This window comes from Grus americana, chromosome 1 (genome assembly GCF_028858705.1).
Source record: "Grus americana isolate bGruAme1 chromosome 1, bGruAme1.mat, whole genome shotgun sequence".
NCBI lineage: Eukaryota > Metazoa > Chordata > Aves > Gruiformes > Gruidae > Grus > Grus americana.
In genome coordinates this window covers 54,639,999-54,780,044 of record NC_072852.1, presented here as the reverse complement: position 1 = coordinate 54,780,044, position 140,046 = coordinate 54,639,999, and the positions used below count along the sequence as shown (strand labels likewise).

Sequence of the window (140,046 nt, the reverse complement as noted above, 5' to 3'; positions counted from 1 at the left end):
ATCTAACCGCACCATGCAGTGCGTTTTTCTGTATTTTATCAAGTCCACACTTATACTACCAAACCAAATGTCTTCTTTCACCTTCTCTAAAAATGTATCCACAGTATGGCAGGAAGGCAGTCTCCACTGCTATTCTCTTAATAGATTAGGAAACAAGGTGTCTTTTATCTTAGTGGCACGTATAAAAGAAGCTGACTCGTCTACTTGCATGTTATTTGGATAAGATGCTCACATCCATGCAAGACCCAGAGTGGCAGAGTAAAAAGGTGTTTTGGTGTGTGGAGAATCGAACTCAATTGCAAGAATGTGGGAATGAAGCATAGGGCAACAGGAGCCTGGAAGTATAAGAACACGAGAGTACCAAACACAAAGGGCATATTTAAGTGAGCTGCAGTGAATAGAAATGAAGACACAATCATCTGGGAAACAGGAATTGTTGGCAAGACACCACTGTCCATACAGCCCAGCTCAGACCTGGGGAGAGAGGCCAAACAGTGAATAAGCCAGGATGAGAATGACCTGGGTTCCTGAATAGTCTTGGAGAGTAAGATCAAGCCAAGGATTAGGATTCTGCTGGGACGATTCACTAGCATGGATTTATCAGAATTGGTGACCAACTCCATGATTTTATTTTAAGAGTAAGTTTCAATGGACATCTTACAGGTGCAGCACAAATTTAAAATTTTGGAATGTGAAATATTATTAATAAAATGTACAGCTATCTCAAAAATCTTTGTTAAATTATCTATTAATACTAAATACAAACATTATGTATAAATTTTACAACAGAAAATAAATACGGCAATTGAACAATTTAATCAGTGACCTGATGAAATAGAATCCCTTCGCAAGTGACACCCAAGTCAATGAAGCAAATATCCAGGTAACGTGTCATTTTATCTTCTGATTATCCTGTGCAGTCTACTGGGCCTAGCATATTCAATGTATCTATGGACATGGATATGACTTAACATACGCAAGAAAAAAGAAGAGTTTAAAAAAAGAAAAGTAATGCAATGTGAAGATCATGTGCCCAGTTCCCAGGCTGACTCATGTTTTTCTTTCTTTTCAATCAAGAACACTCAAGTTAGTTCAAAAGTTTTTTCTTCTCTAAAAATAAACTTGGTAAATCTCAAATTCTTTACTTTATTAAATTTATGTTCTATAAAAAAACAAATATATCTGGAAACTTTCCTAGGCAACAGCCTATGGGAAGGAAGGATAGTTGGGCTAGTGTAAGGTTTAACTGCAGTTAATCACTGTGATACAGAAACCAGAACAACACTTTCACTGGTTATATGATATTTATCACATGCAATTTCTCTTCCAAAAGTCAACTATGCCCCGAGGGCAACAAGCTAGTGAGCAGACAGGTTGCGGGGAACTTCTCCCAGAGTGCTAAATTCATCCTTTTGCAGGATAAAACACCAAGCTAAGAAGGGTCACAAATCTAAGGGTCACAAGTCTAAGGACCTGATCTAAGAAGCTTTCGGCTGGAGCAGAAATACTTGTTTTAGGAATCTCCTTCTAACTAACAAGCTGGAAAGAGAGGCCAGTGTCAGAGGAGAGCACTTTCAGAGAGCTGGTACAGGAAATGGTGTCACATTTTCACCAGTTCATTCACCAGCTTTTGGTTTTCTCTATGAAAGATTCACTACACAACAATGGTTTTTTAATCAAATGTTAAACAATAAGTTAATTTAAAAAAGCATTTAGAATATCTAGGTTGTTAAATGTTGTCACTTTCTATAGAAAGTCTCCCCCACCTTTAAAACAGATCAATAGAATTTTAACATGGTAATATAAATAAATGGTAGTCGTCACTCTTCACTTTATCAAGCTTCCAGCCTTTGTAAAAAATCCCAAAACTGAAAAGCCGTACACATTTTATCCATGAATACAAAGAAAAGAGTAAGAATAAAAATGTTGGGGTTTAAAACTCCAAGCACCTTCTTCCTTACAGAAGAAAACGAAAACACACAAACAAGTGGCCCCTCAGCTAGAACGGCTGAGATACCATCATTCACAGTTCCTGACTTGGATCTCTCTAATGACTCACATTTGGCTCACAGAGTTACAGGGTGACAAATTAAAGCAAAAGTTTCCTTCCCCTCTGATATTCCAAAAATACAGGAGAGACAGCAATTGCATTTGTCTACTGTCGCTCCAAAGAAGACACCTTAATGCCTATCACGTACGTTTCTGAATGATGCGTTCCCGGTAGGTGCTGTGACGTGGGATGAACCCTCCCTCAGCAAAAGGACAGGCCGCGCATCCTACGCTGGATGTGCTCCAGGGGTCCTGCCAAGGCCAGGGTGGCCTCAAAGTCACAACTGTGAGGCAGTCTGTAAGGTGTGCTGGTACTGAGACCACAAGTACTGGAAGTCTGGTCTCCTCAGCTGGAAACCAAGCAGGTTTCTCAATGGGGACGTTTCCAGGATAGATGCTACCTGGTGGAACTGGCATTTTCTCATGAGGAATTTATTTTGTTCAGAGATTCCCAGACAGCTCTAATCATAGACAATGAATGCAGTGACCACGGAAAATTATACTGACCATGAGACAAGATTCACTTTGCCTAACTTCTGCCATCTAGATCTTAAGCTTGTCTCAGCCAGTCATCTTGGCAACCTCTGCAATAAATGGTACAATAAATGGCACTTGATTCCACTTATTTTAGAAGGGGAGGAAGGACATGTCTGTCCTTCTCTACCAGTGCTGAAAAGAGCCTAAAGCCTTATCTCAGATGACTTACCAAAGCTATAATTAGCCAAAACAAATCCCACTTATGATGCCAACTCTCACATCACTACTAGAAACCAGGTAGTTCCATCCAAAACAGAAAGTTCATCTTCTATTTTATACTATGCTGTACAATAGCTGTTTATTTCATTCTGAAACAATTTCCATTAAATTCTTTCATCTTGTAACAACCTTCTTGCCTGTGTTCAGAGGTCTGCTGCTGGAGGCAGTGAAGGATCTCTTGCATGGATGAGGAACTGCCGACAAAAATTCTCCCCTCCACACATCATACTCCAAGAACACAGAACACAGTTTAATATTATCTTTGCACTGTCACCTGCAATAAGCTCTCTTTCAGAAAATTTTGTACACTGGTGCTGTCTTGGTGTCTTCACAACTTGATTCCTAGCCCAGTGCTTTTAGAACATTGAGTTCTTGGTAAATACTAAGATACAGAATGATGTTATTGCCCAAGGAATTAAAGTTAATTGAAAATAGTACTGCAATGGTAGAAACCAATTTGATGTTGCTTAGTTTTTCCGCTAAGGAAGACAAACAGGAAGGATGATCAAGCCTCATATCCAGTGTTTGACTTTGAACTTGATAGAGCTGCAACCTTCATTCTTTGAGGAGACTGTATAAGCAAAAAGATCCAATTCTGAAGTAAATATCCAATTTGAGTAATTTCTTGCACAGCTTACATAGTACATCAAAGCAAAATGAAAACATTAGTCATGAATTAAAAAAAAAAGCAAGCTACAAAAACAATTTTATCGCAGATACTGTTATGTGACATAGACAACCTGTATTTACAGGTTCCCCTGTTTATGGCTAAAAGAGACATCTCTAAATATTATCTCTTTCAGTTCTGGAGCCATCAATGTCTGACAAGAAAAATAAAAAGTGTATGAATGACTATCTGCATAAGAAAGGGCACCATCCTTTCGTTTTCATGGAAGAAGTCCTGAAGGACTCTCAGGATTTTCTCAGAACCCATTTCCAAATGGGCCTACATATAAATTAAAAGGGACTTTGCAAACATATCTACCCAAATCATTTTGAAATTGTAAACTAGTTATATCAGTTGCAGCAAAAGCTGCTTTTATTATTCCAAACATCAGCTTATTGAAACTCCATCAAACACCCATAAGGCACACCAGCTGTAATTGTCGTGTTATACTCTGATACTGTGGAAAAAAAACTGAAGATGCTTATGCTAGTTTGGCTCAGCAATGCAAAAAACCCTGACATTTCCTTTCCAGTAGAAAGCCTGGACTCTTGGCAGTACTTTCTCAAATAAGCACATATTCTGATTGCAGTGGGATCCTTCCAAGAAGACTGGTGGATTTGCTCCTGCAGCTGCAGTGCTCTGAGTTCTGTTCACTGTTACCCACCCATGATTGTTTCTCAAAGTCTGCTAGAAAAGTACCATATTTCTTCTTATTCTTGTCAGCTCTTGCTGGTTTAGTATCATCTAACATTTGCATTTTCCTCTCCAGCATTTTATAGTCCCCAGGTTCCACGATGAAATCTAGAATAATCTAGACTGCCTTCAGACACTCACTGCTGCTCAGGGTACAGTTCAAGCTGTTTTCAAATAATGGTCCTCACCATACATCCTCATGGATCCTTCAGCTGAAAATCTCAGCTTCCTCTCAGGCAAAAATGGAAAGATTATAAACCAGAGATGAAGGGACCATAATCCAGGAAGTGGCGGGTGAATCACCTCCTCATGATCCATTAACAGTTGGACTCGATGATCTTAAGGATCTTTTCCAACCTAAATGATTCTATGATTCTATGATTTGCTTCACTCTTTGAAGCCAGCCACTCAGCAGCAGCAGTTCCTCTTCATCTCTCCATCAATCCAAGCAACAAGTTTCTCTTCCTCCTCCAGCTGGTGATGACAATGTGTGTTGGGTTTGCGTGGCAGGGTTTTGGCGGCGGGGGGGCTACAGGGGTGGCTTCTGTGAGAAGCTGCTAGAAGCTCCCCCTGTGTCTGATAGAGCCAATGCCAGCCGGCTCTAAGATGGACCCACCGCTGGCCAAGGGCAAGCCAATCAGCGCCTCTGTGATAACATATTTAAGAAGAAGAAAAACACTTAGAGAGAGAGCTTTTGCAGCCGGAGAGAGGAGTGAGAAGATGTAAGAAACTCTGCAGACACCAAGGTCAGTGCAGATGGAGGGGGAGGAGGAGCTCCAGGCGCCGGAGCAGAGATCCCCCTGCAGCCCGTGGTGAAGGCCATGGTGAAGCAGGCTGTCCCCCTGCAGCCCATGGAGGAAGGATGAGGCGGTGTAGCGATTCCACCTGCAGCCCGTGGAGGACCCCACGCCGGAGCAGGTGGAGGCACCTGAAGGAGGCTGCGGCCCGTGGGAAGCCCACGCTGGAGCAAGTTCCTGGCCGGACCGGTGGACCCGTGAAGAGGGGAGCCCACGCCAGGGCAGGTTTGCTGGCAGGACTTGTGACCCCGTGGGGGACCCCACGCTGGAGCAGTTTGCTCCTGAAGGTCTGCACCCCGTGAGAGGGACTTCATGCTGGAGCAGGGGAACGATGAGAGGAGTCCTTCCCCTGAGGATGAAGAAGCGGCAGAAACAACGTGTGATGAACTGACCGTAACCCCCACTCCCCGTCCCCCTGTGCCACTGAGGGGGGGAAGGGTTGAAGCCGGGAGTGAAGTTGAGCCCGGGAAGATGGGAGGGGTGGGGGGAAGTGTTTTAAGAGTTGATTTTATTTTCTCATTCCTCTACTCTGTTTTGCCTAGTAATAAATTAGATGAATTCCCTCTCTAAGTTTGGTCTGTTTTGCTCGTGACGATAATTAGTGAGTGATCTCTCCCTGTCCTTATCTCGACCTACAAGCATTTCGTTATGCCTTTTCTCCCCTGTTTAGTGAATGAGGGGAGTGAGAGAGCGGCTCTGGTGGGTACCTGGCCTCCAGCCAGGCTCAACCCACCACACCACCCCTGTAGCCCCCCCGCCGCCAAAACCCTGCCACGCAAACCCAACACATTCCACCCCTCGCCTCTGTGAATCACATATTTAAGAATTATTAATATATACATTCAACACAAAAGCTACACACACTAATCACATCAACAAGGGAAAAGAAAAAAGAATTCCCCCCACCAGAATCAAAGCAACACTATCACAACATCAAACAAGAGTGGACAATACACACAGAATCCACCTCTTGTCCCTTCACCACTTATTTCACTCTCAAGCTAAGTTCAGTCAATGTTTTGCCCGTTACCTCTTCCAATTACTGTCCTTATCTCGATTTTCTCCTGCCCCACGTTGGGCGCCAAAAAGACTGTGGTGGGTTGAGCCTGGCTGGAGGCCAGGTGCCCACCAGAGCCAGCAGAAATTTCCATGATATTGTGCAGTGGCTGCTTCTGATACCCAAACTAATTCATGTCTTTCTGCCTGGCAGAGCAATGGAGACACACTTAAGTGGGCATATCGCTCTGCTTACTCCTTAGCATCCAGATCTAAGAACCAAACAGAGGGATCCTAGCGCTCTCTTACTGCTTTGTAAGACTGCAGTCCAAATCATAACTTACTCCCTAGAGTGCCACTCCTTTAGCAAAAACAAATTATTAGACTCTAAGTCCCTTCATCTATGTGTCCTGCAGTGCCACTGCAGTAAAGTGGAAAGAATTAGTCAAATCTCCACATCTTTCATCTCTGTATTTTACTCTGGCAAACTTCTAGGCCAATTCGGTGGGAAACTTGCCTGCATGAATAAAAAAAAGTCACATTTGGCTTGTTGGCAATTCATAAATTATCTGGACTTCAGTACAACATTTTATTCAATGTTTTGTGAAGTATTTCTAGGAAAATTATTCACTTTTTTTTCAGATCTAGGCATGTCACATGAAGAGAAAACTAGTTGCAGCTGCAGCAGCAAAGGACAGTGATGCTAAACAGTAATGTGCTGTGCTGGTTATCTGCTTGGGGAAGGCCTGTATCAGACTCTGCTGCTCATGGAAGACAGTGATGATGGTGTCACTATAACACACGTTTCACATGAGACAGCTGGAATTTTTCAGATAAGTGAGTTTTCTTTTATCACTATGCATTCATCAAAGCAAAACACTTTTGAAGACACCTTTTGATTTTGATGCCTGGTTTCTGCCTGGTCTCTTGCTAATGGACGGGACAGATGGCAAGTTCCAAAGTAGTCCTGCCATAAACAAGTCTCAAGACTTTTGAGGGTGCATGGTTCTGAGGTGGCCCTTCTATTTGAAGATGAGGATATATGTGATTTTTAATCTGCCTCTTCAGTACCACAAACAGGGGTATGCTGTTGTTCTTGTTCTCAAACCCCAACTCTTTCCAGCTCCACACTTCTCCTAGGAAAATCTCTTCCACTGCCTCTCAGCTCAGCCTTCCCTGCTGCTGTGATCTTCTGCCCCCCTCCCATCTGCTGTTCTCCCTTGCCCCAAATGCCTTCCTGTTGCTCTCAATCCTCCTTTGCTTGCCAGTTCTTTCCTCTGTTCTCCAGACAGAAATTCCCCTGTAATCCAGCTACTGGCAGAGAATCAGCCATGGGATGATTTACTACTTGGGAAGCTTTGCCCACAGAGGGGTGGGAACCAGGCAAAATTTCTCTGAAATATCCCATCTATCCCATCACCTTAGTGTGGGAAATCCAACAAACCCATCTGCAACTCCATTAAAACAACCATTTCCTCAGGATCCAACCAGAAGGCTAAGGGTTAAGAAGCACCATGATATTAATTGCTGTCCGGTCACTTATATAATGCTCCTTGGCATCTTGCAGGCTGTATATACAAAATCACCTCTCACACCAGTGGAATGCAACCATCACCAGACTGAAGTGCAGCAGCTGTTTGTCATCTCCCAGTGCAAGGCAACAAAACTGGACCAGAAGCAAGGAAGTACATAATGTCCCACTGAGAGAGCAGAGGAGTGGGATATAGAGGATATTTTCCCCGCAAGGAGGCAAAGTGGCTAAAGGTGAACAGATCCAACCCCTCCACTTAATTATCCAGCTAATCCTCTTTTCTTGCCACTTGGCCTTTGCTCCCCTAATGCACAGAGAAGCAGATAACGCCCTCCCCATCCACAGAATAAATCACTGTTCTTTTTTTCTCCCTAATGGCTCCTCTTCCTTTCTGTTTGGACTTACCTTCCCCTTGAAGAGCTCTGCTGCCGCCCGATATCTGCGCATTCGCTCGGGGTACTTTGGAGACATCTTGTCTGTGATCAGGAGGAGGTGAAGCTGGAGCGAACTCTGCATCACACCTATTGTTGTCTGCCGAAAACACAGCCACCACAGACAGAAACACACACAGAAAAGGAGATTGAGAACATTCAATCCGCATTGGATGCGCTGCCAGAGGGACGTCAATTCTCACATCTCAGTTGGGATTTCTTTGCAAATCAGCCTCACAAGCTTTCTTTAAAGCAGGAAGGATCCAATCTGGGCTCTTTGTGGAAGCACTTAACATCCTGGCTTTGCTTATTCCAGAGACAAGAGTCTGAAGACCGCAAGGGTTCATCACTGGCCTCAGGATAGTCAGCAACTAGGCAGGGGGGCTGCCTGGATACAGCAAGCTGAAGTCTAGTGGGGCAAAGAAGTGGAGAAGGAAGGCCAGCAAACACTGAACATAAGGGGGCCCTGAATCACAGAGGTCCAGCATCTGGCTGAAATGGGAGCAAAAATGTGGGAAGGATTTCTGGTGTCGGTTGATGTCTGCCCTTACTTCCTTTCTTTAGCGTTATGCTGTGCGCAGGATGGGGATGAGTCCAGAGTTTCAGCAACCCCAGGGCCTGGGCATTGCAGAGTGCTGAGGGTTAAAATTGCCTCTGCAGTCCCACAGTGGGAGAAGACCTGGAGCCAGCTGTCCCTTGTCCCCTGGGCAAGGGCCAAGTGGGCAGCACACACTGGCCCTCTGTGAGGAGACAACCATCTCCAGGCACTCACTCAACTCACTCATTCACTCGTCATCTCGCTTCTCCTCCTGCCCGCTTCCCGCAGCCCTGCAGCCTCTCCTTCAAACCAAACAGCAGCCGGGCCAGACCTGCTGCCTTCCCCCCGTGCCACTGAAACCACGGAGGTGCAGACTGGGCAGCTCCCTGCCGGAGGGAGAAGAAAGTTTCCACACGCTCCAGGAGTAATAAGGAAGGGGTCAGGGAGTTCATGCTGGCAAGGGCTGTGCACTGCAAAGCATCTAGTTTTTGGCAGCCAGGACTCTGCTGTTAGCGTAATATTTATCAGTCATTTTCTACCCTTTCACTTCTCTGGTGGTGTGCAGATGGGGAAGGGTAGAGTAGAGGGGATGCAAACCAAGGCTGGAGAGCATTAGAAGACCTCATGGGAGAGGATGAGGCTGAAGGTGAAGGTGAAGCCAGCCAGCACCAAGGGCCACAACAAGGCTGAGCTGAGAGTGGGCAGGGCTGGAGCAGCAGTTCCTCCTGCGGCTCCACACAAAGATGTGCCTGTCCACGCAAACCTTGTGCAACAGCGATCAGCAGAGCTCATCAACATGGCCAGGTCACATCTGACTCTTCTGGAAAGCCCACAGGGTAAGCATTGCCTAACAATGCCTGAAGGATGTGGGAGAAACAGTAAGGGCCCCAGGATGGGGAGAGAAACTTTTGGCAGCACTCAGTGTGATACGTGTGACCCCAGCCTCTGCTGACCAGCAGCATTCTCAGATGTAAACAGCATATGCACTGGGAATAAATATTTACAAAAAACCAAGCTACCTTAGTGGTGCTGGGAGGGCTTTGGGCTGAGGACTGCAGGAGGCACTGTTAATTGCAGCACCTTGATAGGACTCCAGAGTGTCTGGAAAAAAAATTGGAACAACATTTCTACTGCCAGTCAGGGTGGAGGGGATCAGCTGAATAGCTCAGGACTTCTTGGTCAGGGAGACAGCCTGGGTGCCAAACAGGATGCTATGGAGCGAGAGCCCAAAGCATCAGCAGAAACACATGAAGAAAGAGCCACAATCTAATGAATTGCCAAAAGATGCAGTAGAGGCTCCAAGGGCTCAGAAGGCCTGGGTGTTTATAAAGATAAAAAGAATATACCCACTGACGTGACTTACGTGCTCTCAAAGGGCTGTAAGGACAGAGGGGCAGGATATAGATTTTCTGTCCCCAGAAATATTCTGTGATTTTGAAATGTTTTTTTCACATCCCTTATCAAGATAAAAAAACAAACCCATTTTTTTTTCTTTAAAAAAAACCCCAACAACACAGAACTTCTACAGTATTTCACTCCAGAAACAAAATGTTGCACTTCCAAACCAAAATGCTCTCTCTACTGACAGGCTGCACTTGAGCTGGTAAATATGTCAGCCCTCTTAGCTGATCCTTGGCATTGGTTTGAAAAGGAATAGCTTTGAAACAGGTTGGACCATTCTCCTTTGATTAAATTGAGCCTGGTCAGCACTGCTGTAACTATTCAGAAGTCCACAGAAGAGCCCATCGGCAATGATAACGTCTCAGCCTTGTGGCCACTGGGGCTTCAAAGACCCATTGGCTCCACAGGAACAAGCCCAGTGAACTGCTGAAATTTCAGGAGATCCTAAACCCGTAGTCACCCTCTATAAGGGAGAGGAGCACCGGGAACAAGTGACTGCCAGTCAGCTGGGTGAGTTAATGAAGATGGTCAACATGGAAGCATCCTATATATTAATTTTTTTCTTGAGCTGATGAATTCAGGAGTAAGGGATAGAAGGGATGGGAAAAATTTGGTTGGGAAATTTCCAAGTGGCTCTTGAATATGCCTTCAAACAGCCAGGCTTATGTCAAACCCTATGTGCTGGATGATGAAGAAGAGCTTGCCTTTTGGGAGTAGGTCATTCAAGTTTCCATGTTTCTCAAGGCTTCTCAGCCAAAGAGAGGGGATCATGGCTGAGCAGGGTCTGCAGGCATGGTACGACACAGCAAAAGTCCACAGGAGGGAGTGGCACTGCTGTCAAGAGTGGTAAGAAATGGAGCTCTTTACCCACCAACACTCCAAATTTACTGGAAGGCTAAAGGAACTGCCAAGCCCCCCCTTCCTCTCCCCACCATACTCAAACACCCCAGCACAGCATCTGCTTCCAGTCCCTATATGGAGTAGCAGCAAAGACCTGTGTGTCTTCCCCAACCCCATCCACACTGTTGCCACAACCCTTGCACACAGCTGGGTGTGCAAAATCTTGGGCCAGAGGACATCCATGAGGAGGAGGCCAAGTACCAGAGTGAGGGCTGTGGGGAGCTGGTAATTACCACAGGGTTGTACTCTGTCACCAGGCGGAGCTCGTTCATCCGAATGAAACGAGTCATCTTCTCAGCATCAACATCTTTGCTGTTCATATCCAGATCCCTCCGGTCATTGTCTACCTGAAGACATGCAAAGACACCTACAGTCACAGCTGTCCTCTCCTCTCGGTACCTCCTCCAGAGACCCTGATGGCACCCACTCATGGAGACACCCACCCCCTGGGACATTGGCATCCTCTCTCCCCTACCACATAATCCCCACTTCTGGAGCTCCAGAACCTACAGCTACCAGCCTGCACTTCAAGATCTTCCTCCCTCCTTCAGTCTCCCAAAGACAAGGCAAACTCATGGCATAAGAGAAATCACTGAGGACTCCAGACATCCCTACAGCATACACTCCTGATGCACTGGAGATAGGGAGGATTAGCTGATAAACTATTCTAGGCGTGGTGGGGAGAGACCATTAAATAGTCTAACTCCTTGCATCGATTTTGGCTTTACACCCCTTTTTAAAATCTTCATTTGCTCATTCTATTTCTTCTACAAGTAATAAACATTGGCATGGGCCTGTATGGGTTTCCTGGAAACATTGTGCAAGCAGAAAATCTCTCCAATAAAAAGAGGAATTTTTCTTCCAGTACAGCAGAAAAAAAAGAAAAAAAAATGAAGCCCAGTACATTTTAGCTTTAGAGGAAAATCCATCCTGCCACATATCTCCCCACACTTCACCCTCCCACCCAAATGATGTGATTTTATTGAGGTTTTCGTGACCTGGTAAACAGAGAAAAAGCAGGCAACCATTGAATAATAGCTAAACCACCCAAAGGGGTGGAGTTGTTGTGCAGTACCACCGCAGGACGTGACTGAGTTGATCCTATACATGCAATAGGAACAAAGTTTGGGATTTGAAGGCCTTTAATACATATGTTGAATGAGGTTCTCAGAGCTGAGGAGAGGTCCACGTGCACACCCCAGATTTTATTCTCTGCATCTGTACAACCTCTGAAAGTGCTTGTGTTAGTTTTTCCAGTCATGTACAGACACCTAAAGCCCTTTTTGCTGTTCTGTGGTCATTGGCAAGGTCTTTGATCTGGTAGGGGGCCACAGCACCCTGTCTGGCAACCCAAACTGGTGCTTTTCAGACTGTGCGGCCTGATTCTTCTCACAGATTTGCCCCTGCATAAAATGAAAGGGCAGCTCTACTAAAGTAAATGAGGTCAGGCCAGTGTAACACCTGGGCGGGTGAGATCAGACAGGCCTTGGGAACCAATCTAAAGCACCCCAGAACTCCACAGAAAGTCTTCTCTTGACTTTCATGGGCTTCTGGAAACACCTGATTTACATTTTGGGATAATAACATCTTAATTCTGCGCTCAACATTTGTGATTTAAAAAAATAAAGCTAGAAAATAGCCTGCATCTAATAGGTGAAGCTCTAGTCAAAATGTCTTCGTCACTCCATATAATTAGCTTGTTAGCATCTGTTAATTATGTTCTTTTTAGGTCTATCAGGCCAGATTCCTCACTAGAATAAATCAGTTTCCCTCCACTATATGCAAAGAAGTCTCACCAGTTGACAGCAACCCCTCCTACTACTGTAATTATGCTTTAAACTTCTAAGCATTATAAGTGTTTCATACTCTGCAAAAGCAAAGAAAAAATGAGTTTATGCCTCTGATTCACTGCTATCCTGGTCACGCATCTTTGTATTCTTCAAATGAGTATTTGATTCCAAGTTCTTGTCTCAGTTCTTTTTTCTTTTCCTTTTTATCTCTGACCCCTTCCTCCTACAGAGTATTCAGCACAGAATAAAAGGAAAAACAATGTGTCTGAATAAATTAAGAAAAACTGACAATTAGTCAAGTGAATTGTCAACTGCATTTGAACCTGACTAGTGTATTAGTTTTTTGGTTGTTTTTTTTTTCCTATTAACTAAGAGTTCAGCTGCAAAAACTGGACTGTGAACAAAGACTGTTTGTTATAATATAATCCAAATTCCAACAATCCAGACACTTTCTTTTATCAAACACCCTCCCAATGCAGTCATCCTCACTATCTGCCACAGTGCAAAAATAAAGGATCTTTTCAATTTTTTTGGAAGAAAAACACCATGACTAAGAACCAAAACTGAGATGGGTGTTGCTTCAAACTGCAACATCCGTACATAGCAAATAAAAGGTTAATTAAAAGGACCTGCCTACCTATTGCTCACTCTTAGATCATTCTCTTTGAATTATTTGGATAATACCAGTGGTAAACACAGTGCAGGAGCTGATGAGAAGAAAAAGAAAGAAAAGAAAAGAAAAGAAAAGAAAAGAAAAGAAAAGAAAAGAAAAGAAAAGAAAAGAGAAAGAAAAAGAAAGAAAGAAAGAAACTGTCTTTGTCCAATATTTGCACAACCTGGATCTAGAACTTGGCTAAGCTGCCACATTTAGTTTCCCCAGTACATGTAGTGTATCCCCGTTCCCCTACCACCACCCTGTGTGCTTAGAGCTCTGGTGACACTTCATGGGCTTTTAGGACATCTTGTACTACCTAGGGCCCCTCTCCTATGATATATCTCTCTCCCCAGTTTTCAAGTGCCACACTTGTGTGAGAAGGGGCAACACGAGGAAATTGATATAACCAGTAGAATACTTGCTCTTAGCTTTGTTGGTACTCTTGAAGCAAGTACACGACCCTTCCCAATATCATCTCCTTAGATTTCAGCAAACGTAGCTTCAAATTCAGTGAGGCACCAGCACTTACAGCTGGATTCAACAAAGATTTGAACTTGCATAGCATCCATCCCTGAGAAACTGCCAAGTAACATTTTTAATGGGCCCATGCCCAAAGCGTATTTATGGAATAACTCTGCAAACCATGGTGTCGGAGACAGAAAAGAGTGTTTAGGATTTCTTCTGGTGGCAGAGCATCTGTAACTGCAGAGACCCAGTCTGGATCTGTTTTCAGTCACGATGGAAAAGTTGTGCACCCAGGGAGACAGCTTTGCCTGCCTTAAGTGACGCTTGGCAAGATTTGATATCAAGCCTGCTGTGTTGATCCATTGCAACATGGCCTCTAGATGCTTTTGATGTGTCTCAGGAGCCTTTCCAAAACCATGGGAACCCCATCCAAGTAACACTGAGCTCCAGGCAGATCACAGAAACACAGACATCTTTCTTTGCAAAGAACTGGGTGCTGGACCAGATCCACAGGAGATCTTAAAATGGAGAATCTCAATCAGGTGTAATAAATGTTGCATGTCTCAGTGAGGGGCACTCTGCAAATGAAAAGTAACAGACCTCTTTGGGCAGGAAGCTCTACAGATGTGCTTTTAGGTGGGCAGGCAGAGTGGCTGTCAAGGATAAGCGGGTTTTGGCTTGCTTGTTCTAAGGAGAGATGAGCAGCTTTAATCCTCTTTATCATTACTACTTCAAGATTTCATTTCTTCTGTACCGTGACCGGCAGGCAAAAGAACTCCTAAATCGGAGCGTTAATTTTGCGGCTCGCGCCCCGTAGCTCCCCGGGTCCTGCGGCCACGGCAGCGGCGGCGCCGTGGGTTCCCCCCCCCCACCCCCCCACGCCGCGGGCCCACGCACCCTGCGGAAAAGCGTGATGGTGTTCGCCGCCACGCCGTAGTGGGACAGGACCGCGGGGCTGGTGCTGAGGCCGAAGGGCACCTCCGGGATCCGGCCGGCCGCCAGGCGAAACTGGGACACTTCGGGGCTCTCCAGTTCCTGCGGAGGGAGAAGGAGGGTGAAGGGAGGTGGGGGGGGTGAAGGGGGGGGTTAAGAGGGGGAGTGAAGGGGGGGGGGGTGAGGAGCGGAGAGATCCCCCCCCACCGCCCGCCCGCAGGCGGCGCGAGGGCGACACCTACCGCCCGCCCGGCAGAGCCGCCGCGGGAGGGGGGAGAGGGCCCGGCGGTGGGGGCAGCCCAAGGGGCGCCGGGCTGAAACGTCTTTCTCTCCCGTTGTCACTTTGCTTGCGTGGCCGGGATGATGCAGAGGTGCCCGCTTAGCCCCGCCAACCACCTCTCTCCCCAAAATCGGGGAAGTCACCAGGCGGCGATGCCAAGAGCTAGCAGGGAGCTGTGGCACTCTGGGAATCTCACCTTCCCTTTCTCTTAAACCTCACTTCTTTCTCCCATGCTAACAGCTAACACGGTGATGATGCAAAGTCCTAGAGCTCTTGAAAGGGAGGGGAGAAACCCAGAATCTGGATGTAGCACGCTTAAATATACATATATATACACACACACACACCTCTATACACATACATATATGTGTGTGTGTATAAAAAATAAATATATAAACCCATAATTTTTAAGATAACCTTGATTGTGGACTCAGGGCTTTACAATTTCTAAACACCTTGCATTAGCATTATCCTGGTTCCTTTTAAACAGGTGTTAAATATATCCTTTAAAAAGTAGCTAATGAAGACACATCAAAGAATAGAAATGTGCAGTTTCTCAGTAATTGGAGGTCCATTTTCTCTTCTGCAGCGAGAGCATTAGCTACAGCCTTAGCCCATATTAAGGCACATTCCCAAACTTTCTTTTGAGTGATGTACTTTTGATACTTCTACTTATTGGATTTAAATTCTCAAGATGCAGTCTCTGCTTAGAAATTGGTTTGTTTTTCTTTTTGGTTTGAACCGTCAGCTCAGCTGTTTGTGAGCCCAGAGAGAATGGAAAACAAAATTCCTTCTTTAGTCAAAAGAAAAACAGCTCTCGTGATCTGTTTTGGAAATGCCAGCACATCAACATGGCTCTGGTGAGAGTGCTAAAGCCTGGGGTGGGAGTAACCTCACTGGGTTTTGGAGCATTCCTGGGAAAGCTGGGGTTTAATCAGGCCAAGCATGACCCTTTCTCTTAAATGTGGGTTTCTGGAGCAGCGTGCTGTTTTTCCATCATGGCATGCTGTTCCCAGTCAGGGAGGCCATGCTCATTATACGGGGAGCTTGCTGAGCCGCGTACTGCAGTGAATTGAAAGGCCGCAGCAGAGAAATAATTTATGGCAAACAGAGAACATGGACATTATTTGGATGAATATACTCTCAGGCGGAGGGCCAAGACAAGCCCTCATGGCACACATACGTCTTTATCTACTGTTTAAATGCAGCCCTGTCGTACTTCAGGCATTGAATACCCGACACATCGCTGGCTGCTACCCCGTGCTCCTGGCAGCCGGGGCTGTCCCCGCACTGCAGGACAGCATGGCTGTCCCTCCCTGCCCTGGGACCACGCATGCTGCATGGGAGCAGCCTCCTGTCGACTCTGATGAATGAAATCCTGCAGCGGGAGGGAGGCCGCAGTGGCACAAGACACCAGCGCTTATGCCTGGCAAGAAGCCACGGTCCCCTGCCGCAGCTCGGCACGAGGCTCTGCGCCCCGAGTGTGGCCCTGCCACAAACCCAGCCAGCTACCCTGGGGGAAGGAGGCGTCTGAGCACTTTCGTTCTGTGTGTGCAGATTGCCTCACTGGTTTGCAGGGCTGTAGCATTGCAAGAGCAACCCCTGAGGAGCTCTGAATGCCTGCAGGCACTGAAGGCGAAGCAGCTGGTGCTCTGTGATCAGTGCTTAGCAAGGCCCCTGGGGTATAAGCCTTCCAGCACTCACACACTTGTTGCTGCCCGCGCTGCACAGGCAGTACCATCAGTTCTCGCTCTGCTGTGGGCTGCGTGATGCCCTTCCTAGGCTGCCCTGCAGCCCCAGGCACAGGGCAGGACGAGGAAGGAGCTTGCGGAAAGGAGTTGTTTTTGAAAGGCTGAAGTCTTCTCTGACAGAAGTCATGAGGCAGTGCATGGGCAGCAGAAGCCCAGGGCAGAGCTCAAGGAAAAGGGGGAAAAAGGTGCAATTTGGGGACCTTAAAAGTAACGACAATCCTGTCAGAGAGGCCTCTTTTATGCTGGTCTAACTCAATAAATATTTTTTTCTTGTTTCCTAAGGAAAAATATTCATGTCATTTTGGGGGCAAGGGGCACATACCCATCAGTCACTCTAACACCTTTGGCTGATTTCAATTGAGTTTAGACACAGAGAACAGAGATCCCAAGGGTATCAACTCTGGGAAACAAAGCAGCAAGACAGAGATACCATGTCTACACCCTCCCTGGGAAGAGGTTGCATCTTGAGCCCAAACCACCTTGGACTTCAGAGGACCTGCAGCAGCACTGGTGCCTGAGACCTGGTTTCCTCAGCCCCATCACGCAGGCAGTGCCTCGCTCTGTCTTTGCTGACTAAAGCAAACAACTGATGTTCCCACTCACCCCCCCCGCAACACTGTTTCTCTGCCACCCACGTTCCTGTTTTGCTTCCCCTACTCTGTCCTGCTCCAGGGCTCCTATGACCTCCTTCATCTTCCTCCTCTGCTCCATCTCCCTTTCTACATACAGACCGAATTCCCTGCATTCTCCTTGGGGCCTGTCACCTAATCCTTCCACATGCCTGTCACAGCCCCTGCACCCCCCAGAGCAGGAGCTGCCTCTCGAAGGTGTTTACACCATTTCCAGCCCCACACCCCCATGGGGGCAGGATAGGGCTCATAGATGGTGGAGGGGAGGTGCTATGAACACACCTGGAAGAATCCAATGACCGCCACCTCTGCACCACTGATAAAGGCTTCAGCGTCCACAATGTCATTCAACAGGACAGGTTTCTCTGCGGTGCTGCCTGCGCCTGGAGAGGAGAGGTCAGACAGAGGGTACACAAAGCAGCTCAGAGAGGCTCCCCCAACACACACACAAGAATCCCACCCATTACATGCCCACCCACACACTTCTGCAAGCTCAACATACTTCCACAGCATGGTCTATGTAAGGTGACCCACCATAAAGAGAACTCCCCACAGCAGACCCATCCTTCTCCCTGAGCCGGGAGGAAAGCTCACTTACTGTGGGATGCAGAGCCACTGTCTCCAGCACACCCTGCTGGGGAGCCCCCAGTGAGCAGGACAAAGAAGAGGCACGGGAAGACTGAGGTGTCCATGATGCCAGCTTGTCCTCTCTTCGCCATGCCACTCTGCTCCAGTCCTCTCCTTGGCAAGAGACACGTCAGCTGCTGCAGGGGCCCACAGTGAGAAGTGGGAAGGGCAGTGGGAAGGGAGCAGCTGGCCCAGGGCGAAATCTTCAGCTCCTGAGATAACTGCCTGGCCAGGAGAGAGTCCCTGCCTGCTGTGCAGGCACCAGCCTTGGGGAGCCTCACCAACACTGCCACCAGCACGTATTCACCCACAGCGCCAGACATCTTGGCTACCCTGCACCTGTGTGACCAGGTGTCCCAGCCGGGTAAGAACATCCCTCCATACGGAAGGAGCCACTGCACTTCTCCAAGTGCTGGGCCCCAGAGAGGCTGATGTTCCCTTGTGCTTGGCCAGCGGGGCAGCCACTGGGACACGCAGCTCTTGCATTGGCTCTGGCTATGACAAACAGGTGCTGTGGTAAGCATTAAACATGAGAAGGCCATGTTATAGCTCCCTGGGGTCATTCAGTTGGCACCCAGGATGGGGAGGGGGCTGTCTGCCCCTGAAATCTAGCCCCATCACAGGCCAGACTTTGGGCTTCAAAGGACTCGTGAAAGCCCTGAAAGAAGCAGCTCTGAAATAATTTGTCTATAGAGTTAGGCTGATGTTTTGAAGGAGGGCTATTTCACTTATAAAACATGCTCTTAAACATTCCTATAATGCATTCTCCACATCCACCTCACTGAAAAACATACTCCAGAAAAGAACGTGACACTCATGCAGAAAAGAAGAAAGAAACTGTTTTTATTCTTGGGACACTGAAGTCTTGTTACAGCATCTAGCTGCATTCCCCCTGACTGGCTTTGCCTGCACAAGGATGGATTTTAATGGGGTAGGGCACCAGATACAGACCAGGAGACCATCACGGGAGGTAAGTAACCATTTACAATGAGTCAGAGCACATGGCAAATGTAACTCAGATAGGGATTTTCCAGGGACCAGTCCGCCCTGCCAGGTGATCTTGTTTCCTAGAAAAGGCACTTCTGGGAGCGGAGTTGGTACAGGAGAGATGGAGGCAGCAGGAGGAAGTACTGGGAGAGAGGGAGGGAGATGCTTCCCAATTTAACCCATTATGTGTCATGATGGGACAGTGGTGAGAATGGGTGGGTTATTTTCAGTGTATCAGAAGAAGCAGCAAAGGCCACCTGCAGGCCTGTGCATCAACTGAGGCTGGCACAGAGCCCCGGTGCCCATGGGAAGGGCTGCCAGGGCTTTGGCTGGCCACGGTGGCAGGAAGGAGCAGCGTGGTGGGCATGGCCCACCTGGAGACTGGTGCAAGAGGCAAGGGGATGGGAAGGGGGAAGGCAAACTGGGTGAACTCATTCTGTCCATTCCTTCTTGATGGACAGGTTCCACTCCCAAGTGAGATGGTCGTGCTTGTCGTCATCCGTGAAGAAGGACTTGTTGTGATAGGTGCCTCGAGCCAGCATACCCTTAGGAGCCTCCTCGATGGGCGTCAGGAACTCATACTCCTCTGGCCGTGGCCCATAGCTGCCAACCATGAATGTGGCTTTGTCCACTAGGAGAAAACAATCCACAAAGGATGAGCCCCTCACGTGAAGAATGCTAAATGACAGAAGAAGCCACAAGCATGAGCACAGATCACAGACAGAAAGGAGATAGTAGGGAGAGAAAGGGATGGTCTGTGTCAGCAAGGGGATCACAAACAGTGGAAAAAGCAAGTTAGTGAAGCACAAGGACAGCTGGAAGGATAAATGGATGGACAGGCAGATGGACAGGCAACTCAGTCTGTACCCTCTCACATGTATGTGCTGCTGGAAGGGAGTGGGGGCGTATGGCTCAAGATCTCTCTTATCTCCTGCTACTTCTCTTTTCTGGTGAGAAGACACCACTTACATGTGCTAAATGGGACGCTGGAGCCTTAGAGGCGGTTGCATGCAAAAATGCACATGGGATGTGTGTGTGCAAAATGGGGCTTTCCTCTGCCTTGTCCAGGCAGGGCAGCACTGCGTAAAGAGGACAGGTCATGGGCAAACACAGGGCACCACAGACAGTGGGAAGCTTTGTAGAGCAGCTCTGAATTTTACCAAGTGCATCTGGAAGAGCTTTCGGTGGGGGGGCGGGGCTGAGCCACTCTACAGGGGACAGGGGGGAGGTAAAGAGCTCTGTATGGAAAGGAAATCTGTGGCAAAGCACTGTCTGAACAGTGTCTCTGGGGACTTTGCTGCTACAGACAGTGGTGTAGAGCACAGATACCAGAGATGGCTCATATTGAGTTTGCACAGGAACAAGAAACAGTTGGCCTGGGTGACGCAGAGTGCAGGCTAATACACTCTGCTGAGAAGTGTCATCTCCTCTGCAGTGGCACAGGGTGGGGGGGGCCGCGGGGCCAAGGGAGGCTCTGTCCTGGCCCAGAGCTGCAGGAACTCTTCTTTGAGCAGAGGGAACACGGTGGTAGGAGCATTGGTGTGCAGAGCACAAAGGTCTCTTACTCACCCTTCACCCCTGTCCGGTAGGTGTGCTGCACGTATTTCAGTCCCGACACAATGTCCCTGTTTACCTGCAAGGAGTGACCAGAAGGAAGTGTTAAGGGAAGGGTTTTGGTTCTGTATCTGCTGGTTTTCTCCCTCCTTAGACTCATACCCATCTTGGCTCCCTATACCACTGCTCTCAAAGGCTCAGCACAGGACAGATTGTGGGCAGTCCTACCATGACTTCTCCATAGGCACCTGGAGACCTACAGCATCCTCTGTGCATCTCCTGCACATCCCCATCCTTTCCCTGACTTTGAAGCTGACTGGAGCATATCAGTCAGCTTCACAAGATGGGCTGATGAGGACAAAGAAAAGTGAAGCAGGGAGTTCCTGGTTAATAATTTCCATATTGAAAACCAGACATGGGTGGCTAGAGTCATCCCTCCAGCACAAACGGGTGGGCAAGATTAGCTGAGCACTCCCAGCTGCCCTCAAAGCTCCATGGAGAGCTGCCAAGTTTCTCCTCAAGAGACAGAGGGGCATAGTTTTGCTCATAATCTTTCCTCAAATCTCCCTTGGATAGCTTGGATGTATCCCTTGTTGTCCCCCTCCAGCATACACTGCTTCCCCGCAGCACTACTCAATCTGGAAACAAGACGGGCAGATCCTTTTACATCCCAGGGGAGAATTCACATGGTGCCATCTCTTACCACTCTTGGGACTGAGGGAGGGAGTTAGAATAACTTGTCTGGTTCCAGGCATCTCCTGTCAACAGGGCTCAGACACAGATGGAAATATTTCATAGCACAAAGGAGAGCAGGAGCTGTCTCTGGGGACAAAGTCATCTCTGAGAGTGAGTGAGCCTCAGAAGAAGGGAAGTCTTTCCTACAGAACTGACAATATTAACACTTTCCCTCCTCTGTTTCAGGAGAACTATCCTCCATCCCTTTTTGCCTTCTCTGCCAAAGCCAGCTTTGTCTGCAGCAAACATGTGGAGATGATCACTTCAGTGCTGGATGACACACTGCAGTGTGGCTGAGTTTCATTTTCAGCTGGAAGCAGAAGAAATGGCTGACATACCGGTTAATGGGAGAGGGGGAGAAATGAGCCCGTTTGGGTATATCATGACCTAGAAAAATTCAGGTATCGTCAGCCAAATGCTACAATATTACATCTATTTACGCATACATGAAGCCCAGCAATACAGTACCAGTAGTACTTCATGGAAAGCCATTATCTCTTCTCCTCCCTGTCCATTCCCATCTTGTGTGAATTAAAGATTTTGTCATGGCTAAAAAGCCAAGCCAAACTCAGCCAAAACTACCCATCTGGCTTCCAAATCACATGTTGTTCACCGTTGTGAGTGGACAGAAAGCAACTTCTTCCAAGGGGCAAGCAAGCAGAAGCAATTCCCTAGAAAGATCTGGTCCCTTGTTGGGCAGAACAACACTTGAAGCTAGCAGAGCTTTACAAGGGCCCAGCTTTTGGGCAGGCATGCTGCCCGTCTCTAGTTATCTGACAGAGTGCCAGTGACTGGCCTCAGCAACTGATGAGAAGCAACAGGAAGGAAAACAACTCACTCTGAAGTGGATCTTAACTCTGTATTCCACTCCTTCCTTTAATACGAAGGTCTCTTTCTTGAGTGCTTCAAGGTCACCTATAAGGAGAGGATCAAGCCATTAGCTAGAGGTGTCACAGCAAGAAGAGACCACATATGGTGGGATGGGGCTGGGATTAGTGTCAGAGGTGAGCATCCCTTCAAAAGATGGCACACCTGCAAAATGAGTATGTGGAGGTCTGTATAAGGAATTGCACTCTGAGAGCACATACGCAGAAACACCTGAGTGTACGTATGTGTTTGTGTCCGCATCTATGAAGATAATGCCTAAACAAACACAGGTCTGGGCACATATACACAAATATATTCATGCACAGACTCATTGTTGGGCATCTGCAGGAGCGTGTACATGCTTCACCCATGCCCACCCCCAGGCTGGGATGAGCGGAGCATGTTTGGCAGCTCCTGCCCAGCTTGCAAGGCTGCCCGGGCTCTGCAGAGCTCTGCATGGTTTTGGTTGAACAGGAAGCCTCTCTGCTCCTCCAGGCCCAGCTTCCTCTCTCTGCAGAAAAGCCCATATAAGGTGAAGCCTGGTTCTCTCCCCATGTCCCCAGGAGCCGGAACTGCAGTATTGCTTGATTCTGAAGTTTCAAAACAGCCCGTTACCCGAACACATGCACATCCCTTGTGCTCATGAGGTCTCACTGAAAGGAAGTAAGAAGGCAAGGCGGGAGAAACACAGGAGATACTAGAGCAGTCTAGATGAAGAAAGAGACCTTGACATTTTCCTGTTACATCTCTTTTTCTTTTTCATACATGTATACCTTAAAATAAGAAACAAAGCTAAGATGCCCTCAGAGTTCTTCTAAAACCCACTGTAGCAAGCTGAGGACAAACTTCCTTTCAATTTGAAGCATACCAGGGGCTTTGCTTGTTCCCCTTCATGCCCAAAGACAGTGTCTGTGCCCACCTGTAAGGTCCATGGTGATTGGTCCTGGAGCAGAGTCACATACCAGCGTGAGTCGAGTGACCACCACGTTGGGAGCTGTTGGGTCTGCAGGTAGGAAAGTCAGGGGAAGCTATCAGCTTGCAAAATTAAATGCAGGGGGAGGGGAACGACACTGAAGAAACAGGGTTGCTTTCCCACACTGAAACTGTACTTCATGAAACACCCAGTAATGCCAGGCTTCTCTTAGCACAATAGGACTGTGCATCTACCCCAGTCTTTCAACATGGATCCCTCTAGCCTCCATCCCAACACCTAGAGGAGGTCTTTCCACTACAGGAGACTCCCCTCTTAAGATCTTTCTGAGCAGCAAGGCTCCCTTCAGCACAGGCTGGTCCCCTCATGTTTCTAACCCCTCAGGAATCCTCCAAGGCCCACACACCTCCCACAAGTCCCTTTCTGATGCCAGTATTCCCTAGTAACTTTACACCTAATGCTCAGAGCATCTTCGCCGCTTCCTTTACATGCATCTCTCCACCTGCCCATCCCCAGTACTCCAGCAGAAGCAGTGCATGTGCCTGGTTAAACAAGCTCCCTCTTTTTTGAGGCCACCTTCCCCCATCACCACAGCACACTGTTGCAATGCATCTCCCCAGTCCCTTCCTACCAGCATGCCCCAGCCTACCTACTACCACAGGTCCATCTCCCAGCAGGGACTTCTTGTACTTAGCGAGGCTTTCATCGTCCTTGTCCAACTCTTGCAGCTCCTGCAGTGTTTTCTGAGGAGGAGGTTTGTAGTTGAGTTTCCCATCTAGCTCATCATCATCTTCCTCCACATGAGGTTCTTGGGTCTTCTCAGTCATGGTCACTTGGTCTGGGTAACAGAGGAGGGGGCAGTCAATGGGATTGCTCCGCAGGGGGGTAGCGTCCCTGGGGACACTCGGTCTGGGGACAGTGTGGTTCAGTCCCCTGGGCAGGCAGACCCCTGCCCAGCGCCGAATGCAGCAGGATCGTTACAGGCAAATGGCGACAGTGATCGGCTGCAATCCCGACACTGCCGTGCTGATATTCTGGCTCGAACACAATCCCCCTCTGCCCCCGCTCCTCTCCCTGCAGGCACCATGCGCACACGCAGAACCTACACCATTCTTCCCTCCCGGGGAGGAGGTGCGGGAGCAGAGGCTGAAACCAGAGTGATTTACAGCCACTCTGCAGCGCAGTTGCTGGCCAGCAACCCTGCAATTACAAGCCACTGTACAAGGTTTCAGCACTTGCCAGCTATCTTGCACAAAGAGCCACTGCCACACACAGACATGAATAAAGCCAAGGCCAGAGATTTAATTCACCCTCTCATAATGGGTTAAAAGCCACAATCAGGCAGCATTTCATACAAAGACCAAATACCTGACAGCAAGTCCCCTATATTAGCAAGTTAACTGAAGCCCTCAAGGAAACGCACCCGCTACAGTCTATCGGCTGACATTCTCGGTCCTTGCTCCCAGGAACAGCTCACTTCACGCACCGTTCAGGTCTCCTTTCCACTGAGGAAGGAAGCACGACGGTGACCGCATCCAGCCTGGCTGCACAGCAGCGCTGCGTACCTGCGCTGCATCAGTGGAGCCTCTCGGAGAGGAGAGGCAGGACAGCTGGAGCCCACAGTCATGCAGCGAGCACGGCTGGGACATGCACCGCTGAACACAGGAGGACAGCAAAGCTGCTTGGGTGGCATCCCAAATGGGAGCCAGAGCAGGGAGAGATCAACTGATGGGCAGCCAAGGTGGAGGGCAGGGAATGGGGAACAGGAAACAAAGGCAGGAGAGGTGAGCAGTGCTGTGCCAGGTCCCCCTTAGCTGCCTGCCTTGCGGAGCCAGCCGCATGGTCCTAGCCACCTTCCCACTCTTCAGAGAAAGGCTGAAAAACAGAGCAGTGCCCTAGTGCAGCGGTGGTTGTTGCAAATGGCCAACCCATTCCTTGCCGTTTGGCAGCAAGGGGATTTGCTTGAGTTACACAGATCATTCCGTTCACTGCAGCTTATCCTTATAATAACTCCTTCTCTGAGGCTGTTCCTGCTAAAAATTTCCCTTTTGCCTGCTTATTTACAATTTTCCCAGTAAGCCCTTTATCCCTCTCTGCAGCTGTGGCCTTAACATTTGCCCCTGCTCCCAAAAGTTAAATTGGGAGCTAGTGGGATACTTCTCATTCATTAAAACAGAAAGGAAATAAAAAAAAATATATATGCAACAGTTCAGGGTGAATCATCAAGTGGAATCAGGCAGCAATGAGTAATATGCATAACCCCCAGTGCAATTCCAGTGAAAAAAAAAATCAAGGAGTGGTATATTGGCATGTTACAAAGGGACAGACAGAGAAGGACCAAGCAGCACAGGAACAAGAAGACTCAGTGTGGCATGCTAATGGGCAACGGCCCTGATGCAAGACTACTTTGCAATGGCATTTTGTGGTGAGTCAGGAACTAGTGCAGAGCAAGCAGCTGGGAAATAAAAGGGAATCCCAACTCAAACGGACAGGAGGAAAGGAAGCACATCCCAGCAGCTGAATAACCTTGGCTGAGTTCATGCCCAGCCCCAGATGTGAAGGACCTGCGTACCATGGGAAAGGCCTTTGAGTTTGTCCTCATGAGGAAAGAAACCAGAAGCTCCCTCATGAAAACAATTGCTCATGCCCTACTGCTCTGCAGCCCCAACACAACCACCTTACAAAGCCTTGAGATCCCCTCAGTGCCATCCCACACTCGGCACAGGAAAAGAAGATGATGAGCTGTGGCGGCCACCGCCAGGTCTTGCCTTCCCACTTGGGCTCCAGCTGCAGATCTGAGTCACTTCCACTCTCCTGAGCTCTCTCACGATACTAGGCTGCATCTGCCACCACTATAACCACAGAGCAGATCCGTCTGCCTGCCCCCGTCCTCCATGGCTGGGGGCGGGGGGGGGGGGAGTGGTTTATCACAGGAGAGGGAGAGAGCCAGGCGATGGAGAGAGCGATTTCTGGCCACACGCAGAGAAAAGGCAGAGAGCCAGGGCTAGACCAGCTGGTTGTTCCTCAGACCTTCCCTTTTCATCACACATGCTGCAGAGACCTTCCCTGCCAACCCAGGCGGTGGCTCACTTGAGGGGAGATGCTTTTAGACTCTGAAAATCTCCCAGAGAGGTGGACAGGCAGCCTGCTGTGCCAACAGCAAGAGCTCTCTGGGGAACACCACCAGCCAGGCTGTCTGGACTGAACAACCCCCGGCTCACACATGTCTCAGGATGGCACCAATCAGACACAATTATGGCATTTCTCCCCAAGTTGTGAACCTGACCCTGCCTTCCTGCCAAATTCTCAGGCAGGAGGTGACCAAGAGGAAAGCTCACATCTCAGCTGCCCTGCCTCTGCTCGCTCCAGCTCTGGGACTGGTCCCCTCTGAAAGCTGAGATACGCTGCTGGGCTCAGGCACCAGCACTTGCCCAGAGCAAGCATGTTGGTACCCAACCGTCGGGGTCCCTGGGCTCCTGTATCACTGCCCAGGCCAAGGGCTGGGCTAAGATGGAGACCCCCACAGCCTCAGGCCACAAGCCTCATTAAAAATGAGACTATTAACCCTATAAATGCTCTATGCAAGGGGAATTTTAGGTGATTTGTGCCCTGCCACATTTTTCTTCCTTTCCTGCAGCCCCAACCCACAGTCGCGCATCACCTGTGCCTCTGAGGCCTGCCAAGTACTCACAAACCAGACGGGAGACGAGCAGGGGGCAGCGCTAGGGACCCCCTGCCAGACAGAGAGATGGCTGCAGGAGGCAAAGGAGGAATCATGTCCTGCCGAGGGAGGCAAAGGTTGTCTGAGCAGGGCTCTGCCTGTTGTCAGGGGTGGGTGGCTGCCCTCACACCTGCAGCAGGAGGGGGCAGGAGTCGTGGTGGATGGTGGGCACCTCCTTGCCCCCCCCACCACGTGCTGCCACGGGGCACAAAGAGCAATGTCACAGGGTCATGATGTTATTCACCCTCCCTCTGTGCATCAAATTCACCCCCCTAAACCACCCCCGATCGAGGGGTTATCTCCAGGAAGCGGGTTTGGTAGGGAGGAAGCAATTTTCTGCGATGGGGGAGAAACACACCGGCCCCACCAACGCCCCCGTCCCTGGCCTCCCCCATCCCAGCCCCCGCCCCGGGGTGCGACGACAGAAAGGGAGCCCATTGCCCAGCCATCCCCAAGGCCCGCCGGGTACCACTCCGCAGGGATACACCCGCCGTCACCCCCCCGGGGGCCCTCCCGTCACCCCGGGGGCGCGGAGGCTGCCTCCTCTTCCTCTGTCCCTCCACCCCATCACAGCGCGGATCCCAACTTCCCCCTCGGATGCAGGCAGGGCCCTGCCCGTCTCCCCGGGCAAGGCTGGGTAACGGAGCCAGCCGCCGGGAACAAAGGCGCAAAGTTGCGCGGCGCCAGGGGAGAGCGAGGCGGGGGTGAGCCCGCTCCTCTCCCCCCTGCCCGGGTCCCCCCCGTCCTCCCCTCGCCTGGGCTCGTACTCACCGGCTGAGCGGCGCCTGCAGCCGGGGTCCTCCTCCGCTCTCAGCGCTCAGCTTCGAGCTTTGGCAGTTGGAGCAGGAAGGAAGTTGGTGAAGACAGAAAAAAAAAAAAAATAACACTCACACGCAAAAAAAAAAAAGCAGCCGCCGCCGCCGCCACCAGCCCACTCGCAGAGGAAGCCCTGCGCGGTCCCGCATGCTGCAGCGCTCCGCCGGCTGCCTGTCCCGCTTTGTCTGCGCGCCCGCCCGCCCCGCGCTGCGCTCTTTTTGCGCAGAGGTGCGCAATGCTTTGTCTGCGGGGCTGAGCCCGGGCAGGGACGCGGGAGTGCTCCCGGTGCGCGGCATCAGGCTCTCGGAGCGTGCTGCTGTGCCTGCCTGCGGGGGTCTTTGTTTTTCAGCCCCAGCTTTTATTTTGGGTTTGTTTTTTTTTTTTTTCCTTGGTGTAATTAAGGTCGATTTCAAAAGCTGGCTCTGATTTATACCGATTAAGTGGAGAATCGGGTTGAGTGCATTCCTGCATACGGGAGGGGACTGAGGGGGTGCAAACGAGGGTCATTGCAGATGAACCCCATTTTTCGTGGTTAACACGTGCTACCTGCTGCACTTAATCAGCTAATTGTTCCCAACTCCCAGCCATTTTCATACAAGCAGTTTCAAAGATCAGCTACCTCAGGAAGAACAAGCTCTCATTTCCCAGGGATGCGCAAATGATCAGAAAGATTTTACACCACTTCCTCTCTGAAATATCAGCAGATTTGCTCTTTATTTTCCACTCACAGAGTGCCCACTTAGTTCTTCAGTCACATAAATCCTTCACACGCACAATCTCCAGTGCAGAATTTAAGAACAAATTAGATCATTGGTTTGCAAACAACAAATCTGGATCTGAAATGACTGATGGACTGCTCTTAATGCATTTGCAGAAGCAAAATAAACAAAGCAAATCTATTGTCAATGGGCTTAAATTCACTGTCCTGGATCCACATGTCCATTAAAAAATGTTTATCGTAGACAAATTTTTAAAGGTTGCAAACAACTGAGTAAGAGGGCTCTCCTTCAGGGACGGACAGATCTCAGAAGAGGGGGACTGATTTTCCCAGTCTACCGTTGCTTTCATTTAGGCTATGGGTGGCACTTTGATTCTGACCTCATGCATTTCAAGGGACAAACAGAGCATAATATCTGACTGGCAGTGGATTTCCATTTAGCAGGGGCTGTAGCCTCAGAAACATTTTAAGCCTCCATGAATTAGCTTCACCACCAAGAGAAATTATTTTATTCTCTGCCGCTCTTTTTCACTCCTACGCTAACCCTCCCTGTGAGCCAGCACAAGAGAACTGAGCTGAGTATAGCACTGAGCTGAGTTTAAAATGTACCTGACAAAAATATGTAAGCAAATGCATAAGTATATACCGGTGAGTTTTAAACCCATATAGGTTTCCTGAGCCTTGTTCACCATGGCCAAATGTGACTAAATCCTTGCGCTAGCTCAAGGGAAGGGGCTGTGTGGAATAGGGATGGGGAAAGGACAGAGCAAATTCTTTCAATAACAGTGGCACATTATGGTGTCTCAGAATTGTTCATGTGAACAGTCCTGGCTTGGGAAAGGTGTGAAGAGTTGGATGTGTTAACCATGGAGAGCTTTGAGGAAAGGGTCTTGTTAAGCAGCCCCTGCATCTTGTCTATCAACTTCTTGTCTTGGTTCCTGTGCTGTCTGGACTCTCTGATTTCAGTAGACTTCCTAATTTGTACTGGGAGAACAGAACACCCTTTTGGCTGGAAGGGTGTGTGGGTTGAGATTAGTGTTCACTCATGGCTTGGCTTAAGATTAACTTGGTTTTAGTGGCTGTGTACAGAGAGACCAGTGCAATAATGACTCTAGCGTTATTACGATCATTTTTGCTGGGGGGTCGTTGGGTTTAGCTTTGTCTCTTTTTTTTTTTTTTTTTAGTTGGAGATAAATACCAGACTGCCTGTGCCTTTGTGTAGCTATTTGCACGCTACTTCTAAACGTGTGTGAGCATGCATCAAGACCAGTATATCCACAAATGTGCATAGACGTATAGGGATGTATAGCTGTGCGCAACCATAGGTATGTACACTCAGTCTATATTGGCACGTCTGCCTAGCAGGCAGGAGAAAGAGATTTTACTCCTAGGTTAGAAATTAGCCAATATGTAATCACGGGCAAATCACGTCATTGCTCTGTGCTTCATCTTCCTATTGGTAAGAGGGGCAAGAAGGAGCTGCAGACGTTGGATACGCACCATGCTGAGCAGATGGGAGCTTAGAAGCCAGGCATCATCTTTTGGGTCACCATATCCAACATCCTGCTGGGGAACCACGTCACTGATCTGCTGGAAGAAAGGTAGGTTTTGAACCGCGTTGGAGCCAAACATCACTAAAAGCAAATCCCTACAACCAAGTATTTAATCTCTGACAAACTGATGGCATGCAAGGAAGATCATCTCTTGGCAGACATTGTCCAACCCCAGCCAATTCTTATGTCTGTGACAGAAGGAGGCAAGGACAACAGCTAGAGTGTATCTACTTTATTGCAAAAGAAATGATAATATTTCAAATGTGTTCTTAGCTGGAAAATAATATTTTCTACTTAAAATATTATTATTAAGTCTTATTTACTTGGGCCCCATTGATCACAGTTGGTTGTACAGTCAGTTGACCACATTAATATGTGCAATCAACCACTAGAGTCTAAACTTATTTCAAGTAAATAGCCAAAAGCTTATGCAAATTTTTAAATGCATATCCTTCAACTACACAGCCTTTACTCTCAACAGTCATATACCTTCTGTAGCACCTTATTGGACCCAACAAATCTTGAGATATCTTAAAAAGTGTAAGATTAAAAAAAATTAAGCATTGCATTTTTTTTTTTCTATTTGGGTTTGGATTGCTGCCATAAGCTGTCCAGAATTTCTGGATTTGAATTTTTTAGATGGGTGGTACATCGCTGCTGCATGCTGCTAAATGTCATCTCCCCATTCTGCAGAAGGAGAGGCTACATTTGAGGAAAAGAACTATTTTATGGCCTTTAGAAGCGACTAATTCAGGAAACCATCACCTGTTAGAATCCTTTACTTTCACCTACTCTTTAATTCCAAAATTTTCTAATTTGTAGCTGAAATTTCCCAGGCTGGAAGCTCGGGGCGGGGGGGACCGGGGGGGGAGAGAGGAGGGAGGGGAATAATGAGAGATTTTAATCTGGGCAGGGAATCCATATTTGTAATTATAAGAGTCCCAACAGTGTAATATTCTTTTCTACTGCTCTTGTAAAGTGGTTTGAGTTGGAGTTACTTATTTGCATTTGCACTGAACTCAGTGCATAGTATTACTAACTGACATTACTCTCTAATGAATAATGTTGCCGTATCCTGTCACTGCCATGAGCTTTGCCTCCTCCTCAAGCTTTTTGCAGTCTCTGGGAAGACTGAGGGTGATACACTGGGAAGACACCCTCGTGGTGCAGCAAATTCATGACAACAGCTGCTGCAAGGTAAGTGTCAGTTTTGGCTGTGGGTGTCCCCCAGGTGGATGTCTCCAGATGGTGTACCTCCCTACGTTCAGAGATCGTTTCTCCTCCAGAGATGAGAAGAGGTAATCCGGACCTGAGGCAGTCACGAGGTGATAAGCATGGGGGAAGGTGACAGGTCAGAAAGCTCAGACACAAGGCCTTTCCCTGCCATATGAGGGTGCATCCATTGCATCACGAGGTGCCATCCAACTCCTTGGTAAACCCAGCACTGCCTCCTCCGCCTCCCAGTTAAGCGGGATAAACGGGGATGCCGCCTGTGAGGCATGAACTGATTGCGCATGAATAAAACGCAGGCACCAGGTGTCCCAGGATTTGCTTTAAAAGGCAGCATCCTAAGGTTGATCCTGTTGTGGCCAGCACACATGGTGCCCATCTTCTTCCTGCTCGGTGCCACTCACCGCTCCTAAAGCGCTGCAAGGGAGCGTGTAACCTGACGGGGTGGGAAGGGAGGAAACGGATGGGAGCTAGACATGGTGCCGGGCAAGGGAGCCAATATTCAGCATAGAGAGCTAGGAGGGAGAAGACACTTTGGGATGCAGCCACAGAACCCCTGGTAAGGATTTAGCGGGGTTTCCCACCCCCCGATCCCACGGCAATCCCTTCAAACCACCTAGCCACAGGACTTGAGGGCTTTCAGCTGGGCGAGGAGCTGACCCTCAGAAAACGTGACTGGGTGCTCCATCTCTCCAGCTCCTCCAGAAGAGATTTCCTTGAAAGATGGAGAGAAGATTGGAGATTTAATGCTTGTCTAAGCAGCTTTCAGGCTGGTTAACGTGCTAATCCCATAACCCCCATCTCCAGCCTGAAGGTGCGCAAAGACTTCACATGTCACTTCTGGATGACTTGACTCTGCTGGGGGAGCGAGGGAAACAGCAAGACAGAGAAAGGAAAAGGATTTGGTTGGGGATGAGAGAGTAAAGGCAAAATAGAGCCAGTTTCCTCCAGAGGCTAGCCTGAGAAAGGCTGAGGATGGACAGAGCAGCCCAGTAAAGGAGAGGGAGAGCTAAGCGAGTGGAAGGATGAGAGTGAAAGGACAGGGCTGGGTGGGGGGAAGAAGGTTCCTGCCGCCACAGAGCAGGGTTTTCTTCTCTGCACGCACTGTGCTACAGAGCCCAGCATGGAGGAAAGCAGCTTTTGCCCTCCATCCCTCTCAGTGGATGTCATGGCATCTTGCAGGGGGTGGTGTCCTAGCGAAGTCACCCACCGGAGCTGGATTTGAAAGAGGACTGGATTATTTTAGGACCTCTCAGAAAACAGGTGGTTATGTAAGGTCAAATCTCAGCAAGTGTAATCAAATCTCAGCCCTAAGCTGATCACCAGGCAGGGTGTTAGGAGATATTTATCCAAGCACTCCTCTTTGTGTTGTGACTTTCCTCCAAAACAGCCAGAGCTGAAGCTGGGGCTAAATTAGGAGAGCTGTGCCATCCTCTCCTCCTCTGCTGCCCTTAGAAAATCTCCTTTGCCTTGCCTGTGCTAAACACTCCTCTCGACAGAGACTTTGATTTTATACTGGAATTCATGGCTCAGTGTCAGCTCCCACTAGCTCTTAGGTGCCTTATGTGCCTTAGCAGTGCTGAGGGCATGCTGCCTGCAGCTACATAACCTCTCTCTGAAGCCATGAGGCAGTAATTACCAGCGTCTCTGTGGCAACATTTTTCCTTTATTGCACTTGTGCTCTTCCCATATTATTGCTCTCACGGCCCTGCCTCTGCAAACCCCCGCAGCGTTATTGTGGCAGATTCTCGTGGAAAGCACCAGTGTGAGAATTGCCCCTCCTCTCTCTCCTTTTTTATCTCTTGTTTTGTTGACTTCAGTACATAAAAGAGAAAACAAAGCAAAAGAGCTCAACAAAGCAGCTAACAGCTATTTAAATTCTCAATAAATATTATCCAATAATATACATTCACAGAAGCTTAACAAGCAATGAATATCCAACATTTTCACATGATGAGCGTTCTCTTCCCAGACCTAATAGAATCACAACCAGGAATAACAAATAAGGAGTTTAAGTGGGTCCTGGTGAAAAGTATATAATGCTAAGGGAAAGCACAGCAAGAAATCATCATCCTCATCATTTTCATTGCTATCACCTGCTGCACTGGAGAGAGCCCTCAGAGGAGGATGCTTCTATGGGACCCCATACTGCTTTTTCCAGCTGACCATGGGAAAATTTCCCCTTTTTCTCTCTGTCTCTCTCCCCCCTCTTCCTTTATCTTAATTTTTCTCTAGAAATAACTGTCACCATTACAGTCAAAGTATGCCATCAGCTATGGACACCACAAATAAATTTTTGTGTATACAAAACTGTCAGAACATCCTTTTTGCAACGTGCGTTCACCCAGCGTGCAACAGTGGCTCCTAAACAGTCCACTGAGTCTATGATGTGTTTATGATGCTTGACTGTACCCCAGAAGTGGGCTGCAGTTCCAGGTTCTTGGCACAGAAGTATCCTCACAGGCCTCCCAGTAAAAGGCTCTAATTCATTTTATAGACGTGCGTACCTCCACTGGAAAGCAAGAGTGTAGAGGCTCTAAATGAAAAGAAAAGTTGGAATCTGCCAGTGAAAGGCCATTAAAAAGCCCCAATAAAACATGAAACCCTACGCATTTGCAAGATCCTGAGGGGAGAACAGAAGGCTTAGTACCTGGCAATACACCTGAGCAATAAAAGGAGAAAATAATAATAAAATTAAAAAATTCACATTTTCATCCCCTGGCTTTTCCCTTTCCACAGTTATTTCCACTGAGGACCTGCTATCGTGTGGCAGCTAAAGCATTTAGCATCCGTGTGCCTAGGAGGTGAGCAGCCACCCAAGAGACAAGATAATGGAGCAGGAAGATCTGCCTCCTCTGCCCATTAGTTAAATGTTCCCAAGGAGAGAGCAAGATGCTCCCCAGAACCAATCACTTCTGTTTGAAAGCCTCAGCTGTTACATGAAAAAAATCGTAATAATGGTGGCAAAGAGCTGAACTGAATGAGATTGCACAGCAGTGCTTTTAACTGGTAGGAGGAGGAAAGAAGAGTATGTCTGTAGCATGGTGTGAAAGCCATAGGATGAGATGTGTCCCCTTAAGAAGAAGAAAGAAACATTTTACCAAAATGGTTTAGAAGAGCCTTTCTTTATTGGGTTGTTGGTTGCCAAGGAGAAAGAATTGATCGTTCAGAAAAAAGATGAGAAAAGGAGCTGTCAGGAAAGAAGACATCTGGAGCTGACTTGTCTACAGTTTCTTCTTCTTAGCCCAGCAACACTGAATCATTTGCTTCACTGTTTTAAACCGAATAAAGCTCTGGAATTATCTTATTTCCATTTAAATAAAAACACCTTCTTGCAGTCTCCTTTTTTTTTTTTTTCCAAAGAAGGCAATATTATTTCTCTGTTTAGTTCAATGTATGATCATTTTAGTGAGTGCTAGTGGATCATTTAATCACTGTTCGCAGGTATATGGCATGTAATTCATACGGAAGGAATCAATTATGGAAAAATAAAAACCTAAGGAAGACCCTTGAGACAATACTGTGAAAACTGTTATTCAGGTACATTTTTAAGAGCAACCACACGTTCTGCTTTCTGGCAGTCACATAGATAACAAGATTAACTACCTGAGTTCAATCAAAAAAAGGGAAAATGTTAGGCTATGGGTCAGTATATTAATGTTGAGCTTGTTCTACAAATGTCATTCAGGAGAAAAATAATCTTATAAAAGGAAAAACGCATTTTAATTGTGGGCAGAGTGAAAATGGGAAAGAAAGGAAGCTTTTTAAAATGATCTAACAAACTCAATCCCATTGCAGCACTACCAACAGCCTGGATGCAGACATTAAGCAAGGTTAGTGCATGGAAAGGATGCTCACTAATGCTACTGCTTTCTCATGGGACAACTCTGCAATGAGCAGGGGGATGCTCTTAAATAATGAATCACAAAGCAGTTATAAAGCACTGAGCTTTTTGTGCTGCATGGACCAAGCACATCAGTCCCCACAGCAGATGGCTGGATGGCTGGGTCTCATCTGCAGGTCTATGAGCTTTCTGTCCATCAATTTCCATATTTAGAAATAGGGATGATGAAAATTTAGCTCTGTGCTTTGAGATCTGTGGGTGAAAAGTCCTATCTGAAAAAGAGAGGATTCATTCTGATTTTCCTTTTATTTATGCTAATCAGGGAAAAGTTTGTGTAAGTTAATAAAACCATACCAATGTAGCAGTTTTGTGAGTATTAGATGGTAAGATTTGATTATCTGTTCCAAGAAAGGCCAAACTCACTGCTCAGAAGAAAATGTAACTCTCTAGTAACTAATGAAGTGTATGACAGGCTACATGGGTTTTATATCATCTGCTAAAAAAAGCCCCAGCATGTCCTATAGCGTTGGTGCCTGAAAGCCTGGGACGTGTAACGATGTTCTGACATGCACAAATTGAGCACCCTTGACTGAATGAGAAAAGCAGGGACTTAATTTTTCCTGAGGAAGCCCTGGAAATAGCCATTTGGCTTGTGGACTTAGTCATGTCCCCAGTGTCACCTAGTTTCTAACACAGGCAGGGCCATTGCTGATAGTTCAGCTAAACCTTATAGCTTGATTTATGTTCCCTCAGAGGACCTTATTCTCCACACTGACCATGGAAATCTCTCTCTAGAGCCCTGGCAGTGGAAAAACAGACCTCAGCCTCTTTAATCTCTGCCCCATTGCCAGAGCAGCCTCCAGGGCATGAGTGGAAATGAGAATCCCAACCAAGCTCAGAGCACTCAACATAACTGCAAGCTGAGCTCAGAGACACTCAACATAACTGTTGTATCCAGCAGCAGATTCCCAAAGTCAGCACACACAGTTTATTGCAGGCTGTTACAGATGCTTAATCCTGACACCAAAATAGTGGTACATGATTTCCTGAAGGCAGAGCAATAAAACTCTCCATGAGGATGCCTTCTTCTCTACATCTTTGATGGACTAATTTGCACATATTCTCACAGCTAAATATCTGTGCCAGGGAAAGCCCAATCTTCTGTATCCGTTCCCCTTTTTTTCGCTAGCACAAATGACAGACCACTTAGGAACATGATGGTCATTGGGGAAGGAGGGCTACAGCAAATCTTCTTTTACAGGCACCTTGGTACACTGAGATTCTCACCAAAATGCTGTTGACATGACAACCTCACTGACCTTCTACAAGACTAATAGACAATCTCATTACAAATCTATTGCATTACAAATCTAGGTCCTACCGCTCTCCTCCTCTTGCCAGGAATTCAGAGGCACTTGGTAGGCTGCCTGTCTGCAGGAGGGAAACAAAAGTTTAACTGCAGATGCCTGGGAAACTCCCTTCTTGTTTCCAGCCAGGTATGTCTGTGGCAAGTGATAAAAGTCTACCAATAAGGCACAAAGTCTCCCAAGCACCTGGCACAAGCTTTCAGAGATATGTTTCAAAAGAGTTATTTTGGCCCATGCCAACCACAGCTCTCATCTGCTGCATCCCCGAGTCTGCGTCTCGGCTGGGATTTCCTCCCACACAGTCCCATGAGTTCAGCCCACCCCTGGAAAAGTCACTGTCTTGTAAACTTGTGTTTTCTTTGTCATTCAAGTGAGCTGCTATTTCTGGTATAACTACAGTTACCATGGCTACACCAGCTCACAAATAGGGTCAGAAACCTTGGAGATGTTTTTTAAGTGATTCCTTGGAATAGGGAGTAATCTGGCCAGAGGTAACAAAGCTCATGGGTTTTCCTTTGGGGCCACAGGGACAGCATTTCTGCTACCGCTTGGACCCCACGGTTTCTGGTGCAGCTCTGGTCCGGATCAGGTAGCAATTAATGTGGCCCAAAAGGCTTTCCTGGGGCCAGGGGAGGAAGAGCCTGGGCAGGGGCAGGGAGGAACAGGGATCACGTACTTAGTCCCTGGGCAGAGCTCATCAACCATCCGGGGTTGCAGCCGAGCACCGACACAAAGCTGGGTGCCCGTTGCTCTGCAAAGGAGCCACGCACCTGCATCCTTGCAAAGCAAACTCCACCCCCTTTGTGAGGGGAAGGGAGAGAGAGAGGATGGAAGGAGAGAGAGGAGGAGAGGGGAAATGGCCTGATAATCATGGGAGATAAGAAAGACCATGATAAGCAGGGCCATTTAGGGAGTTTCTGCCACGTTTTCTCAGTGGCCAAAAAATAGCTTCATGTGACACCACGGAAATTTTTTTCTCATGTGTCCACTTTTGTTAGAGAGAAATGAGCCAGATTTCATTGGGGGGGAAAAAAGGAAAACAAAGGGGTTGTTCTGAAAACAAACAGCCTGAAAAAATGTAAATTGTTAAGGTTCAGAAAAGAGGAGCAGAGGGCTGTAGAACCAATTTCCCCAGCAACTCTACCTACATAGAAGAAGACAGAAGGGGAGGGGGAGCTCCCGGAGACCTGTCTGTAGCAGATGGAGGCATGGGAATGAGCAGCGGTGATGGGAGCAGAGTCTGCTGCCAGCAGGCTGCACCTCTTTATATCCACACAAGCAGGTCCCTGCCCACAGTAATCACTTCTGCTGTCAGGAGCTGCTGAGCGCAATCAATCTCCGCGCATTTGTGTACAAGCTCTAGTTGTCACAGGGAAGAGATGATGCCAACACCATGCTGCCCCCGTTCTCTTTCCTGTGCCCAGAAATTATCGCACAAGCCTCTGAAAAGCTGTGTGATCATCCTCAAACACGTGGGAACGCTAAGTGTGTTTTCTGCTTCTCTGCTAGATTGAAAACCCCTCAACTGCATCCAGGATTTACTTCCCAGCTTCTCTGTGCCCACTCAAGGGCTAGGACCTTATTGATTTTTTAAATGTAAGCTAAAAGTCTCACTGAAGGATTTATCTCAACTAATTTCAGCCATCTGAAAGGCCAGAGGCCACAGCTTTGGGCCTTTTGCTCAGCACCAGAGCAGTGCTGGACTGGTCTGCACTGCCAAGGTCTGTCATGTCAGAGACAGCCTGTCCTTCCTCGGTTACACAGCCTGGTGTGGCTGCTCCAAAATCATCTCCTCCAGCCTCACCCACCGAAGAAGCCCGTCCGTCACTACACAAACCCACACCTTGGTTTCCTTCTGCCTCTGTGCTGCTCTGATGCTCCTGGCGCAGCTTCTTTCTCTGGGACCATTTTTGGCCCTGCCAGCCCTGATCTCATGTTGTGAGCTGGATGCTCAACCAGGGTAAGTGAGCGGTGCTTCACCAGAGCCAACGGACCCCAGAGCATTGTTAACCCTGTGGTCATGCCTCAAGCCAGACAGCTACAGTCCATGACTGAGGTGCTGCTGCAGCTGAGGATGAGGATGAACTTCCAGTAGCTTCTAGCAGGGCCCTGGACCTTCTCTTTTCATCCTGAGACTCCTCCCACTTTTCCCACATCTCTGACACAGATCTCCCAGGCAGTCACAACAGGCTGTTAAAACGCATCGGAGATACAAAGTACCTGATAAAACAGCGTGCGTTACCATCCATGGAGTTTTGTTGGGTTGGAGTTTGGGCTGAGGCACCAGCTCTCCCCTTTCTCAGACAGCCCCTCAGAGTAGCAACGCTACTGGCACCCAGATGTGACCTAGCTGTTACCATCAGTCCAACTCCTTGGGTCTCAGAGATGACAGGCCACCCTGTTGGCTGGCCACCTGCGTGCAACACAAAGGTTCCTCCTTATTCCCCTGCCATCCCACCTGCTTGATGCAGTTACACATTCACCAGGGCCCTGCACAGCACCTCAGCAGCATTCCCTATGACTCCCTTGAGCCGACTCAACCGTCTCAGCACTTGGCTGACTGCACGCACCGCTCTGTCAGGTGCATCTTGACCCCTGCGGCACAGCTGAGATGTTTGGAAGCCTCTCCATGCATTCACCAGCCCAGGGGAGGGATCTGCAGTGGTTAGGACCAACTCCTCCCTTCCTCCACGTGCAGCCGTGTGTGTACGTGTTCACAAGCAGCGGCATCACTCAAAGGGCAGGTGATTTCCTTATTCCCCTTTGCTTCTCCAGAGATCACCCCATAGGAGCTCCAGACAAACCACAACCTCTTCTTGCAGAAAGGGGCACGTCACCCCTCAGGAGTGTGTCAAGGCTCTGCTGCTCTCCCAGACCTCGCTGGAGCTGTGCCTGCAGAGCGCTGGGGTCACAGCACTCCCCACACCCCACACCCCCCCCCGCCCTGCCGTGCAGGGGCCCGCCCACGATTGGTGCCCTGATGTCACCTGGTGGCAGGGTATATCTGGAGGAGAAAGAACACCTCGAGACCCTTTCTACACAGGCTGCAGGACGGGAGTTGAATGATTTGCAAGAGGAGCCCTTAGCACTGTAAGTATTTCCCAGGAGCTCAGAGCAATAATGAGGGTGGCAGGGGGATGAAGGAAGAACTGGCTGCAAAACCCAGAGGAGAGAAAAGTCCTGATAAGATCCCAAGGGGAAAAATTTGCATGTTTGTGCTTGGAGAGCATGAACAGACCCAGTAGCTAGGAGAGGGAGTTGTGGTTCTTGGGTGGTTGTTTGCTGTTTCCTCTAACGTTAGGGCAAGTGCTGCAGCAGTGGTTTGTCTCAAAGCTCCCTGGCTGTGTGAGCAGCTCTGCCGTCTGTGGGGCCACTCGATTTCTCATGCAGGGCACCCCTTGGTCAGGGATCCCTGGCACCCCCTTGGCTCATGTCCCTGGCTGGCTGAGCCTGTGTGTGAGCAGCACCGGGGGTGCTCCTGAGGGGCGGTTGGGACAGGCAGCTTGCGTTTCCAGCTCCAGTGCCCAGCTGTACACGCAGGGCGCATCGGTGGGGAGTTCATACCATGTGATGCAGTACCTCCAGTGTTACTGAATCCCTTCTGTCAACTGGAATATTCTTTCCAATGATCCCCATCTGGGATGCAGTTGTGGGAATATAGTTCTACTTGAAATGAGTTTCTGTCTTTTAGAGTGCATCCTTTTTCGTCTGTTCTTGGTCTTAAAACTGCCGCTAGAACGAAGGGTCTGAGATGCTGTGTAAAACACAGGATCAGAAAGGGCTGAACCTGCATGAATTTTTCCCATTGCTATGATTAGCCAGCTCAAGCAACTGAGACTGGAGCTGTGAGACTCCTCACTCCTCACAGGCATCTTACACTGGATACAATATTCCCTGACAAAAGCCTGACTGCAAGGATGATGCTAGTGGCTCTCATGAGGTCAAGAGCTGAGCATGCAAGAAACCCGTCAAAAGGAATGTAAAAATGAGGGTATTTCCTCCAGGATGCTGTCTTCTCCCAGCGTATCACTGCATGGAGGGCCATTGCCCATGGGTGTTCCATGTCTGACACCATCCCTGAGGCATCATGAAGACAAGTGCACATGGAGAAGTCTGTATTTTTGAAGGTTTCAGACAGGGGAAGATGAGATCCTACACTGAATTTGTCTGAAGAAGGTCAAGTGAGGCATCTGCATTATCTGTCAGGGAAATTTTCCATAGAGAATCAGAGATTAAGGAGGGGGCAGATTAAAGAGTCAGTATTTGTCAGTAGTATGCAAGCCTCTTTAAGTTCAAAGAAAGCTAAAAGAAGGATGATTAACCTGGCCAGCAACCCTGAGATAGGATATCTGACGCAACTGAGCTAAACCCATTACCATGTATTAGGTATAATTAGCATTCGGACGCAAGCAGCTCTTACCCAGAGGATTAAACCCCAGACTGAGCAGAAATGCTGTCAGAGGCAATTAGGTAACACCTTGTCAGAGGAGGGGGCAGAGGAAGTGCGTGAAAGAACATCTTGTTCCTCAACAATCTTTGCATCCACAGCCATCAGCTCCTGCCCAGGAGCTGCATCCCAGTGCCAGCAGCAGCAGAAGAGCCCTGGCAGCTTGGGAAGCACTGGGGTGAGGCAGCATAGCACTTGCAGAAAGCTAGAGAAGGAGACCCAGTCTCGCTGAACGTTTGTCAAGCCATCTGTTTGGTGTGGTACCAAGGATTATCCAAGTACCCAGGTACGGAGAGGCGAAAGGCTGGGAAATTCCCCTCGGAAGCTGCGGTGGGTGTTTCTTTTGCATCTGTGATCCTGGGGCCGCCTACCCACCCGTGTCTGGCTGTGTGTGGGGGCAGCTGGTTCCTAGGTGTGGGAACTGGGGCAGCTCCCTTGCTGTGGGATAGGGCTCTCCAGCATGAATGGAGAGTGCATGAATCTTTGCTTGCATGTGATGGCAGGTGAGTCCCATCAACTCACTGGTGGGAGGGCAGCTTGATTCCTGCTGTGAGGTGGAGGCTGTTCTGTGGAATTAAGGTTGCTTTCCATGCTCTGGCCTTTCTTTTGGTGGGAGAATAGGTAGAAGGAGGTTGGTAAGGAAGAGGTTAGGATTGTCCCTTTTAGTTTGACTGAGTGCCCTTTCTTGAGTTCATGCAGGTGAGAGAGAGGATGAAGTGTGATTTGGGCAGATTCTTTTTCCTAACAAATCCCAGGTATCAAGTAGCTGGCAGGTGGATATGACTTCTTCAGATTGGGGGAAAGAGAAACTCCAAGGACTGAGTCTTCCCATTAGCTATTTCTCTATTGAGTGAAGGCCAGGGACAAGGCATGGATTCAAGAAACTAAGAGGAGTTTGCCCTCAAAGATATTTTTGTGGTTAAGGTACCTTGCTGGGAACTCACTTGGAGACTGAGCTGAGCTGCCTCCTACAAGTTTTGGATGTCAGGCCAAAGAGTTGGAAATCTGTTAGCTGGTTTATTTCTTCCATCGTACTTTCAGGAGTAGCCCTTGAGATGGGTGCCAAGTATCTCTGCATGTCAGATGAACTGCTTATAAGTGGATGTGTGTCTCTCATAGTTCAGGAGGGGTATCTAGCACTGAGGCAGACACTCTACTGACAAGAACTTCTCCTGAGGTAGAGGCATAATACTATACTTTGGGGAATCGGCAGACATGCCATGAAGCAGTTTTCCAATGCAAAGCATTTTGCTGTAAGGCAGTACCATTTGAATTCTTCACTGGTCCTGACTAACAGTGAGGCACCAAATTCTCTCTTTGGTTTGGAGCCAAAATGCCTTCACCTCTCAGTTTGGCCCTAAAAAACTGTGAGTCAAAAGATTTTGTCATTCCTCCCAGCTGTGCAGTCCGGGTCATACTGATCACTGCACTTCCATTCCCATTCTGTAAAAGATGAAGGTGACAGTATTTGCCTGCCCTATCACCACGCTGTGAAGATAAAGCTGTAAATAGTGGGTGGTTGTTCAGGTGCTTCAGAGATGGCAGCTGAATAAGTAAGTTCCACGATTTGAGCTGATCGCTGTGCTTGTGGGCACAGTGTGTGCTTAGGAAGCATTGTGTTACAGGCGGGGTAACAGCATCTGTGCATACTTCAGCTGCAGACACAACCATCTGCTGCTCCATTTGGGGCTGCTGGAACCCATCCAGTCTCCTGCTCAAGATATTACAGCAGAGACAGGAGCCCAACCCAAGCGACGGAAGAGCTAGCGTGCCTCTAGGTGCTATCATTAGGATCCATCCTACTGCCAGCACAGATGGAAAGAAGTCAGGGGTGAAGTATTCCCAGACTGCCACAGATACAGAAACATGGCTCTTCTCCTTGCACCAATGTGGAAGTGACACAGGAGGATTGCTTGGATGGTCCTTCTCCTTGTATCTCAGGCTTTGCTTTCTGGCACTCTGGCTATTTCGAGACTGTCTTCAGACTAAGAAAAAAAGAAATACCCATCTTTGATGGCATTTATAGTTCTGAGATTAGAAGTCCAGAGTGTCACTGCAGGTGATGCTGGGGATTAGGCCAGAGCACTATGGTGACATAATGGGATTAGCCTTTAGTACCAAATCCTGAAGTTAATTCCATCAGCGATTCCATCAGCCTGGCTGCACAGGGACGAACACCTGGAGACAGGAGTTATGTAATGGTCATGGGGAAGAATGTGACTTCAAGGAGGGGAGAAAAAGTTGGCAATTATTTGTGTTCCATAAATGCACTTGGTCAGACCATTCTAGCATACTAATTAGTACAAAATTTGATGAAGGGCCAGAAGCTCCCCCATGGGCACTGGTCAGAGTTATTGCTGTCCTCTCTGGGTAGGAAGCAAAGGGCTCTGAGTGCAGCAGTTCTGCCCTCCAAGGCAGGAGAGATGTGTCCTGCACAAGAATTGCTCCCTGATAACTCTGAAATGGAGTTTGGCTCACGTACAGTGTGGTGCAGAAGAGGTTAGTGCATGTGATGTAAGGTTCAAAAATACCAAAATGGACACATCCTGGGGAAAGTTACAGAGTTTGCTCTACTGAATCCTTAGAAATTAATTTCTGTCTAAAAGACAGTCTCTAATGCTTTGCCTTAGCCTCCTTTACAATTTTTTAAAGATCCTGTGCTATTTCCCTTAAGGTTGATATTGATAAACATGAGGCCCTTACTGCAGCTGCACACAGACTAAGGGCCCATATAGTTCAGCATCCCATCTTCATCAGTGTCCAAAAGGTACTGCTTAGGCATAAGTATGAGAACAGGTGAAATATATCATGATGATTCCCAAGGACAGGATATTTCTTTAAGCACTAAATGTGTCTTTGTGGCTCCTAGCAGTCATATCCCGAACCAGTCAGCTCGAGTGCCCTTTGTTCAGCATCTTAATTCAAGCATGCCAGAAGAAAGGCAGTGCTATCCTGCTTACTTTGTATGCACTACAATCTTTCTTTATGTTTAATATCTTTATCTTTAATCCTGTCACAATTATACTTTCCGTAATTCTGTCGCCTGACTACTGATACCTAGAAGTGATAAAGTGATAAGCAGAGCGTTGCGTCAGTCCTTGCTGTTCTCTTGCAGACAGAGGGATCTGAGAGAGGCGTGCGCCTGCCACACGCAGCAGCCCAGCGATGAGTGAGAACCCAGCCACCAACCTCAACACTGGAGATGCTCCAACTGGTCCCACTACACCACGCAAGGGGCCTCCCAAATTCAAGCAGAGACAGACAAGGCAGTTCAAGAGCAAGCCTCCTAAAAAAGGAGTAAAAGGGTAAGGGCATTTTGGAAAAAAAAAGAAACCATGCTAGTTGGGTGGCTCCCCACTGCTAAGCTGGGCACCTGTGGTACCATCTTCCCTTGGGCAAAGAGCCAGGAGGCTTCCCCCTGCCCCCTGCTGCCGTCAGCTCTCCTGCCTGGAGCTGCTCCTTCTCATCTGCTGCCCATCCACACTTCTCCTTCCCCGGCCAGGGGTGCAGGGCAGCTCCCCTTTCCTGGGTGCTGCTGGCCCAAACTCACCCCTCGCCTGTTCTTTTCTCTCCTAGGTTTGGAGATGACATCCCAGGCATGGAGGGGCTGGGCACAGGTAAGTGCTGCAGGATGTCATTGTCATGCCCTGCTTTAACACAAGCGCAGTCATGCTTCAGTACGGGAGAGGACTGTCTGGGGTGGGCTCCCTTTCTCCCTGGCCCCTCTGCAGCTCTCAGGGTCACCAGAGATGGGTAGTTCTCCATGGTCATGCTTATGCTTACATACACTGCAAGACAGAAAGGCTATTTAGGCATTTTTCAATTCTGAATACTTTCATTTGGCTGCAAATGTGCTTGTTTGTTTTCTGCTAATATTCTGGCTAAGAATTTCAGCAGAATGAGGTCCTCAAAGAAATGCCAAATACTAAGCTATTAATACCAAAAATCACAGGACCTGTGATTAACCCAGATGGTTAAGTATTTGTGTTATCAGAATCCTAATTTTAAGAATTTTATGCACCCATCTGGGATTGAGAAACACGCACTGGATGAACTGTAACCAGTCAGAACTTCTTAGTATCAATAACTGCACCTATCAATGAATTACAGATCCTGAATGTTGTAGACCAAACTATTCAGCATCTGATTTAAGACTGCACGTGTCTTCAAGGAGATCACAGTTTGGCTACAGGTAGTTTATAAGAACAGAAGAAACCACATAACCAGAATGAATTTTCACACCAGTCTACACAGTCACTGAAGAGACTATAGGAAATGCTGGTTTGCTTTTTCTCGCAGAGAAAGATGGCACAGGAAAAAAAATACACTAATCTGGTTCGGTCTGGTAGGTAGTACCTACCTTTGAAGAGCTCATCTGCTCATCTAAACTTCAAGTGGAGTCTCATTCTTCTTGCTCTTCCAATCTCTAATGTTTCCCGAGTCATTCAGCCTTTCTATTGATACAAAAGAAATCCAAGAAATGCAATGACCAGAACGCATTTCTCATTCTCTCTCTTTTGCAGATATCACAGTGATTTGCCCATGGGAAGCATTCAGCCATCTGGAACTGCACGAGCTGGCCCAGTTTGGGATCATCTAAGGTGCCAGCATCTCTACTGGTGTCACCTGGTGACTCCACAGATCCCAGCATGGTCTTCATCACCTTTGACACTTATTTTTGGCCCTTACATCCACCTGTTATGGGCAGGGTGGTTTTGTAAGAGCTAGTTATGAGAAAGTCCTTTGCAGTTTAATTTGGCAAAGAAGTTATTCAGGACCCTGAACAGACCTCATGCTCCATGTGATGAAACTACTGAAAAATGTCTTAACGCCTCCCTGCACCATATCCTCTCTTCTCCCACTGTCATAGATCTTTATGCGTATGGAGATAAGGGGAGGCTGTATTTGAACTTTTCCCCTCGTTAACTTTTCCCCTGGTTAGCTGAGATACTGTGTGCATGGGTGTGCACGTATGTCCAGATCTAATTATATCAAGCCCATTCTTTTTTCTTCCTTCCCTCCCTGACAGCTTTCTATATAGGGCTTCTGGGACTATGTCCCCATGTTATCCAGGCCACCAATTAGTTGCTGAGAGTATATCTATAGCAAACAGGATCAGAGTCACCGGTCCAGACATTGGGCTATTTTTATGTGGAAGGAGACCCTTCTCCAAGGGTTCACCATAAGGAAGCTGCTGCAAAGATTCACCTCATCAGCAAGAGGGGAAAAAGGCTTGCAAATGTTGTTTCTGCTGTACTGCCCAACAGCTATAAGCCATGAGACTCTGGCTGTTCTAATAATGTTAAATGAAAATGTGTATGTCTGAGATCAATAGCTAAGTGAATTAATCCTACTATTCATTCCTTTTGTGCTCCTGAGTGGTTGCAATTCCAAAGCAGCAGCACTCAAAATGACATTGTGTTTCCTCTCCTTCGATGGGAGGCCCCTGTGTGACACTTGCACTGTCCCCAGGCCCATACATATTTACATGAGGCATTCGCTCCCCAGGACATGTTTGAGGCCGGTTAAGAAGACAGGGAATCATTACAGCCTGTCACAGACAGTGCCAGTTGTCCCACCTCATCTAGCAGAAGATGGTATTGCATTAGTTTCTCCCTTCTTCCTTGTATTTAGCATGGGGCAAGTCTCCCTTCACACACACCCCTATCAGCAGGAAGGCTTTTCTCTTCACCCCTGTGCAACTTCAAGCTCTGGAGCTTGTCTGGACAAGCAGGGGAATGGTGGTTCCCCAGGGAGAGATAACAGCAGAGCAGGTGGGGAGGCTGGGGGGGTTAGGATGTGTATATGCAGGCAAGCACAGAGTGAATCCACTTAACCCTATCGATTTGTGTCTCCTGGTCTCTGGCAGCCTGAGTGCTGGTGAGTGGTGAGGCACTCATAGCCTCTTAAATGCTCGGGTAAGGCACTGAGATTCCCTGCTGCCCTGGCATTAATGAAGGGCTTTTGGTTTTTTTGGAGGCAATGAGCGAGCTTTGTTGTAGCTACGCAATATTCATAAGAGGAGGTGGCATTTTTAATCATTGCTTTCAGCTTGGCGAGCCTCATTGCATATGAACTGACTCCCCCCAGCTTATCTTTCCTATGCTGAACGTGTTCACGGGAGCAAGGAGTGGTTGGGGAGAGGAGAGCAAATCCTGCCTGAAAGATCGATCCCCACGCATAAAGCATTGCTATAAATCCATGGCTGTGCTATAGTTATCTGCTACTGTTATTCCAGAAATAAAAGCTAGCAGTTTTCATTTAAAATATAGCTTCAGCACCAAAAGCTAAAGGAAATTCCTGTTGGCAGTCCAGAGTACAGCTTTTATTATTCGGCACTCCTGCCATTAGAAACAGCAGTAAACCAATGAGCAGTTCAGAACCGCAATGCAATCACAGTGCAGGAGTCATGTACCATTTAGCTAATTGCAGCCCACGGCTATTTCCTTGGGAAAAGGCAGTCTGTCCTTTCCATTTACCCCCAATTTCTCCCGCCTTTCTCACTTTTTAAGGCTTTTCTTCTTCCCTAAGTGTTCTTTATGTAAATGACATTTTATTTAGCTTTACTGTAGGGGACTGATTTCAATTTTTTCAAGCTCATGTGCTAGTCTTCTCCTTCTGTGGTTAAATGTAAATGTTCCTATGTCAATACTCTTGTGCTTTCCCTCACATTACACCATCTTGTAGCATGTGATCCTTACTCCACCTTCTCAGTCTGTCCTTTTCTTTCTGGGAAAAGACCCACTGGATCCAGTTTTGGATCCTACAAGCTGGCTGCCTCTATTATCATTGAGTTTTCCATTTTTTAAGCAGGAGAACAACAAGAGGAGAACCTTTGAATTAGTCCTTTCACTTCCTTTTCATCCCAGGCCTTGGGAAAGCAGTCCAACATCAGAAAATATTGGGGTAAAAGCAAAGATCTCCTTAGTCCAGGGACTGAAGCATTTCAGCAAATGGGACGGTCCTGGTGTACTTGCACATCTGATTGCCATAACCCCAGCTCCCATCAGAGAACTACTCCATTCTCCTTCCTAGTGGAGTCCAACAGGAATGCACACATACACCAGCTTTCACGCCTGGCTCATGAGCTATATCAGATGTTTTGAGTCAACATAGTTTGTTAGTTATTTTTAAAATAATTTCTATTCATTAGTAGGGATTACATTTGATCCTTTACTTGTAAGGAATTTTGAGAGTTGAAAGAGGAGTCTTAAAACGTCCTCACAGTTGTTTTGTCTGAGGTTCTGAGTTTTTTCTAATGAGCTATAACCTCTGAAACTTCCATTTTTCAATCAGTGAGAGATGGCTATGGTGCAAGAAAGCAAATGTGTTGAAGTAGCTTATTGAAGGACTTCAGTCTATATACATTGTAATATGTTATTCTTTGTTCTTTTACTATAAAAACATGTCAAAAACAATAAAAAATAATAAAAAATGTTTTAAAAAAATCCTAAGAATGTAGTCTGACTTGCTTACAAAATATACCTAGAGAAGGGCAGATGACACAGCTTTTAATTCTAAAAATCCTTTCCTGAGGAAAGCTCTGAAAGCCACTCACCACTCCTCATGAGAGAAAACAAGCTATTTATCTCCAAACAATAGGCAATAAAGACTAACTGTAATATCCTCTGAGAAGCATTTTTTCCCTGAGTGATGACTGGTGTATTCTCCCAGGCACGGTGCACATGATTTCCTTAGGGCTGAAATCTTTTGGCCAGTTATGTCTTCTGGGACTCTTTATGCAACTGAGTGTCAGCATGTTTCTATAGCAAAAAATGACGGAGAGGTGAATGCCACTTAGTTCCTTCTCATTGCTTTGACTGCGAGATAGAGCTGCAAACGTTCATCTCCTTTTGCTTCTTGTTGTTGCTGAACTTTCTAAGTGTTCATAGGGGTTTCAAGTTGGTCAGGTTGAATTTCCTCCTGGTGTATGCTGTCAAGTCTCAGCCTTAGAAAGTGTTTTCTTTTCTGCCATCTTTGGAGATTTTTTTCTTGCAATTTATCACTGAGTGTCTAATTGAAAGTCTTTTGTCTTTGAATGCTCTCTATCCTGTGAGATATAAATATGAGTTAGCCGGGAGTCATTGGGGGTGGGGAGTGCTTTTTATAAATCTCTTCCCAACTGCACTTTGAAAGCCAGAAAAACATCTTTTCACATGGTTACTGCTCTTTAATAGCACCAAATGTAAAGTTGGTTTTAACCGATTCTGGAAAATTCTGTATCACACCAAGAGTGACCTCAAAGATGAGCACCAGCCTAACTGGCCTCAGTTTCTGGCTCTAGTGAGAAAGTTCAATAAATGTAAATCTCTGCAAGAAAAGAAGAATGAATCTTGGGAAAAGTGAGAAGCACTTGTCTTGCTTTTCCTCCCCTAATATATCTAAATCACCTCAGGAATCTCAATTAAAAAAAAATAAAAATCTTCAGTGTAAGTTGGATTCTTCAGGAGATCTGAAGATGTTCAGTGCAAGATTCCCATCCTCCAACAGTGTGCAAATCAGCGCCTCACTCAGTATGAAGCCACTGCTGCATTTTCCTATGGTATTGATCAATACAGTATGGACTAACAAATGTACTCTGACAATATCACTGTGTGTTTTGTGGGGCATTTTTCTATTTTATAAATGTGAATTTGGGAGTCAGAAAAATTAATGTCAAGAGTATCCATCACCTTTAGGTCTGCAGTACCCGATTTTTCAGAGTACTTAACATTATGTCTTGGTGTTTAAAATACAACTGTCATTGGTTGTGGTTGCAGCTATGAGTGCTCATTAGTGAGTCTCACTCTCTTGAGGTCTGATCTCAGTCAGACAATAAGATCCAGGGTCTCAGCTTGGAAATCCAAGGAATAATAAGCATGTATTTTGAAAGCATTTATGTAATGCCTCATAGGAATTACTTGTTGAGCATCACTCAAGATGGGCAGGTTATTCCAGCCAACAGTTTGTTTCAGCATCACCACACCATTGTGATGCCAATCTAGACAGATCTGAAGAAAAGAACAGAAGATCATGCAATTAAAATTAAAGATAGTATCACATGCTTATAAATGTGCTCAACTCTCAAATTTCCTCATATTGGACTGCTTGACTTTGAAATCTTACTCCCGGTCCCCATAGTGCTGCTAGGGTTGTTAAAGCTGGGCTCAGCTTAGTACCTTGATTTTGGGGACCTGCACCTCCGGAGGTTGTCCTGACTGCCCAAGGCAGGGAGCGCTCATGGCTCCCAGGCTTCCCCACACCGACTGTAATCCACCTGTAGGGAGTGGGATGGCTGAAGCCTCTGTGCTGGGAGCACATAAGGATTTAATTCTATCAGTTGCAATTTTTAGCTTATCTTTAACAAGTGCTCTCATTTTTTAATGTGGTTTCCCTTCTTGAAGTTTAGCATAACTGTGGTGAGATTTTGGCCCTTGCTGTTCCTGCTGGGTGAAACGGATACCTTCACTATGAAGGCTCATTGCCTTCACGCATTTTCAAACACTTTCTTGTCTCTGGCATTTTTCTGAGGGCCTCTCACATTCCTGAGGCTGTAAATGAAGTGGCTGAGCACAGCAATCACCAGCACATATGCAACATACAGCAGACTGTCCCGATGGCTGGGCAGACCAGGAATATGACACAAATAGATGAACTACATTACCCTATGAAGAGTATGACTTTAGTCAGGGGGGGCACTGGGAGTGGAGAAGGCTTTTGGTACCCTGAGAATTTGGTCAGGACAGCGGTGAGCACAGGGAAAGTGTATAGGAAGGAAAGATTCCTTCAAGAACATGGAGAGCATGGAGAAGCAATGTTGGGAAGCCCCTCCTTCATACCAGACAGGGTATGGCAGATGGCCAAGGAGCACTTGCAGGAGCTCCAAGCCTGTTATGGTACTGAAGAAAAGCATCCACACAAGGCATAAACTATCTGCAAGTGGCATCCACTGAGCAAGCTGAACTTGATCCCTTACAAGAGGCCTTGATCTATCTGGGAGACAGTGGTTGACGCAGCACAACCATCCAGCAAGAAAGAGAATTTGGAGAGAAACACATCAAAATGTGGGAACAAGGGATGCTCCAGACTACCACAATGTCCATGTAATCACAGATGACAGAATAGGTAAGCAGGAATGACATCAGTGGGAGAATCTGTATCTTGTGTTGTTAGGAGAATTCAATAACCTGTGTTTTGTTTCCCTTCACCTCTGAGTAGGACACCAGACGGAGCAAAAGATGGAAATCCCAGGACTGTTAACACCCCTTCCAATGCAGGCTGCTAGAACACATCCCTTGGAAGTGTGATCTATGCAGGCTTACAGAGGATGAAGAGGGGCACAGCAGGTTATAGACAGATGGGAGACAGGGCCCGTTCCTCAGCCATACAGAGGTTTCTGCCCCACTGGTGACCTAAGGCACAAACTCACATTGCTTCTTCAAAACCCCATATTGGTTTCTCTAGAAAGAAAGGCACAAGAAGAAGGCAAGCTCATTTGCTCATCTCACAAGCTAGTTGGATACAAGTCAGCTCAAACCTGTACACCAGACAGCCACCTTATCATCCAGGCAGACGCTGGCACAGGCGTAGCAAGCTTGCATCTGTCTGCGCCAGGGGAGCTGACTGCAGGTCTGAAAGCAAAGGAAGAAAAATAACAGCAAGCCAACCACGTGGGAAACAAGAAGTAGTGTTAGATCTGGCTTTAGCAACCGCAGTGTTACCAGAAACCCTCGCTGGGATCAAGGTCTTTCCATGCTAGGCGCTTTGTAAGTACATCACTGGGAACTAATGAATTAGTAATAATCCTGATCTCCAAGCCAGTGTGTTACTCCAGGCTGGTGATACTGAACTTCACTAAAAGGGGAGGACAGTGGAGATGCAGCACAGTCTTGAAAATGTCAATATATGGCCAGGATGGGGAACACGCAGATGGAGGTATCAGGGAACAATCCTTTCAAATACAAATCTTAAGCTCGGAGAAGATCTGTTAAGCACCAATCCCAGACAAGAGCAAGGCAAAAGCAAGTCAGCAATGAAATTGGAATGAAATACGATCAGCAAATGAAGCAATTTTGGACTAAAACTGCCTGTACAGAAATAGTAACACAAGGAGCTATATTATGAGAAACCTGAGAGGAACTTAGCACTGTTGCATCCCCATCCAGAAATCTGCATTCAGTTCTAGGCATTTTGAGGACAGAGGCTGATAAACTGCTAAGCATTTTGAGCTAATGTAGAAGGAGGAGGGAGAGGAAAGAAACATACAGATAGAAAATGAAGAAAGGAGGAGTAAGGACTCCACAGGCAGCAGGGGATTTGCTCCAGCATGCACAGCCCCCTGAAACAGCCAGGTGGAGTTGTGATTCCCATCTGGACGTAGCTGTAGGGTATGGATTACAAAGGAGGACAAATATTAGCTAGGATGAAACAAGGAAAATCTATCTGAACATAACAAGACATCAAAATTTTCAGTAGTTGTTATCAAGAAGTCCTAACAAATGCCTTTCCTGGGAAAACTGGCCTCTTGTCCCATGGGAAGAGGGAAGGCTCTGTTACTTAGGACATTTGTGACTGGACTGTAGAAAGCATCCAAGAATCCCCTGCAGAGAACATCTGGTATAGATCAGGCGTAGTTCCTGCAGGAGGCAGGGCAGTTGCGCTGGGCCATCGCTATGGCTGGTTTCTCTCAAGCTATACAGTAGCGATGTATAGAAAGTAAGCTTGCTTTTCATATGAAATTTATGCTCAGTCATTACAATATCAAAGTTAAACACACAGGTAGCTCTCTTTAGCAGCTGTCTGTAAGCTTCCGATAACAAGACACAAACCAACCAGTGAAGAAATAGAAACACATTAATATGATGGAAGAAAAACATCTGAGCTGAGCTTTCACCTCTGCTCCCTATTACTGTCAGGAGTTATAATTTCTCTGTAGAAACAAAAAAAAAAAAAAAAAAGAAAAAAGAAGAAGAGTAGGGACCATTGGCACAGACCTACACCCCTGTTATCACCCAGCGAGCCCTCTGGGAAAGGTGACTGTGCCAGCCCTTCGCCCTCAGCAAAGTGCCAGACAGCCCAAGTGACCTCCTGCTGCTGCAGGGCCATTTCGCCATCAGAGAGCAAAGTCAGCAGCAACGGCCTCCCACTCTACGAAAGTGTGGTGCGGACACGTATGCAGTAAGCGGCAGTCCTCAGCTTACTGAGGACTCCGTCATGGAGCTGAGGCATGGGGGGCCTGATCCCCACACATCATCTGCGTGCCCCCATCCGTGGTCCCTGGCACCACACTGTCTGCTCCCCCTCTTCGTCATCCTCCCTGCCCCTCTCTCCTCCCACTTATGCCTCCCTCCTCCCGTGTGCTTCGCTTTTCCGCCAGACAAAGGCACTTCAGGGAAGCCTTTTCCCTCCTCCATCTGCTCCCACTGACAGCAGCTGGCCCAGGTCTCCTCCCCTTCCCCTGTCCTCTCCTCTTTCCTGCAGCACCAGGGCTCCTTTGCTGATTCCCTAGGGCCAAAGGGAGCAACTGCAACCAAAAGCTCATTTGGAAAAATAAATACAAAAAAAAAAAAAAAAAAAGAAAGAGCAAAGATCTAAGGCTCAAAAGAAAAAGCAGGAAAGTACATGAGATATTTTCATTTCACTGATCAGCAAAAACTGCTTCTTGGAAAAAAACAGTGAGATTTTAGTTCCACATGCTACCTTTAGTGCCAGATTCCTCCACTTTGGAAGATACAAGATGCACCCCATTGTGAGTATTGCTATGATATGTAAATTTTTTTTCTTGAGTCCAGTCTGGGACCATTTCCCTGAAAGGCAGAATAAAACTTTGCAGCTTTATCCCAGCCATGTAATCTCTTTGCATACATTCATGGTAATTCCTAATCCCATTTTTAATCCTAATAAGCTCTTCAGTGCAATAATATCCTGTGGCACTAAGGCATACAACTTAATTCCTTGACTTAAAGCCAGGACTCTCTTTGGAGTTTTTCCACTGACTTCCACAGGCTTTGGATCAGGTCAGGCTCCAAAAAAAAAACCAACCCACTGCAAAGTGGTGAACTACCTGACTGAAAAAGTGCTATGGTTTTATAACCTTTTAACACGTAGCTTTTCTATGTATATAAAATCTGCATTCACAAGAACTTCAAGAAGTGTTTAACCTGAATAATTAGCTACCCTGATCCCAAGATGCTCTTGATAAACTCTGCAGGAAGGAATATTTCCTTACCCTCACCATCCTGGCCCTGGGAGAAGTTTGGAGCCTTCAGGCGCCTACTCCCAGAAGAACCTTATCTCTTGTTCTATCTAAATTAGTCAATTAAAACAAGATTCCCAGGTTCATGCAGACAAAAATGATAGAGATAAATTTAATATGAACTAAATTGCAAGCAGGAGGAAATTGCTGCTAGTTATAATAATTTAATTACAGAGCAAATTTTAAATCACCTCTTTTGAAGGACTGACAAAAGTCATACTGTGGGGACTGCCTGGAATTTCTCTCTGAGCCCCAAATAAAGGTCCCGAGTGGTCCCAATAGTACAAATCTTCTGGCTTGCTTTCAAACTGGAATTGTGGCTGGGAGCTATGCAACAGTGCAAAACCCATTCACTGACCTTCATGTGTCTTCACTTAGACACTACTTAAAAAACGAGAAGAGAAAATCTGTCTCCACTGCCCCTTCAGTCCCTCAAGCTTTGTGAAGAGGCACTGAATTTGCACAGAGGGGGTATATAAGCTCAGGGCTCAGACACACGTCCAAAGCAAGGGCGTTGCCACAGCTTTAAAAGTTACTGCTCATCGACTGGGTTAAAGAAGGTCACCTCTTTGGCTGCTCCAATTGTCAAATAAAGTACAGTTCATGGTGGCTTATGCTTGCACGTATCCCTTCTGCCTGCAGCAAGCTCAGAGCGCAAGCACAACGCATTGCTGCAGCTCAGCTGCTGAGCAGTACTCAGTAACAGAAAATGGCTTCATTGCTTTCCATCAGGGATTCATAACCCCTGTTTGGTTTACTAAAGAGATGGTCAAAATGCCATTTGATCAGATCCAGCAATGTCTTCATGGGAACACACTTCTGATAGGAAATGAGTCTTTCCTCCAAGCAGCAAATCAGATAGATAGAATCAGTAAAATCAGATCCGGTGGCTGGAAACTAGAGTTTGACAAATTCAGATACAAACCACATTGCTCATTTCTGACAGAGGAAATAACCTCAGAAACAACCTTCCATGTGATCTGTGCCCTGTAGGGCTTCAAACCAAGACAGTGTGACAGGATGGAGGATAGATATGCTGTGGCTAACATCTGTGGCTCAGGCAGTTCAGAGCTCTTGTGCAGGACCACTGGGGAAGTCAGAGTTACACAGGATGTCACTAGGATGATCCCAGCTGGTTTTGACAATCTACGCCATATGCTTACTCATTGGTGCACAGGTGGAAGACCACAAGCAAGAGCTGTGTTTAAATATGATAGCCTTTATGCTCATACATAAGTATTTGGAAAAATCGAGATTGGCATGTACATTAAACAAATGACACAGGCACTGCAAAATTTCTAGCCTGTTGCTATGGGACAGACAAAATAGGGCTTCATTGCTGCCTTCTGTATGTCTAATTTAAATCAGAAACATTCAGAAAAGCAGAAGGCAGAAGTGTCTCTACCAAATCAGACAAAAGGTCCCTCAAACCCAACACTCTGCCTCCAGCTGTGGTCAGTAATGGATGCAAAGGAGAAGATATAAGAAGGTGGCAATATATAACATTACATCACTAACATAATCTAGTAGCTTCAAGTGATTTGCACTCAAGGATATCCTGAGCCAGAGTTGATGTCTTTGTGTTTCATAGCACTTGGTAATTGTTTCCTTCATGATGCAGTAGAGATACTTTCTGAACCTACAGAAACCTTTACTATCCACAGTACCCCTAGGCAAGGAGTTCACACAATAAACCCATTCATACATAATAAAGAAATAAATAGAATTGTGACCTTTTTTTTACTTCAGAATACAGAAGAAAACACATCCTTTTGCTTGCTGTCACTTGCATGTTTCCTCTATACTTGCCTTGGAAGAGACAGTAGTACTATACTGACAAAAACAAAGCTTTCCTACTTCTCTTGGTGCTCCAAAGCAGAGGATGCTGTGGTCATTCATTGTTTGGCCAGTTGTAATCAACAGCAAATGACGGGTTCCAGGTTAGAACATCATTGCTTGAAAAATATTAAAAGCTCTACATTCTTCCTCACCAAGAGATATCAGCAAACCTTCTGCCTTTAAATATAGCTACAAAACACTCTAATAAGTGACAGTGGGAGGTTGTTTTTTAAGTCAGTGTTACTTAAGAGCAGCATTTCAAGAATTCAGACAGGACATGGTGGAGATTAGTAGTTGTTACTGGAACTCAGGTTAGTAACATTCCTGTGGGAAGATAATCTTTACAGTTACTGCATTCTCTCAGTAGCTTCAAGATTAAAAAAGTAACACTTCATAGCCTTCCCCTACACACAGGGTCAGAATCTCTGCTGCTGAAAATTGACCTTGCTGCCATAAATCACCATACACTTACTGCAACTGGTCACAAGACCAGCTTTCCAGGTTGTTAAGAGAAGCTCAGGTACTCTTGTGGGCCCTATTTCAAGGAACTGTGTTTTCTTCCAGCAAGTAGTCTTTTTCCACATTGGTTTTTTGAGGCAGAACCATTCAGATTATCAACCTTGGGCTCCTCCAAGGGTTGGCAGCTGATCCCAGCAGGAAAATCCAGCTAAGCTCATTGAAACAATGAGGCTGAGGGCTTTACTATGAACAGAGAGGTAAAGTTCTTCGCCTTCATGAAGTAGCTAGCAAGGAGGAACATTTTAGAGAAGACAAGGGAGTTTGTTGGTTTAACACTTAAGCCAGCTATGGCAAACCAGAAGACACTGCCTCATACTCACTAATATCTTAACCTAGGATATTACATTTCACAGGTTACTCAAAGCAAGGCTTTGGTGGAGAATGGCCAGAAAGACTGGCAAGACAAACCTAGGACAGAAACTGGGTGATTACTGTTTGAATGGGGTAAGTGTGTCTGACAGGCAGGGTCCACACCTGACAGAGCAGAATCAGAGGGAGAATGGCAGATTCCTGTGGGCATCAAAACAGACAGATGCTAATAATTTATTTGTAGCAGTAAGGTTTACTTAACAAGAAGGTAGCCAGGACACCCCTATTCCCTCAGAGCAAAATCCAGCAGTAGAAGCAAGGCCACCCCTTGGATTTGCACAGACTGGGACTGACCTGGCATTACTTTTGTTCCAGTGCTGATGGCAGCGAGGCTGCAAGCGTGTGAGTGGGCTCCCCCTCCAATTCTCAATCCCCACCCCCTGTCCACAACTGACTCCTTTAAGCTCCCTTTGGAGGATGATGACGGTGGCTGGCAAACATGTCCTGCTCTCTTGGGGGTCCCTACATACTTGTACTAGTTCTGCCAGCTGTTCATCCAAGGGTGACTGTGCCCTGGTCCCTCTCTGCACCCAGTGCTGGGCGCTCAGCTCCTGGCCATGCCAAACTCAGGGAGAATGTCCTTAACACAGAGATGTCCTTATTGAGGACACAGCCTTGTATGGTTAGACAGTAATGTCTGCGGTGTGTTGTGAGAACTGGAGCTATAAATACAGAAAATAAGGGTAACTTTGATATGTTTTCCCACTTAAATTTTTATTGGACTTTTTAGATCCAGAAATACCAGAATGCCATTATGACAATGGCATTCTTTAAGAGGCTGTAAAAACAGAGCCCTAAAACCTCTGCCCATGCTTCTCAGGCCTTGATGCAAAATCATTCTGGGTGAGGCTGTGCCAAGGGAAGACCCTCCTGACACAGCATCGCTGTCCCATCCCGCTGCCCTTTGCCATCTTCCAGCCTTTACCCATTTTCTTGCTGCCCTGTAAGTCCAGCTGAAAGTGGGGAAAGGAGTAGCTGGAGTAGCTTTCGCCTTCCAAAATGCAGTGCCAGAACTGCCCAGCAGTGTAACGGTTGGCTTGCAAAGCCACGGCTGGCATGTGGCAGCACATTACATCCTCAAACAGAGCTTCCCATTACTGCCACTGAAACACGAGGAAGTTTCTCATCCGTAGAAACATGCGGAAAGTTTTCAGAAGCTGATGGAAGAGGGGCCATGGGATTAGTAATACCTGACACCTGAATGCAGAGCACAGGGAGCCCTGCTGCCTCCCACAACCCACCCCACCATGCGGGAGGGGAGCAATACTGTAGCGTCTGGGGCCAGGGCCGGCACAGAGGGGGCCAGGATACTCATCCACAATAATGTGTGTGTATCCCTGTATAAATTCCCCCCACATGGAAGCAGTGATTTCCACTGTAGGAAATGCCAGCTGCTGGTATGGACTTACTTGGAAAAAAGCAGTCTTATGAGTTTCATCTTTTGGCAGCTGTCCCATAAATAAGAACTTTCTCTTACCGGAAGCAAAGACAGGGGGCTTTTTGGAAAATATATTGTACCTTTAGCACTATCAAGTATTATCCAAGCTCTCCACAGCTGTAGAAAAACAGCTGTTGGGTCCTGTTTTGACCAGTGAAAGTCATAGTTATGACTTTGAATTGCACAAGCACAGAGATACAAATAGCTTGTTTTTATTTATTTTGTTTTCTGAAATCTATAAAAATAAGCATCTTCAAGACTGTGAGACTTTGCCAAAAGTTAAAAATACAATTGAAGAAGAAAGAAACAGCCACAGACTGTTCCTAACCCCAAGTCAACATGAAAAAAAATAAAACTAGCCACAGCAGAGTAAGTTTAACCAGTGTTTTCTGCCCTACAAACTCACTAACTCACTTACCTCTCACCTCACCTCACCTCACCTCCCAAGGGAAAGTTTGAATGCAAAAAGAAATGAAGAAAAAAATATGTTATCATACAGTAAATGTCACTTAGCCCTTTTGTTCTCTATCAGGTTCTTTTTGACATGCACACTCCAATGTCCTGACCCAAAAACATGCCTTCTGTCTCAAATGAGCTATGAATGCATTTGTGGGTGCATCACCTTGGTTTTTCTGCTGAAAGAGATGCTGCGTCCCAGGAATCTGCAAGGCACCAGGAAAGAGAATTATTAAGTGATTTTCAGCCTGTGGTCTGCAGTCTCCAGGGACTCTATGAACTATTTCTAAAGCGTCCAGGAAAAACAACCAAGGCAAACAAGATGCTTGTCACTATGCTTTAATTTGATGGGCAGAAACTCACAGTCCATTAGAAAAACTTTTGTAACATATTAGAAAAATATAAAAGACATCATCCATGGTTGGAGGCAGTCTAGAAAAGCATGTGAATCCACCTCAAGAGCAGGAACCTGCTTCATTGTCCTGATTTTGGCTGAGATAGAGTTAATTTTCTTCCTAATAGCAGGTATAGTGCTGTGTTTTGGATCTAGGATGAGAATAATGTTGATAACATGCTGATATTTTGGTTGTTGCTAGGCAATGTTTACACCAAGTCAAGGACTTTTCAGCTTCTCATGCTGCCCCGCCATTGACAAGGCTGGGGGTGCCCAAGAAGCTGGGAGGGGATGCGGGCAGGACAGCTGACCCAAACTGGCCAAAGGGATATTCCATACCATATGATGTCATGCTCAGTACATAACAGGGGAAGCTGGCCGGGGGTTTGGACTGCGGCTCGCTAACTAAGTGGGCATCAGTGGGCTGTGGGTGGTGAGCATCACTTGTTTTGTATATTCTTATTTTATCATCATCATCATCATAATTTTCTTCTACTTCTTCCTTTTCTGTCATAATAAATTGTCTTGATCTCAACCCATGAGTTTTACATTTCTTTTTCCCATTCTCTCCCCCATCCCACTGCAGGGGGGGGGGGGGGCAAGGAGTGAGCAAACAGCTGTGTGGTTGTTTTAGCTGCCTGTCAGGTTAAACCACAACATTCATACATACCACTTTCTGGATTATAAGTGTTTCAACCAGCTGAAGCATGAAACTATGGTGATTTTATATAGCTCCTCAGCAGCATTTTGCAGCCCATGCAGAATTCTTGCTGCTGCACCAATTTCCTCAGCAGCATCCATGCCAGATAGCTTAAAGCTAGTGCAGTGGTTTCATCACCTTTCTAGTGCTACTTTATCTGAGCTGTTGTTATTTCACTGAGTCAAGAGGCTTTGCTTTCATCTTAAAAGTAGGATCATTATTGAACTGTTTGTTTTCTACATTATAGATCTGCTTTGCTGATTTACCCAGCCAGCCCTGGATCTTCTTGGCTCAGTAAGAATCACCAGATCTACTCCGTATTGTCCTAATCTGGGTACAGCTATCTTGCAACCGAGAGACAAAAATAACCTCTGTTGGGTTAATCTTTGTCATGACGTCTGTTATATCACAGATCTGTTTGGTGCAGAAACAGGCAACAGAGCATGCCTGCATTGTACAACAGAACCTGGTGCAAAGGTCGCAGAGTTAATGCCCACCAAAATAGCTCTGGATTGGGAAACAGCCTAACACCTCAGCACAGCTGCCTGCCAGCTAATTTTCCCTGCAGAGAAATGTAGTCACTAGTGAAACTGCTGTACTGCTCTGTAGATCCAGACTGCTATCTCAGCACAGCACTGCTCAGATATTCCAGCTGTAACTAGAGCTAGCTCCAGCATATCTCAGCTGTGAAGCGCAGACATGCCACACATGTGCTAGTCCAGAAATCACTGGATGGATGCTGAGTATTTTGCACAGATCACATCACCTCTAGACAACAAGTTTGCATAAAGAAATAAATGAGCAAATAACAAAATGTTTTCCATGCTTTTGTGCAGCAGCATAAAACAGCCCATGTTAAGGGTGGTACATTAGAAATGTAGCAGCTAAAAGAAGCCATAGCAAAATAATTTATTTGCCATTCCACCAGGGGACCGCTTGGTGTCATTCCCAGATTGAGTTAGGCAGGAAAGCAGACTGCAAACCACTGGGTTAGCTTCAGAGGGCTTTGGCTTTAGGCTATCGCTGCGTGCTGTGGAAATGTAAATTCAAGCTCACGCTCCTTAACAGTGTACTCATTTAGGATAGCTGTTCTTTAAATGCTCTGGTTTATTGGTGCAGTGCTGTAGGATCAGAGCTTGCCATCAGTAAGCACATACTATCTGCCCACGTTCCCTTTCATAAAACAGGTCTCTAAACTTTTCCCTCCCCAGAGCATCTTCGTCCATCAGCCTTTCCCACTGCTGCCCCTATTTCTGTGCCATTTTGGAAAGTTGGTCACTGTTCCTCCCAGCACTGGTGTCACCATGTTGCTTATGATCAGCCTTTATTTTTACAATTTGGGGGTGTACCCTCTGAGCTAAAGAAGATTTCTGGCTGGACCGCACCTTACAGAGGTCTTCCTAAGTCACAAGGCTCTTCAGAGCCTGGTTATCCCAGCGGGTCCATGTCCTGGATGACTGAGTATTAAATCAGAGGTAATTTTTAGTGCAAGTCTCAAACTCATTGTCTGTCCTGACACTGAGATGCATCAGCCCTGCTACCACTGGCCTGCCAGAAGCCCCTTATCACCCTAGATGACAGTGCTTTCATTAACTATTTCTCCACTCTCTAACTACAGCCAGTTTCTAGGGAGTTTATAGCTAAGGAAAAATTAATTATTATTTCATTTTTAAAAATGAGAAAAAGTAATTGAGTTGGTTCCTGTAAATAAACCCCATGTTTACAAACCAGCCACACAGCCAGCAATGCCCAGTCGAGTGTGAGGAGGTTAGAGGAGGGATTAGACATGTCAACCTCAGACCCACTGCCACGTTACTACCTTGTTTGTGAAGGTTCATGTAATTAGATTCCAATACAGTGTCTCTGATTTAGAAATCTTTTTGAGGCAGATGTCTGCAAACTGGAAGTACCACTGTGGGCTTGCCCTGCATCCTTGCCCAGTGTTCACTGTTGGCAGCTATCAGAAACGCGACGGCAGGTGGGCGAACTCTGGGTCTGGCACAGTGCAGCTTGTCTTACGTCCTAACCTGTTTCAAAAGCTGAGGAAGGAATTTCTCTTACTTCTGCTGCCCCTGTAGTTAGAAAGAGACTAGCAAAAAATATCCAGTGTAAACCCAGTGAAACCAGTAAAAATCTGGCAGACTGGGTAGAAGGCAGTGCAGGCACAAGCACAGCACTGGGAACAGCAGCAGAGAGTAGCCAAAAGGAAGAGAAGGACAGGGCAGGGCAGGGAGGGAAGATGTGGCAGAGGGAAAAAGGGAGAAAGATTATTACCTGGAGTTCACGCTCTGCCCCAAATGTGGCTGACTGTGGGCCTGGTTATGACAGATTCACCGACGGGAGCCCCTTCGCTGGGCCAGGGACACAGCCCCTGCAGCACCCAGCCCTCTCCCTGGGATTGGATTAGGCACCATCTACAGATGAGCTTTCGATGCTTAGTTATACAGGCAGCAAGGTAGAGGTCTTTCAGGATGGGATTCATCTCTCCTAACTTTAGGTATCTATAGCATGGCTGCCAAGGGTGATCTAGTCAATAAACCCACTGGAGTTGAAGGGCATATTCACCAAACCAAACACAGACATCTGCTTCAGCATGCGATGAGTCGTACCCTAGTCTCAGCTGCATTGATTAATCCTCCACAGACAAGGGAAAAAACTTAAGGTGCCTAGCTCAGATGCAGACATATGCATGTGATTAGATATGGTGAGTGCCATACCCAGAATATAAAAATAAAGTAGTCCAGAATGCAGTGAGGACCAATCCTGGCATGGCAGTGACAGCGAGTCACACCAATATGTAGCTGGGGAATATGGATAAAAATAAAACCTGTGGGAACCAACCAAATTCTCAAAGCACTACAATAGCCATTGGTTAAATAGCACAATTTTGACTGGCATTCCAAAAACGATTAGCAGGGTTCAAAGCTTTCCTGTGCTAAGTATTATACAACCATATAATGAAAAGACACTCCCCATCCCTGGAGAACGTGTGCAGGAGCAGTAAGATCCATGCATGGTCATCACCCATTTTCTCTGACTTTTTTTCTCCCAACCATTTCCAGGAGGGTCTCACCATTGCCCATTTCTCTCAAGGGGCTGTGCTGGAACGCAGTAACATGATTGTGGGAAGCACTTGTGTTAAAACAGAGTTGCTTCAGAACAGAACATATATTGTTGCTTGTAAACTTTCTGACATTGCAAGGCCAAGTTTGTACCATGACATTTCAAGTTTCCTTCTGGGTGATCTCAGGTTGTTGCAACATGTCTCAAGAGCTTCAGCCAAAGCTTTAAAACAGAATGAGGTAACAAAGACAAATATTAGAAATAATCCCTAAGTATGTGAGAGAACTTTTTTATATATACAAGAACCAGAGTGTTTGGGGGAATATGGGAAAGAAATGTACTTCTTCTAATGAAAAAAATTACAGAACTCCTTTTTAACTCAGTAAACACAGGAAGGAACTAAAACATTACAACAGGCTTAGAGCAATTCGTTAATGAAGGCAGAAAAAATTTAAAACTTTGTTTACTTTTTCTGTACTCCAAGGTTTGACTTCAGGTGTGTGTTGAGTACCCATCTTCATCTATCTTCAAGAGCTCTTTGTTCAGTCTTTAAAACAAGGCCAATTGGCTTTTTAATACAAATAGAAGCATCAGAATACACAAGGGTTTATTTGCAGTTGCAGATGAAATCTTCAAAGAAAACCCAGGAGGCTTATTAAAGTTGGATCTGGGGGGAAAAAAAACCAAACCCAAAAACAATCAATCAACCAAACCCCCTCCCAAAAAAAAAAAAAAAACCCACAACCCACCAAGTATGGACACAAGAATCCGTATTGGCAGCTAGGGATGTGACGCTCATGAGATGGCCTGAGAGAAGAAAATATCTGGAAAGAACAGAAAAGAACAAAGCAGAAATAACTGGATTTAAAGGAGCTTGCTTGACTAAAAGCTTCTCAAATACCTGTAAAAATTCATACAGATTTACTAAATCCCATAAGTGAGCCAGTTGTATAAGTATCCAGAGAGTATATTATTTTTATTTAGCTAAAAGTAGCTGGAATATATATTCTTAAACAGTTTGCTTTCTGTAAAATGAAGGATACACCTTTGAGAATTGTGGAATCAAAAGAAAACATGGAAATTAAGTCAGAAATAGAAACATGTATCACCAATTGTATCAGAGAGAAACAAACTAGACTGTTACCTTCAGTGCTGCATTTTGTCACTCCATAAGCTATATTACAGCCAAAGGAAAACAACAATGAAGGGAACCAGGACAAATGAGGACATTATTTATTTTGAAACTGTCCCTGTAGCATGTTCAACATAAGCACTTTTCACTGTACTCCTAAGAATAGTCCTATAGAAATGGAAAGACATTTAAAGCATGTGTGCATGTTTGCAGCGCTGGGGGAAAGGGACCCAATACAAACCACAACTTCATTTTGTGCAACATTAAGTGACATTTTTTCATTCCTTCTTTGCCTCCAGGGACTGCGTCTTACTAAGCAATGAATAGGTGTTTAAATCATTAGCACTGAGGAGAAAAACTTGCACAAGAGCAAAGATGGACTCCACGGAGAAAACAACAGTTCAAACTGTTGGTTATGGCTCTCAGTAAGCAAATGACAATGAGCGTTGAGTCTATACTAGTACTGACACCCTTTTTTTCTGCTTTAAAAGATTTACACTGCATGCTGCAGTGTCTGAGCATTCACATCTGAGCACCACACCCAAATTAAACTGTTGCTATTCACAGCACAATTAGCATTTATACAGAGAAATGCAGGAAGAAATGCAGGGCTTATCTTCATTTCAGGGTTAAATTAACCTTATAATGCTGTAAATTGAATGTTGTCTTTACATTAAGTCCTGCCGACACTCAGAAAATTCACTCAAGTATGACGTAGAGTAGATACAGAGCAGAAATAGGTTAGTGCTGCCAGTCCTCACACACCTTCCCATAATTCCCATGCATCAAGAAAGCATTAAATTCTCTCAGAATTCACAGCGAAACAGTTTACAGAACAACCTATATCTTTTCTGGTAATCATAACCCAGACCAAAATGATCCCTGCAGTTGCCTGCCCCAGTAATCTGTCAGAAGCTCTCCTTTCTCTTCTTTTCTCTCTTAGCAGGAGCAGCAGAAGTAAAAACATATTTTTTTGCCCAAAACTGTGGTTTCATGTACATTAATAGAGGTTTGCACACTGCCAGATCACTCAGCAGCACAAATTTAATCTTGATCACATGTGGGCATATGACTGCATTTCTGTCAAATCAGACAGAGCACATGATGAAGTTTTCACTGTCTTTTTCTATTAACACAAACTTTATGTCAGCCCGGGGAGGTTGGATGACGTCTGATCTCTCCCAAAGCCAGGCAGCATGAAGTTAACCCGTTAGTTTACTCTGAACCGATCCAAGCCGGCAGAAGGAGTACGTAGGAGGTCAGCACTCTGCAACCTGGGGCTGCGATGTTCTGGATGCCATTAGGAGAGCCCAGAAAGCAGACAGACTGCACGGCAGCGCACAAGCCCATATGCTAGCTTATGCTGGCAATTTTAAAACAGATTTGCACTTGGCATCCTTGGCCAAGTCACGTGCTGCCAGCCTAAGGGGCCAACAAGAGAGACACTATGGTGTTATCCCCCATTGGTCTACCTCACATAGGATTACCTCAGAGTGAAATAACTCAAGAAAATAGACCTAAATTAACTCTGCTTGAACACCGCAAATGCTCTACTGTGTGGCATAAAGCACACAGGCAGTGTTTGCCTCCCCGGATCAACAAGCAAAGCTGAGAGCCATCTCCCGGCCCTCCCTTACAGACTGCTACCACCTTGTGGCAGTTCCGTTCCCTGCGTTGACAACAGCAGCCGAAACCTTTGAAAGTTAATTCTGGTTTCCCCTGTTCTCTTAGCTGTTCCACTGGAGGTAAATGAGTTTTTAGGGAAAGAAGTAGCAAACCCAAAGCACTGCGGGAGAACTGTGTCACTATGGAAAAAGTAACATTAAAGAAAAACATGTCAAAAACCATTTTTGTAAAGTTTACACAAGGATCTCAATACAGCACCTATCGCTCCATTTTGCAAATGCAAATAAAACTCTTTTAAGGAAAGATAGCACAGACGCTTTAAAAACAAATGAATAATCTGTGAAGAACGATTTCTCTAATATCAAACAAAGCTTTAGTGCACTCATCCTGAATTCCTGTCATGCTTGATTCATTCAGGAACAAATTAACACTGATACAGTTTGTAATATAAAGCCTAAAGGAAACATTTTAAATCAAGCTGCTGTCAACACAAACGTTGTTGTTTGGGGTTTTTTTCCCCGAGAAATAATATAGCAATACATAATTTCTCACCAGAGGTACCCAAAGGTTCCTGGAGACCCCAGACTAAAGTTTAGGCTGTGAACTTCCCCCTGCCAGCTCAGCAGCTCGTTTTCCAGCTCCTGTAAGGGACAATGCTGCCCAGCGGGCAGGACAGATTCGTGACACAGTTCCCATTCGCAGTTGTGCCACTCCATCCTCCGGGCAAAATCATTCCTGCCTCCTGTCCCTGCCCTCCCTGCCTCTCCTGTTCACCCCTCGAAAGGAAGGGTGGACTCTTAGCAAAACACAGCTCCTAATGCAACATGATTCTAACTGAGATGATGATTAAGTATTGTGTCAACAGAAATAAAAGTGAATAATTGAAATAAGAGCAGATGATTGATTTTGTTCTGTGATTAGATTACAGAGATGATTGTTTACATAAGGAAGCAAATCCAATCATTCAACTGGCATTTTGGGAAACAAAAAAAAAGCAATTCTGGAAATAACAGGATATTGCTCAGTTAATATTACTTTTCAGGCTAAAAACAGCAATAATTTGTAAGGCCTGTTTCAGGAGTTTTCCCGCTATTTGCTCATATTACAAAGGTTTTCTTGCGGCACACGGTGATACTCTAAATATGGTTACATTACAAGCACAATTTTCACTTGACATAAGTAAGGAAATATTATGGTTCAAATCTTTTTTCTCAGAGATTTAATTTCTTTCAAACATTTGAATAGCATGCGACAGACTGTCCACACCTGCATGCATCTCTGGACCAACTTCACTACAGAGAGAAATATATAAAATGCTTTCCAGTGCTGAAGATGCAGGGTCTGCCTCTAGAGGAGGTTGTATCATCATATGTGGAATGTGATTATTGCAAGGAGTAAGTAACTTTCCTACATGTGTTAAGAAGCCGTGATCCCAAATTTCATGTACAAATTGATAAAACCATAATACATATTGCTGATACAGAGCTTATGGCATTTGTCTTGTGGGAGCAAACAGCAAAACTCCCATGACTGTTTAGTCCTGAAGGCTATTTGTGGAGTTATCAGGTGTTCCATGATTATACAGATCAAAAGTGCATAGTAGCATGTCACTACTGTAAGAGGCAGGTTCAAAGTCTCTCTCTTCTTCTCAGTAAAAGAGTAGGCTTACCACCCACAGTCCCTTCTATGACTGCCATGCCCATTGTGACCTGCTTGGGGCAAGGTTCAGGGTGCCAGGCAGTCATGCCTGCCTGTAATTTACAGAAATCCTGGGGATGGATATTCGCACTCAACCAACCTGGACTCCTGTTTTAGCCAAGGAACCCTCCACCGGTCCCTCTATAATGGATGGAAGAAAAGCAGGTCTTCCAGAGAGCAAACCCAAGCAGATCCAAAATTTAGTGCTCTGTATTGTTCTCTGGGAGAACCTGCCTTCATGGACAACAGAGGAAGCTGAGAGAGTCCAGCTAGTTTGCTTAGGTGACTGTGACCTCCATCATCACGGTTATTTCTGAACTCCTGCCTAAATTCTCCTTTCTGCTGGGCCTTTGTTCCTCTCTTTAGCCACCAACTTTGTCCTAGGAAAGCAACGCATAGGTGTGCTCTTCTTCACTCTCTGCCTTCCTTCACTCTCTGATCCCCTCAGCCAGGGATGGTGAACCACTGGCACTGATGCCAGGCTGGTCATCAGGAGCTGGGGCTGGCACCAGCAAGATTGCTGCAGGGCTCCGAAACGAATTTGGCACTGGTCAGCAAAGAGCTTAATCCTTCCTTGCCTGGGCTCTGTGTGGTCTCTGCCTAGCCTCTGGACTCCAGGCACTTCTCTGGGCCCTGGGCGTTGCTCTGGAAGCTAGCTCGTTTAGGATTCAGCCATCCAGGCACTAGAAAGGGTGAAGAACTATGGCAAGGAAGTTAGAAATTAAGAGGGCAGCCTCCTCTTAGAGACAACACCAAGAAAGAAGGATTCACACTACATGTGTGAATGAAGCTAGACTCTTCTCAATGGTGCCCAGTGACAGGACAAGGGGCAATGGGCACAAACTGGAACACAGGAAGTTCCATCTCAATATGAGGAAAAACTTCTTTACTCTGAGGGTGACAGAGCACTGGAACAGGCTCCCCAGAGAGGTTGTGGAGTCTCCTTCTCTGGAGATATTCAAAACCCGCCTGGACGCGATCTTGTGCAACCTCGTCTAGGTGATCCTGCTGTAGTAGGAGGGTTGGACTAGATGATCTTCAGAGGTCCCTTCCAATCCCTACCATTCTGTGATTCTGTGTGATTCTGCGACTTGTGGTGTTTGCAGCCCTGCTGTGGCGCTGGCAATGACACCTAAAGCTCAGTGCAACCTCCTGCATCCCTTTCGAGCTATTTTAGACAAAAGGAATGCTGTGAAAAAATAGGAAATCTAATTATTGCAGCCATGAGACTGAAGTGATAGGGTAATTGCCGGAATGTAACAAGAAACTAGAAAACAGATTACTGAGCAGAACATCTTCTGTCCATGAAAGGGCTATTAAAACTCTACAGAAGGCACCTATGGTAGTATACAATAAGAATGGGAAGACTGGGAAATGTATCCTGCCTCAGGCACAGAGAGCCCAGAGAAGCTGTATCCCCTGGTGTGTCCATCAGCTCATGGGCCATGTACAGCCCGTCAGAGCTGCCTGCTCATGCCTCCTCAAAGAGGTAACAGCACCCTGCCTCAACTGTACAGGGGGAACAAGTGTTGTCCAGGAGTGGCTAATCTTTTGTCACTGAAATTCGGGAATAAAAGAAAACTCCTTAACACCAATGTAGCATGAAGAAGCAGGCATTTCCTTTTATTGCAGCGCTGGGTGTCAGGAGGATAGCTCCTCTAATCAGGCACACCTAACGCTGGTTCTCTTGTCATATTTATACACAAATGTTACAAAGCGGTACACTCCCCATTACAATAATTGGTTCATATTTCTTTGCCTAGCACGCAAACTAGAACGCACGCTCAGTTCCTTTCTCCGCCTCTATCTTTTGAGTAGGTGGGGTAATTTGGGTAGGGGGCTTATGGGTCAGTGGTCGTGGGGACCCTGGCCCAAATTGCCTTTCCCCTAGTTTCTCAATGCTTCGGTGTTGGTAATTGTTTGCTATATGCCTCAGCAAGATAAGGATGTTGCTGGAGGCAATTAATGTCCTCCCTTTCTGCAAAGTATGTACATAAGGACCTTGAAGTGTCTTGTAGCTCCTCCTTTTTCTCATGATGTGTAGCAGGTGCTCATTCTGAGAATCGTTAGCCTTCTACCTAAAGTAACAATGAATAGTTTCTTATCACATATAATACAAGTAGGCCTTCGTTACAGGCCTTTCTTTTTGGCTCCACTTTCACAGGCCAGGTTGTACGTATTGCCAGTTAATAGACCAGGACAGAAGGTGTTGCCTTGTTGATGCATATGCACAGGGTTTGTCAACACTGCATTTACTTTACTGCAATGTTTTATGCTGTTTGCGCTCCCTGACTTAAAGCTCACAGGTTTACGTGTAACGGAAAGAAAACGTGTTCCCGCCGCACAGCCCTAGCCCGCAGCAGCCCCAGCAGCCGCAGGGAAGCCGTTGCACAGCCTCAGCCAGCCCGCACCTCGGGCCCCGGCAGCAGGGCCGTACCCCCACGCTCGCCAGGCGGGGACACTGCGGCACAAACCCGTGACTCGGCCGGCGACAGGGGCTGGCGCAGGGCGACGGGCACCGCTCCCAAGGCGGACCCCGCTACCCGAGGACTCGGGCGGGCAGGACGCGCAACCACCCCACCGCCCAGGCCGCGCTCACCCGCCCCAACGGCCGCGGGTTGGGCCCGCACCGGACTCTCGCGAGAGTGGGGCGGGGGAGCGGGGGACGTTGCGGCGGCGGCGGCGCTGGGCGGTGGGGTCGTGGGACCGCGACCCGGCTCCCCGGGGCTTTCCCTCTCGGGAGCGGCGGGCGTTTGCCGCTGGGAAGGGCGGGGGGGGGGGGGGGCAGTCGCCCCGCGGAGGCCGGGATCATGGCGGTACCGCCGCCTCGACGGGATGCCGTCTCTCGCTGGCCGGGCCGCCCGGCGGCGGGCAGCGGGACGGGACGGGACGGGGAGAGCCTCGCCATCAGGGAGGAGGGCAGCTCAGTAAGTTCCGTCGGCGTCAGTTCCCCGTCTGAGGTGGTCCCAGATCATGGGGAAATCAGCTGTAATTCGTTCGAAACAATTGCTTCTTATAAAAAAATCAGTAAGCAGCCCCGCTAGCAAACCATTTCTACAGACACCCGGAGCGCATCACAGAGCACGCTTGTCCATAACCTAAATTCTGGGACCTTGCTCTGTATCACACTACCTAAATCCCTGTCCTGAGAGCTCATCCCTAGCACTATCCATGTTAGTGAGAGCAGTATGGCTCTTCGTTAGTAAGCAAAGTAAAATCCTCTACCTCCTCTACATTATGATTTTATCTGTGCTTTGGTTTGTGAGCTGTTTTCAGCTCTTGACCTGTAAAAATCAAACTACTGATCAGCTACTGGTCTGGCAGGTTTTTCAAAACCCTGCGTTATATTTGCAAATGTGGTAAATGTAAACAGGAGCAGTAAATAAAGCTGAGAATATTTTTACCAGCTGTGAAATGCATTTGATGTTATCAACATTTATTCATATTTCAGGAAGGAAATTCAGGTTTTAATTGAATATTATGTTAATGAAAGGGGACTAGATTGAAAACCCAGGAAATAAATGTTCTGTATTAAGCGCCGTGAAGGGGACAAGCACTGTTGTCTCTGTGCTGCCTTGCCAGTATGCTTCAAATTTAACCCAGGGTAGTTGGTTGCTTTTCATGGCCCGCATGCGCTTTGGCTGCAGAGTGGTGCTTTTTTAATTTTTCCCGAGCATTGCACCTCAGTTCCCCACTACCAAGTTCCTCGCCTCCCTGTCCTAATCCTTATTGCTTTGGGGTAATTGTGGCATCTACCTGGGCTGCCACCAGAAGGGCTGTCCTATCTATCGGTTTCCATTGCCTCTCCTGCTCTTACATCAGTAAGCTTGTTTGATGAGTGGTATCAGAGGACTAATTCATGCAGCTGAAAACCAAACCTTTTTTCTTATATCAGTTTTCTGCTCTAGCTTTCCACACAACAGTAGGAATACTAGTACTGCACAAGAGAGGCACTGGGGAAACAAGAGAGGGCAAGTGGAAGTGTGTCACCTTTGAGCAACGGACAGGAATAGTGTCAGAGTACTTGACCATGCAGATTTGGCCTAATTCTTACTCAGGCCATAAAGTAAACCAAAACAGAGACAGCTTTTCTCTCTGAAAATAAACAAAAGCAAGCTGTCCTACTGTGAACTTTTGATTTTATTTTAGTATTATTTTTTTTTCTTTAGGATGAAGACTTCCCTAACTCATTTGTGACAGAAGGCAGTCAGCAGTGTGCTGTTCTTACAGGTTAGAACCCTTTCAATTATTCCCCTACATTTTCCCTCTAAGACCACAGGGTGGAAGAAAAGGGGAAGGGGGAAGATATTAGTGTTCACATAACTGTCAAGCTCTAAACAAAATTGGAGCTAAGTCTAGTCACACTTCATGGCTCTTGACATAGGTGAGTAGTTATCTCGGTCACTTCTTGCAGCATGCCCTTGATCACCAATTACTGATTTGGCATTATGGTAGCCAGGTATCCATTATGGTTAGGTATCTACGAGAGCTTAAAAATGGGTTCAGCAGTTTCGGTCTTAATTCATTTACTTTTCACATATGATGTCATCTACACTTGAAACCAGATCCTTCAGATGAGGCACTTTTGCTTATTATGTTCTTTTGTTTGTTGTGAGGAGAAGTAGGTCTAAAGCTGATTAGAATTTTTTTCTGGTAAACTAAGTCTTAGAGGTGCCAGTATCTGATTCAGACCCAAAGCAAATACAAACAAAAATTCCATGAAACCCAACTACTATCTTTTGGGCTGCTCTAAGGAGATAGTAGAAAGGACAGGGAATGCTTTGACAGGAGATCTTTTCGTATCTGTGACAAAGACAAGTAATTAACTCTGGTCATTGTTGTGGTCAGTGCATAGCACCAGCAGTCCCAATCATCCAATCACTAGATTTTTTTCAAAGCCTTTCCTTTGCCTATCATGTTTTCATTCAAGTGGTTTCTCATAACTTTGAAGAATTCCTTGCTGACAAGAAACGCCCCCCATCTCCTCCAAGTGTCTCTGTTGCTTTACAAAATTCTTGATAGCATCAGATTGTTACCTCTCCTGTCATGCTAGGCAGTACTATCTTGTTGCCTACACTGTGTGATATTTTGTAGGAATAAGCTTTGTATTTGTATATTCTTGCACAGTACAGATTTTGACTCAGACACTGAGATTGTAGGCCCTACCATAACACACTAGTAATGAAAGCAGTAATAATAAAAGATGCCAGCATTTTCTATAGGAACCCAAATAAGCTATTCCCTGCTGCAGTTGAATACTTGATGTGCTTTGTGGTTTAATGAATTAAGTGTTCATTCAACACTACTTTTAAATTTAGTGTGATTTATAGGATGGAGTATTAAATTTACATTTCAGTGGGATGTAATTTTATTGTGTCATGCTTAGCTATGTAAATTTCATGTAGATAGTCATAGAATCATAGAATGGTTTGGGTTGGAAGGGACCTCAAAGATCATCTAGTTCCAACCCCCCTGCCATGGGCAGGGACACCCTCCAGTAGACCATAGTCTCCTCAGTCTGTTTCCACTTAGAAGAGCAAGAGAGACTGATGTGAGGGTTCTTTCACTTTCTTATAGATTCCATTTGTGCTCATCTTTTCCCAAGGGCAAACCAGATTCTGTTATCATCTAACTCAGAGGCAGTGGTACCCCGTCCTCAGGAGCCTCAGAATCTGGAGGACTCCTCACCTGCTGGTCAGTTTTCCCTTGTGCACTGGCCATACCAATGTGAAGTCGTCAGGGACAGAATTGAGCACATTGGTAAGTTACTGTGTTATGCTCAAAATCTTGTGTATGGGCAAAGAGGAAGTACACCTTATATATAAATAAAGCCAGGAATTTATTGTTACTATAAGTGAAATCTTAAAGAGACAAATCATTATTAGTCCAGATCTAATTGCTACAGAAAAAATAATAATGCAGTTAAAATTGTTATATGGATGCTTCACTCACACCCTTTTCCTGGCTTCCCCTTCCACTGCTCCTTTAGGTCCTAAGGGTTTCATTGCAGAGGTTTCGTTCTGGTGGAGAGGAGAGGTTGTTTGTTGTGAATTGTCGGCCTCAGGAGTCCTTTGCTGGGAGAAATATGTTTGTATTGATGATTTCTTCTTCCTCACTCTAGGATCCAAAGAACTCTGGGGTCATTTTCATATGTTTGCTAGCTCACTCTTACACCTTACTCTTTCTTCATCAGTCTGCAGCTCCATGTTACATCTGAATTTACCGTATACAGTGTTCTTTACATATGTTAGATATTATTTCCTTGTTCTCTTTGTTACATCTAAAACAAGTTTTGTCCAGCTGTAGGTCTGCATTTCTACACAGAACAACTGCTTGCTCTTGCTGCCCATGTAAGCCTATGGTTGTACCACACAAAGATAAACTAACACAAATTAGCCGTACATACCTGGTCAATTAGAGAAATTGTTGTCCCAGCTAAATTAAGTGAAATAAAGCTGCAGGCAGATAAAGAAAAGTTCAGACAAAGCAAACCTGACAAGCCTCAGTCCCGAGGTCTTGCAAATTCAGTACAAATCTCATGTCCTGTTACTAGCAATGGCAGTACCATATTTCAGGGCTATATGGTTAAATATGATTGTAGGCTAATAACTGCTTTTACGCAGTCTGTACAAAAGTCATACTACAAATCCCTTATGAGATAATGAAACTTGAACAGTCCCTGTGCTTTATAGATACAACCAATTGCAATCTGCAAGTAATCAGTAGAAATTGAAAATGCACAGAGGTGTGACTGAGACATCTATGCCCTTGTTCTGTTACCTTTGAAAATAGATCCCACTATCTTGAGTGGAATGGGATAGGACTGCTGTGAGTATTACAGTAAGGAAAGGCTTACTGTCAGGATGAATTGGTGTTCAACAGATCTTTGACGTGCTGGGCAGATGTCATGCGAGTTACATGGGGACACTGCATTATAGCCGTGCAGCATCGGTGTGGTCAGCAATCAATGACTTCACTCTGTAGTGGGATCATCTGTTTTCTTAATGGTACCAATGCTGTCTAATGTTCACCATTGTCATCCTCACTGATGGTAAGCAAGCTGTACAGGGAACAGAGGTAAGTTTGCACAGCAAAAGTTAGTCCATGCAGAGATTGATATATATTTTTATTTGGAGTTATAGTGAAGATTTGTTCACAGATCCAAAAAATGAGATTCAAAAGGGGGCTTCCCTGTTCCTTGATGTGCAACTGTATAAATAGGATGAACCACTTTTCAATGTTTCCTTCATATTATAAAGACTCTAATACAATCTCCTGCTTGTACTCCTTCTGTGTGTCTCTTCTTTTTCAGATTGGACACCCACGGCCCCTGAGCCATTGTACACTCCAACAGGTTTGGAGATGATGCCGCCATACCAAACTCCTGACAAAGGCACTGTCATTTATCTGGGAGAAGAAGGTGAGAAGACCCTGAGAAATCTTGCTGTGAGCTGTAGGTAGATGAAGCACCTGCTTTGATCTCCTTTATGAACCTAATTCAAAGTTCTGCTCATACTGTTAGTTATCTCAGAAGTCCAGCTCAGCTCAAGCCATTGTTCTCAGTGAATAACAGTATGAACCAGCCCAAAATGAGTTTGTTGTGAAAATATGAGTGGAGAAAGATAACTGAACAGCCAAAAGAGAAAGTGAAAAAGATGAGAGCTGTGTAACTGCAAGATCAACACTAAAGTCTGTGTTGGGAGAATATTTTGTTATCCTGTTTGCTGTAGTGGTTTTGTCAAGACTTCTAACCAAAATCTGGCCAGATTGGATCAGTACTTGATTACAGGCTCCTAAGTCTGGCAAGGATTAATTGGACAGAATTGAAGGGAGTTAATTGCCTTATTCCACCATCACCAGTTGATTATAAAGTTATTTATTCTTTCCTGTGTTTGCTGAGTTGATCCAGTTGCCTTGGATGAACTTGGAACTTCTGACAGTTGTTGATTTTGGTTGTGAGCTACTTCTACATAGAAAAGAAAGAATGATAATAGTTTTGCAATCCTAGGATAACTAGAAGCGGCCACAACATTTTCAGAAGCACAAAACTGAAAGGGAGCTGGCATACTTCTTGAGGTCAAAACAGTTGGTATAAGCTTACAATATACTGAAAAGCACTGGTACTCTTTGACATCATGTTTCTTTAGAAATTAGCTACTTCTGCAGTATGGCTGTATTAGCTGTCACTACTAGGTTGCTACATTCGGTGTCCCAGAAAACTGGTAATTGGCTGTGTGACGAGGAAAGAACCTCTGTACTCCGCAGCTGGACCTGCTAATTTATTGCAAGGGATAAGATGTGGAGGAACACTTTGAATCCCAGCTCCCTGCCTTTTTGAAAACAAGGACGGTGATTTCTGTTATGTTCCTTTAGTTGCTGTTCTTTAAAAATGTGGCCTTCCGTGTACTTTATTACTGACTTGAACTTCATGCACAGGTGACTGGAAGTGATTCTTATTTCAGCCTGTACAACTCTCCAGTAAAGTGTGTGTTCTGGTATCATGGTTTTCAGACTTCCATTAATGAAACTTTCCAACCAAGGAGGTGAAAACTGCTGCCTTTTAGTATGGCCAGTTCTCCCTCCTGCTCCTGAGGAACGATGTTGTGCAGGCAGTTACAGGCAGTTGGCAGTTCCTGGGCTAGCAAACATCAAGCTGCAGCAGAATATGAGTGCTTGCTATCACTGTGAAAACTCTGTATCTAAACATATGCATAATAATTGTATTTGTTGACTACAGGGTGAGTTTTTAAGTGACTGTCATTGTACGTTCACTGCCTCGAGTGTGCCACTTTGCCCCCTAGCCTTGGGTTTGGCTGGTAGCAGGACCTGCAGAGAACTTCAGAGCTCTGGAGCCTTTACTTCCCCTTCCCTGCTTGCCCCAGGGAGAGCAGACTGCTTGTGCGAACTGGGCTGCTGAGTGCTGCAGCCAGCTGGGGGACAGAAGCAGGTGGGAGGAGGAGGACAACTTCGGAGCCCCATGGAGTTAATCTTCTCCTTTCTGTTTCTGGGACAGAAACCACCAGCTTGCGAGCTTTGCCATCTAAGTTATATAGCAATAAATACAATTTTTAAAACCCTAAAATCCTCCTCACAGAGAAGCTCTATAGGATAGGACAGGCATCTGCATTATGCAGATTTATGACCTGAGTGCCTCAGACTGGCATGTAATGAGCCATCATATCCATCGTATCCTGTGGGAGATAGTAGCAGCACTCTCCTGATTCCCACTCCATTTGAATTTGAATTCAGCAGGAGCTGGGAGTTACCGCCTGCCTGGAAACTACCTGCTGCTGAATTCCTATAGGCCCTCCTAAAATCTGATTGAAAAAAAAACAATCCAATGGTGACTCCCATGCAGAAAAATTAAAAACCAGAGATCTCAAATTTTATGCATGCATTTCATTCTGTAACATTTGACTGATTCAGATGTTTCCAGAAACAGTTTTACTGGATTAACTGCTGAAACATTTTTGTTCCTTAATGTTAAGGAAGAGCATGAAGAGGAAGGGAAGGGTAGAGAAACTGTGAGTGGAATTTCAGCTAAATGGAAAGTAATTATTCAAGTGGGTATCCCAGCTAGCAAAGCTAACAGCCCTTCTCTAATGAAAACCCCTATGGGTGTGTAGTAACTTCAATCATGAAGAACAATACACTGAATATGGCATCTTTTGCATGTGGCAACAGTGATTCGAGGAATGAAAAAATTACTTATAGGCATCTTGGCTTTACATAACATCACTGAGTAGTACTGGCAAAACTTTAGTAACACTACCGGAGAGAATAAGACAGACTGCTGCAGGATAAATTTCTAGCACAGCCCCAGTGAAGCAAGGGCAGACATAACTCTGACCTGAACGGGGGCTGCTGCGCAGTTCTAACCCTGCTGTATGGTACAGGGTCAGTCCCCCTTATTTGGCAGCATGGTAAGGCAGCAGTTTCTCCTCAGGTGGATCCAGCGGTAAGGAGACAGAGAGAAGCAAGAATCCAGGAGCTGAGAATACAGTAGCTTGGAGATTGGGGTCTAGCCACCAGTACAAATCCTTCATTTTGCTAGTTAGAAAGTTACATAGCAGGGAATTTCACTTCTGTCAGATAAGAATGACGGTTCGATATTGGCAGTATGAAACCCACAGTCTCATAGTATGTGGTTTTGATTACCCTTGTTTTCCAAGCCTTTGCCACCATATTGGTGCCAATACAGAGCAAGAAAATAAATATTGAAAATAATTCTTGCCTTGGTTCTGTAAAAGGAGGATCCTTGACCATTAAAATTATGACAAGAATATTCTGGAACCAAAACAACTTCCCAACCAAAAAAGTAAGTTCTTGCTGATGGCAAACCTGGAAGTTCTGGTGTTTAATGAGCTAAGGTAATGAAGATTGTAGTAAAAGGTTCAGCTGTGCCTCTGTGGAGCCTCTCATCTGAGGAAAAAGTAGCAGAAGAGAGCAAAAGGAGATATAGGCTCAAAGCATGCTAAATATAAAAGTGATTGCTGCCAGGTCTGGGTGTCATAGTTTTTACTTCTAGACTAGAATAATTGAATACAGAGATTTAAAAACAAACTGATGGCAAGAGTTGTCAGCTACATGTGATTTCTGAGTAGAGAAATTACCCGTTTGACTAGTGAAAAGGCCTGGGGGAGCTGAGTCCCAGCTCAGTTTCCACCTAACTTAGTTGCTCAGTTGCTTTGCCTAAGTACAGAATATGAATTGCCCTTTGCTCATGCAGAGAGACACAGGCACCTCCAAGACAGAGGCAGAGTTCATTTTACAGCTGAACCTTGTATGGCTGAAATCCATAAGGTTAAGTGCGAATGGGCAGCAAAATCTTCGTGTAATTTCTTTCAGGCTTACCTAAGATATGCTTTGAAGTTCAGCTCCATGCAGTTGTCTGTTTCTAGAAGGCATTTTCAGAAGGATGCAGGTATCCCCTAAAATGACTAATACTGAAATGAAAGACATCTGTTCTGCTCCTTCCCCTAGCTAACAAAAACTCCTGCTTTATGTATTCCCAAGTGAGAGGTCTCTGCCCCCTGAAGCAGATCTTCCATCAGAAAGGGGACACCACACTGGTCTTTGAAGCACGGTTTGAGAGTGGGAATTTGCAGAAGGTGGTCAAAGTGTAAGTTTCTATTCTTTTTTTCTTTAATTATGAAGTTATTATCAGAGTTGATATTATCAGCAGCCTGCTATCAGTTTCAGAGCAGAGTGTGCTACTCTGGGTTTGTAACTTGTTTTAGATTAGTTGAATAAGCTTCAAAAGTAGTTTCAGGTAGCCTTCACTTCAAATGGTCTGACAGCCATTCCATAGCACTGAATGTTTTCTGTAGGTGATAATCACCCACACAAACTCAACACCTTTTCTTAGGCACCTCCTTTTAAAGCATCGCGTGGAGAATGTTTTTAGAAGTCCCAGTTATTGTTAGAAGTCCTAATGAGGACAGCATTATTGACATGCTCAGTGCAATTAGGCATCTTTTCCTGGCAGCTGCGTAGACTTTGATTTATGACAGTGTAAATCAGATTTGCACCTGATTATCTGAGGGGTGCTTTTTCATGTCAGTCCACATTATTTGACACTACATCATACCACAGTGCTAACCAGCATCACAACTGTTTGTCTTCTTTCTCCCTACCAGCAATGAATTTGAGTACCAGCTGACCCTGCGCACTGACCTCTACACAAGCAGACACACGCAGTGGTACTACTTCCAAGTAAGCAACACGCAGGCAGGGATGCCATATCGCTTCACTATTGTCAACTTTACCAAGCGTAACAGCCTATATAAATGTGGCTTACGGCCACTGTTGTACTCAGAAGTCGATGCTAAGAAACACAAGGTTGGCTGGCGAAGGACTGGAAATGAAATAAAGTATTACAAAAACAATGCGGGCCAAGGTGGACGTCAGTATTTCTCACTCACCTGGACGTTCCAGTTCCCTTATGACCAAGACACCTGCTATTTTGCCCACTGCTATCCTTATACCTACTCCAACCTGCAGGAGTACCTGCTGACCATCTCTAAAGATCCAGTGAAGTCCAAATTCTGCAAGATTCACATCTTGTGCCGTTCACTGGCAGGAAACGTAGTGTATGTTTTAACTATCACCAACCCCTCCAAAAGTGGCAAGGGCACCGAGAGGAAGGCCGTGATACTAACTGCGAGGGTGCATCCAGGAGAAACTAACAGTTCCTGGATAATGAAGGGCTTTGTGGATTACATTCTTAGCGATTCAGGCAAAGCTCAACTGCTGCGAGACAATTTTGTCTTCAAAGTGGTACCAATGTTGAATCCAGATGGTGTGATTGTGGGAAATCACCGCTGCTCTTTGACAGGTCAGGACTTGAACCGCAAATACAGATCTAATGTGAAGAAATGTTATCCTTCCATTTGGTATACTCGAAACATGATCAGAAGGTAACCTCATTTTCTTTCTCTTTAGAACAGATGATTTTCCTTTCCACGGTCTCTTTGTTAGTGTGACTTCTCAGTCCTTTGTTGTTTCCATCTTTTTCTTCCTTCCTTCCTTCCTTCCTTCCTTCCTTCCTTCCTTCCTTCCTTCCTTCCTTCCTTCCTTCCTTCCTTCCCTCCCTCCCTCCCTCCCTCCCTCCCTCCCTCCTTCCCTTTCTTTCTTCCCTTTCTTCCTCCCTCACTTTCCCTCTTTCTCTTCCCCCTAGAGAAACAATGTTGTTTACATCTTTGCCCTGTACCCAAGGGTTGACTGTTTTGTTTGCGTTCAGTTGCATTTCTAAGTGGGTTCTTTTTTTATTCAGTATTATGCAGGTTTTCCTGTAATATCCTTTCTCCATTCCTGGTTATAAGTTATATCTCCAAAATAAAAGAGTTTTCATCAAAACATTTTTAGCATATTTCTCCCCACTATCCTCTGCCAAAATCTACTTATCGGATTCCTTATTTGTCTCATTTTCTTCTTTTCTGGCATACAAGCACATCCCAGAATGAAGTTAGGTTCAGAACAGGTCCCACGTGTCCACTTGACAGAAAAGATTGCCAAGTTTGCTGTATGTTTTTGTCACAAATAAGATTTTGTTACATGGCTTTGGTTTAACAGCAATTTAGGATTTATTAATATTTTTGAGATAGATCACAAGATTAGGTTGTATAATCATTAACAGCATTTAATCCTCAGCCAATTTAACAGAGCAATTCAATGGAATTTGCTGCAATCAAAATAGTGACTTAGTTAGGGATTTGAGAATGGCAAGGGTCACCTGAAACTTACAGCAGGATTGCACGCACAGATGGACATTAAAGCAAACCACACGTACAGACAGGCAGACAAACCTAATCGTGAATCAAATTATACACACACACAGATAGACAGGCAAATAGTTCTCCATCAAATTGCATGCGCGTGCACGCACACACACACACACAGAGGTTAACCTATGATTAAAATTTCCCTTTTGGTGAGTTTCACGAATTACTCACTTTTATGCGCCGGCACTCATCAATGGACAGTCAGTGAACCTCGTGAAATCAGGTCTCGGGGTCTTCACGAAATCGTTGATGGATGATCTTCCAATCCTCATGAAATCTACCCTGATGGGCATCCCAGCTTGGGGGAGATCCTGGCTCACAGCCCGCTGTGGTCCCGGAGAGCTCAAAAAGTCTCGCATTTGGATCGCTGCTTATACAATCTCGAGATGATTGGCTTTGGTCAGTATTCTCCATTCTGGACACAATTTGTCCTCAGTCATTCTGGTAGTCAATTCAGGCAGCAGGTAGCCCAGGTGTGGCCAGGGGGTGCCTGGCACCCAAGTCACAGCACTTGTATCCAAGATAACAGCACAACAGGGCTTATCCTGAGATCTCAGAGTAGTCCGGGCAGCTGCAGCACCACAGTTTTGCTACAAATATGTTTGATTTCTTACGCAGACCTCTAGTCAGACAGACATTGATACTCTGGATATAAAACTAAACCTTTGGGTATTAAACTAAACCTTCAGCTGGTAAACTAAATCCCTCTGTTGTCCCAAATCTGGGTTCTTCACCCGGTGTGCAAAGAGCCAATCACACACAGAGTCAAGATATTTATTTGTTTCAGTTCTGGCCAGAATAGGCTGCCAGGCATCTAACACCAGCCAGCACAGCGAGTACATCAAGCGTGCCTTTTTTATAATAACAAGATGTAGCTGATTGGTGTTCTTAAACTTCCTTAACCACCTTTCACCCACCTTCACCATACATATGCATTTACTGCATGCTTCAAGCATTTGAGGAGGTCTAATTAACATGCTCATTATTCACAAAGGAGTGTACATTTTAGTATTAAAATCAATACAGGAGAGTTGAGGATACAGTATTTCTTGATACTATTCCAAGGCTAGATATATTTTATATGCACTTACAGTAGAGAAAGAATAGTTTGAAGGGTTCTATTGTTCTAAATCCCTGGTCCATTGAGAAATCTTATCCTGGTTACTATAGTTTCAGAACATACTGTTAAGGATACTTGAGGTGGCGTATACTTTGTGCAGTCTTAACCCTTATTTTTCCTACATCACCTCTGGTTTAAATTCTGTAACAAATTAATATAAACAAGACTCTTGTGCAAAAAGCCAATGACAGAATTAGTACATTTAATGTTTTTTTTTATCCACTGCCAGTTACAGCCTATTTTAAATAAGATCCGTATTTTTTCAAATGACTGTTTTGGCATGTAGATCCCTAGCTTACAGGAGATGAGCACTGTACCTCTCCTTCTTTTCCATGAGAATTCCTCTCTCTGTCTTACTATATGGAGACAGCCTGCACTCATCAGTGCCCTCTAATTAATATTAATTGTGTCTGCTGAAATGCAATTGACCTTCAGCCTCATATTCAGCTACTGGCAGCTGAGACAGATATGTTTATTACTTCTTCCTTCTTAATTCCACCATGGATTTCCAACTCCTGCCCAAAGTAAAGCCCCAGGTGACAACGCTGTGGTGTCAGCACATCTTCCCTGTAGAGCTCTGCTTCAACACAAATTGGGTATTGGGGGCGTGGGTTGCTAAACCCCATTGTGTCTACGTGAAAATTTTCTTTAAAAAGTTAGTTAAGCAATAATATGTTGCAGAATCTTGGCATATCATACAAATTGATGTCTCCAGTTTGATAAAGGAAAGAATATTCACTGCCATTTATGCTTCAGTCTCATAATTGTAAAGCTTGTATTATTCAACACGTCCAGTAGTGAAAGAGCAGCAGATAAGAATAGCGGGTTTCAGCTGTACAACATGCTCGTGTATACATCTACAGAGCTGGATGTATATAACTGAGCCCGAGAGCTAGAACAAACACATGGACAAAGGCTGATGGTGCATACACTCATGTCTTATTTCTGTGCAGTGACAAGTGTTTTATTCTGGAGGGAACTGAGCAATTTGGCTCTAGCACTTTAAAGGTTTAACTTAGAGTTCCGAATATGAAATTCGTATTGATTTCTTTATCTTTAGGTTACACATGAGCTTCAGTGTAACATATTAACTCAGACTAGTTTCTGAGGTGGAGAAAAAAACCCACCACTTTTAATAATGTATTCTATGTCATCCCATATTACAGAGTGATGGGGGAACGTGATGTTTTTCTGTATTGTGACATCCACGGTCACAACAGGAAACAAAATGTCTTCATGTATGGTTGTGAGAGAAGGCAGCAAGCAAAAGGACCATACGTGCATCCACGTGTCTTCCCACTCTTGCTGAGCAAGAGTTGCCCAGATAAGGTAAGCAGATGTCTGGCTAGAAAATTACCTAAAAATTCAGGCACCATCTGGGATCTCTGATTTTTTGTTGTCACGTTTACTAAAAGACCGCACTTCACCCAGTAAAATAATCTTCAGTGGGCTAAAACTAGAAATGGTAGGAATATGAAATATTAACTCCTTTGAAATTCCAGCACTCCAAAACGTATCGTGCTGAATTGGGACATAAAGTTAGCATTTTTTAAAGTTTGGGGCTTTTTTAAATGGAAAAAAAAATTAATATCAAACTAACATTGTTTTAACAATGTCAAAAACTAACATTAAATATTGTGTACTCATATATTAAATGCAGCTTCAAAATATGTTATAGAATTATAAACAAAAAAGTAAGCAAATAAGAAACTAAAGAAGAAAAACTTTTCTCCAGATTGAATCCTTTTGTAAAACTTCTGTTGAAAATTGTGTCAAAATCACCATGTTTGTGTAAGATATTTCAATTACAAGGAAAAAAATAGTAGGAAAGGAGTATTTAAAGTAAAATAAACTTTTAATTGAAAGGCTGTTATTTCACCTGCATCTCCGTTATACCTGTAATAACAGTATGCTCTGAGCTATGTTGTGCAATATTCAAGTAAGGTAGAGTGAAAACTCACAATTGTTTACCTGGTAGATAAGATTTAAGAAAACTTGCAGGGTTAAAATTAAATTATTGCATCTGCCTGCTTACTTGAAAGGCTGACGCTGTACCTGTCCTTTAAGTTCTCATTCCCAGATTGCCGTTTCAGAGTACAAAAGAGCAAAAAAGGCACAGGTCGAGTGGTAATGTGGAAGATGGGCATCAACAACAGCTACACTTTGGAAGCCTCTATCTGTGGCTCTAAGTTGGGTGAGACAATTCCCTGTAGTTATTTAGTAGGAATCATCAAAGACAACCTTTACTTTTGTTTTTTTCATGGAGAATGATAGCTTGAACTGTCATCCCCTTGTTGGCATTCTGTCTGATGATTTAAGATAAATGTTGGAACACTAAACTAAGAAAACACTGAAACGAGGGCGTTCAACTAGCAACCTTTCAGGCCACTGCTAGCATTATTGCATATGTATCATGAAACAACAACATTAGCGGCTGGCAGATTAAAAGCAGTAACTAAAGCCAGTTGCATTTTTAGGAAATTTTGTAATAGGCAATCAGTTAACTATGCATTATAGTTAATCCCCTCTGAGTGGATAGATTTGTTCATATAGGCAGAATAATGATTTGTATTATCATCTATATAAAACTCTGGCAATCATAGATGCGTCTAGCATCTGGCAGTGAAAGATATGTGAGTTTGGAGTCAGCCACCATCCTGAAATATCACAGATACCTAGCAGTCAGTAGTATGACTAACATTTTCATTTCTGTCTTGCTTCTCTTGGTGCTGCAGGCTGCAGACGAAGCACCCATTTCGATATGAAAGACTTGGAGTCAATAGGACAGCATTTCTGTGATGCTCTCTTGAACTACTGTGTTCATAACAAGGAGGTAAGGAAAGTCCCCCCTAGGCCTTTTCTCCTGCCTCAGTTCATCCTACTGTGACAAAGCGTAATACTCTATAGGGTTATGGCAATAATGAATTTGGTAATGGCTTTCTTTAAGCAGTAAACTAAATTTGTGGTGTTTCTTATTATCTGTGCCTGAAGGAACAAGAGAAAGTAGTGAAACAGCAAGCCAGAGTGAACATCAAAGTCCTGAATTCTGATGTGTTAGACTGGGATTCCAGGTAACACTGAACTATTCAGATATGCTACAATTTATTATATGTTCTCTGCACTTCATAAGGAGTGCTAGAGTAAATGTTAGAAATGTTACTAAAATTAGACTTTTAATAGTCACACTCCTTAATTTAACAGTCCTTAAACGATTGCATACTAATTTTATATGCAAACCTTAATAGCCAGTTTATTGGAGGTAGAGCTCTGTATCTAGCCCAGGTGGCCTTCCTGAGGAGACATGGACCTGCATTGGTACAGAGCTTGGACTATTGCATCACTGCTTTCTTTCAGCCTTATAGTTTACAGGGCAATCTAGCCACAATATAAGGTATAGTGGTTTGGTTTTGTGTAAACCTGATTTTATTAACTATGGAAGATGCTAGTCTGATTCCATTTAGCCAAAAGGGTTAAGTTCAGGGTAATTGATAGCAGTACAAGAATCCGTACGCTGACCAAATGATACACCTATTAAACATCATCAGCTCCTCCTGTGCCAGTGCTGACTGTGAATGACTTCAAGATCAGTTGTGCAGGTGATTTGTGAGAGGTGGGCATTTATGTCTTATGAACAGCTGTGGCCCTGTGGTCATTTATTAGGGAATAAAACTTTTGTACATTTCTTTTTTGGGGAAACATTAATAGGTTGGATCTATCTCATCAAACTTCAGGTGCCCAGAATATAGAAATCAAGAGCTGAGCTTCACAACTGGTGCTGAACTGCAAGGAAATAAAAAGAGACACAAGTTCTTAATGCATCATCAGAGAACTAGTAGAAGGCTTGCTGGAAACAAAGAGGATGATGTTCTGTGAGAGGATTTAGGAGGGGAGGGAGAAGGTGTGTGAAGCAGAACTAAAAGAAACCTAGGTAGAAGCAGGAGGTGCCACCTGGATAGATCACATCCCTTTCAATAACCAAGCTTTCTCTATGATGATGATGCCCACTTTTTGCAGGTTAGCTGTAGGTCTGTAAAATTAAAATGTGGATTTGGAAGACAGGCATGTGGAAAACACATTTACATCTCTACAGCTAGGGTTACTACAGAAAACACTTGCTAATGGTTAAAATGAATGCTGCAAAATACTGTTTGCAATCACCAAATTTGGAAATTAAACAAAACAATGCTCATCTTTCACAGCAGCCAAACATCGGACAGCCCAGACTCCTGTGATCTTATTGCAAACCAGCTAAAACTAGGTACTAAGGTATGCTATGACTTTTTCTTGTCTGTTTACATCTCTGTCCTGAATGCCATTCGGAAAGAATCACTCGAGTTTCACAGGCTCTATTTTGAAGAACCTTAGGATTAAGTCAGTCAGAATAGTAATTAACGTATCAATAGTCTATAGAAGTACAGTCCAAATTAACAGTGCAGAGCAATAGTATTAATTTTCCCTATAACTTAACCCAGATTGTCCAGAAGGTGGTGAGTTTTGTTCCGAAAGAAGGTGGCTTTCTACCTGTCAGGTTCTGCAGTACAGCTGAGTAAGCAGACATAGAGACAGGGTGAGGAGGAGGAGGAGAAGGGCAGCAGCTTTAAGCACAAGAAGCTTCATGGCTGCGTACACTGGTGTCAGCCATACTTTGCAGATACTCAGTTCAGAGCGTTCAGGAGTTGCGTTCTCCTCTCACGCATGCAGGCAAGTCATCACACTGGTGCTAAGCGCTGTCAGCATCAGACTACCCCATTGCCTACTTCTAGTCTCATAAGCAAACGTAGCCCCAGATTTAACAAAGTGCTTTCACTGAAGGGCAAGGAGATGTTTTGTTTTCCTGAAACCTGTATTTCCTTGTTTTGCTGAAAAGAATGGATTGAAACATGGGGTTTTTTTTTCCTTGTTTACTTGGTGTTTATTTCTTTGGTGCTTGTGATTGCCATAATATTACTCAAGATGTTTCCTGTAGATAAGCAAAACAAACTTTTGTGAGTGTATTACTTTTAGAAAGCTTGTGGATGAATTTTAGCCAACAATAATAGTTCCTGTAAATTGTTGCTTCCTGTTTGTGACATAAATACAGTAAATAAACAACAGTAAAAGGGGAAACTAGTACCAAGACTGTGTACTAAGAATATGTAGAGCTGTGTGACCCCTGTAACACTTTGAAAAACATGCAAATAGGCATTTCAGATGACTGGGCTGGTTGAAACATGATGTAGTCAGATAAGGTCTGGTGAGGGCACTTGAGGAAAGCTGCCATGGATCCCTTTATGTGCTCTGCCCCTCCCTGGAGGCATTTGTCCCTGGAGGAGTTATGTGGAGAACACATGTTTGTGCAAAGTCCAACAGTTCTACTTAGTCCCACTGTCATCCAGAGTTTAAGCAAAGCTACAGGATTTTGTACGTAAGGAAGGCGAAGTCCAGACAGACTTTCTACTTGCTCAGCCCACCTGTGGGGTAGTAATTTCTGATGGAAGTGCTGCAAGGGTGGTGTCAACTTTTAATATTTATCCACAGCTTGAAATTTCTTCCCCTGTTCTGTTCAGTGCTAAGGAACCAAAGTAAAATTTCCACGACTGATACCATGGTATTTCCAGGACTATATTAGTTACAGAAGGTCAGCCATAGTGGGTTGGATGAAAAGTCTCTTTTGCACAGTAGAAAGACTGGTAGCAGAGGGTTGATGAAAGTATGCAGAGCAGGGATGAGTATTGAGATATTTTTTTCCTTAATGTACCCTCTGTCATGTTTGTTCTTGTAACACTACCTTTGGGATTGAGTTTATTTATATGTGAATGATAAATCCACATGGGCACACTTCCCAGTGCTGGATTTTTAAAAAAATTATTCATGAAAACTTCAGAATGAAAATGGTAAATGGACTCTAAAGTTAGCAATATTTTCTGTTTAACACCAAGTATCCTGGGCCTTTTAGTACTTCTCAGCCCTTCATGCTTTCTTGCCCCATCTCCTCTTGCCTGGGGACGGTATGCCTGTTCATGGGGGTGTGGCATGGGGCTGGCAGCTGTGAGGACTGGCAACTTGAGAAAAATTTGCCTGAAACTCTGAGCCTTTCCACTTTGTTTGCTAAAAATAGCCTTGTTTATGTCAAAACACTCACCATGTCAGTCAGTGAGATTGATTGCAGTTTTTTTCTGATGTCCGTAAGCACCATTTCCTTGTGGTCTATAAATGGTACCCGCAAGGCAGGCAGATTTGCCTGATGTCTGTGACTAAGCTGTAGATTGAGCAGGCTGCCACATAACTCTCATTCCTAACTGCTTATTGCAAAACATTTGTGCATGGTTTTCATCCCAGTGATTGGGATTAAATGCCCTATAATGAGATTTATTGAGATGACATGGGACATGTGGATCCCTGTTGGATAATTGTGATTTCAGGGGACTTTCAAACTCAGAAAAAGAATTGGAGGGGTGTAACACTGCATTAGATAACTGAAGGCCAGACAAACACAGAAGACCACTGCAGAAAGTTAGGGTATTGTTTCTCATCCATTTAGTTTAGTCTTTAAACCTGGTAGACTTGCTTGGTAATATACATAGAAGAAACATCCAAGGACAAAGAAGGGCAGGGATGCCCAAGAAACACTTAAGAAGTGTCATACAGAATCCACACGAGCATTTGTTAAAGCTTAATTTCTTTAGGGTCTATACTAAACAGTGGATTAGCGTATTCCTTATCTCGACAGACTTCTCACACAATGTGATAAGCCATTTAACAACCACTGTCTGTCCTCCCTTGTCCCCTCCTGCCACATTCCTTGTTGTGTATTCCTTCCACTTACATCCCTCTGATGTTCAGTCCCTGCCGTGACCTGATTTAACACGTTAATCTGATAGGAAACAAACCCAGCAAAAGGAATGAGAGAGTTTTCTGCTGTCTTAATGAGTGAAATCAGCTCACATAAATTTTTTGAGCATCAGAGACAGTTTAAGGGATGGAGGAAAACATTAGCTAGGGGCTGGGACCAAAATGTCAGTGTTTGGAGTGAGGCAGACAGGACCAAGGAGAAAGGAAAAGAGACTTTGTCCTCCAGTAGCAGGAAACCCTTAGGAGATCTCAGCGGTCTGTGAAACCACAGCTTTCAGTGATTACTGAAACCTCCCTATTTTAAAAGTGTCTTCACTTTAGAAATCAGTCACTAATTTAATACACAATAAAGAGGAGGCTTTTCCAGCAGAAATCCCTCTGGGTATAGAGCCCATCCCATCACGTGCCTGTCTTAGGAGAGGATGAGCGTGTTCAGGACTGAACATGGCTTTGGCCATGTAAGAGCCTGATTCTGTAAGGGTATGCCTGCCAATACCTATAAACACCATTATATACTGCAAAACTATTAGTTTAGTGGAGCTTCACTAGATCCTCTTCTGTAATTTCTGTGCTGAAATACAGACAAAGACATCTTTCATGCAATGAAATTGTATGACTTGCATTCAGGTATCTTTCATGCAATGAATTAAAGTGGTTTTGCTGGATGTATACTAGTGGCAAAACATGTCAGAGTGACTCTGTTACTATGTAAAGAAAGTAACAAAGGTTTATCAAATGAGTTTGAAAGAATCGTACACAATTCCTACAAGAAGTTTCTTACTGTTGTCCTTTTCATGATTATGTGTGTTTTCCCATTTGGATCTACTTCAGTGACTATTGAAGGTTATTAGATCAAACGACTTACTAAAATTTCTGTTGTTCTTCTTGCTGGAAGTTCTTAAAGGCATTCAGAAAAGGTGAATAGCCAGAAATATCACAGGTACAGTAGAGTTTTTGACAGATATTCATGCTGGAGTTGTATGTAGCCCTCAACAGCACTTTGCTGATGTTCAGCCTAGAAATCTATACGTCCCTCAGATGTAAAATCGAGGCACTGTTGTTGTTGCCTAGAGAAAGCAAACTGTCATTTGGAAAGAAGCCACATTAATATTTTGATGGGTAATATTCTTTTTATGTACATATACATTATAATTGTGTCTGCTTTATTAATGCTTTCATTGGTTCAATAGGTAGACCGGTGCTTCCCAAGCTTTTTGTGTTTTATGCCAATCTTTCTTTTCAGAAGCCCCAACATCAGAAAAAACAGTGGCAATTAATACTACTGAGAAAGCCTGGCTGTCCAGGTTCCCAGACTAAAAATAAAAAAGCCAAATTGAGTAGGAAGTGTGGTCACTTGTCAATATGATATGTTTGTGTCCAGGTTCATAAATATTTGCTGAACAGAACAGCATAAGGAATTCAATCTTGAGCAGCTTGCTTACTATGTTCCTTCTGACATTGTGATTATAATGTTTATTTGCAAGTCTTTATTTTTTTCTGTGTAACTATCATATTCCCTCATAAATCAAAATGGTTACATACTATTTTCTGTGCAGAAAAAGCCCAAAACATCAGGAGAACATTTTCACAGCATTGCTAAGGACAGAAGTCATGAAAGCAAAAATGTGAGTATTTTTCATCCCGGTAGAAACATGTTGTGCTCTTTTTTTGACCGAAGACTGATATATGATGGCTTAATTCAACCACTGTAATTTTGGACAAACAATTTTGTCACCAAAAGCTGCTGACCTAGAATGCCCATTGCTCTTTATTGTGTATTTCATCTATGAATGAAGTGTCAACATAACAAGTCTGGGGAGGAAGTCAAGTTATGTCTCATGAATATATTATCTGATACTTTTGGATCTTTCTGTCAAGGAACATGCCTTGGAGCTTGAGTTTATACCAGCTCTTTTTCAGTCTCCAAAACTACTAACACCTCACTCCTTCAGGTGGCCTGTTTCACTTCCAGTTTTATCAAACAAGATTTTTACCAAGTCCATGAAAACATTTTCTGTTGTGTTTTCCAGTCCAGTAGAGTGCTGTGAAGAGAAGAGAAGGGGAAAGGTCACAGGACATTCTAGGGAAACAAGCAGTAAATTTTTTAATTAACTTTGGGATCATTACCAAGCCCCAGCTCTGAAATATTTGTGCTGTCAATATTAGTAAAGCTGTATCATGCCCCTTCCTACCATTCAGAGTATGTGATTTGGTACACTAGCTGGCCTAGCAACTACCATAGGATTAAGTTTATTTAAAGGTCATTGTCAGAATAGTTGGTATAAGATCTAATCCTTTGTAAAAATGTTACTTCTCCATTATTGCCGTTGGCATCCTGCATAACTGTTTAGAAAACACGAGCCTCATTGTAGTTGACAAACACTTAAAAATCCTCGATGAAAACAGTGGAGTCTAATGTTATGTTCCTACTTTCATGAAAAGGAATTTAACATAAATATTTTTTATAATACTGAGCACCCAATAGCTTGCAAAGTGAACACAAGTTGCTGAGATTTCTCAGCTTCTGAAAATCAGGCCAAATACTGAATGTCTGTCTTGCCTTCTGCTTGGGGGAAAAAAAAAAGAAAAAAAAGAAAAAAGAAAAAGCCTGATCTTTACATGTTAACTTTGCCCACTAGTTATTGAACCCTTACCAAGCTTCCCCAGTCCTAACCTAGTGTACACTCCTTGAACGAGCCATAAAGTGCCTGATCATAAAGATGATAATACCTTTTTGTCAGTCCATCTTTTGGAACTTAATAATTTGTTCATGTTTCTATTCTGTTTCACAGACTCAATGCATTGAAACTCAATGTAAGATATTTCAGGTACTTGATCCAGTGAAAAAAGGTAAATATTATAAGTTCAATTCTTAAAATCCTAAAAAGCAAATTTTTTTCTATAATTTCAAACCTCAGTAAAGAGTATGTCCCAAAAAGATAATCACAGAGTTCTCTGGTGGGATTTCACTCAGTCTCAGCATATGAAGAGCTCATTTTTGTTTAAACTGTCTTCATCACATTGTTATACTCTGCTTTACTGAGTGGGAACAGTCTCACTGGAGAAAAACTGAACCCAATGCAAAGTCCATGGAGTCAAAAAAATATTTGCTCCTCTTAGCAGTAGGATACAAGCATTTGTAATAATGGGCTTATTTGGTCCAGAGAAACTGAAAGAGAAAACATTCATTGAAGTCAAACAAGGCAGGCCAGATGCTATGGAAAATTGGAATCAACCAGAAATTCTGGTTTCAGTACAAAAGGAAATAAGCAAATGTGGAGGCTAAGGAAGCAGAACTGAAGGACTTGTGTCAATGCAACCTCTAGGAAATCTGGGAAAGATTTAGGCGTTAAAATGAGCAAGTAGCTCCACATGAGTTATCTTCATACTGTGCCATGAGGACAAATAATGGTTTGTACCTATGTGAAAATAGGGAGAAAATATCTTGACTTATTTATAGAACTTTGAGTCTAATACTGAATTACTTTGACTACTTCTGGTGTCATCATTATTAAAAAAAAATTTAAAAGAAGAATGCAAAAGAGAACCTTTCAAAGTATTTAGAAGTGGAGATAACCACTTCAAACTTGTCATGAAACTTAAGAGAGTTCAGCCACTTTATGATGAAATGAGACTTTATAGGATGAAAATTGTCTCCTAAAATCATAGAATAGTGTGGGTTGGAAGAGACCTTTAAAGGCCATCTAGGCCAACCTCCCTGCAATGAGCAGGGACATCTTCAACTAGATCAGGTTGCTCAAAGCCCTGTCCAACCTGACCTTGAATGTTTCCAGGGATTGGGCATCTACCACCTCTCTGGGCAACCTGTTCCAGTGTTTCACCACCCTCATCATAAAAAAATTCTTCCTTAAATCTAGGCTAAATCTACCCTCTCTTAGTTTAACACTATGACCCCTTGTCCTATCACAACACGCCCCACTAAAAAGTTTGTCCCCAACTTTCTTATAAGCCCCCTTTAGGTACTGGAAGGCTGCAGTAAGGTCTCCCTGGAGCCTTCTCCTCCCCAGGCTGAACAACCCCAAATCTCTGAGCCTGTCCTAATAGGAGAGGTGCTCCAGCCCTCTGATCATCTTCACGGCCCTCCTCTGGTCCCACCCCAACAGGTCTTTCCTGTGCTGAGGACGCCAGAGCTGAATGCAGTACTCCAGATAGGTTCTCACCAGAGTAGAGTAGAAGGGGAGAATCACCTCCCTCGACCTGCTGGTCACGCTGCTTTTGATGCAGCCCAGGATAGGGTTGGCTTTCTGGGCTGGAAGCACGCATTGCCAGGTCACATCCAGCTTTTCATCCACCAGTATCCCCAAGTCCTTCTCAGCAGAACTGCTCTCAATCCCTTCATCCCCCAGTCTGTATTGATACCAGGGGTCGCCCCAATGGCATTCTTCAGTAGAGCAGCTCAGAGTAGCAGAGATAGCTCAGTCCATGAAAAAAAAAGCATGAGAAGCTGTGACTGCAATTGATAGCAGACAAATTTGCATCAGAAATAAGAGATGCATGTTTTGGCAGGGAGTCAGAACCCCATTAGTACAACTCCAGGAGATGTGGTGGGTTCTCTCTGTCTCACTTCAGTCAAACACACAGTCTAGAAGAGGGTCCACAGAAAACGGAACGAAATTGCTAGCCTCTTTTTCATGGTAGGTGAAACAAATTATGAAATGATCTGTGGTTCTTTCAGGCCTAAAAAAATCTGATTTTCATAAACTTGTAATTTTAACATTTCACATTAAACCAGAATAGGCTTCTTACAGGAATGTAGAGTTTATTCAATCCAGGAGTTTAAGGATAGGGTTTGGTAGAGTTTTTGATAGGGTTTTAATAGCAAATGTTGCTGTGGACAGAGTACTGAAAAACAATGGAATTTGTTATGCTTAGTGTCAAACTTTGGCTTCACAGATACCCACAAAGCCGTGAAACAGTCTGCTCTCAAGCATACAAAACCAACAAGTTAATCTATGAAGAAAGTAGCAATGATGTCCTGAATAGAAAGCTGCCTGTCCTCACCTCACAGTTTCATAAGTCAGCATTCATTGATTTTAGCCATTGTCATTATTTTTATTTATTCAAATAAACACCTGTGAGCAGTGTTAATTACAGCATCGTGTCACTTTTTAAAAATTCTTACAGCTCCTATTATTGCCAAAATTTTGCAAAGCCAGTAATACATTTCTCTTCAGTTCTTACCTCTCCTACACAGATAAACAAGTCTCATGACATATTCTGAGAATTACAAAAAGAAAAAAAATCCTTTGATTCTTCTCATTGAAATAAGAGCTTTAAAATCTTTTCCAGATGTCATGTCAGCAAATTACACAGAACAGTACTTCAGCTGTTATTTTCATGAGCAGAGATCTAGAATTCCTCAGTGAGGACCAGATGAGAAATATTTAAAAATAGCCATATGTATTATCTGTGTTTTTATATAAATCTATGGGTTTTATGGATTCATAGCAAGCTATCACAGATCAGTTAAACAGAGGAATGTGAGAACATATTACTTATTCTCTGCCTACATTGAGGATACTGGAATTTATTCTCAGGACAATCCTTATTCATGTGATTTTCATGCTTTGGGTGCTGAAAATCTAACAATGCCATGCTGTAGCAGTATGTTTTAGCAATGACTTTGTGCTTGGTTCTGAATTTCCTGTCTTGTTTTTCTCAGACATGCACCCAGAGCTATTCTGCATTATGATTACTTTGTTTTTATCTTGGAGAACTTAATCAGAAAACAAAAAACAACACCAACAAAAAAAACCCAAAACAAAACAAAACCAATGTAGCATGGTAGCTGGAAAACTAACATATGAATATTTGGTTTGCGAATGGGTTTGTAGGAAGGATGTGCCTGTGATAGGAGAGGACTAGATTAATTGATTGAGGGTATCCTGTGTTCTTAATGCATTTTTTAAATCTATGTAAATATAATTGGAGGGTTTTCCTCTGTTTTGCCCTCCCTACTTTATTTTGGCCAAGGGGGTTAAATATTATTAATGAAATTTGGTATCAACTGTATAAAGCCCCTCTTCGCTTAGAATAAAACGAGTTTCAAAATGTTGTAAATACTACTTGTGTCCAAGGGACATGCCTCCCCATACACTGTCAGACCTGGCTCATCTCACCCATTGATCGTGGACCTTACCCAGTAGTTTCCTGCCTCACAGTACCCTGCAGATGAGTTATTTGCAGTGCAGCACAGAAGCCAGCTGCAGCTAAGCTGGTCCGTGGCTGGCTGGTGAGCTCCATCTGCCAGGTCAGGTTGTGCTGAGAGAGAGGCCAGGGGCCTGGGCTGCAGCAGTGATTTTGTCACTCGAGGAGATGTCATCACCTGCCATCAGTGCCAGGGCTGTGCCTGTCAGACCAGCAGACGTGCTGGAGATCCATGTCTTGAGAAAGAAGGTACATGAGCCACCTGCAGTATGGAGGGAGAGATGAAATTAAAAGGTGCTCCCCCTCTGCCAGCCTCTAAGCCTGAGCACAAATCATTACAGCTGTAACTGGCTTCTGTGGTACAGGCAGTCCGGTTAAGTACAGCATAAGTACAATTTAAGTACGGTACAGTTAAGTACATTTAAGTGTTATGACTTATGCGGGCTTGCCTGCCGAAGAGGAGATTAATAAAGTATGCGTTTTAAAATGTTTTTGCAATCTTCGGTGACTCTAAAGCACTTTCTTCCCCAGCTGCAACTGTTTATTCCTAGCTATTGTGTACTATGCTCAAGGGTAAAAATGTTACAGATCACGTTCTTCTAGGCTTTCCTGGAATTGACGCTTAGAGGAAGGAAAAAACCAAAAAATCCTGGCTCTTAATATTTTGTTACTGTGGTTTTTAGATCTGGACTGGAGTACTACACCACAGCCTCTAAAACACTTTACATCCCCTTTTTCTCCCTCCTCCCGCTCTTCTAGAGATGTCTTATCAGCAGGGAGTATAGTGAAGGCAGGTGCTACGTATGTACCTGAGAGGAAACAATTTCTAGCCCGAAGGTTGCTGTCACTCAGGTATTTTCATCTCACCTGCACTGGACCCCTGTTCAGCTGCTGCCTGAGTGCAGTGGCACCACCACTCTGGAGGCTGCCGCACTACTTGTAGCCTCCCTGGGTGCTGGCACTGCCCATGCCCCGGGGCACCTCGTTCTTACCCAGCTAGTCACCCTGCAGGGAGCACTGGCAGCTGAGCAGCTCATGAACACATTGCCTGTCAAGATCAGTCAGGTGGCACCAGCTCTTCTTCTCTCCCACCCACACCCATGTTGCTTGACCAGTGGGGCTCGACATAGTACTTGTGCTCTGGAGATGTCTGCTATCTCTAGTCCGGTGTCATTTGAATGTCAAACACTTGTTTTCCTTGGAGCAGGCACTAGGACTGAGAACATGTTCTTCAGCAGAGCTGCATGCTTACCACAACAAAATAATCATGTTGCCTTTGGCACCTTCACTTCCCGATTTACAGTTTTATGGATAGTGAAACAGTTTCAATAGGAGCTACCTAGAGTGTCTTTATCCCAAAACAGTGTTTCTTAGGCAATAGATGAAGAAGGGGAGGTGGGCATGTGAGTTACAATCTGCTCAATATAAAAAATGTCTTAATCCCCACAGCTAGTCATCTGAGTAGATGGCTTGATGTCCAACAATGTCTGCTTACTGTAACTCTTCTTACTGTAACTCTACTTAAGTGGAGTAAAGTAAGTAGAGTTACGGTAAGTAACTGTATCAGCCTCAGCCAGTTATTGAGTCTGAACCAGCCAAGATAAAATTTGGAAGTTTCGTTGTGTTAGGATTTTTTTAAGAGAGCTGATATGCACTTTCAATATTTTATTTTTTTCTACTTTTTACAGTAAAATTGCCAATTACAGCCTCTGCCAAACAAGTAGGAGATTATTTCAGGTAGGATGCTATTATATTTTACAGGTTTCTAGCATTTTTCACAAAACGGGAGTGAGAGAATGATCCCAGTCTGATTTCTCTACAAATCCACTCTCCTTCTCTTTATGCTCCTCTGACATTGTGCTTCATTGTTTTTCATTCACAAACTAGACAGCTGTCCTTGGCCACTTCTTCCCATGGTTGACACTGCAGTGGAAGGCAATATTAGAGAAGCAGAGAATCGTCTTTCCTCCATCTCATCTGGAGCACCCCCCCTTCAGCACATAGCGGAAGCTCCATTCCTCAGCCATGCTGGACTCACCAGCACGCAGGCACTGGGTGATCTGGTGCTTTTCTGGAGGAAGGGATGATTGCTGATGCCTTGGGAGGGAGGGAGAAGACAGGGCCGTGCAGCTACTAAGAAACTGGGCAGAGGTGGGAAAGTAAAGGGCAAGGCAGGGTAGGTGGCACAGACAGTTCAAAACAGACATTTACTACTTTAGAATGGTTGGATATGTTAAAATCACAATATTCTGATGGTGATGGTGCATAGCTCATTGCTAGTGCATTCCCTTCACTTCTAGGTTCTGGTGCACTGGCGATGAACAATGAAGGTTGTACATTGAGGGCAATGGCCCATGGCAGTAACACTGACAATCAGTGTTTCATAAGTACCCACCTACTGATAGCATAAAATGTTCTGTGTCTTGCCAAGCGGACATGTGGCTGTTGTTGGGTAACAGAGCAAGGTGGAGTTAACTAGCTAGCTAGATTGCAGTGGATCCTGCCACAAACACCTTATGAAATAATACATATTAATTTGTTCACACTAAACAATTTCAAGGACTCCTGCTTTGCACCTTACAGCTCAGACTTTGCTACACAAACTTTAAAATTTTAGGCTTTCCCCTGATAAAAGAGGAAAGAAATGTCTTTGGTGTCTGTCTTCTGTCATGGTAACCCTCTGCTGCTTCTATGATGCCTACTTCTGGCTGACTCAGAAGGAATAGTGGTATAGTGGCTACATGATATTGGCAATAGTGTCCTTAAGATAGTATGGTGGCATTGTGTTTCTTTGTAGTTTGAAATACAGTAAATTACTTCTTTTGTCTTTTGTCTTTTGTCCTTTGTCTTTTCCTTATATGATTCTTAGGAAATGCTTCAGACTAGAGTAGCAAGAATTTTACCTGTAAGGATTTTCTATTCTGCATGGTCATCTTCATGTGTATCTTTTCATGAATTTGTGTGGAGATAAAATATTTTCTGGCCTGACCTCTGTGTGTTTTAGCTCTGCAAGTCTCACTCATGATGGTAAAGGCAATCATGAAAAGCCATCTGTGCCACAGGAGGCAGAAAAAAGTGTGTGCCGTGATATGATCCTATCCACAAGAGAAAATTTCCATTCATCCAGCTTTAATCTGGTCTCCCAGAAGATGAAGAAACACAACAGCAAAAGTGTCTCCAAGTCAGCAGAGAAGGCATTTCAATATTTAAAAGGTTCTCGGTTATTGTTCTATTCGAAATACACAAAAGAATAGGATTTAGTTCTGTTTTGTGGGTTTCTTGATCTAGCTCTCAAGGTACTGAAAGACATAAGAGAGATGGTAGCAGTACATTAGCAGTGCTGGAAAACTTCGTGTTCAGCAGCAGGTGATACGCTGTGGCAGATACCAGAACTGGTTTCATGGAGCTTGTCAGCTGAGACAATAGAAGTCCAGAAGCTCATTAACCTCTTTGTGAACAGCCCAGGGAAAAGAGCTTGGAAAATCTCAACCTAATGGCAAAGGATAATGCCTCTGACCCTGCGCTATCCTTTTGCAGTTACTGGTGGGAGAGGCTCTAGCCATCGAGTCATTGCTTGTCATACATATCAGCATGCCATAAAGGGATGTATGGCCTGACTCTGTGAAATATTGGAATTAACCTTTTCAGAGGGGGTCAATAGAAATCATATCGCTGGAGCAATAAAACCAGGTCCTGTGCCTATGACTGAAGTTTCCACATTTTAGTACTAGATTTTGAATTATGCTGTGGCTCTCCTTTAGTAAAGGAAATATTTTTGCCATGATACCACAGTTTCTTGTGAAGGAAACCAAAGCCATGTATTTTTTTTAGTAAGTAGTAACTCCGCAGTAGTTGATATGGATTTTTTTTTCCTCCTTTTTGGCTCAGGTCATGATCATAATGCAAAGAGCAATTCAAAAAAGGAAGAAAGGAAAATGAAGGAGAGGCTCCCCTCAAAAAGCACAAGGCCCAAGAAAACCAGGACAGCAAGCCAAGATGTAAATTTTGAGAAGAGTAAATCCTGCCAGGCACAAGACACACTGCAGTTCTCTCTGCCCTTACTGCCTGAAGTAGAGAACAGACAACATGCTGCAAAGTATCAGGATGTATTTTGGAGCCCCAGTTCTTCAGCCAGTGAAGGCACATGAAAGTGTCATGTGTCTGATTTGCTTAAAAAATTCCCAAGATTTTGTTTATGGATTATGACTCTACCAGCAAGGGAGTAGATACCTGCAGAAATCAAAATTCTTCTTGCTCTTTTTTTTTTTTCCCTGAAAAATAGTTCACATATATTGTGTAATGTACACATGAAGTTTCTCTCACTACATGAAGAAGTATCCCAAATTCTAAACCAGTTTAGTTGGGAGTCCCTCCTGAATATAAAGTATCATTTGTCTTTATGTATACTGATTTTGTGAGGCAGACTGCACTTCCAGAAAGAGCTCTGTGAAGAGCTAAGTCCCCCCCTTTCTTTTTTTCCTTTTTTTTTTCCTTCTTTACTGTATTTGGAAGTTTCCCTAAGATTCTCAAGGAGACGGATTATTCACCAAGCAGCTGAAGCCACCATTCCTTGATCATAGTAGAGAAACTAGAGAGTGATAAGCCACAAAAATCATTCCACCCTTTCACCAACAAACCAAATACATGTTACACTCAAAAACATTCGACACAAAATCTGTGCACAAATAGTCATTCTGTGGAACTCTTTGCTAAAAGATGTCAGGGATGCAAAAAACATACATGGATTCAGATGGACATGTACGTTATAGATAGACCACTGGGAGTTTTTGAATAGACACATACAGCTTGGGAAATCTCAGCTGAAAAGAGCGAGAATCTAGGAGACTGCTTGGGAAAAGTATTGGATACGTTTGTTCTGTTCCTGCTCTCCCCTTGGCATCCACACACAGTCACCTTGGAGGCAGGGTACTGGGATAGATGGCCCCTTGGCCTAAACCAGTACAGCCATTCATGTGTTCTTACATACCTGGGTGATATTTTATTTGTTACAGTCATGTACCTGCATAGTTTGCATTTTCTTAATGTATATAGCATTGTACAGACATCTGGGAGAAGAGATGAAAAATATACTGCTTCAGACAGGTAAATGAGTTCTGCCTCCTTTAAATTTCCTAGCACTTTGGATTGCCCGGTAAGCAAGTCAGCGGGCTTCCTCTCTCTACCTCATCTCTGACTGTATGGCATACTCCATTTTAATCCGTACATTGGAACCTGCTGCTGCAAAATCAAGGCCATCAAGTTTTGAGCATTTGAGAGGGGCTGAGCTAGATTATTTGTATCTGCAAAAAGAAAGAATTGGCCAAATATTTAAAATACTTAAAATGTTTTGCTGGAAGGAAACATCCCATACAGCCTGTATATGCACTGTTTTAGAGACAAGAGGAAAAATCATGTCTTATTACAGCGAGACAAATGGGGTAACAAAGACAAAAAATTAGACACATAGGCACAAGTCATCATTACAAGGCCTCACAGAGACAAGTGGGTCAGAGCTAAAACTGGATGCAAGCATGGTGAAGAAGGGTACCTTCCAAGCTAAAGGCTGCAGCCAGTCGGGCACCGGTCCTGGGGAAGGAGTTCTGGGAGCCTCACATGTGATACCCCAAGAGGTTAGGGTTCAGTCGCATGGAATCCTAAATGCAGCACACGTGCAGACAGTGCAGAGCCATTTAGCTTTGCACTGCCTTGGACTCCAGCTCTTAGGTTGCCAGCAACCTCCTCATGGCAGCTATATGAAGAGAAGCAGAGTTGGTTTCATTTCACTGAGATGTATTTATTTTTAGTTGTCAGTAGATTACAGATGAGAGAAAAAAATAATCATTTTACAATTTCTTCTGAATAAAAGTGATTTCTAAACAATGTAGAAGAATATGAAGTGAACTCCAACATCTTTTCTCACCAGCCTAAGGACTTCCACGGGAATCCCTCAAGTATGGTAGAATGGGGCAGTACTAGCTATAGATGAGAGAGTTTTTGAATAACTAGAGGAAACAGAGTTCTGCTGTGGAGATTCCGTCAGGAATGAGAACCAGGGTCATGACCAACTTCTGGGAAGCGAGTATAGTACCTTACTTTTAAAACAGCAGGCTAAAATGTGCAAAACACTTTTGAAAGTCCCAGCTCATGTCATGCTTTACTTGTGATTGCTAGTATCGTAACTGCTGACTGTTGCTGTTTGTGCTTTAACTGCACCATGAGAAAACAAGAGCTGCAGAGCAGTTCATTCCATGCTAAAGCCATGTGAACATCTCCTTAATGAACACAAGCAATGACATTTCTATTTCAGGAAACAATTCCAGGAAGAAACAATCACACAGGAATTTAGTGGAAGCTGGCTCCTGGGAAGTGCTTTCCTTTCCCACCCGCAGATACCAGGTCCCAGCAGCCCAAACACTCCATCCAGTCTCTCCTACCTCTAGGCACAGATGTGGAAGCCCTGCTCTCTTTCTCCTCTCCCTTCCAGTTCTTTCTCCATGAGACATGTTGATGATCATCTTGCTTACCCCCACCCCACACCCATCACACCTCTCATCCCCAATTGCTCCATCATCAGGTGGATTTTGAGCATCTGAAGCCAAAGGGGCAGCCAGGGGACACCTGTAAAATGTCCCTAGGAAGGAGAATGGCAGGGCATATTGCATCCTGCCCTGCCTTCAGGCACAATCTTTCCTACCCAAACACCTGGCAGTAGAAGGCAGGGGAACTACCTGCCAGAAAGGCAGCCAAACATGTGGAAGGAGGCCTCCAGAATCAAAAGGTCAGCTGGGACCAAGGGCAAGTCTTGAGCCAGAGGCTGACTGGACCTCTCCCTGCTGGCAGCTGTGGCATCCCAGGAGTCATTACAAGCAGCAGAGACTGAGACTCTGCAGGGGAGGAGACACAGAGTTCCTTGGGAAACACTGAGGAGCAGTTCTGCCATAGGTGCAGAATCGGGCAACCAGCTCTGGCCAGGAAGATGCCACGCTCCAAGGGTAACATTGCCAAATAGTGTATTTATTGCTCTGAGCAGTGCAGAGAAGGCCACAGAGATGGAAGTGTGTGCAAAGGCTAAAGCCAGGATGTGCGGTCATCTATGACAGTCATGAAGGCTCAGTTGCAGGAGATGGAAAGGGGATCAGCCACTGATCTAGGAGGACATTGGTTCAAGGGAGAAGGGCTGTGGCATGATGGAGCAGAACCACTGTGGCAGTCATCATGATTGCCCCAGCAAACAGGACCCCAATGCAAAGTGAGGATGTTTGTGAATGAGCTGCTTGTGCCTTCTGCCTGTGGCAGCAAAACAGCAGCCTCCCTTGCAGTGCTGAGGTCATTTAAGGAGTTGGTGATCACCAGACCCAAATCATACACCCTTTTCCTCCCTGAATGACAGAAATATGAGTGGCATGAGGCCAAACTGTGTGACCGCCCCTCGAGAGCACAAACATGCCTCCTGCCAATGCATGTTTCTTCACTGGAACAGAGGTCTCGCCTTTGTGGTCTCTGCTCATTCCTTAATTTCCCAGCCAGCAGCCCCAGTGTTATATGACAGCCATGTTCAGCCCCAAGGCTTCTTTTTGTGTCCCTGCCATTCACCACATTCAGCTCAGCAGCTATGGCCTGCTAGGCTTTATTTGCTGCAAGCAAACCCCCACACCTGATTTCTCGCACTGTAACCCCTGTCCAAGTGTCACAGTTTTGCCCCAGCCAGCAGCGAAGCACCACGCAGCCACTCGCTCGCTGCCCCCCCCCCCCCCCCCCCGGCAGGATGGGGAGAGAATCAGAAGGGTAAAAGTGAGAAAACTTGTGGGCTGAGATAAAGACAGTTTAACAGGTAAAGCAAAAGTCGCACGTGCAAGCAAAGCAGAACAAGGAATTCATTCACCACTCCCCATGGGCAGGCAGGTGTTCAGCCATCTCCAGGAAAGCAGGGCTCCATCACGTGTAACTGTTACTTGGGAAGACAAACGCGATCACTCTGAACATCCCCCTCTTCTTCTTCCCCCAGGTTTACATGCTAAGCATGACGTCATATCGTAAGGAATATCTCTTTGGTCAGTTGCGGTCAGCTGTCCCAGCTGTGTCACCTCCCAACTTCTTGTGCACCCCCAGCCTACTCGCTGGTGGGGGGTGCGAGAAGCAGAAAAGGCCTTGGCTCTATGTAAGCACTGCTCAGCAGTAACGAAAACATCTCTGTAGTATCAACACTGTTTTCAGCACAAATCCACAACACAGCCCCATACCAGCTACTATGAAGAAGACTAACTCTATCCCAGCCAAAACCAGCACATTCTGCACCCCTTATTCCATACCATTTACGTCATGCTCAGGTACCACACTATCCAATCCCTTCTCATTACCCACCACCCCTCTTTCCATCCTTTGATATACTACACAGATATCATTCCCTTAGCCTATGTACCACCCCTGTGAAACATCTGTAAAATGTCCATAAATGTCCACAAAATGTCCATTAAGTTCATTTAGCCCATGACTTAGGGCTCCATGTGTTATGGCAGTCACTCAGGATGGCTCGAGAGGTGGTGTGTTGTGTGGAGTTACTGGGCACCAAAGCCAGATCAGGTCAGGTCACTGCTGCACTTGCACTGCTTCTTGCAAGGCTTCTCCTCCATTGGTTCAGGTGGTTCCTGCTGTAGTAATTCCTATAATGTGCAACTCAAATCCGGAGTTACAACAATTTAAAGGTATTTCCATCACAATCTCCACCCATGGACCCTTGGGGCCAGGTTATAGGGTTTAACACAGCAATGAAGTCCTCCCCTTGTCCCCACTCTGGCTTGGACTTATCCACAGACTGCAGTCCCTTAGGGGAGCACCTGCTCCAAGTGGAGCCTTATCTATGAACCACAGTCTCTTCATGGGTATGCCTGCTGCAGCACGGACTTATTATCCACAGCCACAGTCACTTTGAGGTGCACCTGTTCCAGCGTGGCCTTCTCCATGGGCCACAATGTCTTCAGAGATATACCTGCTCCAGCGTAGCCTTACCCACAGCCACAGTCCCTTCAGAAGTAAACCTGCTTTGTCATGGGCTCATCCATGGCCACACGCTTTGAGGTGCCCCAGCATGACCTCATGCACAGCCACGGATACTTCAAGTGTACTTTCTCCAGCATGTGTGTCCTTGGGCCACAGTCCTTTCAAAGGTATACCTGCTGTGGCACGGACATAACCATGACCACAGACACTTTGAGATAAACCTGCTCAGATGTGGACTTATTCACGGCCACAGATGCTTCGGGGTGTCCTGCTCCCATGTGGGCTCATCCACAGGTCACAGTCCCTTCGACTCACGTTCACAGAGGAGCTCCAGCCTGTCCGGTCCAGCAGCACAGAAACAGCAGCGATGCCCCGGCCATCTGCCAGCCCAGGCACATGACCATTGCTGTTATCAAAATGTTCCCAGGCACAGCAGAGTCAGATGATAAGCCGTACAGCAGTACAGCGAGCAGTGAAAGCAAAAAGCAGCCGCTAATGAGGACTAGACTCTAATATACAATAAGGAAAGCAAGCCCCATGGCAAGCACAGGAGCCTGCCAATTAATAGCTAAACAGCAATAACAGCTATAAATTCAGTCTGGCACATTCCAATCAAATCTGTCGTTATCTTGAACCCTTTGAGCCCCATGCTGGGTGCCAAAAAGGACTGTTGTGGTTTTGCCCCAGCCACCAGCTGAGCACCACGCAACTGCTTGCTCACTAACCTCTGGCAGGATGGGGGAAAGAATCAGAAGGGTAAAAGTGAGAAAAGTCATGGGTTGAGACAAAGACAGTTTAATACGTCCCCCCCCTTCCTTCTTCTTCCTCCAGCTTTATATGCTGAGCGTGATGTCATATGGCACGGAATATCCCTTTGGTCTGTTGGGGTCAGCTGTCCCAGCTGTGTCCCCTCCCAACTTCCTGAGCGCCCCCAGCCTACTCGCTGGTGGGGTGGTGAGAGGTGCAGAAAAGACCTTGGCTCTGTGTAAGCCCATCTCTACATTACAACACAAAATCAGCGCAAATTTTTCAGCACAAATCTAAAACATAGCCCAGTACTAGCTACTAAGAAGAAAATTAACTCTTTCCCAGCCAAAACCAGTACACCAAGCCATCTTGTGATCTGAACCACCTCGATCCAAATCCCCATACTTCTCAAGGCTAAAATTATTCCACACACAGGCCAGATAGGAAGGCACTTCCCCGTCACCACCTGCCTGATGGCTCTATCCATTGAGCTTCTCTTAGGGCTTCCTCCCGTATTTCATTTCACCTACCTTGTGCTCTTGGATGTGAGTGCCAATATTACAGGCTCACAACCTATGTACCACCTGGAGGTTTCCAGACCATGCCTAAATATGGAATTACTAGGTGGGACTCTGTGAACAGCTTCATGGCTAGGTGTCCCACACATACACCTCTACTAACAGACACACCACCAAGGCTGCTTACGGGACAGGACAAATGGTTCTGCGTCATGCCAGGAGGACTAAAGGAAGGAGAGTTTTGCCCCTTACGTAACTCGAGGTTTCACAGGTTTCCTGTCGCAGCAGGCAACTTGCTGCTTCTTCTGAGCTGTGCCTGCGTAGGCGGTGTCTGAGGGCAAGGGGGAGCTGGGCGAAGCTGGGTCTGGGAAGCAGAGGGTGGGTGAGCAGCGTTCAAAGTGCAAGAAGGGCAAAGTAGTCAGTGAACTCCGACAGTGCTGTGGTACCAGGGTCAGCACTGGGATACAGTCACCTCTGCAGAAGTGTCCAGACAAACTCATTTCAGCTCCCACGGACATGCAAGCCGCTCTAGTAGCACAACTTTCCTGGGTGAGCTTAACCTGGTCAGTTATTCGCGTCAGTTAGCACAGCTGGAAGAAGAAAGTCCAAACCTGCCCCAGCTCCGACGGCAGTGGGTGGGTTCGGCTTGTTTTCTTGCTCATATTTAGATGACGCAGTATCGGGGAGGAGCATCCCATGGTTCCCATGGCCCTCAAAACCAAAACAGAAAGCAGAGGCAGCTGCCTGTGACAAAACGGGCTGTGGTGTCAGAGGCCAGCCAGCACAGGACCTGGCAGCAGCCACAGACCAGCTCAGCTCGCCAGGGCAGCACCTCGGCCCTCTCCAGTGTGTTTTGGCTCCGCACCCAGCCTGTAAGTATCCTCCACTGACTCCCCCACTTTTTTAATGCTTGCTGGCATTGGGGGGGGCTGCCAGAGGAAGAAGTGGTGTTGCGGCGTGCAAACGTGTGGGAGGGAGAAGGTCCTTCCCCAGCTGTGGGACACTTTCGGGGCAGTTCTTCTGCAGTCTAATCTGTGTGCCGCTGGCTGGTTTCTGTTTGCCAGCAATGCTGAGCTTTGTCGGCCTTTCTTCACCTGCAGTTTCCCCTGATCCTGCCTGAGAGGGGAAGAGGGATCCTGGGGGAGAGCAGGTGGCTCGAAGGAAAGGTGCCAAGTCCAAAGCTGCCTGCCTTTCCCACCGCTCTTGCACGTCATTACTCCCCCCGGCAGCCGGGGAAGGCAGATGCAGGAAATCCATGTCTTCTGGGGGACTTTCCGGTGCAAGAGAAAATGCCCATTCCTTCACCCCTTTGCATTCAGCCTGCTTGCTGCAGCAGGGTTCAGCAGCTCCACAGACATGTTTGTCCCTGTACAGAGGCCAGATCCTGCGCTGAAGCTGCGTGCCTTGACCTCCCCGTCCCGCTGCCTTTGCCCAGGCACTCGGCCAGCAGCTCGCTGCTCACCTGCCTGCAAGCCAGCAGAGGGAAGGGCCTTGTGGTCCCAGCAGCACAGAGGGTTCCGATGAGCCCCATCTCGCACACAAACACCCCAGGGAGCTCCTGAGCCGTGCACATGGAGCCTCTCTCTGCCTGGGGGACTGAGACACAGAGCTCTCCCATGGTGAATTCCAGTGCTTCCAGCGATGCCTGCACAGGAACAAGGGGGTGAAGCCAGACTGGGGCTTGCTGCGAAATATTCAGGTTCCTCTTTCTTGCCCCTTTGAGGTAGAGCCACAGACCGTCCTGTCCAAAGTCACAGGTGTCCCCTTAGAGGCAGAGGGGCTGCAGACGTCTGGGAGAAGCCCCAGCTGGACACCGAGTGACAGCTCTTTCCTGTTTATCCGCTGCTTCTCAGCCTTGCTGCCTCCAAACCAGCCTCGGATGCTGCGTCTGTGGCTGCCCTGGTATGTCACCTCCAGGCCAGCCATGCGCTCTCTGCCCCAGCTGGCACAGGGCACCTGCACCAGGCATGTTTCTGTGCCGGTCACAGCCACACCTGGGGACTGGGATTTACCTGCTGGGCTGGGGAGGTGGCTGAGGGGCAAATCTGCCTGCAATTTGGCAGAGTGAGCAGAGGGGAACCACTAGTGTTGTGGATGAAGGTGTTTGACACAGTTATGATTTAGTAGCAATTCAAAATTTTTTAGTAGAATGAGTTAAATCAAAGGTTGAATTTTAGCAGCACTCAACGATTGACTAATTGAAAGATTTAAAAGTCATTCAGTAAGATCTATTGTGATCAAAACAGCGACTTAATTACAGATTCGAAGATGACGATTCACGCTAGCTTACTATAAGGTATCTTAAAGTGTATAGGTACATATATATATATATGAACACAAAATGCAAGTACACACAGATAGAAATATTTGGGCCCAGTGACATATGACACCCACACTCGTGAAGGCAAATATGTATATTTATACACATAAATAGGTAGAGAGGTGGATGAAGAAAGCTAGCTTATAGTTAAAATTTCCCTCTCTGAGTTTAGAGTAAATACAATGCATCAGCATTCCTCGGTGGGTAATGGTTGAGTCTCGAGGACACTGACTTCACCCTGGCCTCCCGTCAGCTTTGTCGGCAGACGGTCCTCAAGGAGTTTGTGCTTGAGAGGCGTCTCAAATCAGAGGAGGTGCTGCGATCCAGGTCTCGCTTAGAGTCGCTACTTACAGGATCTGAGATAATTGACTTTTGTCAGGTACTTTTCCACTTCGGCCCAACTTGGATGATGAAATATTCTGGTACTTTTTACCAGCTGCGTAGACTCAGAACTTTTCTGGCATCCCCTCCTTTTGGGTCATGACCAGGCTGTCGGGAGGTGTTTGATTGTTATTATTGTTCCCAACAGGAGAGGAAGAGTTTCATGATCCAAGTACAGATGTACCAGGTTGCTACCATTGCCAAATGAAGAAAGAGCCAGGAACATTAAGGGGGTGCCTTAATGCTCTAGACTGCTGCCTATGCATGTGGCCCCGAAAAGTGTGTGTGTGGGGAAATTGCACCAAGTACCCAGCAGCTCAAGAGCAGGGGAATGGTGTGGTGTTGCACCATCACAGCTGCGAAAAGAAAATAGGTCCTTAAAGAGATGAGCCTCAAAGCAGAGAACGCAGAGATACCATGGGATTTCCCTGGGCCCTCACACATGCAGAGATCACAAAGCAGCACAGGGTCTCTGAGGTGGCTCTCCTACACCCCTGCCATGTATTTCCACGAACCTGCTAGGAATTTAATTCTCTGTCCCCTCTCTAGTAAACAAGTGCAACTAGGACAATTTTTAATTGCTTTTGTATTTTATGGAGGGGGAATAAACAAAAGGTAGCATGAGATGATTGAACAAAAAGCCCGTGTTTCTACAAGCCTACCTTCCTTAGGAAACTGATCTAAAAAAATATGACAGCAAGGGTTGGTAGGTGGGCACAGCCAGGAGCTGGCTGGGCTGTACCAGTCCCAGCTCCGAGTTCTGACAGAAGTTGCTGGGAAGCTGGTTGGCTAACAGAGAGCCCCCTCCAAGTGCAGCTTGTTCTCCCTCTGAGGGATGCGAGGCAGGATGGCAGAGAGAACAGTGGGTGGGCATGAGCCCTTGCAGGACAGGGAGAGGAAGAACAGCAATGCCTGGCTGCAGGAGAGCATGTGTAAAAACAGACAAACCAAGAGGTGATACCAGGGGCAAGACAAACCCTGGTGAAATTACACATACGTGAGGTCTCATTCTGCAGCATGCTGGTAAATGATTCATTGGAGGTAATGCTTGGCAAAGGCAGGAAAGGGGTTATTTGCAGAGCATGAAGCCAGCAGCTGAGCTTGAAGCCAAGGTCTCTGAGCTCCTTGCTCTGTGTTTGCATCTCTGTGCAGACGTGGGTGGCCAGTGCTGTGATGCCACATGGCTCTGCAGCCAGGGATACCCCTTCATGATGCCATTTTTCTCTTTTTCAGCACAAAGCAGAAGCCTGCAAGTGGGCACTGAGGACAATCCACATTTCTGGGAGAGGAGCAGGGAGTCGGGTTTGCCAGGAAGTCTGAGAGAGGAACGAAGAGGATGGCAATCACAGGTCTGTCTCCCTAGCACCCATCTCCCCTGGGCCCCAGAGGAGGGTGAGTGGCTGCGGGTGGGTCCATGGTGCCTTTTTGTGGTGTCACAACTGCCAGTCCATGTGGGGCATCAGTCCTCAGGCAACTGGGACAGAGAAGCACCATGTCTACCAGCCTCAGTGGGGAGCAGGGCTGTGGGCAATCAGCCCTGCTGTGCCCAGAAACGTATGGGCATGCATGAGCCTCAGGGGCATGTGGGTGCTGGAAACTTGTGGCATCAATGGCACCAGATTTCTCAGGGCTGTGAGGGGGGTGGGGAGGCAGGGGGAGCTCTGCACTTCAGACCCTGTCATGCCTGCATTTTACTCAGTTGTCCAAAGATCACAAGGGATGTCCTTGTCTGACCAGAACTGAAAGAAAAGCATTTTCCCAGAATAGCTCTTAACCTTCTCCTTACCAGACAGTAGTGTTTTACTCCCCTCCCAGCACTGCAGTTTGCTGACAAACGCCTCTCTTGTCCAACATGAGACCATGGTGCAAAGGGCACGTGTGGGGCTAAGGGAGCCACGCTGTCCTCCCAGTACTGGTCCACGCACAGGATATCATTAAGCCACTTTTGCTGTGACCAGAAATGCACCCACCTCGACCCAGTAACACATGCACAGCACAGACAGAGGCAGGACTGAGACACTCCTGCTGTACTTGCAAGGGGAGTCCTGAGACCTCAGTGACACAGGCTCAGAGCACACCTTGGGAAGGGTGCCGTAACATGCAACAACCAAGGGGTCCCCCCCTTCATGTTTTGCAGCAGGCATCCCTACAGCAGGCTTTCCCATGGTATCAAGAAAGCATGCAGGCATCAGGATGGGTCTGCTGCAACAGAGGTGCACCGGGCACCTGCTCTGTGCGCTGATCTTCCTCGAGGCTGCCGGGGTCTTGGCATTGATGTTCTACGCACTGCTGTGGGAAGCTGGGAACCTGGTCGACCTCCCTGACAAACGTATTGGCTTTTACAACTTCTGCCTGTGGAACGAGACAGCTGGGGAGCTGCAGTGCCTAAAGTACAAGCATCTGCAGGTGATCGGCATCAGCCTACCAGGCATGGCATTAGCCAGGGTTTGTGTGTATGCCTGCCTGGTCTTCAGCATGTTCTACCCCATTTTTGTTGCACATGTGAAGTGTGCAGAGGAGAGAGAGGGCTGGAAAGTGATCCTCATCATACTCATCATCAAGATGACAGGCCTGTCTGCAGGCCTGGGTATATTTCTTTTCCAAACCTCGCAGTGGATCCAGCTCTCTGATTTCACTGAGGGCTTCCTGGCACTGGTTGGGACTCAGGCTCTGCTACTGCTCCAGATTCTCACTGCCACTGTGTACCTCAGCTGGGACAAGCACACACACATGTCAAAGCCCTTTTACTGAGGAGGCCCTGCCCATTGAGGCCAGACAGTGAAGAAGATGCAAGAGCTATTGATAAACAGATTTAAAACGGTAATCTCACTACAGCTTTAGTCACTGGCAGGAATTTGATCCTTAGTCCAAAGGCCCATGTCCAGCCATGCTCTGGCATAGAGCTGTGATTGCAGCACTCCTGCAGGGAGTGGGCAGCAGGCACCAACACCCACAGCACGGTGTGGGAGCATCCTGGCAACAGCAGCACGTAACACACCCCTCAGCCTGGGGCACATCAAAGGGACAGCATTTCTGGCCCTGATTCAGAGGACTGTGGGGAACAGATCAGAACCAGCACCCAGTGGATGTGTCCCTCTGGCCATATCTAGCCTAAATATAGGCAGGCAGAAAAGCAAACAGGCTTCGTTTCTTGCAGTTGCCCAAAGAGACTCTGCTGCTTCTCCACCTCCTGGGCTAACCAGGGATGTCTCTTGAGGCAATTATGACTCGAGGAGCTCTGGCTTCACATTGCCATCACAGTGGTGGCAACACCAGAGGCACAATGAAAATACTGTCTTCAGCAGGAGCACCTGTACTTCACCTGCTAGAACAGTATCTGGAGTGACTCTGCTGTAGTTCATCAGGTGAAGTGGCCCACATTCAACCCCAGCAGCAGCAGAACACCTGGAGGGGCAGCCTAACAACTTAACACAGTCCTAATAATGGGGGGTTCCACAAGGAAGCAAAAGATTTTGGTGCAGAGCCCCAGGTTTGTCCTCACTGATATTACAGGGCTGAGCCCAGCACTCCAGCAGCCTTTGAGACACCAGGAGAGACTAGTTCAGTGCGAGAGTGTATTGGGTTTGTGCGGCAAGGTTTTGGTAGCAGGGGGGGTACAGGCGTGGCTTCTGTGACAAGCTACTAGAAGCTTCCCCCATGTCCGACAGAGCCAATGCCAGCCGGCTCCAAGACAGGCCCGCTGCTGGCCAAGGCCGAGCCAATCACCAACGGTGGTAGCACCTCTGGGATAAGAGTTAAGAAGGAAAAAAAAAAAAACAACCTAGTGGGACCTTTTGCAGCCAGAGAGAGGAGTGAGAAGATGTAAGAAACTCTGCAGACACCAAGGTCAGTGCAGAAGGAGGGGGAGGAGGTGCTCCAGGAACCGGAGCAGAGATCCCCCTGCAGCCCATGGTGAAAACCATGGTGAGGCAGGCTGTCCCCCTGCAGCCCATGGAGGAAGGATGATGGGGAGTGGAGATTCCACTTGCAGCCCGCGGAGGACCCCACACTGGAGCAGGTGGAGACGCCTGAAGGAGGCTGTGACCCCATGGGAAGCCAGCGCTGGAGCAGGCTCCGGGCAGGACCTGTGGACCCATGGAGAGAGGAGCCCACGCAGGAGCAGGTTTGCTGGCAGGACTTGTGACCCCATGGGAGGGACCCCACGCTGGAGCACAGGAAGAATGTGAGGAGTCCTCCCCCTGAGGATGAAGGAGTGGCAGAAGCAAGGTGTGATCAACTGACCACAACCCCCATTCACCGTCCCCCTGTGCCTCTGAGCAGGGGAGTAGGTAGAAATCGGGAGTGAAGTTGAGCCTGGGAAAAAGGGAGGGGTGGGGGGAGGTGTTTTAAGATTTGGTTTTATTTCTCATTGCTCAGTAATGTTAGATGAATTTTGCTCTAAGTTTAGTCCGTCTTGCCTGGGATGGTAATTAGCAAGGGATCTCCCTGTCCTTATTTCAGCCCACAAGCCTTTCATTATACCTTTTTTCTCCCCTGTCTAGTTAAGCTAGGGGGAGTGATAGAGCAGCTTTGGTGGGCACCTGGCCTCCAGCCAGGGTCAACCCACCACAGTGGGCAGCTCACCACAGTCAGCTCAGCCCAATACACACCCCATGCAAGGGTGCGCTCAGGGAGCAGGGCCAGGGCTGCCACAGGCTGGGGTGCAGTGCCCCAGCTGGGCCATCACAGCCAGAGCGCTGGATGGGGTGTCTCTGCCATGGCGGTGCACAGGACTGCTCCATGCCATGTCTGTGACGCTGCACAAAGAAGTGCCCACTTTCTCCCCCATCCCCTTCAGGCACATGAGGGTCTGCTATCTCTCCTGCTGCAGTCTTGGTGGGGATGTGGCCAGGGATACTGGTTTGACTGTTTCTTCATTCCAATAAAGGCTCTCGTACCTGCCCTGGTCTCATGTGGTTGGTTCATCCCCCCTTTGGGCTGGGAAGAAGACGCTGAGCCATCCTCATCCCCTCCTAGACCCCCATGCACACTGCCACTCACAGAAATCCAAATATCCTCTTTAATCTGTCCAGGCTCTGAAATGCCAAATAGAAATGAACGTAACCGAATCCCACTGAACCCAGCACACACTGGGAGATGTGAGTGCCCCTCTCCTTTTCCCCCCACGGCCTTCATGGGCCTCCTACCAGCTCCACAGGCCACCAACACAGCAGCTAGATAGCCCACTCCAGGCTCTCCTCCCACCATCCTCAGTGCTGTGGGAGGGGACACCCTCCCCACTGTCCACTTTGCTCCTGGGGAGCTGCAGAGGAAGCAATGTTAGCTGAAAAAGATCTCCCTGACGTATTTCAGAATGTCGTCCTCAGAGTCCTCCCAGCCTGTCCTCTCTGCGTCGGCATCAGTGTCAGGAGGGGATGGCAGAGCCGGGCTGCGGTCACTGCCTCCCCCGGTGCTGGCTGTGCTTCCAGGAGCTTCGTTTGGTGTTGGCTGGAGCTCCAGCTCCTCTTCGCTCGTGGACTGGGCCTTCTCCTCGCCTTTCTTGCGCTGCAGATTCTGACCAAGGGGAAAACAGCCAGACGCGGCTGTGCGTGACTTCACCCCGGGAGCACCCCAAGGGGGCAGGGGGCGCATCCCCTCGCCAGTCCCCAGGTCCACGGTGGAGGCTGGTTTTGTCCCGCAGCGCCCGGCGAGGCAGCCGAGAGCACAAAGGCCGGCGCCAGCGGCCTCCCAGAAGGACCGGGACCGCGTCCCCACCCCCGGGGGGGCGGGCTCACCTCGGCTAGCACCGCCAGGGCCACGTCCACCAGCTCCGCCTCATTCATGCAGTACACCACCACCACCGCCGCCGCCCTAAGCACCGCACGGGGAGACACTCAGCGCGGGCAGGGCCCAGCCTCGCCCGCCCGCCCGCCGCCCGCGCCGCTCCACCCGCCCCAGCGGCGCTACCTGGGCCCTGCCGTCGCCTGCCTCCTCCGCCGCCCGGCCTTGGCGGGGGGCGCCACGGCCGCTCGCTCGTCCCCCGCCGCCGCCCCCATCCAGGCCGGGAGCAGCCGCCGCCGCCATGTCCCGCGCGGAAGCATCGCGCGTGGGGCGGGGCGAGCGGCGCCGGGAGCCGCCCCCTCCCCCCACCCCCCGAGCGGGAAGCCCCGAACCCCCCCCGCCGTCACCAACCGCGGTCGCCGGGGCACCGTTCTCCCGTCGCTCCTGTAGCCAAAAAGAAAGGCCTGTAACGAAGGCCTGCTTATATTATACGTAATAAGAAAACGTAGCCAAGAAGAAAGGCCTGTAATGAAGGCCTACTTGTATTATATGTGATAAGAAACTATTCATTGTTACTTTAGGTAGAAGGCTAACGATTCTTAGACTGAGCACCTGCTACACATCATGAGAAAAAGGAGGAGCTACAAGACACTTCAAGGTCCTTATGTACATACTTTGCAGAAAGGGAGGACATTAATTGCCTCCAGCAACATCCTTATCTTGCTGAGGCATATAGCAAACAATTACCAACACCGAAGTATTGAGAAACTAGGGGAAAGGCAATTTGGGCCAGGGTCCCCACGACCACTGACCCATAAGCCCCCTACCCAAATTACCCCACCTACTCAAAAGATAGAGGCGGAGAAAGGAACTGAGCGTGCGTTCTAGTTTGCGTGCTAGGCAAAGAAATATGAACCAATTATTGTAATGGGGAGTGTACCGCTTTGTAACATTTGTGTATAAATATGACAAGAGAACCAGCGTTAGGTGTGCCTGATTAGAGGAGCTATCCTCCTGACACCCAGCGCTGCAATAAAGGAAATGCCTGCTTCTTCATGCTACATTGGTGTTAAGGAGTTGTCTTTCATTCCCGAATTTCGGTGACATCTCCGAGCCGTGCTCGTCGCTAAGCCGTGAGTGCAGGCGAGCAGCAGAACCACCCCAAACCGCCCCAAAATACCCAAGTAACGACAGAACCCGGTGCTTGACCAGGCGGGGAGGGAGACAAGGAAGCAGCGCGGGCGGGCTCGGGCTCCGGAGGGAGCCCAGCAGCTGGGAGGGGCAGGCAGACGCACCAGGCTGCCGCCCGAGCAGACGCAGCTCCCGCCGCTCACGCAGCACCAAGTGGAGAGGTGGGAGAGGGCCTTGCTGCGTGTTCAACGGTTTGTCAGCAATACCGTGTTTTACTCCAAAGCCTCGCCCGAAGCACAGAGGGACGCATCCTTCAATATTCTGACAAGGGAGCACACACAGCTCCTGAACAGCAGCTGTACAAAGCGCACGTTTTCGGAGACGTTTTCACACCGCTCCCGCCCGGCGGCGCGCTGACGGCGAAAGCAGAGCCTGCTCCTCCCGGGCCGGCGTCACCCCGCCCCACTGTGACGCCCCCTCTGTGACGCCCCCTCTGTCACGCCCCCTCGGTGACGCCCCCTCTGTCACGCCCCCTCTGTCACACCCCCTCTGTCACGCCCCCTCTGTCACGCCCCGAGCGCGCTCGCCGCTGCAAGGCCGCCCCCTGCAGGCGCCGGCGCTCAGTGCTGTTGCCGCCGCGGCGGGAGCGACAGCGCTTCTCTGGCTCGGAGCGTTGGAGGCTGCGAGCTGCGGCCGCCGCTCTCGGCTCGGCTCTCGGCTCGGCTCTCGGCTCTTCTCGCCCTCTCCCCGTCCTCTCCCCGACCTCTCCCTCTCCCCGCCCGGGGCTCGGCAGAGCCTGCCAGGCGCTTCCTGCGGCTACTGACCCCGGGGCGGGCTGTGCCCTCCCCTCGTCCCCGCCGCAGCATGCACAGGCTCATCGGGCTCCTCAGGAGCGTGCGGGAGCGCTCGACGTCCGGCAGCGCTTCCGCGCCCGGCGCCGCCGGGGCCTCCGAGCTCCGGGAGAAGGGCCAGGGCGCGCTGCACAGCGCGGCCGCCAGCGGTGACCTGGCCGAACTGCAGCGGCGCTGGTGGTGGTGGCAGAGACTCCGCATCAACAGGCGGGACGCGAAGAAGCAGTAAGGGGCGGGCAGTGCCCGCAGCAAAGCCTCCACCCACCCCCGGCTGGAAGAGCCGGCAAAGCCCAGCACGGTCGCAAGCGCCCTAGGAGCAGGGTCGGCTCCACAGCGCTCGCCCTACCGGAGGCCTGCCCGCGCTGGGACAGGAGGCGGCCGACGCTCCCCTCTGCCCTGCTCTGCCAGCCTGGTCCCTGTAGCGAACTTTCTGTGGAGCTCAGCAGGCCTTCGTCCCAGCAGAGACGGCTCCTTTCCTGTTGCCGGACTGAGCGGCTTGCTTGAGCAGGGCATGGATTTGCAGAAAGACACAGCGCAGCCTTCCCATTGCTTTTAGAAACGCCATCCCCTCTGTCTCTGGGACACGTCTGGTGCAGGACTGATTGGGGGAAAACCCGGGGCTTACGCAGACTCCACAGCCTCCGTAGATTTATGTAGCCCCCATAGACTCCGGCTGAGCAAATGCCTCCTGACTCAGTGGATGTGTTGGGGATTTTTCCTAGCCAGCCCCAGGCTTTGGGTGTGCAATTGCTGCCACCAGCTCTGGAACAAGAAAGCTTGCTTTCAGCTTGGTTTTTGTCAGTTGAGGCTTGTGGCCCTATGCGTCAGGTACAACAGCCTGAAACCATGTCTTCAGCTGCCTGTCTGGGTTAACTGAATACGTTTAATTTCTAGGACGCCTCTGCATCTTGCTTGCGCGAATGGCCATGCAGACGTTGTGCGATTTCTAGCAGGAAAGAAGTGCCAGCTAAACCCTCGTGACAGCTTGAAGAAATCGCCGCTGATGAAGGTACACGGGCTATGTTATGCTGCTGTACGTTGGGCTTATCGATTATGCGCTGAGTGATACATACCTTACGTGATTCTTTAGGTAGGCCTGCGTAGAAACAGGTACGCTGTAGTCAGCAGGGAAGGGGCATATGTTGCCTAATCTTTGAAGACGCTCGTACTTTACAGCACTGGGGGGCTGCGGGAGTTCTGACAGAGAGAAACATAGGTGTTGGAAGTTATTCCTCCTTTGTGTCTTATTTCCAGGCAGTAGACCACCAGCACAAAGACTGTGTGACTATTCTGCTGGAGCACGGTGCCAAACCCAACCTCAAAGGTGCTGGCGGCAACACTGCCCTTCACATGGCTGCTGTCATTCCTAGCAAACCTCTAGTGGAGCTGTTACTTGAGCACAATGCCCATATCGATGCTCAGAATGAGGTAAGCTTGGACTTTGGGTAAGGCTCCTCTTCCCAAAACTTGCTTGACTTCCTGTGTTCTTCTAAGGGAGATAATTTCTCCTTTCAGTTGGGGTACACTCCGCTTACTCTTGCGATCACCGAGCGCTGTGAAGAGATGGTTGAGTTCCTTCTCCAAAAAGGAGCTGACGTGCATGCTCGAGATAAGCATGAAAGGTGATGGGTTTGTCAAAAGTGCGCGTGAGACTCCTTAGCGTTGTCCAAGTTGGATTGATGGGAGGCATAGGAATGAGCTTTGAAAAAGAACCAGGAGCTGCCCGGAAGGAGCTCCTTCTGTGTGACTTGTGAAAGCAGACCCGCACTCGGCCGCTCTCTTACTTCAGGGGACAGTTTCCACACTGAGGACTGCCAGAAAGCATTGGCTGTGGTGCCCTGCACGCACGCACCCTGCTCTGGGCAGGTGGTTGGCCTGGAGACCTCCTGAGGTCCTGCCAACCTGAATTCTCCAACGCTTCCACGTGTTCGGCTGTGCTTTCACTCTGCCTGTCGGAGAGGGGAAAATGAATTGTTTGGGGAGCAACGGGGGACTGAAGTAATGGCAATGCAATGTCCACAGAAGCTGATGTCTTGCCTATCATCTCTTGGATGCTTTAGGACCCCTCTTATGATTGCTGTTCTTGCTGGGAATATGAATACAATAAAAAGCCTTCTTCGACATGGTGCTGATCTTTCTCATCAAGACTGTATTGGCAAGCAAGCTACGCACTATGCCAGAGAGTTAACGCTTTACACCAAGTAAGTGTTTTACGTCCTCATTAGAGCAGATGCATTCTCAGAATGACCGTGCTGATGTACGGCCCTTTTTGGTAACATCACTGGGGTTTAATGAGGTGTTGAAGCTGGGCTCAGTGACATCTTCCGATGCATCTCTTTCCGGGTCAAGCGTGGATTTGGATGTTGAAGGGCTACTTCCCCCCAGAGTTCACTCTGACAATTCACTTGTGTGCTGCCAAGCTACATACACACACCTGTGGTGGTATTTTTACCGAATGCATTTCCTTCCTTTATATATATATATATATCTATCTATATCTCTATATTTCGTTCTGTATATAGTATTGCTGAGCAACTGGAGGAATACATCAGGTGTGAAATGACAGGAGAATGTTCTGCGGGAGGCACAGAAGGCCCAGCAGTACTGGACAGCTTTTGCGCTGGGACAGCTGCTCATTGTCCCTTGGGGGGACCTGCAATGACCAGAGCAGGTAGGATCCTTCTGCCATGGAGGAGGTGATGAGGAAAAATCACTATTGCCTGTAACACAATGATAACCCATTCGTTTGAGAGCAGAGCATGATGGATGGGGAAGAGTAGAGTGAAACAGGCAAAGCAGCATAGCACTTCTTAACTCCTTTGTAGGTGTCTTGCCAGCAGCAGCAGAACAGCAAGAGGAAGAAGTTCACACTCCTTCTGATTCTAAGGTACCTTCTCTGAAAGAGGCAGTGGGGCCCACGCCGCTCGCTTGCTTTTGGGCTTGTCTTCGGGAGGTGTACTTTGGCCCCTTTTGAAAGCCCCGCTCAACAGAGATGCCTAGCACGCTGGCCCCGTTTGCCCTTTTGGTTCTTTCCGTTGCCTGATACCACGTTACGCGCGTTGGCTGAGGCGGGAACTTTGTGCGTGGAAACGGGTCGAGAAGGAGTCTGTGCCAGTTCTCACGTGTGTCTTTTGAATTACCCAGACGGATTCCGAAGCTCCAAACAAAGCGTCAGCCGGCGCGGTGCTTCCAACTGCGGACAGACACGGAGCGTGCGCACAGTCCGTTGCAGGGGAGCGCGGCAATGGTAATTTCCTGGCGGACTAAATGGTTACCTTTGCAAGCTTCTCTGGAGTGAAGCCGATGGGGAAAAGCAGAGTGAAATAAGCACTCCCAGCAGCATCGTGCTTCTTACCTCCTTTGTAGGTGTCTGCCCAGCAGCAGGAGCAGAGGAAGAGGACGACTCTCCTTTTGATTCTGAGGTAGAATCATAGAATCCTCTAGCTTGGAAAAGACTTCCCTTCAGAGCATCGAGTCCAACCGTAAAGCTAACAGGGCCAAGTCCACCCCTAAACGGTGTCCCTAAGCGCCACGCCTACACAGTCTTCTAAATACCTCCTGGCATGGTGTCTCAACCGCTTCCCTGGGCAGCCTGTTCCAGGGCTTGATAAGCCTTTCCGCAAAGAAATTTTTCCTAAGAACCGATCTAGACTTCCCTTGGTGCAAGCGGAGGCCGTTTCCTCTTGTCCTGGCACTTGCTATTTGGGGAAAGAGCCCGACACCCTCCGGGCTACAACCTCCTTTCAGTTTAGTTGTAGAGAGCAATCAGGTCTCCCCTCAGCCTCCTTTCCTCCAGGCCAAAAAACCCTAGTTCCCTCAGCTGCTCCTCCTTAGACTTGCTCTCCAGGCCCTTCACCAGCTTCGTTGCTCTTCTTTGGACGCGCTCCAGCAACTCAATGTCTGTCTTGTCGTGAGGGGCCCAAAACTGAACACAGTAGTCAAGGGGTGGACTCAGCAGTGCCCACTACAAAGGGACGATCACGTCCCTAGTCCTGCAGGCCACGCTCTTTCTGATACAAGCCAGGATGCTGTTGGCCTTCTTGGCTGCCTCGGCACAGTGCCGGTCATATTCAGCTGCCTGTCGACCAACACACCCAGGTCCTTTTCCACCGCGCAGCTTTCCAGCCACTCTTCCCCTTCTCTGAAGGAGGCACTGGGGCCCCACGCTGCTCGCTTGCTTTTGGGCTTGTTTCCCTCTATTGCTGCTTCTGCCACGCGCTCGTAACTGGGGCCTTGACGTGCCGGTGCTGCAGGCAGGCTGTTCAGTTAGGACAGGGACAAAAGGAGGTCAGGCTCATGACCTGGGTCTTCTAGCAGCTGGCCTTTCAGCTGAATTTCCAGTAGAAGAATGAGGCAGTAAAGCTTCCCGCGGTTACAATCCTCTGAAATCCTACAAGGCTGGCGCTGTGAGGATTGCTGGCTTTGCACCACACCGCTCTCTCCTGCAGATCCCGTCAGGGTCAAATAGTTGCCCATAGCGCCTACAGTCCAGACGCTTGGCTTCTCCTGCCCAGGTCCTCTCTATCTTGGGCAGGTGTACTTTGGCCCCTTTTGAAAGCCCCGCTCAACAGAGATGCCTAGCACGCTGGCCCCGTTTGCCCTTTTGGTTCTTTCCGTTGCCTGATACCACGTTACGCGCGTTGGCTGAGGCGGGAACTTTGTGCGTGGAAACGGGTCGAGAAGGAGTCTGTGCCAGTTCTCACGTGTGTCTTTTGAATTACCCAGACGGATTCCGAAGCTCCTAACAAAGCGTCGGCCGGCGCGGTGCTTCCAACTGCGGACAGACACGGAGCGTGCGCACAGTCCGTTGCAGGGGAGCGCGGCAATGGTAATTTCCTGGCGGACTAAATGGTTACCTTTGCAAGCTTCTCTGGAGTGAAGCCGATGGGGAAAAGCAGAGTGAAATAAGCACTCCCAGCAGCGTCGTGCTTCTTACCTCCTTTGTAGGTGTCTGCCCAGCAGCAGGAGCAGAGGAAGAGGACGACTCTCCTTTTGATTCTGAGGTAGAATCATAGAATCCTCTAGCTTGGAAAAGACTTCCCTTCAGAGCATCGAGTCCAACCGTAAAGCTAACAGGGCCAAGTCCACCCCTAAACGGTGTCCCTAAGCGCCACGCCTACACAGTCTTCTAAATACCTCCCGGCATGGTGTCTCAACCGCTTCCCTGGGCAGCCTGTTCCAGGGCTTGATAAGCCTTTCCGCAAAGAAATTTTTCCTAAGAACCAATCTAGACTTCCCTTGGTGCAAGCGGAGGCCGTTTCCTCTTGTCCTGGCACTTGCTATTTGGGGAAAGAGCCCGACACCCTCCGGGCTACAACCTCCTTTCAGTTTAGTTGTAGAGAGCAATCAGGTCTCCCCTCAGCCTCCTTTCCTCCAGGCCAAAAAACCCTAGTTCCCTCAGCTGCTCCTCCTTAGACTTGCTCTCCAGGCCCTTCACCAGCTTCGTTGCTCTTCTTTGGACGCGCTCCAGCAACTCAATGTCTGTCTTGTCGTGAGGGGCCCAAAACTGAACACAGTAGTCAAGGGGTGGACTCAGCAGTGCCCACTACAAAGGGACGATCACGTCCCTAGTCCTGCAGGCCACGCTCTTTCTGATACAAGCCAGGATGCTGTTGGCCTTCTTGGCTGCCTCGGCACAGTGCCGGTCATATTCAGCTGCCTGTCGACCAACACACCCAGGTCCTTTTCCACCGCGCAGCTTTCCAGCCACTCTTCCCCTTCTCTGAAGGAGGCACTGGGGCCCCACGCTGCTCGCTTGCTTTTGGGCTTGTTTCCCTCTATTGCTGCTTCTGCCACACGCTCGTAACTGGGGCCTTGACGTGCCGGTGCTGCAGGCAGGCTGTTCAGTTAGGACAGGGACAAAAGGAGGTCAGGCTCATGACCTGGGTCTTCTAGCAGCTGGCCTTTCAGCTGAATTTCCAGTAGAAGAATGAGGCAGTAAAGCTTCCCGCGGTTACAATCCTCTGAAATCCTACAAGGCTGGCGCTGTGAGGATTGCTGGCTTTGCACCACACCGCTCTCTCCTGCAGATCCCGTCAGGGTCAAATAGTTGCCCATAGCGCCTACAGTCCAGACGCTTGGCTTCTCCTGCCCAGGTCCTCTCTATCTTGGGCAGGTGTACTTTGGCCCCTTTTGAAAGCCCCGCTCAACAGAGATGCCTAGCACGCTGGCCCCGTTTGCCCTTTTGGTTCTTTCCGTTGCCTGATACCACGTTACGCGCGTTGGCTGAGGCGGGAACTTTGTGCGTGGAAACGGGTCGAGAAGGAGTCTGTGCCAGTTCTCACGTGTGTCTTTTGAATTACCCAGACGGATTCCGAAGCTCCTAACAAAGCGTCGGCCGGCGCGGTGCTTCCAACTGCGGACAGACACGGAGCGTGCGCACAGTCCGTTGCAGGGGAGCGCGGCAATGGTAATTTCCTGGCGGACTAAATGGTTACCTTTGCAAGCTTCTCTGGAGTGAAGCCGATGGGGAAAAGCAGAGTGAAATAAGCACTCCCAGCAGCGTCGTGCTTCTTACCTCCTTTGTAGGTGTCTGCCCAGCAGTAGGAGCAGAAGACGAGGAGGATGATGACTCCTGGTTTGATTCTGAGGTACCTTCTCTTCCAGCTGTCGTGCAGAAGTCATGCTTCTGTGGCCCCTGTGCTGAAATGCAGTGTGGTGCTGCAGTGTTGCTAGGCATTCCTTTCCCCACTGTCTGTCTGTGTTCTCGCTCACTCAGATTTCTTCACTGGAGAGTGAAAAGCTTCAGCTAAAGCAGGATGCTTCAGCTCAAGTGGATTGTCAAAGCGATAGACAGGTGACTCTATCTATCAGAGGTTGATGCTGATACCTGAAAATAGAGCTTGTCATTGTACAGAGAGCTGTTCTTGCTACCGAGTTAATTTTGGAGTGCTGCTGAGAGGAGGTTATGGAATCTTGACCTGAAGTGTATTTTGGGCCTCATTTCCTTCCCCGTGTGAAGCAGAAGGTCTGCATAAAGAGGGAGGACAGTAGGTTGGAAAAAGGCACGTGCGCAGACTCTCAGCCTATATTCCAAGGAGAATACTAAGCCTTTTCTGTGCCTTAGGAAAGAGAAAGCCTCATGAAGAGCTGACAATGATTTAGATGTGCTCAGCTGAGAAAGATGTCTGCAGATGCCTTCTGGTGGTGGCCAAAATCTCTTCTCTTTGAATTCACTGAGGCATAGAAGCATAGAATGGCTTGGGTCGGAAAGGTCCTTTAAAGATCATGTAGTCCAAGCCCTTGCGGTGGGCAGGGATATCTTCCGCTAGATCAGATTGCTCAAAGCCTTGTCCAGGCTGCCTTGGCACGCTTCCGGGGATGGGGCATCCACAACTTTTCTGGGCAACCTGGTCCAGTGTCCCACCACCCTCGTTGCAAAAAATTTCTTCCTTATGTCCAATCTAAATCTACCCCCTTTTAGTTTAAAACCGTTGCCCCTCATCCTGTCACTATGGGCCTTGGTAAAAAGTCTCTCTCCATCGTTCTATGTGGAAAGGCTGCAATAAGGTGTCCCCAGAGCCTGCTCTTCCCCAGGCTGAACAACCCCAGCTCTCTCAGCCTTTCTTCACGGGAGAGGTGTTCCAGCCCTCTGATCATTTTCGTGCCCCTCCTCTGGACCCGCTCTAACAGCTCCATGTCTTCCTTGTGCTGGGGACCCCAGAGCTGGACACAGTACTCCGGGTGGGGTCTCACAAGGGCAGAGTAGGAGGAGAGAATCACCTCCCTCGACCTGCTGGCCACCCTGAAGACCAATCTAATGATACAATCGCATGAGTAAAAGCATATCTCACGTTGTCATCTCCTTACTGATCTCTCCATGCTCATGGAACACCGTTTCTTTAGAGATGGGTCAGGCAGCTGCAGGAGGAGCTCGCCAACGCTCTCAGAAAGAACTCCCTGGCAGAAGCGTCACTGGCAGCTAAGAAGCGCTACAGCAGGGACCTGCAGGAACAGCGGCTGCAGTTGCAGAAGGAACTGGACAGGTCTACAGCTAAGGTACGGAGGAAGCCTGTCTCTTGGCAGGGGCCCAGGCCTTTTTCGTAGCAAATCCGAGTCGGGAACTGATCCTTTCTTGGGGGTTTTGTGTAACCCAGGGTGGCTCCATGCGTGGCTAGCTGCGATGAGGGTGGGAGGGAACAGCACTGCTGCCTTTGATGCCCGCCTGCTTGCACTGCTTGAAGTAACAGTGGAAGTTTGCGCTAAGGCGGTCTTGGTGCACTAGGCAGCTTTGCAACAGGAGTAGCTTGAGTGACATGTAAGCGACTCGCCTTGTTTTATAAGCCTGGCGCCTACAATCAAAAAGGTCACTAACTGTGAAGTCACTTGGTCCTTAATTGGGGAAGGGTGCGTGCATTCCTTCCAAAAAGCTGCTTCTCAAGTGTCACGGGGAAGGTGAATTTGCTTCTTTCTCTGAGGGTGTGCTGGTAGAGAAAGAGTAGGCATAGTGGAGTGTTGCGCTGGTGCTTTTTTGTATTCCCTCGTCACGTCATCATTGTTACGGAGTTGCAAAGTCACTGTAGGAGCAGGAGCTTCTAACCGTGTTGCAGCAGCCAACAAGTGGCTACAAAGAGTGTTGGGAGTCCTTGAGAGAGGAGGAGGAGGAAGAGTGTTGTGGCAGCGTTTAGGAAATGCTGTAGGAAATCAATGCAGACATAGGAGAGGGGCCAGTATAAAAGACAAAGAAGTAACACACATTTCGAGAGTCAAGGTGAGAGTCAAAGCAGTCCACTCCTTTTTATCAAACCTAAGCTGACTCCGGGGATTCTTGTTGTGGTTTGACAGCTGCAGGAACTGAGAGAACGGCATATCCGGACTGAGTGTTATGTCTGGTTCCTGAAGAAGGCCATAAAGAATAAGAAGAGGGAACTAACCACCTCCAGGAACCTGCAGGGCCTTCTGGCCGCCTCTTCCGCAACTGCGGCTATCCCAGAGCTGGAAGAACGCATGCAAAGGTAAGCAAGTAACACAGTGCAGCAAGGCCTCGCTTTCTGTGATGGTGTGAAAATAGGACTGTCTGTTTTGCACGCCACTGAGACAATAGTATATGATTTTCAACCACGCTTTTGGTTTAGATGAGGTTCTTTCACACGCTTCTTTGGGGATTTGTGCTCCTGTGGATTTCGGGGGTAACGCCTGTACTTCTTTTTCAGGCTCCAAGTTGGAAAGGCCAGGCTGGAAGCCACAGCCCAGCAACAAGCCAAGACCATCGAAGCCCTTCAGAAAGATCTGCAAGCCTCTGCCACAGTAAGGCAGTCAGAGCCTTCCCTTTTCATGAGCTACAGAGCCCAGTTCCACTCTTAAGATGAGGTTTTCCCGGACAGCCCAGGAGAGATCAGTTCCTCTGTTCTACTGACTATAGGCTGCTCTGAAAGTCCTGCTGGCCCATTCCCCAGCTTTCTGGCTTTGGGAGTTGTCCCATGAGACTGTAGCAAGTCCTACTTAACGCCGTCTTTGTCAAGGAGTTGACGCTAATGCACTGGCTGCAGTATTTGCTGCTTTCGACCAGCTGCGAGGTTGAGACCGCAGGCAGCACTTGAGACAGTCGTGCAGTAGAGGGATTTGGTAGCTTTGCTTGCGGACTTTCCTTGGGCTCTTTTGGTGGTGCAGAGCGCTTCATCCTGGAGGCCTGACTGGCATCGTCAGACTGTGACAGGAATTCTTCACTTGCCTGGACTCTGGTCACCTTCCTGTTTTAGTGACTCTGGATTCGTTGGCCAGAGGGTGTGGGTCCATAATGCAACGAGAAGACCTCCAGAGAAGAAAATCCGCAACTAATAAGGGAATGACACCTCCATAGGCAGTATTTTGTGTGCTGTGCTTGGGTGGCGTTGCAGGGCAGGCAACTGTGGCGTTGCACTGATGCTGGCAAGAGAAGAAGAAAGGCCCCGAGGTGTGACCTTCAGTCGGGAAAGTCCTAGCATGAGTTCTTTTCTCTTCTTTTAACGCTGCTGTAGGCTCGTAATGGCCCGGAGAACTTGATACCTGGCTTTCAGACAAAACGGACTGCAAAGGAACACCAACGTCAGCAGGTATATGAACGGCTTCTGGGAATGACTGGTTTTAGTCTTGCAATTTCTTGTGGGCAGGTAATCTATGAAAAGATGGGGTGGGCTGTGGAGAACCCCCCAGGGTTTTGGGCAGGGCACCCTCAGGGGAAAGGTCTATACGCCGCCTCATTCCCCTGGTGCTACTGGATTTTGAATCTGCTTGGTGGACAATATGCGGGCTCTTGCAGTCGTTAGCCCCATTCCTTTGATGGGTAGGCTCTGTCCTGTGGACAGGAGAGAGATCTGTGGTTGAGAGCTGCAAGAGGAGACTGCACTTGGGAGGTCCGTGTTATCTTCCTCGTGGAGAACGCTGTCTGCACGTTCTGCATATGGATCCTGTTCCAGCACTCCGTGTGTGACGTATCTTTCCTATTTTGAAAGTGTGGGAGTGAAAGCAAGGAAGTGAAGCAGCTGGTCGAGATGAAACGCCGATCAGAAGCGCTTCTGGAGGAAATGTGGCGGAGAAACAGTGCGCTGAAGGAAGAACGTACCAGGCATGGCTTTTTAGTGCTTTAAAGAAGTATCATGTTGAGTGGAAGTCAAGCTTTACTGAAATCTCATGTAAAGGCACGTACATAACCGTCTGTGAGCAAATTCAAGCCTCGCGTTCAATCTTGCAAAGTGCTTCTGTGCCTGAGCCTATGGTTTGAAAAAGCTGCAAAAGGCCTTGCAAAATCAGGCGGCCTGCAGTTCTCCTGGGAGGGAAGGAAGTCTTTTCTTCCTCTGTTCAGGTAAACTTTGGGCCTTCCAAGTGATGACTGGCACTGCAGTGCTGGCTGTCCTCAGCAATTCCTGGCCTGCAATTCAAGCACACTACAGATGAAGCAAGCCATGGCTGTGCTGCTTACGTAAGAGTACGTGAAAAAGGCCAACTGTTGCTTTGCTTCACGCTTTCCTCACTGATTTGCTGTGCAGGTTGAAGATGCTTCTGGAGGGAGCTCGGGCAAAGGTAAAGGCATATGCAGAGAAGGAGAGAGAGAAAGAGTCCCAGCTCAGTTTCCAGGGAGAGATGAATAACAGCTGTTCGGAGGTGGCCAGCCAAGTTGGTAAACTAAGAAGAAAGGTGAGCTCTGCTTTGCTCAGTGGATTTGAGGTGATGACTTTTTTCTGCTGGAACCAGTATGATTCTTTTCCTATGGTTTTTTTCCATGTTGCTAATTTCCTGTTGGCTGTAGCCGGTCACCATACATCAAGATTTTCATACGAAAAAGCAGGTGACAAATGCAGTCTCGATGGCCCCCCACCTTACGGATTCCCACAGATGTGAGTAACTTTAGAGCTCTCTCTTTGAGTTCCTTCTCTTTTGCTGCCTACAAGTTGGTGACATTATTTCTCAACAGCTGGAGATGCAGTCGAAAAACCACAGGCAGTGGATGAGAAAAAAGCAGGACCTGTGAGAAAAGCTGTCCGCATTGCGTGGGACTGCCATGGTAGGTCAGAGCCAAACAGAGCAGTCTAAAAGAGATGGGAGAAAGAACTGCACAAGAAATAACACAAGAACTGCAACAAGTGGATCCATATCTCCATGTAATGCCATTTTCCACATGTGTCTGTAGCCCATAGGCTACAACTTTGTTGTTGACATGTTTGAGTCTTTGGTTTTCGGTATCTGGATCTGTGCGCTAGTGCTGTATTTCCAGGATCCACTTTCCAGTGGCACCTTTGGCCCAGCCTGCTGTAAAACTAACACGCAGCCTTTGCTTTTCCTGCCCTTCGCCAGTCACAGCTGAACCTCCGATGTAGTTAGCGCTGAGATGATGCTGGAGCAGCGGAAGTGCCAGGAAACAGAGTGCTCACAGGGAGATGAGTGAAGCCTGGAAACCTTTGCCTTCCACCTCTTGCAGCGACTACCCTGCATCTAATTCCAAGTGTTCTGTTGCAGCTTGGTATTTAATAAACTCTGTCATCTAGCACGTGTCTTAGTTTTGCTGCACAATTGGAGTGCTTCGGACCTAGTGGGTTTGGATGAGGAGAGTCTGATTTTTGAAGGCTCACTCAGGCTCTCTTCCTATGCTGGCAGTTAGCACATCTCTCTCTGCCCTCGCTCTGAATGAAAATCAGTCCTGCAGACATCTCCAAGAGGCAGCACGCATCCGCGTCCTTTTCCTCGGGGGAGGCTTGAACCACAATTGTGCTCAGATCCGGCACTAGTGCTACTACTACTAATCAGTTACCAGGCTCTTCCTGCCTTTTTAGAGCACTCCTCCTGGTGGTCTGGGCAGAAGGTGGTGGGCAAGCTTCCGGTAGCCACGGAAGCTTTGCAGGTCCCGTGGGGATCTGATGGATTTGTAGCCTGCTGAGGGGAAAGGCATGAAGAAGTGGGCACGAACTGGAACAGGGGAATCCCTCCTGCCAGTGGAGGGCAGCACCGTTGGGAGGAACAGGCGGGCACAGGCCATAAACACGTGGCTCCGTGGCTGGTGTCAACGCCACAACTTTGGGTTCTTTGACAGTGGGACGGCCTACACGGCACCAGCCTTAATGAACTCTGATGGGATTCACCTCTCTCAAAGTGGAAAGAGAATCTTTGCCCAGGAACTAGCGGGGCTCATCGACAGAGCTTTAAACTAGGCCCGAAGCGGGAGGGGGATAACATCAGGCTTGCCTGCAACACGCTGTGGGACGACGTGCCCAGGTTGGAGGGATGGGGTGCTGGTGAGGGCCCTCGGCCTACTGCTCAGAGACGTGCTGGACACACTGCAGCACACTCGAAGCCTGGAGGAGATGAGCCAGGGACTCAGAGAAACACTGGGAGAATACATCACAACAATCCCAGCCACTCCAGCCAGTAAGTCAGCTTCACTGGGGGCACAACTGAAATGCCTCTACGCGAACGCACGGAGCACGGGGAATAAACAAGAGGAGTTGGAGATGCGTGCGCGCCTGCAAGGCCGTGACCTTATTGGCATTACAGAGACGCGGTGGGATAGCTCCTATGACTGGAGTGTTGGGATGGAAGGGTACAGGCACTTTAGGAAGGACAGGCAGGGCAGGCGAGGAGGGGGCATTGCCCTCTACTTCAATGACCAGCTGGAGTGCGCGGAGCTCCACCTGGGGATGGATGAGGAGCTGACCAAGAGCCTATGGGTCAGGATTAAAGGGAGCACTAGGGCAGGGGACATCATAGCGGGGGTCTGCTACAGCCCACCTGGCCAGGGTGACAGAGGAGGCCACAAGGAGAGGTGCCATGCTGGACCTCGTTCTCACCAACAAGGAGGGCCTGGTAGGGGATGTGAAGCTCAAGGGCAGCCTTGGCTGCAGCGACCATGAAATGGTGGAGTTCAAGATCCTCAGGGCAGCAAGGAGGGTGCACAGCAAGCTCACTACCCTGGCCTTCAGGTGAGCAGACTTTGGCCTCTTCAGGGATCTGCTTGGTAGAATACCATGGGACAAAGTCCTGGAGGGAAGAGGGGCCCAAGACAGCTGGCTAATATTCAAGGGTCACCTCCTCCAAGCTCAGGAGCGATGCATCCCAACAAAGAGGAAGTCAGGCAAAAACACCAGGAGGCTTCCATGGGTGAACAAGGAGCTCCTGGGCAAAGTCAAACAAAAAAGGAAGCCTACAGAGGGTGGAAGCAAGGACAGGTAGCCTGGGAGGAATAGAGAGAAGCTGTCCGAGCAGCCAGGGATCAGGTTAGGAAAGCCAAAGCCCTGATAGAATTAAATCTGGCCAGGGACGTTAAAGACAACATGAAAAGTTTCTATAGGCATGTTAGTGAGAAAAGGAGGACGAGGGAAAATGTGGTTCCCCTCCGGAATGAAACAGGCGACCTGGTTACCCAGGACATGGAGAAGGCTGGGGCACTCAACGACTTCGTTGCCTCAGTCTTCACTGGCAAGTGCTTGAGCCACAGTGCCCAGGTCACAGAAGGCAAAGGCAAGGACTGGGAGAATGAAGAACCGCCCACTGTAAGAGCAGATCAGGTTCGAGAATATCTAAGGAACCTGAAGGTGCACAAGTCCACGGGACCTGCCTTTTCCCACTGACTGGAAAAGGGGAAACATAACCCCCCTTTTTAAGAAGGGAAAAAAGGAAGACCCAGGGAACTACAGGCCGGTCGGTCTCACCTCCATGCCTGGCAAGATCATGGAACAGACCCTCCTGGAGACTATGCTCAGGCACATGGAAAATAAGGAGGTGACTGGTGATGGCCAACATGGCTTCACTAAGGGCAAATCGTGCCTGACAAATTTGGTGGCCTTCTCTGATGGGGTTACAGTGTTGGCGGACAAAGGAAGAGTGACAGACATCATCTGCCTGGACTTGTGCAAGGCATTTGACGCTGTCCCGCACGACATCCTTGTCTCTAAATTGGAGAGACATGGATTTGATGGATGGACCACTCGGTGGAGAAGGAATTGGCTGGATGGTTGCACTCAAAGAGTTGTGGTCAATGGCTCAATGTCCAAGTGGAGAACGGTGACGAGTGGTGTTCCTCAGGGGTCGGTACTGGGACAGGCACCGTTTAACATCTTTGTTGGCGACAGGGACAGCGGGATCGAGTGCACCCTCAGCAAGTTTGCTGACGACACCAAGCTGTGTGGTGTGGTCGACACGCTGGAGGGAAGGGATGCCATCCAGCGGGACCTTGACAGGCTTGAGAGCTGGGCCCATGTGAACCACATGAAGTTCAACAAGGCCAAGTGCAAGGTCACGCGCATGGGTCAGCACAATCCCAAGCAGCACGACTATAGGCTGGGCGAGGAATGGATTGAAAGCAGCCCTGAGGAGAAGGACTTGGGGGTGTTGGTTGATGAAAAGCTTAACATGAGCCGGCAATGTGCAATTGCAGCCCAGAAAGACAACCATGTCCTGGGCTGCATCAAAAGACGTGTGACCAGCAGGTCGAGGGAGGTGATTCTGCCTCTCCACTCTGCTCTTGTGAGACCCCACCTGGAGTACTGCATCCAGCTCTGGGGGCCCCAGCACAAGAAAGACATCAAGCTGTTGGAGAGAGTCCAGAGGAAAGCCACAAAGCTGCTCAGAGAGCTGGAGCACCTCTCCTATGAGGACAGGCTGAGAGAGATGGGATTGTTCAGCCTGGAGAAGAGAAAGCTCCAGGGAGATCTAACTGCGGCCTTCCAGTACCTGAAGGAGGCCTACAGGAAAGATGGAGAGGGACTGTTCATCAGGGAGTGTAGTGACAGGACAAGGGGTAATGGGTTTAAGCTGAAGGAGGGGATTAGATATTAGAAAGAAATTCTTTACTGTGAGGGTGATGAGGCACTGGAACAGGTTGCCCAGAGGGGTTCCGGATGCCCCTTCCCTGGAAGTGTTTAAGGCCAGGTTGGATGGGGCTTTGGGCAACATGCTCTAGTGGAGGGTGTCCCTGCCCATGGCAGGGGGGCTGGAACTAGGTGATCTGTGAGGTCCCTTCCAACCCAAACCATGCTATGATTCTATGAATCCCACCTCAACCTAAGGAAAAATGTTTTCTCTTGTGAGAGTGGTGTCAGGGACCTGGGGTGGGGCTGGAGACCCCAGCTCAGCCTGCTGGCGGCTTATTTGTACCATGCAGAGGTTGTGGACTCTCCATATTTGGAGATGCTCCAAAGTGGATGTGGCCGCCCTGCGCTGGCTGACCCTCCTTTGAGCAGGCCGGGGACAGATGAGATGACGCCCCTTCCAGCCCTGATGATGCTCTGCTTTCAAGGCACAAACATCTCCAGTGATCTGGAAATTTCACACTGCAGGCTCCGTTTTATTCAGCTCCACCTCCTGCCTGCTTCAACGAGCTTTTTGCCCGAGTCTGACCTCATCTTAGCTGTAACTGTAGTCTTCCTTGGCCTACATGCAACACACAAAACAACTGCAGACTCCATCCAGCATCTCCAGGCACAAAGATGGCAACAACCTTCTCAGACACCAAGTCGTGTTGCGAGGTGCGAGGCCGCCAGCGAAGAATGGCTGTAGAGTTAGCCAAGCGAATCTTGATTTCCAACCCCCAGTATGAGACCTGGAACTGCAGAAGAACCATCATGCTCCAGGTTTGGCTGGGCAGCAGTAGAAGCTGCCAGCTGTGCAAGTCCACCTGGCCTGGTCCTCATCTCTTCAAATGGGAGGAGACAGCTAGCTAGGCATTACAACTTTGACAAGCCGCTCTTCACAAATACAGCAAACCACATTTAGCAAGAACAGACTGAAATAACATTCCACCTCCTCTCCGGACAGTCACCCTTCACGTTGGTGAATATTAACCTCCAGGCTCTAAAACCAAAATGGCCTTTGGAAGATACCAAAGGTGTCTTCAAACAGTAAATTGGACCCGTTCTTCACATAATTGAGAACGAGAGCTCTGCCAAGGAACAGTACTGTAAACTCCCAACAAAGGCCAAGGACAGAAGCAGCAGTAAGCTCCGTGGTGATGTGTAAGCAGATGAAATCTGGCTGCTTTGCAGTCCATCCAAAGACTACGCAATACCTGAGCACAGCACTTGCCCTGATGTTGGGGGAATGCAGGGGGAGAGACAGCTCCAGTACAGACAGCACTATACCAGACCAGACTGGCTCCGGCCCTCCCTCCTCCTATCCGCCATCAGGTAGCTGCTAGGCATTATGTAGCTTCTGAACTCCAACGCAAGCATTTCAAAAAGTCTGACTCAGGATCTCTCCTTTAGTTGGTAGCAGGTATCGCAAGGGAACACAATACGTCTGAAGGAATGCGATTCATTTTGTTCCTGGATGTCCTGCACTGGTTCTCCCCAGGGTGCGGGTGTCAGTGCCGGAAGCGCCTGGTGAAAGCACAAGGGTCTTTTCTCCAGGCAGGACACTTTCTTGGCACATCATTGCCCCAGCCACCCTCCATGTTTTGCAGCAGCAACTGAACAGAGCACAGAAATCAAGTTGCAAGGGAATATTTTCTTTTTATGAAAAACCAACCAACCAAACAAAAAAAACCCCAAAAACCACGCAGAATGGGGAAAAAAAAAAGCACTACAACAAATGCTGTACTGACAGAATACTCTGTTTTCGCACTGGCCTTTCCATTTTTAGCCATGTTATCAGCATGCACTGTGCTGCCTCATGCACGTCTTCTCTAGCCTCACCTTCTTCTGCAGAACCCCTGACGTGATCCCAGCAGCCTTCTAGCCACGTGCTACCTCAACACTCCCTAACAGAGGGGTCAAGCTGCCACAACAGGTCAGTGGAGACTTATTTGTCAGTGCTGCCACTGCTCCGGTCCCATACCGGCTTTCTATTGCACAGTGGTTTGTCAAATGTGTTTAACGTTTGTCAAGAGGCAAAAGCTACAATGAGAAGAGGGCCTTCTCTCCCATACAGTTTGTTCCTGTCGAGTTAACACTGTTTTCACCAAGTCTGTTGCTCCTTCCCTTCAGCACTGTCCAGGTTAAGACTTTTGAGCCAGTAATGTTGTTAATTTAATCTTCCCATCCATAGAGGCAGTGAGGCAGGTCCCGCAGTCCATGGCTGTGCTCCAGTCCACCGTGACAACAGGAGCTCAGTGTCCTCCCAGGGAAAGGCAGCTCTCCAGAACCTTCTCCTCGCCATTTCACTAAAAGAAGGAAAGCATAAGATTTTAAGGAAGCAAGTTTCTGCAGTGGGGGCAGTGCAGCCACAGGAGAAGCCAAAGCCTGCTACAGACTCCATATCCCTATCAGCGTACATAACTAAGCAGAAAATCAGGAGAGATGTCGAGATGTCTGTAGCACACATGAGGAAGCACGTTTCCAGTCTCATGACAGAAGCACGTGTTCTCAGGCAGCTCAGCTTCTGACATCAGCTGAGCTGCAGTAACTGAACGAGGCAGGCTAAGAACACACACTGATGACGAGCACATAAGCCTAAACTATAGCTCATGTTAGTGCAGGTGCTCCAAATGCCCCAGATGCAAAGTAAAAATTCCATCTAATCTGCCTTGCAGTGGCTTATACTGATGGGCACTGACTGAAGAGGAGGCAGGCAAAGGGCGTGCAGTCAGTAACTGCTTGTTATGGCGGCACAGAAGTTTAGGCACTTGGAACCATTCAGCCTTACCCTTCATTTCCTTTCAGTACGCAGTCAGAAGAGATAATCAGGCTGAGACTGACATAACATCAGCAAACACACAAGGCAGATTAAAGACGAGCATCAGTCAACAAGCACACATTTTGCATTGAACTGGCATGCATTAATACATTTTAAAAAATTAAAACTTCGTCCTAGGCACTTGGGCACTAAGGAAAACTGCTGCAGCCAAGCTTTAAGAACAAGGAGCGCACATGCTCTAGCTACATACACAGGGCCAAATGCTTACAGAGGGTTCAAACACTTGCTAAACACCACACACTGCTAAAATACACACTGTATGAAACTGAGCAGCAAGTTTCACAGAGCGGGGATGGGTCGGTGCTCCTTGGGAACTTTCAGCGGCTGCTGTCGCAGCCTTGTAACAACAAGAGCTTGTACGAACACGTAAAAGTACGCCCCATCACTTCTCAGACTTACCTTAAAAATTACTCCCCCAGTAGAAGAACACGTCAACATATAGTTGCCCTCAGAGTCAAAAGCAAAAAGCCTTCCTCGTGGGAACTGGACTTGCTTGTAGCCACTGTACCCGGACAGAACAAAAGGACCTGTAGCTTCGCTGGGAAGATCATACTCAGACACCTTCAAGCCACTTTTGTGAATGTTCCACTGAATAAACTAGAATGACAAAGAGAGGTGACAAAAGCCCATAGTTAAATTGACTGTGATGAAAGTAGAGAGGCCACTCGTTGGTTTTAAGCAAAGCGGCTGTTTCTCACAAACAGAAGATGGCATTTTGACTTGTAGGTCAAAGTGGCTATGTTTATAAAACACAGGCTGCCAAGGCTGTAAGCGTGCCTACTATCCAGGTAAACATATGCCCTACTTTCCACAAGCACTGCTGCCTATGTGTCTTTCCACATTGCATGCAGGATCCTGGGGGGAATTCAATTAACTCTCATCAGCCAAGGACCCACACCTTCAGGCAGTCTCCCTCCCCTTCCCTCCGCCCCCCGAGCGGGAAGCCCCGAACCCCCCTCGCCGTCACCAACCACGTCCGCCGGGGCACCGTTCTCCCGTCGCTCCTGTAGCCAAAAAGAAAGGCCTGTAACGAAGGCCTGCTTATATTATACGTAATAAGAAAACGTAGCCAAGAAGAAAGGCCTGTAATGAAGGCCTACTTGTATTATATGTGATAAGAAACTATTCATTGTTACTTTAGGTAGAAGGCTAACGATTCTTAGACTGAGCACCTGCTACACATCATGAGAAAAAGGAGGAGCTACAAGACACTTCAAGGTCCTTATGTACATACTTTGCAGAAAGGGAGGACATTAATTGCCTCCAGCAACATCCTTATCTTGCTGAGGCATATAGCAAACAATTACCAACACCGAAGTATTGAGAAACTAGGGGAAAGGCAATTTGGGCCAGGGTCCCCACGACCACTGACCCATAAGCCCCCTACCCAAATTACCCCACCTACTCAAAAGATAGAGGCGGAGAAAGGAACTGAGCGTGCGTTCTAGTTTGCGTGCTAGGCAAAGAAATATGAACCAATTATTGTAATGGGGAGTGTACCGCTTTGTAACATTTGTGTATAAATATGACAAGAGAACCAGCGTTAGGTGTGCCTGATTAGAGGAGCTATCCTCCTGACACCCAGCGCTGCAATAAAGGAAATGCCTGCTTCTTCATGCTACATTGGTGTTAAGGAGTTGTCTTTCATTCCCGAATTTCGGTGACATCTCCGAGCCGTGCTCGTCGCTAAGCCGTGAGTGCAGGCGAGCAGCAGAACCACCCCAAACCGCCCCAAAATACCCAAGTAACGACAGAACCCGGTGCTTGACCAGGCGGGGAGGGAGACAAGGAAGCAGCGCGGGCGGGCTCGGGCTCCGGAGGGAGCCCAGCAGCTGGGAGGGGCAGGCAGACGCACCAGGCTGCCGCCCGAGCAGACGCAGCTCCCGCCGCTCACGCAGCACCAAGTGGAGAAGTGGGAGAGGGCCTTGCTGCGTGTTCAACGGTTTGTCAGCAATACCGTGTTTTACTCCAAAGCCTCGCCCGAAGCACAGAGGGACGCATCCTTCAATATTCTGACAAGGGAGCACACACAGCTCCTGAACAGCAGCTGTACAAAGCGCACGTTTTCGGAGACGTTTTCACACCGCTCCCGCCCGGCGGCGCGCTGACGGCGAAAGCAGAGCCTGCTCCTCCCGGGCCGGCGTCACCCCGCCCCACTGTGACGCCCCCTCTGTGACGCCCCCTCTGTCACGCCCCCTCTGTCACACCCCCTCTGTGACGCCCCCTCTGTCACGCCCCGAGCGCGCTCGCCGCTGCAAGGCCGCCCCCTGCAGGCGCCGGCGCTCAGTGCTGTTGCCGCCGCGGCGGGAGCGACAGCGCTTCTCTGGCTCGGAGCGTTGGAGGCTGCGAGCTGCGGCCGCCGCTCTCGGCTCGGCTCTCGGCTCGGCTCTCGGCTCTTCTCGCCCTCTCCCCGTCCTCTCCCCGACCTCTCCCTCTCCCCGCCCGGGGCTCGGCAGAGCCTGCCAGGCGCTTCCTGCGGCTACTGACCCCGGGGCGGGCTGTGCCCTCCCCTCGTCCCCGCCGCAGCATGCACAGGCTCATCGGGCTCCTCAGGAGCGTGCGGGAGCGCTCGACGTCCGGCAGCGCTTCCGCGCCCGGCGCCGCCGGGGCCTCCGAGCTCCGGGAGAAGGGCCAGGGCGCGCTGCACAGCGCGGCCGCCAGCGGTGACCTGGCCGAACTGCAGCGGCGCTGGTGGTGGTGGCAGAGACTCCGCATCAACAGGCGGGACGCGAAGAAGCAGTAAGGGGCGGGCAGTGCCCGCAGCAAAGCCTCCACCCACCCCCGGCTGGAAGAGCCGGCAAAGCCCAGCACGGTCGCAAGCGCCCTAGGAGCAGGGTCGGCTCCACAGCGCTCGCCCTACCGGAGGCCTGCCCGCGCTGGGACAGGAGGCGGCCGACGCTCCCCTCTGCCCTGCTCTGCCACCCTGGTCCCTGTAGCGAACTTTCTGTGGAGCTCAGCAGGCCTTCGTCCCAGCAGAGACGGCTCCTTTCCTGTTGCCGGACTGAGCGGCTTGCTTGAGCAGGGCATGGATTTGCAGAAAGACACAGCGCAGCCTTCCCATTGCTTTTAGAAACGCCATCCCCTCTGTCTCTGGGACACGTCTGGTGCAGGACTGATTGGGGGAAAACCCGGGGCTTACGCAGACTCCACAGCCTCCGTAGATTTATGTAGCCCCCATAGACTCCGGCTGAGCAAATGCCTCCTGACTCAGTGGATGTGTTGGGGATTTTTCCTAGCCAGCCCCAGGCTTTGGGTGTGCAATTGCTGCCACCAGCTCTGGAACAAGAAAGCTTGCTTTCAGCTTGGTTTTTGTCAGTTGAGGCTTGTGGCCCTATGCGTCAGGTACAACAGCCTGAAACCATGTCTTCAGCTGCCTGTCTGGGTTAACTGAATACGTTTAATTTCTAGGACGCCTCTGCATCTTGCTTGCGCGAATGGCCATGCAGACGTTGTGCGATTTCTAGCAGGAAAGAAGTGCCAGCTAAACCCTCGTGACAGCTTGAAGAAATCGCCGCTGATGAAGGTACACGGGCTATGTTATGCCGCTGTACGTTGGGCTTATCGATTATGCGCTGAGTGATACATACCTTACGTGATTCTTTAGGTAGGCCTGCGTAGAAACAGGTACGCTGTAGTCAGCAGGGAAGGGGCATATGTTGCCTAATCTTTGAAGACGCTCGTACTTTACAGCACTGGGGGGCTGCGGGAGTTCTGACAGAGAGAAACATAGGTGTTGGAAGTTATTCCTCCTTTGTGTCTTATTTCCAGGCAGTAGACCACCAGCACAAAGACTGTGTGACTATTCTGCTGGAGCACGGTGCCAAACCCAACCTCAAAGGTGCTGGCGGCAACACTGCCCTTCACATGGCTGCTGTCATTCCTAGCAAACCTCTAGTGGAGCTGTTACTTGAGCACAATGCCCATATCGATGCTCAGAATGAGGTAAGCTTGGACTTTGGGTAAGGCTCCTCTTCCCAAAACTTGCTTGACTTCCTGTGTTCTTCTAAGGGAGATAATTTCTCCTTTCAGTTGGGGTACACTCCGCTTACTCTTGCGATCACCGAGCGCTGTGAAGAGATGGTTGAGTTCCTTCTCCAAAAAGGAGCTGACGTGCATGCTCGAGATAAGCATGAAAGGTGATGGGTTTGTCAAAAGTGCGCGTGAGACTCCTTAGCGTTGTCCAAGTTGGATTGATGGGAGGCATAGGAATGAGCTTTGAAAAAGAACCAGGAGCTGCCCGGAAGGAGCTCCTTCTGTGTGACTTGTGAAAGCAGACCCGCACTCGGCCGCTCTCTTACTTCAGGGGACAGTTTCCACACTGAGGACTGCCAGAAAGCATTGGCTGTGGTGCCCTGCACGCACGCACCCTGCTCTGGGCAGGTGGTTGGCCTGGAGACCTCCTGAGGTCCTGCCAACCTGAATTCTCCAACGCTTCCACGTGTTCGGCTGTGCTTTCACTCTGCCTGTCGGAGAGGGGAAAATGAATTGTTTGGGGAGCAACGGGGGACTGAAGTAATGGCAATGCAATGTCCACAGAAGCTGATGTCTTGCCTATCATCTCTTGGATGCTTTAGGACCCCTCTTATGATTGCTGTTCTTGCTGGGAATATGAATACAATAAAAAGCCTTCTTCGACATGGTGCTGATCTTTCTCATCAAGACTGTATTGGCAAGCAAGCTACGCACTATGCCAGAGAGTTAACGCTTTACACCAAGTAAGTGTTTTACGTCCTCATTAGAGCAGATGCATTCTCAGAATGACCGTGCTGATGTACGGCCCTTTTTGGTAACATCACTGGGGTTTAATGAGGTGTTGAAGCTGGGCTCAGTGACATCTTCCGATGCATCTCTTTCCGGGTCAAGCGTGGATTTGGATGTTGAAGGGCTACTTCCCCCCAGAGTTCACTCTGACAATTCACTTGTGTGCTGCCAAGCTACATACACACACCTGTGGCGGTATTTTTACCGAATGCATTTCCTTCCTTTATATATATATATCTATCTATCTATATCTCTATATTTCGTTCTGTATATAGTATTGCTGAGCAACTGGAGGAATACATCAGGTGTGAAATGACAGGAGAATGTTCTGCGGGAGGCACAGAAGGCCCAGCAGTACTGGACAGCTTTTGCGCTGGGACAGCTGCTCATTGTCCCTTGGGGGGACCTGCAATGACCAGAGCAGGTAGGATCCTTCTGCCATGGAGGAGGTGATGAGGAAAAATCACTATTGCCTGTAACACAATGATAACCCATTCGTTTGAGAGCAGAGCATGATGGATGGGGAAGAGTAGAGTGAAACAGGCAAAGCAGCATAGCACTTCTTAACTCCTTTGTAGGTGTCTTGCCAGCAGCAGCAGAACAGCAAGAGGAAGAAGTTCACACTCCTTCTGATTCTAAGGTACCTTCTCTGAAAGAGGCAGTGGGGCCCACGCCGCTCGCTTGCTTTTGGGCTTGTCTTCGGGAGGTGTACTTTGGCCCCTTTTGAAAGCCCCGCTCAACAGAGATGCCTAGCACGCTGGCCCCGTTTGCCCTTTTGGTTCTTTCCGTTGCCTGATACCACGTTACGCGCGTTGGCTGAGGCGGGAACTTTGTGCGTGGAAACGGGTCGAGAAGGAGTCTGTGCCAGTTCTCACGTGTGTCTTTTGAATTACCCAGACGGATTCCGAAGCTCCAAACAAAGCGTCAGCCGGCGCGGTGCTTCCAACTGCGGACAGACACGGAGCGTGCGCACAGTCCGTTGCAGGGGAGCGCGGCAATGGTAATTTCCTGGCGGACTAAATGGTTACCTTTGCAAGCTTCTCTGGAGTGAAGCCGATGGGGAAAAGCAGAGTGAAATAAGCACTCCCAGCAGCATCGTGCTTCTTACCTCCTTTGTAGGTGTCTGCCCAGCAGCAGGAGCAGAGGAAGAGGACGACTCTCCTTTTGATTCTGAGGTAGAATCATAGAATCCTCTAGCTTGGAAAAGACTTCCCTTCAGAGCATCGAGTCCAACCGTAAAGCTAACAGGGCCAAGTCCACCCCTAAACGGTGTCCCTAAGCGCCACGCCTACACAGTCTTCTAAATACCTCCCGGCATGGTGTCTCAACCGCTTCCCTGGGCAGCCTGTTCCAGGGCTTGATAAGCCTTTCCGCAAAGAAATTTTTCCTAAGAACCAATCTAGACTTCCCTTGGTGCAAGCTGAGGCCGTTTCCTCTTGTCCTGGCACTTGCTATTTGGGGAAAGAGACCGACACCCTCCGGGCTACAACCTCCTTTCAGTTTAGTTGTAGAGAGCAATCAGGTCTCCCCTCAGCCTCCTTTCCTCCAGGCCAAAAAACCCTAGTTCCCTCAGCTGCTCCTCCTTAGACTTGCTCTCCAGGCCCTTCACCAGCTTCGTTGCTCTTCTTTGGACGCGCTCCAGCAACTCAATGTCTGTCTTGTCGTGAGGGGCCCAAAACTGAACACAGTAGTCAAGGGGTGGACTCAGCAGTGCCCACTACAAAGGGACGATCACGTCCCTAGTCCTGCAGGCCACGCTCTTTCTGATACAAGCCAGGATGCTGTTGGCCTTCTTGGCTGCCTCGGCACAGTGCCGGTCATATTCAGCTGCCTGTCGACCAACACACCCAGGTCCTTTTCCACCGCGCAGCTTTCCAGCCACTCTTCCCCTTCTCTGAAGGAGGCACTGGGGCCCCACGCTGCTCGCTTGCTTTTGGGCTTGTTTCCCTCTATTGCTGCTTCTGCCACGCGCTCGTAACTGGGGCCTTGACGTG

The 140,046-nt window shown here is 47.3% G+C and overlaps 8 protein-coding genes and 1 long non-coding RNA gene across 13 annotated transcripts in view; 5 read left to right on the top strand and 4 right to left on the bottom strand.

Moving 5' to 3' along the window:
* ERP27 (endoplasmic reticulum protein 27) overlaps positions 1-18,039 on the bottom strand; it is a 19,634-nt gene extending 1,595 nt beyond the window's left edge. Inside the window, exons 1-5 of the mRNA XM_054812975.1 lie at positions 17,861-18,039; positions 17,545-17,645; positions 14,567-14,704; positions 10,993-11,106; positions 7,895-8,020 (exon numbers count right to left, since the gene is read on the bottom strand). Coding sequence (XP_054668950.1) covers positions 7,895-8,020; positions 10,993-11,106; positions 14,567-14,704; positions 17,545-17,645; positions 17,861-17,981 — 600 coding nt within the window. The 5' untranslated portion in view covers positions 17,982-18,039. The remainder of the gene's footprint in view (positions 1-7,894; positions 8,021-10,992; positions 11,107-14,566; positions 14,705-17,544; positions 17,646-17,860) is intronic.
* A 676-nt stretch (positions 18,040-18,715) lies between these two features.
* Positions 18,716-27,614, bottom strand: ARHGDIB (Rho GDP dissociation inhibitor beta). The gene is made up of 6 exons (XM_054815315.1): positions 27,456-27,614; positions 23,613-23,801; positions 22,952-23,035; positions 22,004-22,080; positions 20,446-20,509; positions 18,716-19,507 (listed from the first exon to the last, which is right to left on the bottom strand). The coding sequence occupies exons 2-6, from the start codon at positions 23,788-23,790 to the stop codon at positions 19,308-19,310; spliced, it is 603 nt and encodes a 200-aa protein (XP_054671290.1). The 5' UTR covers positions 23,791-23,801; positions 27,456-27,614; the 3' UTR covers positions 18,716-19,307.
* Positions 27,615-40,851: 13,237 nt separating this feature from the next.
* On the top strand, positions 40,852-45,515 carry PDE6H (phosphodiesterase 6H). The gene is made up of 4 exons (XM_054815299.1): positions 40,852-40,945; positions 43,775-43,964; positions 44,236-44,276; positions 45,183-45,515. Exons 2-4 carry the CDS (start codon positions 43,825-43,827, stop codon positions 45,257-45,259), a joined length of 258 nt encoding a protein of 85 aa, XP_054671274.1. The 5' UTR covers positions 40,852-40,945; positions 43,775-43,824; the 3' UTR covers positions 45,260-45,515.
* A 24,413-nt stretch (positions 45,516-69,928) lies between these two features.
* AGBL3 (AGBL carboxypeptidase 3) lies at positions 69,929-96,580 on the top strand. Of its 2 annotated transcripts, XM_054815211.1 has the most exons (15): positions 69,929-70,054; positions 71,297-71,357; positions 72,705-72,887; positions 74,440-74,547; positions 78,111-78,249; positions 78,767-79,546; positions 82,697-82,859; positions 83,598-83,724; positions 84,266-84,363; positions 84,522-84,601; positions 85,730-85,796; positions 89,918-89,986; positions 91,154-91,211; positions 96,218-96,266; positions 96,417-96,580. In XM_054815211.1, the coding sequence occupies exons 1-15, from the start codon at positions 69,938-69,940 to the stop codon at positions 96,448-96,450; spliced, it is 2,133 nt and encodes a 710-aa protein (XP_054671186.1). In that variant the 5' UTR covers positions 69,929-69,937; the 3' UTR covers positions 96,451-96,580. The 2 variants fall into 2 exon arrangements, with proteins under 2 accessions (XP_054671186.1, XP_054671196.1); XM_054815221.1 differs by lacking the exons at positions 96,218-96,266; positions 96,417-96,580 and adding an exon at positions 93,276-93,409.
* Positions 93,414-100,278, bottom strand: LOC129202480 (uncharacterized). Its single transcript, XR_008575724.1, has 2 exons — positions 100,078-100,278; positions 93,414-94,791 (listed from the first exon to the last, which is right to left on the bottom strand). It is a non-coding gene; the product is annotated as an uncharacterized LOC129202480 (long non-coding RNA).
* Positions 100,279-105,260: 4,982 nt separating this feature from the next.
* TMEM140 (transmembrane protein 140) lies at positions 105,261-112,394 on the top strand. Of its 4 annotated transcripts, none has more exons than XM_054815270.1 (4): positions 105,261-105,663; positions 106,515-106,693; positions 108,726-108,841; positions 109,633-112,394. In XM_054815270.1, exons 3-4 carry the CDS (start codon positions 108,829-108,831, stop codon positions 110,241-110,243), a joined length of 624 nt encoding a protein of 207 aa, XP_054671245.1. In that variant the 5' UTR covers positions 105,261-105,663; positions 106,515-106,693; positions 108,726-108,828; the 3' UTR covers positions 110,244-112,394. The 4 variants fall into 4 exon arrangements, with proteins under 4 accessions (XP_054671245.1, XP_054671235.1, XP_054671224.1 ...); XM_054815249.1 differs by having other exon boundaries at positions 105,263-105,663; positions 109,630-112,394; XM_054815260.1 differs by lacking the exon at positions 106,515-106,693.
* Positions 112,395-112,500: 106 nt separating this feature from the next.
* On the bottom strand, positions 112,501-113,548 carry CYREN (cell cycle regulator of NHEJ). The gene is made up of 3 exons (XM_054815285.1): positions 113,400-113,548; positions 113,228-113,303; positions 112,501-113,006 (listed from the first exon to the last, which is right to left on the bottom strand). The coding sequence occupies exons 1-3, from the start codon at positions 113,531-113,533 to the stop codon at positions 112,773-112,775; spliced, it is 444 nt and encodes a 147-aa protein (XP_054671260.1). The 5' UTR covers positions 113,534-113,548; the 3' UTR covers positions 112,501-112,772.
* A 1,441-nt stretch (positions 113,549-114,989) lies between these two features.
* On the top strand, positions 114,990-127,154 carry LOC129201699 (ankyrin repeat domain-containing protein 20B-like). The gene is made up of 16 exons (XM_054813301.1): positions 114,990-115,420; positions 116,090-116,204; positions 116,450-116,623; positions 116,711-116,817; positions 117,256-117,396; positions 117,718-117,866; positions 118,021-118,082; positions 118,340-118,365; positions 121,698-121,785; positions 121,914-121,991; positions 123,041-123,193; positions 123,980-124,149; positions 124,348-125,226; positions 125,626-126,307; positions 126,420-126,507; positions 126,585-127,154. Exons 1-13 carry the CDS (start codon positions 115,209-115,211, stop codon positions 124,496-124,498), a joined length of 1,626 nt encoding a protein of 541 aa, XP_054669276.1. The 5' UTR covers positions 114,990-115,208; the 3' UTR covers positions 124,499-125,226; positions 125,626-126,307; positions 126,420-126,507; positions 126,585-127,154.
* An 8,440-nt stretch (positions 127,155-135,594) lies between these two features.
* Positions 135,595-140,046, top strand: part of LOC129201698 (ankyrin repeat domain-containing protein 7-like) — a 7,031-nt gene continuing 2,579 nt past the window's right edge. The window contains exons 1-8 of the mRNA XM_054813299.1: positions 135,595-136,030; positions 136,700-136,814; positions 137,060-137,233; positions 137,321-137,427; positions 137,866-138,006; positions 138,328-138,476; positions 138,631-138,692; positions 138,950-139,052. Of these exons, the coding sequence (XP_054669274.1) occupies positions 135,819-136,030; positions 136,700-136,814; positions 137,060-137,233; positions 137,321-137,427; positions 137,866-138,006; positions 138,328-138,476; positions 138,631-138,692; positions 138,950-139,052 (1,063 nt within the window). The 5' untranslated portion in view covers positions 135,595-135,818. The remainder of the gene's footprint in view (positions 136,031-136,699; positions 136,815-137,059; positions 137,234-137,320; positions 137,428-137,865; positions 138,007-138,327; positions 138,477-138,630; positions 138,693-138,949; positions 139,053-140,046) is intronic.

Excerpts from the sequence above, each read along its gene's own strand:
- ARHGDIB (XM_054815315.1), bottom strand. The coding sequence starts at position 23,790 with ATGACTGAGAAGACCCAAGAACCTCATGTGGAGGAAGATGATGATGAG. Across the intron at positions 23,036-23,612 it reads AGATGGACCTGTGGTAGTAG|ACCCAACAGCTCCCAACGTG; the intron begins GTAGGCTGGGGC and ends TCCTACCTGCAG. Across the intron at positions 22,081-22,951 it reads AATCACCATGGACCTTACAG|GTGACCTTGAAGCACTCAAG; the intron begins GTGGGCACAGAC and ends CTCTCCTTATAG.
- PDE6H (XM_054815299.1), top strand. The coding sequence starts at position 43,825 with ATGAGTGAGAACCCAGCCACCAACCTCAACACTGGAGATGCTCCAACT. Across the intron at positions 43,965-44,235 it reads CCTAAAAAAGGAGTAAAAGG|GTTTGGAGATGACATCCCAG; the intron begins GTAAGGGCATTT and ends TTTCTCTCCTAG. Across the intron at positions 44,277-45,182 it reads CATGGAGGGGCTGGGCACAG|ATATCACAGTGATTTGCCCA; the intron begins GTAAGTGCTGCA and ends TCTCTTTTGCAG.
- AGBL3 (XM_054815211.1), top strand. The coding sequence starts at position 69,938 with ATGGCGGTACCGCCGCCTCGACGGGATGCCGTCTCTCGCTGGCCGGGC. Across the intron at positions 71,358-72,704 it reads GCAGTGTGCTGTTCTTACAG|ATTCCATTTGTGCTCATCTT; the intron begins GTTAGAACCCTT and ends ACTTTCTTATAG. Across the intron at positions 74,548-78,110 it reads CATTTATCTGGGAGAAGAAG|CTAACAAAAACTCCTGCTTT; the intron begins GTGAGAAGACCC and ends TCCTTCCCCTAG.
- CYREN (XM_054815285.1), bottom strand. The coding sequence starts at position 113,533 with ATGCTTCCGCGCGGGACATGGCGGCGGCGGCTGCTCCCGGCCTGGATG. Across the intron at positions 113,304-113,399 it reads CAGGCGACGGCAGGGCCCAG|GGCGGCGGCGGTGGTGGTGG; the intron begins GTAGCGCCGCTG and ends TGCGGTGCTTAG. Across the intron at positions 113,007-113,227 it reads CCCTGGCGGTGCTAGCCGAG|AATCTGCAGCGCAAGAAAGG; the intron begins GTGAGCCCGCCC and ends CCCCTTGGTCAG.
- LOC129201699 (XM_054813301.1), top strand. The coding sequence starts at position 115,209 with ATGCACAGGCTCATCGGGCTCCTCAGGAGCGTGCGGGAGCGCTCGACG. Across the intron at positions 116,818-117,255 it reads GCTCGAGATAAGCATGAAAG|GACCCCTCTTATGATTGCTG; the intron begins GTGATGGGTTTG and ends TGGATGCTTTAG. Across the intron at positions 121,992-123,040 it reads ATTGTCAAAGCGATAGACAG|AGATGGGTCAGGCAGCTGCA; the intron begins GTGACTCTATCT and ends CCGTTTCTTTAG.